Source organism: Cyprinus carpio, chromosome B6 (assembly GCF_018340385.1).
Source record: "Cyprinus carpio isolate SPL01 chromosome B6, ASM1834038v1, whole genome shotgun sequence".
In the NCBI taxonomy this organism is placed as follows: domain Eukaryota; kingdom Metazoa; phylum Chordata; class Actinopteri; order Cypriniformes; family Cyprinidae; genus Cyprinus; species Cyprinus carpio.
The window spans coordinates 26,571,684-26,677,585 of NC_056602.1; the positions used below are offsets into that span (position 1 = coordinate 26,571,684).

General features: G+C 34.5%; 3 protein-coding genes and 1 long non-coding RNA gene across 4 annotated transcripts; 2 read left to right on the top strand and 2 right to left on the bottom strand.

The window, feature by feature from the left end:
* Positions 1 to 17,200: 17,200 nt before the first annotated feature.
* Positions 17,201 to 50,619, top strand: angpt4 (angiopoietin 4). The gene is made up of 9 exons (XM_019083558.2): positions 17,201 to 17,910; positions 40,451 to 40,600; positions 41,204 to 41,325; positions 43,727 to 43,959; positions 45,836 to 45,948; positions 46,065 to 46,166; positions 46,972 to 47,138; positions 47,228 to 47,358; positions 49,868 to 50,619. The coding sequence occupies exons 1-9, from the start codon at positions 17,596 to 17,598 to the stop codon at positions 50,026 to 50,028; spliced, it is 1,494 nt and encodes a 497-aa protein (XP_018939103.1). The 5' UTR covers positions 17,201 to 17,595; the 3' UTR covers positions 50,029 to 50,619.
* An 11,926-nt stretch (positions 50,620 to 62,545) lies between these two features.
* LOC109066528 (actin-binding Rho-activating protein-like) lies at positions 62,546 to 66,091 on the top strand. Its single transcript, XM_019083556.2, has 2 exons — positions 62,546 to 63,233; positions 64,932 to 66,091. The coding sequence occupies exons 1-2, from the start codon at positions 62,631 to 62,633 to the stop codon at positions 65,367 to 65,369; spliced, it is 1,041 nt and encodes a 346-aa protein (XP_018939101.1). The 5' UTR covers positions 62,546 to 62,630; the 3' UTR covers positions 65,370 to 66,091.
* A 1,277-nt stretch (positions 66,092 to 67,368) lies between these two features.
* On the bottom strand, positions 67,369 to 70,398 carry LOC122137710. The gene is made up of 2 exons (XR_006155055.1): positions 67,796 to 70,398; positions 67,369 to 67,752 (listed from the first exon to the last, which is right to left on the bottom strand). It is a non-coding gene; the product is annotated as an uncharacterized LOC122137710 (long non-coding RNA).
* A 1,430-nt stretch (positions 70,399 to 71,828) lies between these two features.
* Positions 71,829 to 100,730, bottom strand: LOC109066529 (regulating synaptic membrane exocytosis protein 4). The gene is made up of 5 exons (XM_042726536.1): positions 100,046 to 100,730; positions 81,985 to 82,123; positions 73,878 to 73,990; positions 73,323 to 73,424; positions 71,829 to 73,063 (listed from the first exon to the last, which is right to left on the bottom strand). The coding sequence occupies exons 1-5, from the start codon at positions 100,140 to 100,142 to the stop codon at positions 72,831 to 72,833; spliced, it is 684 nt and encodes a 227-aa protein (XP_042582470.1). The 5' UTR covers positions 100,143 to 100,730; the 3' UTR covers positions 71,829 to 72,830.
* Between the last annotated feature and the right edge of the window lie 5,172 nt (positions 100,731 to 105,902).

Sequence of the window (105,902 nt, forward strand, 5' to 3'; positions counted from 1 at the left end):
CTGCAGCTCGTGACGATACATTGATGTGTAAAGACACAAAACGATCGGTCTGTGCAAGAAACTGGACAGTTTTTATATCGTTTTATTTATTTATTTATTTATTTTTTACCTCTGATACACATAATGTCCGAACTGTTAGAACGCTTGTGAACGCGCTTCACACGCCCTGTCCCAAATGACACACTCCAGACTTGTGGACTTCCTCAGAGTCCACACTTCGGTGACGTCATGTAGTGCAGACCTATAGAGCCCTTGGTGCGAGTCCACGAGGGCGCATTGAGAGGTATTTTTGGGACAGACTCGATCGTCACGCCGGAAATAACGGTCTGGTTGTTTTTTGACAGGAGTTGCAGGTTCGGGGAATATGCTGCCTATTGTCGTTGTTGTTTTTACCATTGTGTTTGCCAGATGGCTTGCCATGCAGAGAAATCAAGTCCATGAGACCGAAAGTCCACATGAAGTGCGCCATAGTAGCATTGACAGTAAATGAAATGGACACAGCGACCCCATGGATTCAACGGAAACAAGTGAAGTCAATTAGAGGCACGGACTTCCTGGGGGTCGAGCGTATTGCGCAGACTCAAACTCCGTCCCGTTGCTGTTATGGACTCTCTATGGGCTCTCCCTTGACTTCATGCCTCCACATCCCCCCGATAGCCTCATAGACAATAAAAGATTGCCTGCGAGCTTCTCCTCCTGTTCATACGGTAATTTCTCTACTGTGCGACAGAGAGTCGCAGGTTATGACACAATCGTTAGCCTATTTTTACAAAAACTGCTTCTACGGGGCCATAACGTAAGATACAAGGTAATGGGGCCTTTATACATTTTCGTGTTTCTTTAGAAATAATGAATGGACTAATGGAGTCTTTAAACGCCTCAGATGTAAAGTTATTCGCTGTCAAAGTGACGCCAAACTGAATGAGAGTCAATGGAATGCTAACAGCAGGTGGGGGTCCGCTAGCCAATGGCGGCGCCCAGGGATGTTCTATGCCCCTGCATAGTAGCTTGCATCATCTTCTTCTTCGTTGCTTTATGGCGGATTGCAGACTTATAAGTGCGTTACCGCCACCTACCGCTAAAGTGGACCATTGACACTCCCGATTGAGATTGTACATAGAGTGTTAATGGTCCTTTTGAGCGATAGGTAGCGGTAACGCACCTAAAAGTCTGCGATCTGCCAAAAAGCCACAAGAAGAAGAGGATGCAGGCTGCTGTGAAGTGCATTCACAAGAGTTCTAACAGTTCGGACATTGCGTAAATCAGAGGTAAAAAAAAAACAATATAAAAACTGTTCAGTTTCTTGCACAGACCGATCGTTTTGTGTCTTTACACATAAATGTATCGTCATGAGGCGCAGGGTTTAAGTTGGATTTTTCTGTTCATGTTTTTTTTCTCTCTCATAGATTCTGTTACCATTGACCAGCATTGTACTGCTGAGAGACTGCAACGGCTGGAGTTAAAAATCATAATTTGTGTTCTACTGAAGAAACAAAGCCATCAACACCTTGGATGTATGCAGACATGCGGATAAACATAAATTTTTTATTTTTGGGTGAACTATCGCTTTAAAGGGATAGTTCACCCAAAAATGAAAATTATGTCATTAATGACTCACCCTCATGTCGTTCCAAACCCGTGAGACCTCCGTTCATCTTCGGAACACAGTATAAGATATTTAAGATTTAGTCCGAGAGCTTTCGGTTCCTCCATTGAGAATGTATGTACGGTATACTGTCCACGTCCAGAAAGGTAATAAAAACATCTTCAAAGTAGTCCATGTGACATCAGAGGGTCCGTTAGAATTTTTTGAAGCATCGAAAATATATTTTGGTCCAAAAATATCAAAAACTACGACTTTATTCAGCATTGACTTCTCTCCCGGGTCTGTTATGAGCGTGTTCACAGCACTGCAGTTTAGTGATATCCGGTTCTCGAACGAATCACTCGATGCAACCGGATCTTCTTGAACCAGTTCACCAAATCGAACTGAATCGTTTGAAACGGTTCGCGTCTACAATAAGCATTAATCCACAAATGACTTAAGCTGTTAACTTTTTTTTTACATGGCTGACACTCCCTCTGAGTTCAAATAAACCAATATCCCGGAGTAATTCATTTACTCAAACAGTACACTGACTGAACTGCTGTGAAGAGAGAACTGAAGATGAACACAGAGCCGAGCCAGATAATGAACGAAACATTGACTCGTTCTCGAGTCAAGAACCGTTTCTGTCGGACGCGTCCGGTTCGAGAACCGAGGAGCTGATGATACTGCGCATGCGTGATTCAGCGTGAAGCAGACTGACACACAGCGCGTCTGAACCGAGCTGGTTCTTTTGGTGATTGATTCTGAACTGATTCTGTGCTAATGTTATGAGCGCGGGTAAACCGAAGGCTTAGGAATAGTAAATAGAATTTAATTTTTTTTTTTTTTTTTTTTTTTTTCTTCCAAAGCCAAGTACACTCCACACTCCAGATCAGTAGGTGGCGGAAATGCACCATTTATGTTGGTCTGCCAAACCGCCATTAAACACTAGAAGAAGAAGAAACCGAAGGCTTGAATCAAGGGCAATCATCGCCAATGTTTGGTTTGGAACGACATGAGGGTGAGTCATTAATGACATAATTTTCATTTTTGGGTGAACTATCCCTTTAAAGCGATAGTTCACCCAAAAATAAAAATTTTATGTTTATCCGCATGCCCCCAGGGCATCCAAGATGTAGGTGACTTTGTTTCTTCAGTAGAACACAAATTATGATTTTTAACTCCAGCCGTTGCAGTCTCTCAGCAGTACAATGCTGGTCAATGGTAACAGAATCTATGAGAGAGAAAAAAAACATGAACAGAAAAAAGTCCAACTTAAACCCTTGCGCCTCATGACGATACATTTATGTGTAAAGACACAAAACGATCGGTCTGTGCAAGAAACTGAACAGTTTTTATATTGTTTTTTTTTTACCTCTGATTTACGCAATGTCCGAACTGTTAGAACTCTTGTGAATGCACTTCACAGCAGCCTGCATCCTCTTCTTCTTGTGGCTTTTTGGCAGATCGCAGACTTTTAGGTGCGTTACCGCTACCTATCGCTCAAAATGTTTCGTTCATTATCTGGCTCGGCTCTGTGTTCATCTTCAGTTCTCTCTTCACAGCAGTTCAGTCAGTGTACTGTTTGAGTAAATGAATTACTCCGGGATATTGGTTTATTTGAACTCAGAGGGAGTGTCAGCCATGTTAAAATAGTTAACAGCTTAAGTCATTTGTGGATTAATGCTTATTGTAGACGCGAACCGTTTCCAAACGATTCAGTTCGATTTGGTGAACTGGTTCAAGAAGATCCGGTTGCATCGAGTGATTCGTTCGCGAACCGGATATCACTAAACTGCAGTGCTGTGAACGCGCTCATAACAGACCCGGGAGAGAAGTCAATGCTGAATGTCAAGTCGTAGTTTTTGATATTTTTGGTACCAAAATGTATTTTCGATGCTTCAAAAAATTCTAACGGACCCTCTGATGTCACATGGACTACTTTGAAGATGTTTTTATTACCTTTCTGGACGTGGACAGTATACCGTACATACATTCTCAATGGAGGAACAGAAAGCTCTCGGACTAAATCTTAAATATCTTATACTGTGTTCCGAAGATGAACAGAGGTCTCACGGGTTTGGAACGACATGAGGTTGAGTCATTAATGACATAATTTTCATTTTTGGGTGAACTATCCCTTTAAGTAAACTGATTGGATGCCTGTAACATTGTAACCATACACCCACCCACCATGTGGTAACTTTCAACAAACATTACTATTATCATCCCCCTCAATTTAATGAATATGTTCTAAATTAGGTTTAGACATTGTTAGGCTATGGGATTGAATATTTTGGGAAGGTGGGTGGTTTCAGTGCCTCAACATTTCTGATACTGTTACTACTCACTTAGAAAAGTAAAACATTTATTAATTATTGTGAAGTTAATATTGCAATCACTGATCTATGTATAATGACTGGATCGCCCATTGCGTTCTAAACTGCCGACAGACGGTGAAGCCACCGGAAGTGGACGAGCCGCCATCTAATTATTCTCTACCAGCAGAGAGCACAACTGAGTCACAGCTAAAACACTAACCTAAAATCACCCGATCTGAAGCGAATCAGTCACATGGAATTCATTTTTTTTTTTTTTTATGTTAGGTGCATGTAATTAATTTTTACTTTGGATGTTATCGGCAATGTTTATGGTCTTTTTGGGCAGGATATGCGATATATTTAAATCGTTAAGGTGGGTGTGTCTGCTGCGCACTGCCACAGGTAAAGTTAACTGATCTAACACAAAATATAGCCAAATTCTTTATGCACCTAATTCTTTAGGAATTATTAAACATGAACGTATTAGTATCAGAAATTGATTTTAATATACAGTGAATAATTCAATAGCCTCTGTATTTTTTTGCTCTATGTTGTAAATTACAGAAATGAAAAGCTTAACTTAGCTTTTATATGTTATATGCATCATCTTGGAAATAAAGCTTCATGTTTTTAAGTAGCCTACGGTATGTAACGTTAGTCAGTTATTTCTCTGAATAAATTATGATGTATTTTTAATGTCCTGATTGAGCGACATCCATATTTCAGAGCCAAAATCATAAGGTCTGCATTATACCGCTTCCAAGTAAAATGTTATGTAGGCTATATGCTAAATTAATAATTTAACCACCGTTTAAATCATCACCTGCTTCAAAACAAGTGGTTAACAAAATCATTGTTGAAACATTTGCAGTAAGCCTACTGTATGAATAAAACCACTATAATAAAAAATTACATAAACAATGAATATAGGCTACTACAAGTCGAATGAAGGTGTGTGTAACTTGTTATACAAAGCATAAATCTTCAGATTTCAAAATGAACACTTTGTCATTTTTATAGCTATGTTGAGGTTGTGTCCGTCTGACGTTTATCATGTTAATCTGATGTTCGCTACTGTTATGTAGCCTAACTTTTTAATAAGCAGGGGAATTTCCAGACATTCAAAAAATAACTGTTTATGCCTAGGGTGTTTGCATTGTAAGAATGTAACGTTACATACTAAAGATACTTAAGGTTTAAAAATGCTGATTTGTTAAGTGATGTTTTCTCATTAAATTCACACTTTTTCCTATTAATTCAATGGAATGTATGGGAATACTGGGGAATACCAAAATGGCGGTGTGGCATCTTCACTTTCATGACGTCATGGGCAATCGTTCTCTGGTGTCAGCACGAAATTTCTATTCTGATTCACTTAATTCGTTTAATGACACTTTTTGTCAGTTATATCGTTACACCAGTTGGTGGTAACGACTACTTTTTGTGTGCCATGAGTGAGTCATTTCATTCATTCATTTTACAAACCTACTGAGAGGCTCATAAACTGTTTAAGCATCATAATCGTTTTCCCAGATTCTCTTCCAGTCGGTTAGCATTCACGAACGAGGTGCTTAAAAAGGGAGAGAGAGACCTCAGTGAACAAACAGTTTGTTTAACAACATGAACAAGTCGAGAACAATTTGTTCACCTACTTTAAACCTAGAAAATGTCCACTCTAAGTTACAGTTAAAGTCAAGGCAATGTTAAATTATACAGGTACTTCGTAAGAAAGTTTTAATAATATGCTGCTGAAATTTCCTTGAACAGTACCCATATATTATATACATATATATGTACAGTACATATACATTCACAACATTTCATATAGATGATGAAAACATTGTATATTAATATTTTTGTGGGCATTACATTTGTTTTCAGGATTCTTTGATTAAAAAAGAAAATACAGATATTTTGTGACATTATAAATGTCCCATTTAATGAATTTAATGCTATTTTGTTGTTGAATCAAATTAATTAAAATTAATATATTAATTTCCTTAAAAAAAAAGTACCCTAAACTTTTTAAGTCACAGTTTCCACATAAATCTTATGCAGCAAAAACGGTAAACATTGATAACAATAAGAAAGGTTTCTTGAGCAGCAAACCAGCATTTTAGAATGATTTCTGAAGGTAATGATGCTAAATTCAGCTTTACATAACAGGAATAAATTACATTTTAAAATATATTCAAATAGAAAATAGTTATTTTAGATTGTAATAATATTACTGTATTTTTACTGTATTTTTTGATCAAATAAATGCAGCCTTGGTGAGCATAAGAAACTTATTTAAAAAACATAAAAAACAAACAAACAAAGGATTTAAACGTCATCAAGATTTATGTGGCCTTTAAGTACTTTGTCAAGTATAAATTTAGATTTAGTTTAGATCTTGGCATGTCAAAGATTGTGCAAATGCATGCACATATAGGCTCTATGGACACACTCATACACAGACAACAATGCAAAGCCTCTATTTGATTATAGGAATATGGACATTTACAAATTATTGTCATTGCTCACCCTTGTGTTGCTTAAAGGGCAACATTCTAGAAAATGTTTTCCCACTGTCAAAATGCAAAGTGCGAACCAACCCCTGTGGGACAGAGTCAGCTTTGACCTGAACAGACATCAATCGCGTGTAGCCCTTTTTTCGGGGGTTAGGACGTTTCGGTGTTCATGTTTATGTTTGTGTGCACATGTGAAAGAGAGAATGCTGCGGACAGCGTTCATGAACCAATTGTGCTGCAGTCTGTAAATTACGTCTCTCTGGGGAGCAGCGCTCTTAGCTGCAGGAAGTTTCCTACTCAAAGGAGGATTAATGAGAGAAGTTTGAACACTGCACAGACCCTAGACCCTTAGAAACTCTGACCGTAGTTAAACATGCCCCCTCAAACCTCGCATGCTCTCTCCTCTCTGAAGAGACTGAGGCAGATTTGGTTTCTGTGTTGACTATGCTGATGTGAATCTGAAACTTTGTAGGTAGTCAATCAGCAGATCTTTTTGACATGTGCAAGCTGATGTAATTTGTAAAAGTAATTTTTTACAAAAAAAGATCGAACTACATTTTTGAGACACAAAATCACATAAATATAATAAAAGAATCAAACTTTAAAGGAATAGTTCACCTAAAAATAAAAACTTGTTTAAAATGTACTCAATCTCAGGCCATCCAAGATGTAGATGGGATTGTTTCTTAATCAGAACAGATTTGGAGAAATTTAGCATTATATCACTTGCTCACCAATGCTGGCAGTGAATGGGTGCCGTCAGAATGAGAGTCCAAACAGCTGACAAATGCATCACAATTAACCCACACCACTCCAGTCCATCAATTCACATCTAGTGAAGTGAAAAGCTGCATGTTTATAAGGAACAAATCCATCATTAAAGAGTTTTAACTTTAAATCATCACTTTTGGCCCAAACAAGTCCATAATCCATAATCACGCTTTCTCCTGTGAAAAAGTCTATCCCCTGTTAACATTGACATTGATTTTATGTACGTTTCATCACTGTCCCACTAGAGCAAAAGCAATATAAATCAGAATAAACTAAACAAATCCCTCCCTGGTGTTTTGTGAACTGGAACAGGGAATTACTTCAATACCATGTTTAAACTGTCATCACACCCACCACTCCAGTGAAATATTCCTCTAAATTTAAAATGATACTTTCCTTAGCATAAATATTAATCTTAGTATTTATGCAAGCTATTTTACAGCTCTGTTGTCCTGCTGAGCTTGTATTCTGTTATGCAAATAGTATGCCATTTTGTTCATTGCAGTATTGCATGATACTGTTGATAGTATAATGAAAACCGTATACTATACGACACAAACATGGCATTCTTTGTAAATCATGTATTGACTGGTGGTTACATCTTTCTTTTTAACTGTAATATTTTTCCCTGAAGTCTGTTTATAGTGTTTGTCAAGCTTCCTTGGAGCAGAAAAAGTCCTAATTTAGTGTTTCTGAACATTTTACAGCCTCCTTTTGAATCATAGCATTAAAAAAGATGTTTTTGGCTACTGTATAAACATGCAAATTACCTGTGTTTTGGCTGGCTAACCTCTTTGAAGGTGAAATGAGCAACAATGAGTACTAATAGTTTTTCTGACAAAAATTTCACACACACAAAAAATGTTATGAATATATTCATATAATGATATCTACAATACAATCATTATCATTATCATATCTTCCATGAAAATTTTAGAATTGGGCCTTTTTGTTGCAGTTTAGTTACAGTAAACCGCTGGTAAATTTTCAGTTCCTTAAAGGTACAGTATGTTGTATTGTACAGTGAAATGTTTGAGCCTAAAAGCATTTACCACATTTCAAATTCAGCTGAGGTGATTTTGGATGCTTTATGTATCATACTCAAATGCAATCGCCATCTACACTAAATCTACACCAGAGTATATATATTGAAATGCTGCTCCACAGTTGCACAATTTAATCATAGCTGAACATAAGATGAGAGATAATAAACATGTCCTGCCATTCCCGGACATTTTTATCTCAGATGTTGATTACTATGACACGTTCATTGTTTTCAGATCAACAGAACACATGTAAGTGTAGCTTTTCCACATAAAATTAATGATTTGCTGAATGATATATTAAAGGACATATAGTGTGTACAACATCACGTTTAAATTGCTGATAGTGCACTCCTCCAGATAAGATTGATTGCTTTTTCGTTGAAACTGTTTATATTTTCTCTATTGGTATATTTAGAAGGTCATTCCTTAAACCTTAAACACATTTCTCGCTGGCTCGCGTTTTGAGATTGCAAATCTGGTCCATGTTGCCAGCTCCAGTGGTCACTCCAAAGGAAACAAAGCTTTTAGGGAACGTGTTTACGAGTGGTTCTGATTTCGTAGAAACAGACTCCAATCTCGTAAGAAAAACAGAGATAAGATAGGATTTACGCAGACCTTAAACACAGCCAAAAATCCAAATGGCAACACTCGACAAGTAGTTTAAACACCCCGGCCTTAATTTGTTTAAGAGGACCTGATGGAATCGCAACAGTAACATACTGATTGTTGGCTTTTGGAAGATAATTGCGATTCACAATCAAGTACCTACTGCTTGATAAAACAGCACCAAAGGCTAAAATAAACAGAATAATCAAAACGAGTTATTAAGAAGACAAGCCCGAGGTTGCAGTTAAATTACAATGGGTTCTTGTTGTCATGGGAATTGAGTGCTGTGTTTATGTGAAGACTCTAAAATTGTCAAGCACAACACGGGCATTTACTGGTGACCTTCTGAAGTTTCCCCTCTTACAATGTCCAGCTTTAGCCAGAAACCAAGACATCCAGGCTAGAGTTCATGGTCATTTCTTCCTTGTGCATGTTTTATGGTAAAGATCTAGTCTGATAAACACAATGAACGATGAGAAGACAATCGCCACAGTGAAATAACAATAAAAACATCAGATGTAAGCGTCTTATTTCTGTTTCATTTTTCCCCATTAATATATAGGATAAAATATTACATTCACATTTTAAAAAATATTGTATAAATTCACCTGTTTGATTAAATAGCATATGTTGCTATTCTTACCACCATGAAAAAAAAAAACTTTAAATGTAAAAATATACATGAAAAAATCTTTTCTTGGGATTTTTCTTGAGCCTTCAATTTATTTGGTTTGTGCTACTGTAAACCAGGGATCCTCAAATCTGGCCCATGAGAGCCACTTTCCTGCAGAGTTTAGCTTTAACCCTAATCAAACACACCTGAGCATGCTAATCAATGTCTTCAGGTCCATTAGAAAATCACAGGTAGGTGAGTTTGATCAGGGTTGGAGCTAAACTCTGCAGCGCATTGGCCCTCCAGGGCAAGATTTGAGGAACCCTGCTCTAAACCAGTGGTTCCCAACCTTGTCCCTGGAGGCCCCCCAACAAACAACACACATTTTTTGCATCTCTTCTTTGTCTGACACACCCATTTCAGGTCTTGAAGTCTCTACTAATGAGCTGATGATCTGATTCAGGTGTGTTTGATTAAGGAGACATGGAAAACCTGCAGTGTTGGGGGGCCTCCAGGAATGTGGTTGGAAACCACTGCTCTAAACATTCATTCTGACCTATAAAATTTCAATTTAATAAACACAGAGGGCTCCTGATCCCCAGTACAGCCCAGGAAGGGCTCCCGATCCCCAGTTCAGCCCAGGAAGGGCTCCCATTCCCGAGTATAGCCAACAGAGGGCCCCCGATCCCGAGTTAAGCCCAGGAAGGGCTCCCGATCCCCATTTTAGCCCAGGAAGGGCTCCCGATCCCCAATATAGCCCAGCCAATGCACCTCTCCCCTTCCCGAGTATAGCCAATGAAGGGCTCCTGTTCCCAAGTCAAGCCCATTCAGGAATTTATCCAATGTAAAGCCCACAAGTCAAGCCCAGGGAGGGCTCCTGTTCCCGAGTATAGCCAATGGAGGGCTCCTGATCCCGAGTATAGCCCACGGAGGGCTCCTGTTCCCGAGTCAAGCCCAGGAAGGGCTCCAGATCCTCCGTCAAGCCCAGAGAGGGCTCCAGACCCCCAGTACATGTGTGTCTCGTCTTCCCATTATCCTGTTATGTTTAAATAGTGTTCCTAGTTCGAGTTCCTTGGTCCGATATTGTTTGTCTACTCCTGTTGTTTGCCTTTGACACAAATACTTCCTTAATGGTGCACAATGAAATTCTGGGCTCTCCGTTCTATTATAGCACAAGAATATTCATTAAGGTTAAAAATTTTAAAAAATTATTTCAAAGTACAAGAAAACTCATCACACATGTCTTAAGTTTTAACGTAAGATTTCTCTTCTATTTCATATCTCACCCTAAGTTGTCACATATAATAATTTGTGGAAAACCTGCCTAAAACCAGCCTAACTGCAATGCCACCAAGCCCCTGAAGAAGTTTTAGGTCAAAACCATGGCTAAGGCTCCCCCAGGAGTATTTGACCCCTGTAGATCCCATACATGATTAAACAAGCAAGAAAATGTGATTGAAAACCCTTTCTAGGCTGCAATCATCACCTTGACTTGCTGCAAGCTTCAGGCTGAGGATAATGATTAAAAAGCAATCCAAAGCAATTAGCCATATAGCTACTCTGTCTCAAAATATATCAGCCAATTTGTCAAGATTTCATCATATCTGAATGACTGGGCCAAATAGCATCCAGTTGATTGAACTTTCTGAGAACTGAGATATGCATCAGGGTATTGGGTGAATAATTGTTAGGGTTTCCGTTGGCAATGAAATTGGACTTGCATAATGATATGCAATCACTAGGTTGAGTTCAGCTTTAAGACATTTTAACACATTTTGGGATCATCTTTCCTAAATGTTTTGCAGTTTACATCTGTTAATGTGTTTATATTCCGACTGCATTAAGATGCATCACACAAGGTTTGACCTGATGATTTAAATTTCATTGGTTCTCATGTTTTTTAGCAAGTTGGGATCATATGAGTTTCAGAAGCCTTTGAAAGTAGAGGACAAGCCAGATGGGCCTACTTTTTTTTTTATTAAGGCCCCGGTATACTTCAAACGAAATCGAAGAACGAACTGATATGACGTCATTTCGAACAAAATTCACCAACTTTCTGGGGGAGTTCATTTGGCTCCTAAACACCTTTGAGATTCCATTGGTCCATGAAGGTTATGCAATCGGTGGGTGTGTTCTGAAACTCAACCTTCTTTGACGCGCAATTTTTTTTCTCAGTTCGTTCCTCATTCTGCAGAGGTCATTCAGGAGAGCGACATCTGAGTGTCAAATAGCTGAGCTGCATATATATGTATATGTATATATACATATATATCCGCACCTGTACGATCCCTTGTGGAAGAAAGAAATTGCAACGAAGCTTGGTGTCGATAAATTGCAACGAAGCTTGGTGTCGATGCGATGAAGTTTATGCAAAAAGCAACGCAGAGAAACATCCAAGACAAGTTTTTCCAAAGCCATGAAAAAGAATGAAAGGAAAGAGTAAAGATATAAGGTAGCAAGTACCAAATACATGTTTCAAATAAATGTTACACCATACTGCTGCTGTTGTTCTTTCAATAACCGAATTTAAAGGGTATACAGTAAATGAAATTCCAAACGAATGTACAATAATAATACTTTGTTTTTATCAAAACAATTTATCCAGTTTAATAAAATAAATGAACATTTGTAAAAGTAAGTAACATACTGATTCCAATATTTTTTTTCCCACATCATGCTAAAGTTTTCAGACTGAGATGTAGATGAGTTTTTCTTCATATTTAGCATTACATCACTTGCTCACCAATGGATCCTCTGCTGCAGTGAATGGGTGCCGTCAGAATGAGAGTCCAAACAGCTGATAAAATCACAATAATCCAAAAGTAATTCACATCAGTTAATCCATCAGTTATTGCTTGTGAAGAAAAAAGCTGCATGTTTATAAGAAGCAAATCTGTCATTAAAAGATATTACCTTTAAACCGTCGCTTCTGGCCAAAATGTGGATGGAGTCCATAATCAATAACAATGCTTCCTCCAGTTAGAAAGTCCATCCCCTGTTGTCATTTTAGATCAAAATCAATCAAACATTTTTTTAGAGCTGTTTTAGTCTGTTTTGGCTTGTAAATGGTGCTTGATCTGTGAATATTTCTCTTCAGACGAGACAATGTTTAATCTGTAGAAAGCAATATTATGGAGTTGTATTTTAGCCAGAAGCAATGATTTAAAGTTAAAGACACCGTAATGATGGATTTGTTTACTACAAACGTGCAGCATTTGCACAAGATGTAAACTGATGGACTGGGCTTTTGTGGATTACTTTTGGATTATTGTGAAGTTTTTATCAACTGTTTTCTCATTCAGACGGCACCCATTCACTGCAGAGGATCCATTGGTGAGCAAGTCATGCAATGCTAAGTGTTTCCAAATCTGTCCTGATGAAGAAACAAACTCATCTGCATCTTGGATGGCCTGAGGGTGAGTACATTTTCAGCAAATTTTTATTTATTGATTGAGCGCTGTAATTCTAACACTTCAATAAGATCTCTTTTTAAAGCCTGCTCAGCAAGTTTCTGTCAGTCTAATGAAGGCTTTTATGAGGTCTTTAATGCACTTCCATGGGCAATCATAAACGCTACCGAATCATTGCAGGGGAAATGAATTAATCATCCTTATCATCACACTCAGACAGGGCAAACTGAGAAGTTGTCATACTGTTCTGATGGTTTTATTTTTAAGGCTTCAAGTGTGTGTGTGTGTGTGTGTTTGTGCAGGTGGAGAACATTACTGAGAGAGTGAGGCACATCTTGACCTAATCTTTGAAAATGAGAGCGAACAAGAGTGAAAAAGAAAGCGCAGATTGCCAAAAAAACGTATAATTATGGTTTATACATCAGAATTGCTTTAAGTTCGTCTAATCTTACAGACATAAATGGTGTCTGAATAAATCTTCACACGTTTGATCTCTCAAAGAGAGATTTTTATGTTGGAGAAATTGCCAATATGTAAGCAAATATCTACTTGATTAGTTTTCAAATTTCACCATTTATCACCTTTGGAGTCCAACTAAAGAAACGTGTGTGCGTATGTTTCTGACACATGGTGGCAATTTAAGGAGTTTCTCAAACATTTTAGCTGTATATTTGTGAGGTAATTCCTTTGAAACCAGGATCGGTACAACAAACCTTCCACATGCATGCATGACCTAAATGTCATATGTGCCTCAAAATCACTGTTGTGTTTCAACAAAGCGTGCTTTGATTCGGCAGAGGCTGAAAGAGCGAAATTAACCTTTAGGATCATTAACTATTATCTTCATCTGTACTATAAACAATGTCGTAACTTGGAACCATGAACGCATACATGATAAATCAACGGTTTACTGATAAATTATGCAGCCAATTTCTGGTTGGAAGCTGGCGGTCCCTTTAGGCATGATAAGAGCTTTCATTATGAGTACCAGCAGTGTTAATGCTGCAGTGTCAGACGTCAGACCCCCAAAAAACATAACATAACATTTCCCCCAACAATTACCCTGGGTGGGAGTAGTTTGGGTCATGTCTCAAAGTTTACTTTGTGGGACAACTGGCAGGGTTATGTGTGCCTTCAAAAGAGAATTTAGAATGTATTTTTAATAATAATAATAATAATTTAAGTATTATTTCAGTAATATTTTTATTGTAGATTTTCTTTATTTTATATTTTATCTCCCAAAACACTTATACAGATAACAGACAAATAAAAAAAAACATGCAAGATAATTAAATAATAAAATAAGTAAAATAAGTAAATAAATAAAATAATTTTTAAGATCTAGTCTTTGATTAATCTAAGATTAAATTAAAATAATTTACATTTCAATTTAGAAAACAACTCAATGTGAAGTACAATGAAAACAGAATGAAATTAAATCCATATAACTTCAGTAAGTGTAGTTTTTGGCACAGAAAACAGAAAAACAATTAAAACAAAAATAAATATCCGTAATAAAATAATCAAATAAAAATCCTACAAAGAATTAAGATCTAAGATTAGAATTCAAATTTAGAATACAAATAAATTTAAGGTAAAGTTAAAACAGAATGAAATTAAATTATTTTAAATTCATATAACTAAGTATAGTTTTTAATAATACTTTTTCTTATACAAATAGATCATATGGGGTATTTCTTACGTTAAATGATTAAACGTCAAATGATCTTAGCAAAATAATAAGCAATATTTGAAACTGATGTCCAACCTTTATAACGAAGTTTACATAAAAATGTCAAAGGAACATCGGTAAAAGCAGCTAACATCACCATCTAAACAAAGTTGCAGGGCAAGAGGTCCTCCAGACACCAGAGACACCAACCAATTACAGGGCTCGAGCAATGTCTGACAAATCACATTAATGAGTACCCATTTAGACTTTTACCTCATTCTTAACCTGTACATCGTCCCTTTTAATTGACTTATTGCATATATTTTCTGGCCATGAAAATTGAAACACCATATTAGGATTATTTCTACAAAATCAGGTCTCTATGATCCATTTACGTCTTATATAACCGTTCAGTAAATTGCAAACAATCTACACAATTAATGCAATTAAACGCTACAGTTTGAGGGATGACAGGGGCTCCATAAAAGGACAACACTGGAACTGTCCAGAAAGATGACCGTGAGTGAATTTTCAGGGCAGATTATTTCTGACAGGGAGCTGTTTTCTCTCCCCTGGTCATTTCTGGTCTGAATTAGGCTCTTTTTATTGTTGTAAAACCAAAATTCTACATTAGGTAACTAAATCCAGCGGCACTGACTGAATCAGGCCAACAGCCAAATCAGTGCTCATAAACTGCTATTGTATTGTATAATGTGACATTTCCTGATTGAATAATAAGTGGGCGGCTGACAAATAACATGAACTTTTGTTCAACATCAAGATTTTAGAATAAAGTCATCTGCTTGTGTAAGGGAAAATATGTATTTTACATGCTTTAAAATGTTCACCAGGTCAAACTCAAATGCCATTTGTGTGCTTTGTGTGTCCCCATGACTTACTACTGATATAATGAACAGGATATTAAAATTATTCACATTATTTGACATATTTAACACAGTGAAGTGAGAAATGCAAAATATCTTTTAACTTTAAACATATGTAAATATCTGTTTTTCAGTTAGCATTTGCATTTCTTTGTTGAATTGTTTTGTTTTATTGAAAATTGTATGTAATGCTTTCACTTCCTATGTGCATTTTTATGTTCTTGTATATGTACAAATACAAATATGTCTTTATGTATTTTTATTTTATTTTTTTGCCACATTATTCAGACAGAAGTAAGTTTCTTTCCTTTAAATAAAACAATTATCACTGAACAGTAATATAAATATTGCCACACATGGGTTATGTGTTATTAAAATTAAAAATAAATAAATACTATAAATTATAAAATAGAAAATAAAACTACTCTATCAAATAATAATACAGATTTTATGTGCAAAAAAGGCACATTTCATGTCATTAAAAAATGTATGCATAAAATGTTAAACTATTAAAAAGTGCTGTTTTAGATGGTCTATAGCATTTTATACTACAGGACACTGCATGTCAACCACACAGTTTGTTCCTGTTAAACTACATAACATTTATTGGACATTAAAATATAGTCAATCCATGGCAATATCAAAGGGTCAGGATTACACAGATGCTGGAAGTGGTTCAAAAACCCTGATCTGTACCATAAAAGTGCTATGTCAATCCTGCCAACACTTCACATAAAACTGAGTTGGAGTTCAATAAAACACAGCTACCCTTGAGTGGAGGAGAGCTATGCGCAATGTGTGAAAACAAACATCGGATCAATCCAGCTATGGTATTCCCAAAGGAAAGGTGAATAGCTACGTGTAAAATTTCACCTTCAGAAAAAGGCCCTTAAGTTTGCATTAAGAGAGCAATCTGGCATTGGCTCTCTCTATCGCGTGTTTCCCATGAGAATGATTTCAGTCAGGGCAAAGAGTCATTCGGTTTGACCTCTATCCCCAAGAGCACAGCCTCACCACAAACTGAACCAAAATAAGAATTATGTAAAAATAAACAAGTGGGTAAGGGGCATAGTGCATTAAAAAGTCTCATGAAAAGTAACATCAATCTGCAGCATGAAATAAGTCTGCAAAAATCTTATCTTTAAGCTAATAGTAAAGTTAGAGCCACAAACTACATTTTTGCCTATCTATATATAGTTCTATTTATCGTTCTATTGTTCTCTCTGTCTTTGTCTATTGTTCTACAGTATCTGTCTATTGTTCTGTAATTCTATCTATCTATCTATCTATCTATCTATCTATCTATCTATCTATCTATCTATCTATCTATCTATCTGTCTGTCTGTCTGTCTGTCTGTCTGTCTGTCTCAAATGCCAACATTCAAAGTTTTTGTCCTTAAAAAATGCATATCCTGTTCAAATTACACTTACTGTAATTTTAATATAGTTTTTGTACTTACTATCAAAGTGCATGCTTTTTTCTACTTCAGTTCAAATTCTGAAATAGAATTAGAATGTAAAAGGCATTTTCCATCCATTTCTCAATGGTGCACATCCTTTTTTATTTCTTAAGAGAGAATTATGTGGAGAATTTGTCATTAATGAACAACAATCTGACCCATAACCAATTTCAGAACAGCCTTAAACGTGGAGAAGAAACTGTCTATCCTCCAGGCCACGGGGGTGAGGAAATGCTGCAGAGGAGACGAGAGACAGAACGTGTGTTAATAGACCTCCCTCAGCCTCCCCCCGCTCCTCCACACACTCCCTCGCTCCCAGATAAGAGGGCAGAACTCTCTCGCTCCGGTCATTTCACACACCGCTCTGGGATAGGAAGGAAAGTTCTCCGTTTTTGTTTATTTTTCTTAAGTGTTAAGAGCCTACAGATTGGGAGACTCATTTAGACGGGCTGTCTCCGCTTCTCCTTGAATTTTTTCTTTTACTTCTTATCTATCAGTGAGAGTGTGTTGTGGTTACTCAAGGCTCAGTGCCTGTGTGCATTTCTTCAGGGGAACCTCGTGAAAACCAGAAGCTTCTGGTCCTGCAATCCAACTGTGAAGAGAAAAGAGTCAGAAAAGCCTCTTCATCTCCATTCAACCATGTGTTCTACCAACTACTGAGTTGGCAACTTCTCTTGACTGCAGGTGGCCTTTGCTTTTGCTCCCACTGCCATGAGGTTTGCCAGAGGTGGTTGGCATTTGGCACTGCTGCTGGCGTCCGTTGGCCTGGTGAGTTCCGGAAACGCGAATGGTCAAGGGAGACGCGGGGGAGGTGAGAGGCGGAGGAAGCTTCACCGTGTGCAGCAAGGCCAGTGCAGCTACACCTTCATCCTGCCGGAGATGGAGAGCTGTCAGGGTGGAGCGGAGCAGAAGAGCGGAACCAACGTGGTTCAGCGGGACTCCCCACCGGTGGGCGGCGAGTGGCCCGTTCAGAAGCTGCAGCATCTGGAGTCGGCCATGGAAAACAACACACAGTGGCTGCAGAAGGTGAGAGTGACCTCATAATGAGACACAGGTGACTGGTGTTATTACGTCCTTCACTTCCTCAAACCTGGCAGTATTTCAGTCCGGCTGTAATGCTGCCTTCAAGTCATGTCGGGAATAATATTTACAAATTGCATGCATTTTTTTTTTATTCTCAGCTTTCTAAGTCTGAGGAATGTCTATTGGCAGAAGCAATCGGTATTTATCATTATTAAGTTTAAATTGTTAATGTTGACTGTGCAATGTAATTTGTACAAACATTTAGCATACTGATGGTGAAGAATAGTGGAAAAGCTTTCCAGAAAATACAAGTCGGTTTAAGAGGCGACAGGCTTCTGCAACAAAACTACACTTCCCATCATTCTCTACGGCAACACTGGAATCCCAAAATACAAGATAATACATAAGTTACTCACCTAATGTGCATCCTTTGGTGCTCTAGCATTAAAAAGTCTTGTCTTTGAGAAAAGGGGAAAAATGAAGATGAAGTAGGGCTGTAATGCTGCTAGTATTTCAAGTGTATTTGTAATGTTGCCTTCAAGTCATGTTAGGAATGACTATATTAATGACTTGCAGACACATTTTTCCAAGTCTGAGGAATGGCGATTAAAAAAATCATGGCAGAAGCAATTGGTACTTATCATAATTAAGTTTAAATTGTTAATGTTGACGGTGCAATTTAGTTTGTACACAGTTTAGCGTACTAATGATGATAAATAGAGGAAAAGCTTGCCAGAGAGTACTACTCAGAACTGCCCTTCCCATCATTCTCTCTGTCCATGCTAGAATACTAAAATGCAAGATAATACATAAATTAATGTGCATGTTTTGGTACACTAGCACCAGAAAAGCTTTGTCTTTGCTGTAATGCTGGCTTCAAGTCGTGTTGGGAGTGATTGAATTTACGAGTTGTGAACACATTTTATAAGCCTCAACTGTCCAAGTCTTAGGCAGGATGATTAAAAAAATCACAGAGAAAGAAATAGGTATTTATCATAATTAAGTTTAAACTGTTAATGTTGATGGTGCAATTTAGTTTGTACACAATTTAGAGTAATAATGAAGAAGAATAGAGGTAAAGCTTGCCAGAAAGTACTACTAATTTAGTGGAGGTGACATGCTTGTTGAACAAAACTTCCCATCATTCTCTCTGTCCATAATTTTATAATACTATGATACAAGATAATACATAAATCACTCACCTAATGCACTTGTTTTGCTGCACTATAGCATCCAAAATGCTTTTTCTTTGAGAAAAAGGGGAAAATAAATATGAAGTTGACCAATATTCTAAATATTTTCAGACCTTGAACACAAAATCCTATAATTGATTGTGTAAAATGAAAAATTAATTGTCTAAATAAATCAAAGGCAGCCTAAAAACTGCATTGGTGCATTGCATTCTGACAAGGAAAATTCAGTGCATTAGAATTTAATTATTGATTATATAATTACTATAACAATATGCAATGTATTCTGCATTTAATTCTGATCAAAAAAACAATTAGCCTATAATTGATTGTGTAAAATGAAAAATTAATTGTCTAAATAAAAGGTCACTTAAAATTGTAAAAGTAAACTGTCCCTGTAGTTGAAATGTGGGTCTTACGCATAATAAAATAATTAAAATAATGACCAAACTGCAGAATTTATGATGCATTGCATCATTTAACAAATTATCGTAATCAAACTGACTACCGGTCAGAGCAAACGCTTACACCCCTGCTTCAGATGTAAAGACCTGTAGCCCATTTGTATTCAGATGGCTGAACTGTAAGGGTGCAGATGCTGGCCAAATGGCCAGATGTAGATGTTGGCTGAGCTGGTTTGAGAAGCTGAGCGATGCAAATACATTTATCAAAATAAAATGGAAAAAAGTTCTGGTTAAATATTCAATACTGCATGGTTTCCAAAAACACAACCTGTTGAAAGGCGACTCAGCCATTTGACGGATTCCAAGACCTCCAATGCTTTTGGAACTGTCATGTGTGATTTCCATTAACAGAACTCTATTTGCAGCTTCAGCTAAGTGCATTGACTAAGCACCATTTCAGACATCAAAAAGTGAGCTTGCAAGAACTTTCACATCTGAATAAATACATGAAACACTCATTTCAGTAATAATATGGAAGTGGCAATTAAACAGGAGCAAGATGACAAAACCAGAGAAGCATTTGATCTGCATAAGTGACTGCAGAGTGATTTATTACTCCATTCAAATGTGAAGAATGCAAGTTTTGATTGGCACTTCAAGGGAACTTTGCTCAGTGACCTTAATTGAGCTAATGAATAGATGAAGTGTTGTGGTGTAGAGTGAAAGTTTACCGTGTGTGTGCATGTTTTGCATCTGTCTCTATGTATTAAGTGCACCACCCAAGTTGACAATCAATACGGCTCAAAGGGAGATGGCTTGCACCTCCACAGGAAAGAGACGCGACCCTTGACTCTGTTTAAAAAGAGGTCAGATTGCGATAAGAGTCACAAAATTATATCAACAATTCAATAAATCACTCATTCACTCAAGATGCAAATATAAAAATAACTAAATGATGCAAATATAAAAATAACTAAATTTATTCACTCAAGATGCAAATATAAAAATAACTAAATTTGCTTTCTCAGTTGTGCATTTACACATAGTGAGGTCCAAAAGTCTGCACTATTTCAATGTCATTTGTAAGAAATACTGAAATTCAGGTCATGTTGTAATTTGTGATGGATAGAATAGAATATATATTTAGTTAGAAAAATCCAAACAGAACACTTTTTTGACATTGTATACAACTTAAATGGACTATAAAAATTTACATAGCTTAAGTATGAATATTTAATTTTAAAAACTAAATATTATATATGTAACAATATATTCTACATAGCAATATTACATACAAAATGAATAATAATAACAATGATATATATATATATATATATATATATACTAACAACAGCCTAAATGTGCTGACTTGAATGTTAGGTATTCTGTAAGCTAATTAAAATCCTTTGAGGGCCTGGTACAGCCGGTGTTGCTCTGGCTGTATAATTGGGCAAAATGTTTATGGAGGAGGAGTGTTTAGTTTACTGGAAAATGACTGAAACTAAACGGATATGCCCTCTTAGATTGCTCCTGCTGCTCACCCCTTACCTGATAACTGCATTCACAAGCAATGGGAGACATGCCATGTATCTGACTCCATTAACAGGAAAGAGAGGGGAGGGGAGGAGGGTGGTATATGGAGTATAGGAGTGTATGGAAAGCATGAGGAGCCATTTGAAGTCTTTGCTTATTTTTTGTGTAATGGCCGTAGACCAAAGATCTCCCTGGAAAAGAGTTCTTCAAAGGCCAAGGGATTAGTGATTGTACGTCCCATTTAGAGCAGCTTGAGATATGGCAAAGCCCCAGACCCCTTTGAGTGGGAGCCTCACTGGATGCTGAATAACAAGAAAAGAACCTTCAGAGCATTAAGCCACAAAGCTGAATTCTGAATTGAACCTTCTCCACTTCTGTTCACAGGCTTTTTGGCTTAATGTTATACCAGATGATGGCGACAAGTGAAAGTGTTTATGAGCGATTCTTTGAATCATTCATTAACCAATTCATTCACAACAATTCATTCATCAACGTAGATATGTTCAACTTGATGAAATAAAAAATGAACGAATATATTACCAAAATGAGTACTTTTATTTAACAAGGATACATCAAAATTGATCAAAAGTGACAGTTTAAAGACTACTAGAATATTATGATTTTTTAAACTTTCTAGTTACATAAGAATCTTGACAATGAAACGCATCATGATTTTCACAAAAATATCAAGTGTCACAACTGCTTTCAACATTTATAATATTAATAAATGTTTCTTTTTATCACCAAATCAGCATATTAGAATGAGTTTTGAAGGATCATGTGACACAGAAGACTGGAGTAATAATGCTGAAAATTCAGCTTTGCATCACATTTACATTATGTTTTCAAATGTAGTATCTTATTTTTAAATTGTAATAATATTTCACAATATCACTGTTTATATTTGATCAAATAAATGAAGCCTTGAAAGCTAGTGTATAATATATACATACATATATATATATATATATATATATATATATATATATATATACACACACACACACACACACACACATATAAACATACATATGTATTTTATACATAGGCTTATAATACGTTTAATTATTTATTTATACATTCCTTGATTGATACACAACTTGTTTAATGTTTGGACTAAGTTTGCAATAAGTGTTTAGCATGATTTTAAGACTATAATCTAGTTTTATGCTTACATCAAAAGTTTAATTAAGTTCCAACTCTCCACAGTAAGCCGCGTGGTTTGAGGTATGATTTACATCTGTAGTGGAAATTGTGCAGGACAACTACACACCAACGTTTAATACTTATCGTTAGGAGTTTGTTCAAATCCCTAACCCTAAGTTTGAGCAACAATAATAGTGATGCTTGCCTAATTATTGGCAATGCAACACAATGGCAATGGTCAGCAGGCCTCATAACTGAAACAAGACCTGCAATTTGGTAACAGTTATGCATTAATCACTCGGCAATCAATGCTCTTTTCCAAGGATGCTGTAAAAACAACATTTAGAGCCAAATGTAGGCCTACTTTATGCTGTTTGAGCAAAGGTGGCTCAACTATTACTTCGTAAAAGAGCTGCTTAGAAAATGAAAGCTAGAAAGTAAATACTAAAAGAAGACAAGAACAGTAAAACTTCTCAGCATGTGACTGGTTTAAATACGTGCTGTTTTTCCTAATGCAACATCACATTAACAAGCCTCCAGCGTCTCAGCTAATAGTTCTTTTGTTCTCTGGCCTATTGTGCATATTATTCCTCAGTGGAGAACTGAGAAAGATAGAAGGAGCAGAGCAGAGGATGGGAAAACACGAAGCCTGCTGAGTTTACAATGTATCGGCACTGTCTTTAATGAGCCTGTAAAACGCCACGGTTGCAGGGTTTCCTTGGGAGTAGAGTGAGGGCTGAACTGCTGATTACTGCCGCTATCAACATACCGAATCTGAGCCGTACACATCAAACGCTCACTCCGAACACATGTTTCTCTGAGGAATGTTCTCTAGGAGCTCGAAATAAAAGTCATACCCTTGTGGGAGGCTCATAAGTATGTTAGGGAAGCCTGAGAATTGGAGACTGTTGCGTTGCTTGTGACATAACATTTTAGTCCAGAACTAGTCATTTTTGATTAGTTCTCTTGCATATTCTGTAAGAATCTTTGATCGTTTTTGAATGTTTCCTCAAGCCAAATTGCATTCACGTATTTTAATGTCCGCTTTGAACTCGGATCTCTGCAGAAGTCCAGTGGCACAGCAAGACATTGAGTTTGAATAATATGCACAATGTGTTAAATGTGTGCGTTCTTGTCTCTTATAAATGTCGTCTCTATTTATGCCTGCTCGTATATTGGGTTTGGCTCAGATCACAGCAGAAGGCTTAGCTTTGTTAAACAAACACCCCCCTCTTTATCATACCATTCTAAGTGAATTTTATATCAAACAAAAAAGAGATGCGCTTGCTTGGGGAAGAGTTGGACATGGGCTCTCTTGTGTTGCTTTCACTGACATCAGTAAACATTAGGAGATCTCCCTTGGAGCCAGAACTCCTACAAATCGACAACCGCCTCACTGATAGAGCTAAACTTCACAGCCGCTTTGGCACCAGCACTGTATCTACTGAACACATTCAGATGTCATTGAAATATTACTAAAACCCTGCCACGGTTCAAGACCTTACATTGTTGTTGTTTTGTGCCCTAATTATTTTATATCTTACAGTTTCAATTGTATTTCTTGCCATTTTGATTTTAGATCTCCCAGTGTGACTTTAAAGGGTTAGTTCACCCAAAAATAACAATTCCGTCATTAATTACTCACCCTCATGTCATTCCAAACCCATAAGACCTCAGTTCATCTTCATAACACAAATTAAGATATTTTTGATGAAATCCCATAACTTTATGATCCTGCATAGCAACGCAACTACCATGTTCTATGGATATAGTTAAAATAATCAATGCATGCGTCATGGTACTGTCTTGAATGCATGTCGAAGTCTGATGTGGAAGAGAAGAAATAGTTGAATAAGGTATTTTTTGCGCACAAGAAGTATTCTTGTAGCTTCATAAAATTACAGTTGAACCACTGATGTCATATGGACTATTTTATCAATGTTACTACGCTTCTGGACTTTGATTGTGGTAGTTCCATTGCTGTCTATGGAGGGCCAGAGAGCTCTCGGATTTCATCAAAAATATCTTAATTTGTGTTCTGAAGATGAAAAAGGTTTTACGGGTTTGGAACGACATGAGGGTATGTAATGGTGAGCGACAGAATTTTCTTTTTTTTTTTGGTGAACTAACCCTTTAATATTTCATATTTTAAACTATATAAGAAGTCAGTCACATTGTGAAATATAAAATCACAATTACACATTACGTGAAGTTGCAAATTACATAAAGTTGCAATGTAATGCAATGTATTAATTTTTTATTTCTATTTTAAATTGTATTTGTCTGAATAAAAAGTTTTTTTTAACTCTGAAAGTAACTCTAAAAGTAAATAATTTCTAAAAGTAACAAAAGTTTACTTGTTGCTTTCAATAAATTGTCTTAGAAGCTAGACATTGATCATGTGTTCTTTTATGATAAGGTTAATGTTTAAGGAATAGTTCACCCAAAAGGAAAATGTTGTCATGATTTTTATACCCTCAAGTTGTTTTAAGTTTCTTTTATAAATAAAATATCTTGAAGAATGTTTGAAACTAAATAGTTGATGGTAGCCATTGACTTTCTTAGTATGAAATAAAATACTGTTGTGTTCAAACAGAAGAAAGCAACTCAAAGGTGAGTAAATAATGACAGAATTTAAATTTTTGACTGAATTACTGTATGCCTTTAAGTCATTTTTTGTGTGGCATTTGTAAGTGTGTGTGTGTCTGTGTGTGTTTCTGGTTGAACTAGTGTGGGTCTACTGACTCGAAATAACATTTTAGGACCAATTATGGAATATGGAAGCAAATGACAGCATTTTGTAGAATTGAAAACGTAGTGTTCTTGGCTTGGCCAAGAGGATCTCATTCGACCGTCCTTGAATGTACCCTGACTTTTACTGTTCCCTTTTGCACAGCACATGCCTTTTGAAACAAAACAAGCCCTTCATCAAATACAAAACTCATTTTTAAACCATGGATCATCTTATAGCCTGTTAATTTTCTAAAAAGTATTTCTAATTGATCATATTCTATTACATTTTGACTAATCAGAAGATACAGGATCTTTTTTCCTCCACATTTCTGATTAATATGATATCGCATTGAATTTGCTATATGTATTGGTGTTATTCTAATTCATGGACTTTTTTGACATGCGTTTAACTACACAATCATGCTGTGATATCTTAATCCTAGGACCTAATCATGCTTATATCCTGGAGTTTGTCTCAGTAATGATAAGGGACCAAAGCAAACATGGTTCCATAAGCATGGGCTGCATTCAGAGTGATTTAGTGACACAAACTCTGTTCTTTGTCTTGCATCACAAGTGTCCTGAGACATGTGCTTATGGGTTCTTGAGTCAGCTCTTCTCATTCTTTTCTCTTGTGTATGCATCTACATTCAACATCATTCTGCTTATGTAAAAGCTTTTTAGTTGGTAAAACTGCACAGAAATTGCACACTTCAGCTTTGAGATGGACAGCCATGTTAGTAAGATCATTTCACCAACAAGGAACAATGAATGAAAATGTTCTGGAAAGTGAGTTTATTCCTCTCTGTGATAGTACAACAACATGTGATAGATCTTGTGACTACATTAAAAATACATTAAATAAAGTAACGTATTGTGAACCAAAACTAAAGGATTCTTTCATTTAAATATGTTAAATTTAAAGCCTCCAATGAGACTGAACCTCAAAAACCACATTGCATCCCACACCTGGAACTGAAGCTGAATCTAATTCCAGAACATTGGCTCATTGTTCTTCCTTCAGCTGAGTTGTGCAGATTACAGATGAGTGATTAGAGTCTTGAGGTTTGCTGTTTGTTCTTATGAGGCACAGGGTTTTGTCTTGGGTTGATCAAAGGCATTTTTCTAAGTCAACTCATACTAACCGGTAGCAGCAATTTACCCCCACCACCAAAACCACATGTGTGCAATGCAGTACATCTTTAAAACTGTGATAACTGTCTTCCTAAATTTCCTTTAAAAAGGCTTTTCTAATATTAACAAAAGCACAATTTAATAAATGTGCATCCTGTTTATGGTCAAATGTGAAGATCACATGGAAATAGATGGTTTCAACCTATCCCGTCCCCACTTGAGAACCCATTAATGTTGCAACCCTCAACAAGCTCCGCCAAAAAAAAGGAAAAAGCCTCAAGTACTGCACCATCTGTTGTGCTTTTCCTTGTTCTCTTACAGTGTCTTCTTACATTTGTTTTTGTCTTCTCTTTTTTTTTTTTTTTTTTTTTTTGCTGATGTGAAGGACTTTCATATAAAATTTCAGTCTGGGCAGAATCAGCCATAATTTCCAACGGCACATTACACAATTGCAATAACAAATTAAATAAAACAAAATATATAATAAAACAAAAGATTCTACAAAAGATGGGCTACATATTGTGCCAAACATTCCTCCAAACATTCTGAAACTCAAATGTTTCCATGGCTACACATCAATAATAAACAAATCTGTAGATGGATTTTCCAATACCTATCTTACAAAGGCAATTCCAGCTCTTCAGTACATGTTTTGTGTCAGATAAAGTTTGGTTTAAAAGTTTGAGTCAACAAAATTGTTGATTCAAATGTTTTTTTTTTTCTTCGTAATTATACTGGAAATAAACTGTTTTTAACTGATGTTGCAAAATTGTTATTTTTTATATTTATGATTAAAAGTTTAAAATAATTTATAATTTATTTATAAGTAGTAATATTATATAAATTATTAAATATTTTAAACAAAAATTATTTTATACAGCACAAACATAGTAAATATTAGCAATGGATCTAATAAATTCTAATGTTTTGTGATATTAGATACTCTAAAATATCCACCCTGTTTCATTAATTTGTAGAAATCATTTTGATAATAGCAAAATAGCAAAATATTTGCTTCAATCTGCCATCCTCATACGATAACTTGGAGTCCATCTACCCCTTTATTTCCATCCTTCAATAAATCCATGTTAGATGTTTAGACCACATGAAGCACATTTTGGGTACCTGGCAGAATATTTGGTATAAAACTAAAAAAAACAATTCTTAATCCTGTAATCTCAACTGTTTACAAAAAGGAAAAGACTATAATTCCCTCATACAGTATATTACCCAACTGGCCTTCTGTCGTCCGTGGTGGATGTTCCTCGGCTGAGCATTAGCCCACAGTTTGTTTGTTTATGTTAGAGAGGAACTGCGGTTCTCGCTGCACAGCTGCACTCCCGTCCACCACAGGGTCAACAGCCACTCTCTGATTGGCTGCAGCTCCATCGCAATTGTAAAGAAAACATGGTTGCCTTCCAGAGGAGCAGTAAATTTGCTAATCATAATTGATGGGAGAGTCTGGCTCAGTCAAATATAGTCTTAACCCTTCCACCTCTGAGTAATCAGAAAATACTAATTAAGCAAGCAGCAGTTTTTGGAGTGGCTTGTTTGGAGTTATTTTGTCTTGCATTAGAATTACATAATATGCTGATTAATTAATTGAATTAGAGCATATTTGATGAGAAAAGTGGGTAATAGTTTAGAAGGATCATTAAATGGATAAAAACATTTTCAGAATATTGTTTGTTTTAATTTCATACAGCTGAACATAAAATGGACAACCCATTTAGCATAGTCTGATGGTCAGACAATTTATGTTCAAATTTATTGATTTTTTTTTTTTATTAATTTTAAATTAATGTTAAATTGACTGCCCAAATTTTGCAATAATCTCCCAAAGTATTTTTCACAGTGATACATGGATATTTTCTATTGATATAACTGTTAGGTAAATTAAATAAATTTATGTTAAAGCATTAAAATGTAAATGAAAACTAAAACTGAACTGAAACTAAAATAAAATGAACTAAAGCTTATAAAATAAAAATAAAATAAAAAAGACAAAATAACAATAAAATTGCTATAAAATGAAAGAACAATTAAAATGAAAACTGTGTACTTAAAAATAAAACTAATTTTTAATATAAATAAAATTTTTGCAAGTCTCGGGTCCATGATGATGCATCAGCTTTTGCACAAACAGAGTTTTATTTGTTTAGCTGAACATCATGCACTTCACACTCACATGATGTACCCTCACACTCAACCCTTAAGCTATTAAAACAAACAAGGTTCTCATCAGTACTAACTAACATTGACGATTCAAACCCTAACAAATCAGTGACATTACACAAACAATCTCATAAATTGAAAATACACCCTTCCCTGAAAATAACAGAAACAGTTGCACAACATCCTTTAAAAACTAATAACAAGAATGAACAATGAACTAAGACTGCACTGCATCATAATCAACCGTCACAGTCTAATTTATGGAATCATTCTTTTAAGTAAAATCTTCTCAGTGAATCAGTTGATTCAGTTCAGAAAGCCAAATGATTCATTCCCAATTCAGTGATTCTTGAGAACCATATGCTAACCGTATTGCAAACTAACCTAACTTCATCAACCTAATCTGATTGCATTACCAGAAATGGTGACTGTGTAATAAAAGTGTAAAATATTACTATTTCCACTATTTCCTTTGCTTATGTTCTAGAGAGTTTGATGGATTGCTTTCTTCCCTTAAGGTCTGTTCGGCAGATTGCATTATCAGACTGTGCTGTAAAACGTCCATGTACTTTGACAGGCAAATCATATATTTAACATCTTTTAGCGCAGCTCTGGATTTTGTATTTCTTTTCCATAATTTTTGAAGCTTCACCAGCTCAGCTGTGATGGCTTTACAGATGATAAAGCCATAACCAAAACCCCAGTATAATCGTAAATTTGGCTCACCACAATCCAAAAGTTAATTCTAGTGTTTAATACATCGGGGAACAATATACAAGAGTTTACAATAAAAATGGCAGTTTCATAGGAAAAAACTGTCATTTTTAAAATATAATGATGAACCCTGTCATTAGAATTAATAAAGGCAGAAGACCGGGGCTAGTTGTCACATCATATGTATTTCTCTCTCAGTTTGGAGTTTCACTTGAAATATTGACTACAAAAAAGCTTATTTACATTGTTATGGTCTGAGAAAGATGCAATTCATTTTAAGATTCAGTTTTCTTTTTCGAAGCCACATGCCTTCATCAAAGTGTGTGTGGCGTGTTATGTTTTTCGACTATGTAAATGAATCTTTGTATTCCGATTAGTTCAAAAAGAATGATTTATTCAGGAGGTTTTTATGGGTGAGTCATTGAATCATTCATTCAACTGATTTGTTCAAAATGATTCAAGAACAAAATATCGCTACTGTGTGTTGATCGGAATCGCATAACAATTCAGATTAAGATTTGTTTGAAACTATTGCACTGGGGCAGCAAAAACTGACAAATCACTGGAAATGTTGTGCCAATAAATGTAAGTTACTCAATTTAACTTTTACTAGTAGATTAAAATGTTGTTTAAAAACAATGCCACATTCGTCTTTGAAATCCTGATATTCAGAAATACTACATGCTCATGTGGCATTTCTTAAATGTTTAACAGAAGAAGAAAAAAACAGGAAAAACAATAAAAAATTACATTGCAGAAGAGAGAAAAATGTCAATCTGCTAGATTTACTATGTTAATATTTATTGACAGGCGGTGCTTCTCTGTGTGACAACTAGCGCCGGTCTCTTTATATAGTGTCAGTCTGGAAAGATTGTTGTAGTCATCAGTATCTGGTTGTGTGTGTCAGTGGGAAGAATCCATGCAAACGTCAGTGATGTTGAATTATCCAGTGGCTCTGACAGTGGGGCTATTTTTGGGGCATTCAGTACAATAGAATAGAGACGAGATCTTTGTGTTCTTTGAAAGCCCCTCTGTGTTTTTTGTGTGTGTTCTGTTTGACCTCACTCTGAATGTCTGAGCAACTGAGTTGTAGTGTAAAGAGAAAACTGGAGATATTCCAGACTCCACACATAGGTTCTGTATATGAACATACACACAGGGTTTTCCCTTTGACATCAGGCTAAACACTTTAGCCACTGAGGGACACGTAACATCCCACTCTTTCTTTTTTTCTGAGTATCCAGACTCTCTCTGGACGCTGCCTGTGTGATGAATGTTAATCATAGTACAAAAACATATGATGCATTGTTGATGATAAACGAGTATCTAATTGCTGTCTGAGGAAACTTGTTGTTGCAGTATCACGTGATTTTGAGAGCATGTTAATACTGTTCACAAATTATTTTAGCATATTTAGCTGTCAGAAGGACAAGCTGGAAATATCCCTGTGTCCAGTCTATGTGCACATTCCTGTCCCGTCACCGGCACACTGTCATAATGGATTAGTGGCTCAGTGCCACCATAAACAGCCCAACCATCAACACTGTCATTTTTATGCACTGTTAATTTCCCATTTACAATAAACTGACACTCGGAGACCCTTTTGAAAAGATCTAGTCAAGGATGCCTGTTGGAATTTCTATCATAATTTGGAACCAATCCTAAAGGGACTTTTCTTGAAGAGTTTCAGTGTAGCACAAAACAAAACTAAATTGTTTTGGACACATTGTTCCCAATAGGAGTGTTATATTTCTAAATAATTTATTCTTTGTTTATTTATTTCACATTTTATTCTTTGATGAATAGAAAGTTAAAAAAATAAATAAATAATACATATACACTGAACAAAATTATAAACGCAACACTATTGTTTTTGCCCCTATTTTTCATGAGCTGAACTCAAAGATCTAAGACTTTTTCTATGTACACAAAAGGCATATTTCTCTCAAATATTGTTCACAAATCTGTCTAAATCTGTGTTAGTGAGCCATCCATCCACCTCACAGGTGTGGCATATCAAGATGCTGATTAGACAGCATGATTACTGCACAGGTGTGCCTTAGGTTGGCCACAATACTAAAATAATTATAAAGCTATATATTTATAAAAAACACAAAAACTACTTTAACAGAAAATATATATAATAAATGATTTAAATATGAATAAAAACTATACTATTGTCTAAGTGATACTAAAATAACACTGGAATTAAATGAGACCCAAAGTGTGTGAATGCATTCTGTTTTTGTTTAGATAATCAATGACTGACATTTAGCTTCGTTTAGCTTTTGTATGATAAATGGATGGACAAAACGAAAAGGCAGGTGGAAAAATCAATATGCCTCTTCAGAAAAATGAAAAAGAGCTGGTATAGACTCAACAGCACTGACTTTGTCCATCTGCTTTTAGTTTAAAAGTGAGATGTGTGAGATGATTGTTGCAGGAATGATTCCCCGCAGGTCAGACCTGCTTCTGCTCGCTATGGCCTCGTTCAAGCCACAATTTAGTACAGTTGGTCCAAATATTAACACAAACCTTCAACTCAGAAAGTCTTTGTGACTAAAGCAGCCCTGCTAAATTGAGCTCAAATCCAGTCATGTTAATCATGTTAGTCATGTTATTTTTTGTGCTCTTTGACCCTGAGTTTCTGTCTTACCACAGTGTCACGCTGAAGCAAGAAAGGTCATGTTTGTCCGGTCAGCAGTGAGGCATGCTGGGGTATTAAAGTGGAAAGATAACATGATAAAATTAATCTAGGCAGCATACAGGGGTCTGTATAAATATCTCTTCTTCTGAGCCATGTTTCTCACACCTACAGATTTACCAAATTGAATCCATAAAAGGATGTTCAAAACTTAATATCCCAAAATATCAATAAATGGAAGAGAAGAAAGCCTCTGTAGCTGGAACATTTTCAGTTTTGTCGCAATAAAAACTAGCAGGCTTTTTTTTTTTTTTTTTTTTTTTTTTTTATAAACAGAATTTAATATATATATATATATATATATGTATGTGTGTGTGTGTGTGTGTGTGTGTGTGTGTGTGTGTGTGTGTGTGTGTGTGTGTGTGTGTGTGTGTGTGTGTGTGTGTGTGTGGAATAAATGTTTGTAAAATGATGTTATATTTGTGAAGACTTAACAATGGCGCAGGATAAACACTTTGGTTATGGGATGTTGTAAAGTTGAGCAATGCTATAACAATGACAAACTTAGATCGTTTCATGTATTACTTGTAAGGAATACTATAAAATGTTAGCTATGTTTCGAATGGAATACTAGTGTACTGATTATTGCATAAGTATAGGTGTCACATGACCTGGTTTTATTCAGAGAAAGGCATCCAGTTATCATCTTTAGAATAAAAATGGTTCTTTTGCATTTTTAGATCTAATTTTTGAACTTAAGTTTAGAATCACATATTATTACACTACTTTTACTGTCTGTACTGTCCATTATCTAAAAAAAAGGACAAAGCTGGGGCAGTACCCTGAGCGACAAAAGCTAAAAGGTACATATTTGTACCTTATTTTCCCCCAGTATACTTATTATATACATATCCCCTAGTATATATATACTGTATATATACATAGACACCTTTTGAAAGGGAACCACCCTAGTTTCTGAGAGTATAGTGTATAGTATGTTTACTTCGTATAGTATGCAAATTTTCTGTATATGTAGAATATCTGAATTAAATTTCGCAAAATGTACGGAATCCCACAATACAATGTATAGAAGCTTGTTTCCACCTAAGTTCATTGTACTTTTTTCCTCACAATTCTGAGTTTACATCTCACGTCTAATTTTTTTCTCTAAAAATGTTGAGTTTATTTTAGAATTGAGAGGAAGAAGTCAGAATTGTGAGAAAAAAAAGTGAGATTTGTGGGATAAAAAGTCAGAATTGAGAAATAAAAATTTGCAGTAATTTTTGTTTTTATTCAGTGGCGGAAGCAGACTTCCCTAGCAATATGTCCGTTTTATCATTTAGTTTCTGTCTTCCATTTTCTGAATAATATGGAACTATACCAGCAATTTTAATATTTGTTTCTAAACTTTTTACATGAAAACGTATGAAAAATCTATAATAATATATAAGGCGGTAACTAGATACCACAAGCTAAAATGACTCAATTTGAATTCAGAAAAACTGCAAATAGTGCATGATACTGTATATATACTGCAGAAGTAGTATATTAGTATATAGACATACTGTAGCTCTCCAGTGTATATAGTGTATGTGTAAGGTCACAGCTGAAGACAGACCCCTGACCACCTGTGCTTGAATCAGAGTTTTTCTGCTTGTCAAAACAGAGAGTAAGTTTACATATTTTTTTATAAGGGCAGAAAACCCTTCTTGTATAGACCACACAGATTTTATGGAAAGATTCCTGAAGGACACGAGACAGAACCAGCACTTTCCTCAGTGCAGCCTGTCAGAAATGTTTCTATAGCGCCTTCCACCAAATATCCTGCTAAAACGCATACAGAAGATCAGTATCACTATTATCATGTAAAATGTGAAAATAATCAAGAGACACGTTCCCGTTCACTCTCACTCGCACTGCAGGTCATCTACCCTGATAATAACATTTGAACTGGAGCCAACACTTGTTCCCAGTCCTGTGATCAGAAACCTGTCAGTAACATATCTGCATAACTTATTCATTCTCTGTAATAAATAACAGAACAGTATTAAGGATAAGGTCTCTAAGAGGTCTCAGAATTAAAAATAATCTTTGGGGTTTTTGGGTCTAAAGTAGTGGATGTCCAAGCAAATCCTGACAGGAGGGAAAACAGAACTCAAGTTACACGGCCACTAAAATCTGATTGTCATACGAAATGTGGAATGAGACAGGCTATTTCAGACATTCATAAAGAGTGAGAAACATGACACAATAAAACTATAACATTCCCATTATAATTCATGAAGTTGTCTACACCGCAAACCGCTTTCTTGCAATGTAAACATGGCAAATCTCAAATTTCAAGATTGTTTGATGAGCGAACAATCAAATGTGTTAAAAAGGCTAAACATTGACAGCGATTTTCCAGTGTGTTTGTTTGCATTGTTTTACTCTGTTGCACTTACATAAAAGGGATAGTTCACTCTAAATTGAAAATTATGTCATCATTTACTCACCCTCATGTCATTCTGAACCCATAAGACTCTAAAAAGCAGTAATTTATACCGCAATGTTTAACTGGTGAAAGTGAAGGCTGACCGCATCTGCCAAGCAAGATTTTCATTGAAAAATGTCAGTCTGTTCCTCACACGAAGCTGTCGTATGACTTCAGAAGACATGAAATATACTGCACACATCATATGGGCTAATTTTATGTTTAATTATAAGTTTGTCAGCACCTATGGCCATTCACATATTGTATAGTAAAGAGCAGTGTGAACATTCTTCAAAATGTCTTCTTTCATGTTTCACAGAAGAAATTTGTAATCGAATGCGATTCATCTAATGAACGGGATATAGTGTAGCTTGTCAGTGATCTATGGCTTTGTGTATTAAATGCATCTGAATAATTTCCACCTGAAAGCACGTGATGGAGATTTACCGATACTATTAATCACAGAACCGGCTTTACTGACGAGATGCACATGGCAATCAAATGCGATTTATCGTGCATTCCTTATTTGCTGATCACAAAGTACAAAGTAGATGAGGAAAACTAGGATGCCGGGTGTATTCAGAGCACCGCAATTGCTGTCTAGAGTGCGTGGAATGGTGCGCTGTGATTGGTTGAGAGGATATATCACATTCTGAAAAACAAGGTAGACTGGCATTTGTCGTGGATTGGAAAAAAGGGGAGTAAAAATGATCTAATAACTCTACGAATATCGCATTTTGCGTAAAATTAAAAATGGACTTTTCAATTCCGATCAGATACAATACTGATTTTGGCGGAAACTCAATTAAAAAAAAAAAAAAAATGGTGTTTATTGCGTTTTGGAACCAAACTCTTCAAATGTACTGGTGAAAGTGAAGGTTGACCACGTGTTAAATAAGAATTTCACTGAAAATGTCAGTCTGTTCCTCACACAAAGCTGTCATTTGACTTCAGAAGACAAATTCTTTGAGTGGATAAAAACATTTTGATTTCACACCAACAACATTTCTTGCGAAATTGCCAACACAAAATACGTAAACTTAACTTGATGTACTAAAATAAATAAAACTAAAACTGAAATAAATAAAAAAACTCATAAAAATGATAACAACACAAAATACGTAAACTTTATCAAAACTTTAAATGAAAACAGAAAATATAAAATTAGAAAAAATACTGATTCAAAATCTTAATTAAAACTAAAAATACCAAAAACTCTGTATAAAACTATAAACAAAAACGACTAAAATGACAATACAGAATACTTAAACTGTAGCAAAAATTCAAATGAAAACTGAAAATATAAAAATAAATACTGATAAAAAAAATTAAAAATTAAAATACTGTCTCAATGATAAAACAACACTGTTTCTTTCATATTCCATGGAAAAAAGAAATTCATACAGGTTTGAAAATGACATTATAGTGAGTAAATGATGGCAGGTTTTTCATTTTCAACTGCACTAACCTATTTAGAAATGTACATTTCCTGCTTTTAAACACATTTGTCTTGGCTTTTGAACATTTCTGCAGTGTCTTTTGAGCAAAATAGTACGGTTCATTAGTTTTAACCAAACATTTTTCTAAGCATATTTCCCCCTCTGTTTAGAAAGAGATTTGATAATCCTCTCATTTATTATACTCAATAATCCTTGTTAGGAAATGAATACCTTACTGTAGCTACAGGAAACCTTTCCAATAATCCACTGCATTCCACCAGACAGCCATAAACAAATTCTGCGGCTCACGTCTGGGAGGCTTCGCTTAAGTGTGTCTAGAAATACCCCTGCAGGATGAAAAAGAAGAGTAGATTAAAACTAAACATTATACTGGGCTGGAATCAGAGAACAGGTGACGGGAAGCTCCTAAATGTTTTGTAGGTTGGTGTGCAGTAGATGTCGGATGAGGGGACCGAGATGGAAGAGGACTCCAGAGACAGAGTCTGGATTAGAGGAGATTTGGTGGATGTGGAGATGTAGACGTCCTGCAGGGAAAGATCTACATGCTCGGATGTTTGCCTTTGAGTTTACTTTGCTACTGGTTTAATGAGAAGGTTAATCAAGTAATCTCCCTGGGTCTTTCTAAGATCTAGTGGTGGAGACTGACTTAAACTGGTTCTTTTATTTAGAAAGACAACTGAAAATGGCATTCACAGCTTATTTTACTTCTGTAAGGATAACAAACAGTAATATAGGACCTTATTTTATCCATTGGGAATGGATTGCATCATAAGAATTAGTGCCAGACCTGAATGTGGGTGTGTAGGACTTTGATGTCACCAGATATAGAAAGTTGTTTCAGAGTCAGAGCAAGTTATTACATTTTGATGAAAGATTAGGAAGACAAACAGTTTTGTTTTTCATTAAAATAACATGCACTGATTAATCTTATGCAATAAGAATATGTTTTAAGAATGTAAAAATAGAGTCTACTTTGATTTCATGTTGACGTAAGAGTGAAGTGTTTTTGTCGTTTTGTTTGTGAATTAATAAACATTTATGCAATTTATTATTCATTCAGTTTGTATTTATTCATACAATTATTATAATTTAATATATATTTTTTTCTAAGTGTGCTTTTTTTAGTATAATACGGAAGTTCTAAGCGGCCATGCATTATAATTTTTTTTCTTTTTGTTTTCTCGTTATAACGACTTAATTTTCTCATCCCCCGTTATCTCTACATAACGAAAGTCTCGTTTTCTTCCCCCCTCGTTAATATCGACTTAACGAGTTGTTTTCTTCCTCGTTATCCCTCTCGATAACGAAGTTAATTTTCCCCCGTGTTAGTACGACTTCATTTTTCTCTCGTTATAACCGACAAAATTCTCATTAAAATAACATTGTGGCACTACTTCTCTGACCTGAATATAACTGATGGTGTTTGTACATCCACTTTCACTGTACGGTACGGCGGACCTTCCTCGTGATCGCTATAATTTGTGCAGGTCTTTGTTTATTACTGACATTTAATTAATTCATAAATGTTAAATGCTTGAATCAATATGAATATTTTGTGTATTAAGTTCCTGCTAGATGCATAAGAGTTTCACCAAACGCTTCTGTTTCATAACTGCTTATCAAAAGACCAAGGTTGAACATCACTGTATTCTGTTTGCACAACCAAATATATATTTATTTGTGCTTCTTTTAGCTCATGATTTAATTTAAATTTAATTTTAATTTAATGATTAGGTAGTTTAATAAGCGGAGATGTTCCGTTTATCTATAGTAGGACGGGATTTAAGATGTAGGCTGATTGTGACTTTTCCTTAAACTAATCTTTATTGTTAACCATATTGATGAGAAATGTGATTATATTTAAAATCCATAGGCTAATTTAATTCAGTTTTGTTCTGTTGTAATGGTTTTTTTCCTACACACAACACACGACTACATTAGCACGTACACATGAACGCTCTTTTCAAACAGAAGCTTATAACCTCACACATATATCTGCCACATAATGACTACTACAAATTATATATAATTATTTTCATTTAAAATTAAAAGTGAGTTTAAAATCCAAGCAGCTCTACATATGTCGCGGTGTTGCCATTTAAACATTTAATTTACAAAAACAAAACGTTCGTTGTACTGTCTCTGGAAAAAATCAAACAGTGATTGATCAGCCTTTATTTATACAGTATTGTAGACGTTATTATTACCTAGGCGAATTTCCCAGCAAATTGTTGTATGCTTTTGTAGATATAGGCTACAGTAAGAGCGCCTGCATGGCTGTCCATCAGATAGTTATGTTTTTGAAAAGTCTAAAACTTCCGTAATATAATTAAAACAATAAAACAAAATTTCTTTATTAGTATATAAATAAATAAGTAAAAGGAATATATAAAATTATATTTTTTTTTTAGTATATCAATAAATACTTACTGGAATTTATACAGTTATGTTTTTGAAAATGGTGTGTGTGTGTGTGTGTGTGTGTGTGTGTGTGTGGTGTGATGTGTGTGTGGTACTGTGTGTGTGTGTGTTGTGTTGTGTTTTGTGGTGAATGTGTTTTGTGTGTGTGTGTTTTGTGTGTGAGTGTCTGTGTGTGTGTGAGTGTGTGTGTGTGTGTGTGTGTGTGTGTGTGTGTGTGTGTGTGTGTGTGTGTGTGTGGCTGTAGCAGTGATGGAGAGCAACTAGTTACATGTAACAACGTTACCTAATTAATTTACAAATATGAGACACCAGACACAGAATATGACACATGATTATTTGGTAACTGTTTTATTTTTTAAGATGACCTTTTTCTTGTTATGATTTTAAATCAGTCTTTAACCTCAGAATGATCTCAGAGTAAAAAAAAGAGAAGAAAAAAAAAGTCTGATTTTGTGGTGTCTGTGCTTTAAAATTAAATTATTATAATCTTAATTCAAGTGATGAAGGATTTTGAAATTTAGAAAAGTAATCAAATGTAATCAGTTACATTACTTCAATAAAGTAATTGAAATAGTTGCTACTTATTACATTTTAAGTAGAGCCTATTGCATTTCCAGTGTAACTTTCGCAACACTAGTTATTTATAAAAAAAAATAATTGCTTATAAAAACATATCAAATATAAATGAACAAAGATGTTTCTTATTAATACTGATGTAATTTATGTGTTATCCTAAAAAAAAAACTGTAATACTTTTTTTTAATCATCGTAAATTAGTCTGTCCTCATTTAACCCATACCATGTTGATTATATATTCTAGCTGCTCAAAATCTGGGCTGTTAACAGAAAAGGTATAGGTTTAAACCCCAAAAGGGTTGATCCATGGACATGAGCAAAACACTTAACCCCAGGTTGCTCCGTAAGTGTCATATAAATCACTTTGTCAGCTAAATGACAAAATAGTAACTAGTTTAAAACAAAACGATGATTGATTGTCATTGTGAGAGGCCATCACGAAACACTTACTGGAATTTATGCTGCTATGTTTTCGAAAATGATGTAATCTGCATGAATCTTCATGAAGCAAACAACCCAACACAATCGTTCTGAAGTGATCTCTTATAAACATCTGTGGTGCATGTGAATGATGATCATCTGTGTCATGACTGCACGCAGATCAGCATGACTCAGCAGAAACCATCTCCGAAGAGCATTACCCTCACATTGGTGGTGTTTTACAGTACATTCTGTAAGGAAACATCCCAGGAAGCTCCAGACAGTCAAAATGAGATGAAACATCTGGTTTTGGTTTGCGCTCGTAAAGCTGATCCAACTGAATCCAGATCAGTGTTCCCAAGCTGGACTCGTCGTATGTGATTTTAATCCAAGGCAGGAAGCTTGGGTCAATTAATCGGTCAGGGCACACTGCGTCTTTAGGGAGTCAACAACAACAGAAGAAAACCCAACCTTTGCATTCTTGTTTACGTTAATTAATTTGGTAAACCAACCATCATGTTTTAATTATGACTATCTTACTCATTAAAGTAAAAATTTTTGTGTGGTTCCATCAAGAACTTCCTTCCATTCCAAATAAGGATCTTTAGATTTTGAAAATGTTCTTCACTCAAAGAAATAACTGAAAGGTTCTCTGAGGAACCAAAAATGGTTCTTCTATTGCATCACATTTGGAACTTATTTTTGAAAAGCATTCATGTCATGGCATTGAGTGCATTTTGGAGTGATTGATATTGTAATATTACTATTATATATTTCTAACACACAGTCTCTGTATCAAACAGCGTTTTCATTCTCCATGTAAGTTCTGACAGACCACATCAAGCGCATTGCTTTCCCTCAGGGTTTAACGTGTTTATTTCCATTGTGATAAAATTATCCTTCATTAGTCCTTCTCTCAGGGTTCATGCGGTCTTGGTGATGCTATATTTATTTTTGCAGAGCTCAGAGTCTTTTGGGACTGAGAGGGTCACTATACCGCACCTTTGCCTGGCACTGGATCTTCTCCCAATGGATTTAAAACCCAATGGCTAGGGAAAAAACACTGGGTTTGATCAACTTTCCAGCTTTTGAGTCCACACTGTTGAGTGCTTCACAGAAGGGAGCACTGAGGACCGATCACAGCTGCAATAAGGGGCCCTCGTAAACACCCTTCTGAATCTTGAAATGACAAATGGGAATTCTAAACCAACCATCATGTTTTAATTATGTCTGTCATACACTTTTAAAAATAAAGTTCTTAATGGTTAGATGAAGAAGCTTTAACATCCATGGAACCTTTCCATTCCCCAAAGAGGGGAAAAAGGGTTCTTTAGATTTTTAAAATGTTCTTCCCACTAAGACAAAATGGTTCTTTTAAGAATGTTTTACTGAAAGGTTCTTTGGGGAACCAAAAAAGGTTCTTCTACTGTATATGGTATTGCTGCAAAAATGGGTCAATTCAACATTTCGCAAAATTCAATATTATCTGAGATCACAATTCTCTTTGCTTTGCTCAACAGTTAGAAAACTACATCCATCAAAAGACAGGGATGGTGCATTTTCAAGCTGATGCAGTTCATAACCAGACGGCCACTATGTTAGAGATCGGCACCAACCTGCTCACCCAGACTGCAGAGCAAACCAGGAAACTCAATGTGGTTGAAGCCAAGGTAATCTCATTTCACATTATAGAAATGCACGAATGTGTACATCATCAGTTTTATTAAATATGAGATTAAGCACAACTGTTTGATAAGAATAAGAAGCTTTTTCTGAGCTGCATATTAGAATCATTTCTAAAGTTGATTTCTAAACACTTAAGTTGTTTAACATTGCAATTATATATCATGATATCACTGTTTTTTGCTACATATATGTATACTGTATTTGGGGTACAAAAACCACACAGAAAATCAAAATTCGAAATGATTTTAAACCTGGAAATAAACAAAGTTGTTGAAAGCTTCAAAATGTAAAACAGAGAAAAGATACATGGAAATTTTTTTTTTTCTTTTTCTTTTTTTTCTGCAATGTCTAGGTCACTAATCTTGCTGGAAAACATCATGTTATGTTTGTAGCTGCTTTAGTTGTCATTAAAACAAAATTAAACATTCACATCCATGTTTTTATTCAAAATGTTGTGCTCATTGTATAATTTGTACATTTTAAAGTAAATAAAACATTCTTTAATAAACATTCATGTATAAAATCATATATATGATAGTTTTCTGTAATTTCTCATTCTTTATTTCACTATGTGTGTTCCACTTGAAGTTATGAACCAGACATCAAGAATTGCAATTCAGTTATTAGAGAATTCACTATCAACAAACAAACTGGAGAAGGAACTCTTAACACAGATTTCAGAAATCTCCAAACTTCGAGACAAGAACAGGTAAGACTTTTTAATGAATCTTTGTTTATTTCTTACATTTATTTCCGTTTCAAATACAGTCCATACTATAGTGTTTTGTCTGGTAACTTAAAATGTACTATGTTAACGTTGACAGAAAATGCTTGTCATAGAAAGCAGTAAGATTAATTTCATCTTCTACATTAATTTTATAGCTCTATACTCATGCTGTCTGTCAACAATTCCCTTATTTTTGTGTCTATTTTATTTCCCCTATGATATTGTATGAGCAACATCAGACAAAATGATGCTTGAGTGAGTCATAACTGAGAACTGCATTATGTAATTGTGCTCATTACAACTCTGAGCAACCGCTGAGCAATAAGTTCTGTGCAAGTCATTTTCAAGGGTCAGATCGCGTCTGCATCTGCATGTTCGCACAGTGTACAGCAACTTTTGTCTCTCTTGTCGTTCTCAAAGCGATATTTTCCCATACCCGGCCAGTCGGAGAGCACAACAGGGGTAAAGGCTTTGTAAAGGGAAATAATCAGTAACTTAATTGATTGTTTATAATGTTTAATAACTATGGAGTAAGCACAGCACACAAAGCAGACCCCAGGCAAGTTTCCTTTGCACACTTACAAAGCCGGACAAAGGGTTTCCCAGAAAGCTTTGTACTTGGCTCTCGCTAGATTAAACAGATAACGCTTGTTGTCATTCAACTTTGACTACCAATTGAACTGTGTTGCTAGCAATGTTTTGGTAGCTGCATGGGGGCATCAGATGTAATTATAATGGACCGCTACGTTACAGACGATTCAATATTTCATGTTTCCCGTACTAGTGAGAACAGAGAGTTTTCGACCTTTCCAAGGCGACTTACGGCGGTGCGAGTGAAAGTGTTCGTAATTGCTCCCAGAATTGATGCGGGTTTAGCGAGGGTCAGCTTCATAGTATAATAGCAGCAAACAATTGCTCAGCATTGTGTACACATTACAAACTCTGGCAAGGGATTTCAGCAGTCCTTGCCAATCGATTGTGCGAAAACTATTTGTGTAATCAAACATATAAACATAAGCATCGAGAACCACTGGCAACCAAAGCATGTTTAATGTCTATCTACTGTAATTTAACAAAGTTAGCGTCCAGTTACATGGCTCTTTGGAGTTTTGATTTGCTTTCCAGTTATTTTCGGCCTCAAACCCTCGGGCGGTGTTATTTTTCAGCCCTCACACACACACACACACACACACACACACACACACACACTCGCTCCCTAAATCACCCACAGACTAAAGCCGGCAGGATTTTGCGGAGCTCCTCAGAAACTCGTTTTTGTAGCAGTGGCTCATTGTTGAGTGATTCAGTGCTATCTCCTCTGATCCAGACACTAAATCATGAACCTATAGTGCTGATGGAAATACTGTATCTCCATTTCCTAAAGGCCCAGAGTTCAGACTTGTTTCACATGTCACAGTAAGCCACTAGACAGTAGCTAGCAACAGCTAGGGTAACAATATAACAATAATTGGCCATTTCAAGATGATAATGTATAACATCATACAGTATATGCTGATATATAATGCTTATATCGATGGCACTTTATGTAAGCTGTGTTGTATGCTCAAAAAGTAATTGTTACATTTTCAACCAAAAAACAGAAACGTTTTATGCATTTTGGCTGTTCATTTACATGACAATGGCATTTTGGAAGCCTGAAAACTATGAACTATGAAAAAACAAATGTGTGAAAAAACAGTCACATAACATGCATGCATATTGTGTTCAGTCTAAAGGTATTTGCACATGTGCAAAGTGGCATCGCCAACTACTGGCCTGGCATGTTTTTACCACAACTAAATCATTTTTAATTTTTTTTTGACAATGTTGTTGTCTGTCTGCAAAACATTAAAAAAAAAAATAAAATACATTCTGCAATCGTTGACGTAAATTTACCCTCAATTAAATTTTCAAATTAATAGGGTATTCTAGCTGCTAGGGTGTTCTGGCTTATTGTGTTTTGAGTGGTTGTTAGGGAGTTCTAGGTGGTAACTAGGGTAGTAGCTAGTGTGTTCTGGGCAGTCTCTGGAGTATTCTGACCTGTTGCTAGGCTGTTTTGTGTAGTTGCTGATGTCTTAAAAGTAATAGCAGACTTCTACTCTTAAGAATGTCTCGTACAAGTGGTGAGGGATTGGTTTAGAGCCAAAGTTTAATACTTAGGTCTAAATGTTTCAAATAAACCCCTATAGGTTGCAAAACACCGTTATCCATCCTATTGTAAACTAAAGTCCCAAGGTAGAGGCCTAAGTTCTCCATTTGGCAATCATTCCTGCACTGTCTAGGAATTTCTCCGAAACATGCGATGCTTTGAAAAAGTGTCTTTTTGACTTAAACTATTGGTAGAAGTTTTTTAAATGAATGCATTATACATTGTTTCCACCAGTCATTTGGAGAGTAAAGTCTTAGTCCTGGAGTCGAAGCAGAGGACGGAGCTGGAGGACATGAGGGAGGAGAAGGAGCGACTGCAGGACCTGGTGAAGAGACAGACAGCTGCCATTACAGCTCTGGAGAGACAGCTGAGAGTGGCCAGCACCAACAACTCAGTCCTGCAGAGACAACATCAGCAGCTCATGAAGTCCGTACACACACTTATTGGCATGGTGTCTTCTGGGACAGGTAAAAATACACACCTTCAAAGGAATTGTTCACCAAAAAATGAAAATGTGCTAAAAATGTACTTATCCTCAGGCCATCCAAGATGTAGATGAGTTTGTTTCTTTATCAGAACAGATTTGGAGAAATGTAACATTGCTTGACTTGCTAACCAATGGATCCTCTGCAGTGAATGGGTGCCATCAGAATGAGAGTCCAAACAGCTGATAATAACATCACAATAATCCACAAGTATCCACACCACTCCTGTCCATCAGTTAACATCTTATGAAGTGAAAAGCTGCATGTTTGTAAGAAACAAATCCATCAAGTGTTTTAACTTTAAGCCATTCGTTCTGGACAAAATACTGTCCATAATCCATAATAACGCTTCCTCCATTCTCTGTGGTCCTCTCACATCAAAAATCCTTGTGGACTGTTTTCACTTGTAAACAGTCCTTGATCTGTGCAGGATATTAGTCTACCTCAACCTAGATTGTCTATCAAGCCATAGAAGTGCATTATGTTGGCCTGTTTCACTTGAACATATGTCATATTATGAATGCTAAAATGCATTTTGAATGCCATTTCATGTTGATTCGATTAGATTTGTTGCATCGCTGCAGCCTTTTACTGTCTGAGTGGATAGAAAAATGACTCAGTACCCAGTTAGAGTACAAAGTAAGGTTACTTGTCTGAGAATGACAGACATGTCTGATTCTTGGGCTTACCACAGCTTTTAAATCTGGTGGCAGATTCTTAACATGACCTGAAAGTTCTGGTTAATTAACCGTGACACTAATGATAAATCGAGCAGCCGTGATTCATGAAGAGAGAGGGGATAAGCTCTCACTAGTGATGTCTTTGGCAGCGTGCTCCCATGTCTTGGATGAAGTTCAATGCGTCACAACACGCACTGATAAGCTAAATCAAGACTGCAGCATTTTATACGGACAGAAGACATGTCAGTTTATAAATGTCTGCATGGAGGTTCAGTCGAAGAACCAAATGTACCAAATTTTCAAAATAAACTCTCTCTCTCAGATGCTTGACAAGCAAACACATTGTGTTTAATGTTTAAATGACTCATCCCAAAACTAGACCACTATGGACTTTATATTTGAAAACTTGAGGTCATGTAATTATTATAAATCTTTTTCTTTTGACAACAGAAACCATATCGTTTGGTTTTGTCACACTGTGTGGCAAATCCACAAAACAACTTTATGTGATGTTTCAGCACAAATACCGTGTATATATCAGTGTTATTTTATTATTGTTGAGATACTATTACAGTTTTTATTAATATTTATAATTAGTTTTTGTGTCTTCTGTTTTAATTTAAATTTTTGATTAAGTTTAGCAATTTTGTTGAGTGTTTTGTCATGTTTATTATTATTATTTTTTAATTACATTTATTACAATTTTCAAAAATATTTTTATAAATTTCGGTTTTAGTTGTCTTTGCACCTAGCTGAAATAAGTAATTTTAAAAATATTTTATCACATTTTTTTTTTAAATTTAAGATCAAAGTTTAAGTAATTTTGTTATTTTTGTCACTTTTATTTATTTATGTTATATTATTTTTTATTTTTTGAAATGTCATTCTGTTTGGCAATTAGTTTAAATAAAATAAGATTTAATATTTTCTTTTTTTTCAGTTAATGTTTACTTTATTTCAGTAAATGTTATTTAATATTTTTAGTTTGTTGACTACATTGAAAACGGCTTCAACGGTTTATTAAACTAAATAATATAGAGTCTGGATTCACATAAGAGTACAAACAGAGTACTTACGTTAAAGGCTGTGTCACAGCAATGTTTTGTTGCCTGATTGTCTTTCTTACCTTCCGTTCAAATCAATTCTGAACCCCAGAGCCTCTGTGTTTTCCCTTACAGGCTTCTCATCAAATGAGCAGCACTTCAGAGACTGTGCCGAGGCCTATAAATCTGGTCACAACACCAGCGGAGTCTACCACATTTACATCGGAGACACAACCGAGCCAACCAAGGTGTGGGATGCGTTCTTTCACAAGTATGAGGAATCAGTGTGATGTATCTTGGCTGTGACATACAGAACGAGGAATGTAAGAGAGTGAGACTGAGATGTTTCATATGCTTCTGACAGGTCTTTTGTGATATGGTGACAAGCGGAGGTGGCTGGACGGTGTTCCAGCGCAGGACCAATGGAAGTGTGAACTTCCAGAAAAGCTGGAAAGACTATAAACTGGTGAGTGGACATAAACATTAAAAGACTGCATAACATTTCCTAGCATCAGTGTACAGACAAAGAGAACATTTGTAGACAATGATGAAAATCCCTATTGATTGTGTTTAAAGAAAAGGGTGACATTTAAGAAATGATTTTCTGCCTGTGCTGGGAAGACGTGATTAAAAGTTTGGCATTATTCTGAAGACATAGATTCAAAAACCAGCCAAAGCAGGATGAAGCACGGCGGCTAAAATTGTAAGTGACAGATTGGCGTCATTGGCAGTAGCTAAACTGTTTGGTACATTCTGTATTTAATAGCTGATATTTTAAGTGCTTAAATATGCTGAAATGGATCAAAAACTGGCAGTTCTGTGAAACTGCAGCAGTGAAAATCAATACTGCAATTTTCTACAATTTGTTAATCTTGCCTAATGTAATTGTGAGACTTTCTTTCTATAAAAAGCTGGGAAATAAAAGACTGACAATGTACCTATTTAATTCAAGGAAACAAAACAGCTGTTTTGTGTCTAATGCTGTGTTTCATTTAAAGTTGGATATGTGATATTCCTGTGTTGTCCAGTAATAAGAAGATAAAGGAGATGATCATTTGACTTGATTGCTCAAGGAACTTTGACTCACTGATAGATTTTATTTGCATTGAAGTGTGTATAATTAACTATGCAACCTTATGTTTGAAAATTTTCAAACATAAGTTTTAACTTCAAGTGCCGTTTTATTGCTTTCCCAAATAGGAAGTTTGCAATCCTGACTTTACAAGATGAATGGAATGCAGCATTGCTTTCATTATATGTTGTTCTCACAGGGATTTGGTGATCCTAGTGGAGAGCACTGGCTGGGAAATGAGGCTGTTCATCTCATCACCAGTCAAACCCAGTACTCCCTCCGAGTGGAACTTAAGGACTGGGAGGAGAATGGCGCCTATGCTCTGTATGACAAATTCCAGCTGGCCGGGGAAAAACAACAGTACAGGTTTCACCAAGACCGAAATTAACGATAGACTTTTTGATAATTTGTTAATGTTCAGCAATATGTCTATCATCATCGTTCTCTTTCTCCAGACTCTTGCTAGGGAGCTATAGCGGAACAGCAGGACAGCAAAGTAGCTTAGCATCAAACGGCACAGGCTTCAGCACTCGCGACGCTGACAACGACAAGTGCGTTTGCAAGTGTGCCCTCATGATGACCGGAGGTAAGCTACTGCACATGATCTCATTCAGAAACACAGTTAACAAAATTGTTCAAATGTTAAAAAGTACTTACTTTGAATAGTTCATTCAAAAATGAAAATTTGCTCAAATTTGAGGTCATCCAAGATTTAGATGAGTTTATTTCTTCATCAGAACAGATGTGCAGAAATTTAGAATTGCGTCACTTGCTCACCAATGGATCCTCTGCAGTGAATGGGTGCTGCTAGAAGTTTCTTACAAACACGCAGGCTTTCACTTCACAAGATGTTAATTGATGGACTGGACTGGAGTGGTGTGGATTACTTGTGGATTTTTGTGATGTATTTATAATCTGTTTGGACTCTCATTTTGACGGCACCCATTCACTGCAGATGATCCACTGGTAAACAAGTGATGGAATGCTAAATTTCTCCAGATCTGTTCTCAGTGACACAGCATAAAAAGCATAGCTGTTTTTAAAAATATTGTAGCTGAGCAATTTGAGGTAATGATGCAATAACACACTCAGACATGCTCTCCTGAAATGTCCATACATTTTAGTAAAAACTGATTTATTTTAGTGGATTGGTTCATTTAAATGAAGTGATTAAGAATTCTTTGAAGTTTGATTCATCAATTTATTTGATTTCCCCATTTTATGTCCAAATAGTGAAGTCATATCATATCATATCATATCATATCATATCATATCATATCATATCATATCATATCATATCATATCATATCAGTCAATACAGATTGTTTCAAAGCAGCTTCACAGTAATAAAGAAGAAAATAACATAATCAATGATGCAGACTTTTTTAAATATGAGACTGCAAAGCAGCTCTGAAGAAGACAATAGTGTTATCCTTCAGCTCAAGTCAGTGCAGTATTGATTCAGTTCAGTTCAGTCATTGAACTGAACTGAATCAATATCATCAGTTATCAAACAAGTTGTCAAACAGTATCAAGGTCACAAAATTCATCAATTAATAAACCAATTTGATTCAACTATTAAGCAGTTCCACAGAAGACAATAAAATCAGAAAGTTTTGTTCTCATCTGATAGTGTCAATGCTGTCAAATAGATGATATTACTGAATATTACTTAGAGAATGTTAATATTTATTGCAATAATTTAGCAAAATAATATATTTCATAAAAAAAAAAATTGTTGTTCACACAGATATTGAATGTCCGTCAGTTAAGTTGTTTTTTGCATCTTTAATTTTCATTATTCCCATTGACAATTGCTTATTGAATGCAAGCCATCTACATTCATATCCTCTCAGTCATATTTCTTCACTTGTGGCCTGAATGTGAAGCCGAAACGGTCATGCAAAATCCCTCTGATCCTCTTCTAATCGGAGAAAATGCAAGCCCATTGCAGAAATATGTAAAACACGTCCAGAGTTCAGACACGCGTTCAACGCCCGCTATGCAAACAATTTACTTTATGGCAGTACTCGACTGCAGATCACACACCTCTGGGGTCCAAGATAAACAGCTTTTAATAGCATGCATTGCGATTGATTTTGAAAGTTGTTGGAGTTAATTACCGTCGAACTGGCTGGAGACCTTCGAGTGCCCTTTATGTTTGCATTTCAAATAGTAATCAAAAGATGGAAAGATGGATCCATCTGTGCGGCCCGTCCAAACTAAACATGAGTTGAGGGAGATGATACTGATTTAATCAGGGTTAGAGAGAGACGGTGTCCTCTCTGAAGAGACAAAGTCTGGTTTTTATTGAAGAATTCGTTTGCTTTGACAGGTCTTGCTGAGACATCGACCGCACAGTGGGAATAACATACCCTTTAAAACACTGACGGACTGCGGAGAGAAAAATAAAAAGACACAATATAGAGGAGAGAGATGGATTAAGGGCTTTGATTGTTTTGAGGAGATCCTGCCATCATTTGCTCACCCTCATGTTATTCCAGAACCAATATGACTTTCTTTATTTTGTGGAATGCAAAATAAAATATTTTGTATAATCTTTAGTTTTAGTTTTTTTTTTTATTATTATTATTCAATGAAAGCATGTTGTAACTAGAGTCTGTCAAGCTCCAAAAAGGACAAAAAGCAGCTTAAAAGTACTATAAAAATCCATATAAATCATGTACTATATTCCCAAGTTTTCTAAAGCAATGATTTATTGAAGAATATAACAACATTTAGGCTGTTAAACTTTTAAATATTGAAACAATTATACACTTTATAAACACTTAATACAAAATAGTTTCCATAAATAAACAAGTAGTTTTATTTATTTTAAATTTATTTTTTTATTATTTATTTATTTATTTTAAATTTTATTTTCAGTTCAGTTTTAATAAGGGTTAGTAATTTTAGCACTACAACTAAAACTATTTTCAGTTAGTTGTGAAGACAGCTATTTTATTTTATTTTATTTTAATAGTTTTGGTTTTAGTAAACAAACTGTCCTGATCGAGGCCCAAAGTAAACACCTTTGAGTTTATAAAACTGTTTCAAGTTTTTATCTCAGTCTCTTTTATTTGTCATTCTTTCAGGCTGGTGGTTTGATGCTTGCGGTCTGTCCAATCTCAATGGAATCTACTACACCGTGGGTCACAACATCCGCAAACTCAATGGCATTAAGTGGCATCACTTCCGAGGACCCAGCTATTCGCTCCAGTCCACTTCCATGATGATCCGTCCAGCTGATTTCTGACGTGAATAAATTAGCATTGCCAAAAGCTTGTCACATTGACAATGACAGGACTTAAACCGCTTGCTTTGGGACATAAAAGCAACAAGGTGGAGACCAATAAAGATATCAATTAATGGATGGACGGTGATGTTTTTACTGCAAATCCGAGAGCCGGAGTGGAGAAAAGTGATCAGACTGAAAAATCATTACAATGCCACAATTTTATTTTTTATACATGCAAACACGCTTCCCCTTCACAGCTACTCTTGTCTGAATTCATGTGTGGCTTGTAACCTGAAACACTCTCAGTGATGGCGATTCTCATAGTGTCAGAATGTGGGTCATCGATGAGGCATGATGTAATTCCAAAGAAAAACCTTTTGACCTTAATGAGTCTGATTCTGGAACTGTTCTAGATTTTACAGAGGAATAACCTTAATTTTCAAGAGGTTGTATTCTATTCTGTAAAAGATAATATCTGTTAGCGAGGCAGCTGACTAATTACGCTACCATTCAAAATCTTAAGGTTGGTAAGATTTTTAATGTTTTTTTTTTTTTTTTTTTTTAAGTCTCTTATGGTCACCAAGTCTGCATTTATTTGAAAAAAAAAAAAAAAAAAACAGTAAAAACAGATTTATTGTGAAATATTATAATTTAAAATAACTGTTTTAATATTTTTATATGAATTTTCAGCATCATTACTCCAGTTTTCAGTGTCACATGATCCTTCAGAAATCATTCTAATATACTGAATTGCTGCTCAAGAAACATTTCTCAATATTATCAATGTTGAAAAATTGTTGTGCTGCTTAACATTTTTGTGGAAATCAGATTTCAGCATTTATTTGAAATAGAAATCTTTTATAGCATTATAAATGTATTTACGGTCACTTTTAATCAATTTAATGCATCCTTGTTGAATAAAAGTGTTACTTAAATCTCACTGACCCCAGGCTTTTAAATGGTAGTGTAGCTTAGCAAGTCAGCAGGTTCGACTGACACATTGCATACTTTTATGTATATTTTTAATAACTGGATATTTTTTATATTTTGCATCTCTTTCTTTTTTCAGTCATTTTTAGGCCCGAAACATACTCTGCACAAGCATGTGAATGCTAACGCTTCTCCAATGTGTCATAATTCATTTAATGAGACTAAATTCTATTTGTTTAATGTGTGTCATATTCTTAACATTTCTGTAGGGTGCTATTAGTGGGCTTGAGCATAAACTATCGTTTATGGTCTTGACGGAGCAACATCTGAAAGGAAATCTTGCTTTGAAGGTAATTCTGTTGCCTTCTTTAGTGCATACATTTCTTAAAACAACTCAAAAGCAATATGTTGCATTTGCCAACTTGCATAAAGTGTGTTTCTGGCCTTATAAATGTTGTACCCGTGTGATTTGTATGTTTTGTATGTAAAAAAAAAAAAAAAAAAAAAAGATACTATATTTTGTTAACATGTTTTTTAATGTGTTCTTTGTGACCAGTTGTTCCCATTACAAAACTATATTGTCCTTTTTTTAAGAGGATGCACTTTAAGGAGTACAGTATGATGGTCATGTGGTTAGACAGCAGATATACGCTGATAGGAGTTGACTGTTCCTACAATTGTACAATGAACAATTCTATTAGTTGCTGCTGTGGTATTAATACTTTCTGACCCTGAACCTTTCATCACAAATCTTTACAGTTTGATAATAAACCCTGCAGATCAGTTCTGGAGGCAAACTGGATAACAGCTTTTCAACAGGTCAAGATTTATTTCACTATTCTGAACTAAAAGTGGAAGATGCCAAAGGCTTTTCTGTCTTTTTGTGGTTGGAGCTTCCTAGTTCATACAGTGTTTTTATTTAACTGAATTCCAGTTTTCTGCCAAGAACAGCAGGAGCGTATGGAAGACATTCTCTCTTGATCAGTCTTTACTCACTTTGTAAAAATGTCAATTTGTCATGTCAGATATTCATTTTTTTTTATTTGGTTTTGTTTTAAGAGGTCTACATGAGCAATAAAGTGCTTCTTATATAGATATTTGGTGCATTCTTTTGGTCTTAATCTGTTTCATGCTGTAACATATGATCTGATATATCACTGGAGTCAGACTGTTAACATTTTCATAACTTAATGTTTCATAATGTTTTTAGAATATATTTATGTTAGATGAGCTTCTTGAGGGGAGAAAACAAGGGGAAATATAAGAGGCCATTTCACAATTTAAGGAGCCTCTAAAAAATAGGACACAGTAAATCATCTATTATAGTATCATGAAGTAATGATTTATATGTGGTCCTTGTAAGTTTGTCATAATACAAGGCTTTTTCTAAACAACAGCTGTTGGAGAAAGATGCTTTTTGGAACCAAATGTATATATTATTTATAGAAATGTAATGTTTTTATACAGGCTAACGTGGAAAGTAAAGAGAATGAAGCACATGCACTAATAACTATGATCTGTTCATGTGTGTTTCCATGTTCTGTAATGATGGCATGGAAAACAACACACACAAGCAAGCAAGCAAACAAGTAAATGACTTTTTTTATATTTAAGCTGTTTGTTCACCTGTGCACAAGACGTCCCTTTTGAAGCATAGGTGCTGGTTTGACCTGGTCCTTAGCTGGTCATGTGCTGGTCCTAAGCAACCAGCTCCTGCTCAGGACCAGCTTAGGACCAGCACATGACCAGCTTAAACCAGCTCAAACCAGCAGCCATGCTTCAAAACATACCAGCATATGCTGTTTTTTCAACAGGGATGTGAGAAGCTTGAGACAAATAACTATAGATGTGCTCTAAAAATGACCAAAAAATCTCATTTGCGTGCAAAAACAAGAAACAAAGACTGGAAAGGCTAGACTTTAGTTAGTCTTGCTAACAGCATTCAGACACAAACGGTAGCAAAACCGGTCTGGCAGTTGTTTTGAAGAGCAGTTATTCTCCAACACCATCTTCCTACAACACCTTCAAAGTTTTTCTACGCGTTGACTCTGCCACGAAATGTATTTTATCAGTTTTAGCATATCAGCAAAGTTTTTGTCCTGCCACATAGCAATGTCTTCTGGCTATAACACAATCATTTTCCCTAACAGTATTTTTTCTATATCAGTTTACAGACAAGGGCCACCACATGGGCCAAGTTACATCACCCCTGAACTGTCCCTCTTGAACTGGGGCCAAAACAGGTTTTCTAAGTAAACCAGAATCTCCAAAATCTGAGGTAGCCTTATATAGCCCAGACCCAACCCAGACAGCAAGCAAGTTTGTTGGATTTCAATGGGGGCCAGATGTGGGCCGGATTGGACCAAAACACTATATTGCTGTCAGGGAATCAGAGGCTTAATATTCTGTATGTGTATATTACTATAATCACAATTATGGCTTTGTGACATGCTTTGGTAAACCAGGACAGCAACATAGTGTTGGCCCAGACCCTTAATGTACTTATGCCAATAAAGTACCTTAAACTGAATAGAAAAATCAGACTTCAAAACTCTCAACATCATGTTAACTGTGCAATAAAAAAAAAAAAAAAAAAAAATAAACCTTTTGCATTGATTTTCTCTCAACCAATAAAGAGTGAGTCTATGGTATAAAGAATGCATTCTATAATTGAGAAACGTAACCAGGATAGGACCCCAACTTAATCATATAATTTATAACAGGTGTGTTCAAAGAGCAGTAAACAGTAGTCCAACAATGACGATACCAAAATGGATTCTGCTGTCTCAGGAATCATAAGTAGTAGATTAATTCTTTGCTCTACTATCCCGATCACTCCGTTAAAGGCGCGCGCTTCTCATTCAAAACACGCATCACGGAAAACAACGGCATGTCGCTCTATGGACGAAACCGGCGAGAGCCAAGAGCGTTTGATATCGGCCGTAAAACTGATGTAAAACTAATTACAATTTCAGACAGAGGAAGAGAGACATATCTGAATGCGGTTTGAATTTGGATTGTTGTACACAGCCACGGATACAGAGGATTTAAATAAAAAAAAATACTTTCATGATCATTGACTTGTGCATGACAGCATACTAATAATAATGTGCTTGGTAAACCAAATAATTATACATGATGGTTAAATGATCTCTCTCTCAACTCTCTCTCTCTCTCTCTTTAAAGGATTCTAAGATATTTGTACAAAGAATAATAATATAAAATTCCATTTGAATAAGTGCAGTTTAGCACTTGACTAATTTGCACTAATCACCAAAGTAATGTTTCATTCTGTTTGGACTTAGCCATTTCAAAGGACTACATATTAACAATACTACACTTCGTTAAAAATGTTTGATCAGTAAACATATCATGGTTTATCCATGGGCGTCACAAATATGCTGCCAGATTAGCTGATTTGGGTCACATATCACCTGGTGGTCTGGGCCAGACTCCTCCACCAACGTTTTCATATTGTTGCCGGCTCCCCAGCACTGCCGTCATTGCCAACCATGGCCACCAGCTCTGGCTTACATGCCCCGACAAGGCCAGCAGTGCCAGCTTGAGGCCACATTTGGGCCAAGTCCGTTGTATGTGGGTATGAATATGTTGTGTTGCACGTTCAAGAAATGCACGTGAAGTTCTGTATGTGAAATGAAATTGGCTGTGTTCAAAACCCTCTCTTAGCTCTTATATATCATTCACTCTCTCTTGTTCCTTTTCTCTCTCCTTCTCGCCCCCCCTTCCTCCTGCGACCTGGATTCTGTCTCTTTTTTTGCTCTAGCCCTCCGGCTCTTGTTCCTCTGGGCGAAAGGGAAAGATATAGGTAATTCCAAACTTCCATAATTCAACAGTAGACAGCAGATATTTATTTCTGTTTGACTAATATTTATCTTTACAATACATATATTTAATAAGATGCCAAGATATAGGTAATTCCATGATGTTTAGACGGTCAGACTTCACCAGTAGAGGGCAGATGGTGACAGCGGTTTATTAGTAAAGGTTAAATGACCAAAGATTACAGGGTCACTGGTGTTGAGATACGTTTACATTTCCCCAACATATGTATTATTAAACGGTATAAAATATGCATAAAAATGCACGTAATAACGATGGAAATCATATTAATTAGGTTTTTAATCACAAATAAGTAAACATAGGTGAACTTCAATGTGTACTTTTTATCTATTTTATAGAATTATTATATTTTCCAAAAGGTGCACTTCTAACATGAAACGCTTAGTTTCTTAAGAAATGTGCCAGTATTTCCAGTAGAGGTTTCTTCATTTGTTTATCTCTTTATAGTTCAAGGAAAACATTTTTCAGTGTGAATAATTAATAATAATATTAATTGATAATCAATGTATGTATTTTTCCCTGTGTTCTCACCATGACTTAACATCCTTATGGTCCTTTAAAAATATCCTTTAAATAGCAAAAGCTATGTCTTAATGATATTGTCTTCCAGGAAGTGACATCATTTTGGAGGGAAACCAACCATGCAAACATTAGTGAGTAGTAGCAATTGATTCGATGACTTCTGTAATGTTTTATGGTGTTAGTTATTTTGTTTCACTCTAATACAGCCCATGCTGTTTGATTAAATTACAGAAATCAAGTTGATAATTTATGTATTTTTTTTTTTTTTTTGCTTGTATGTGTGTGTGTGTGTGTGTGTGTGTGTGTGTGTGTCTATATTAATTAATAAAGCTTATCCAGAGTGTACAATAGTTTTGATATTTTGCAGTATAGCTCCTATGGATTTATATTTAGCATGACATGCTCAAATATGTACTTTACTTTATTTATTTAATATTTGCATGTAACTTTGCATAGACAAAGTTAAGTGATTTTTACCATTAAGTTCCATGTTAGGCCTACATACTGTATGTTTGCATTTTGTGGCACTTTTGTATATGGTGTGTCTATTAACGTATCCTGGTGCAGTACCTTTTTCATAAAAACATGAATCTTGCTTGTTTGTTTACATACTGAGAAGCGAGTCTAAATGATTTTCTGCTGCCAATAGAGCTTAACTAGTATTGAGTGGGGAATATTTTTTAACCTTACAGTAATTTAGTCAGGTAACAATTAGTAAATGAATTTAAGCACAATTCACCCCGGGCACCTTGTCACTGATGTCCCATATGCCATTAACATGGAAAACTTTCTGCAATGTTGGCACGCTAAACACTTTTCCAAAACAGTGGTTGGTAATGCAGCTGTCCCGTCCCATCATTCCTAACGCAGGGGGTCTGTAAATGCACTCAGCTTTAGCTATTCTAGATTGATCGTAAACATTCTAACTCAGGGGAGGCTGAGGATACTGAGAATATGCTGCTGTTTGGATCTATTTCGGTGTGGGTTAATGTACAGTATCATGGCTGCTTTGATGTTAGTCTGTTTTTTATGCATTTGAATTTTTTTTAAGTGTATATATATATATATACATATATATGTGTGTGTGTGTGTGTGTGTGTTGTGTGTGTGTGTGTGTGTGTGTGTGTATATATATATATATATAAGTGTATATATATATATACATATATATATATATACATAGAGAGAGAGAGAGAGAGAGAGAGATGTATATATACAGTACTGTATATGTGTTTGTGTATATACACACTGATATCCTACATAAAAACATGGTAAATCAACTTCAAATACTGTGGCATTACCATATAATCATGTATAAATAACATGGTAGAATTATGGTAGGCTACTTTTTTCAGCCAATGTATATTGGAAATACAAGTGTCAATATAACTCTTTAATACTTTTGTTCATGCCCCTGGTAGTACTATAGTACTTTTTCTTATAAGTTGATGTTATTGACCCATCAGACTGTTATAAATGTGATGTCTCTACAGTCTAAAATCAATAAGTTATTAGTGCTTCACTACTGACAAACTGATTCATTAGGGTTAAATTATACATGAGCCATGCAGAGGAATGTCAGTATGAAAAGGCTGGATATCTCACTGTTATTTGAATAACTTTTTTTTTTCTTCTTCTTCTTTTTTACCAATATCCATGGTTCATTTCTTCAGATTTCTAGGAAAATCTAGTTCATTTGTTAATATATGAACATATGACATGTTAGAGTGAATAAATGGATGGTAGTTTAAATAGCGCTGATGTCCAAAGCATGAAAACCGCATGACAGTGTCAGAATTGTGTGTACATTACAGAGATGCCTTCTGCATATATTTGCTAACGTTTGTTAACTGTGGTCAGATTTGGTATGTTTTTACATCGATCAGCATAATGGCTGTGTTTATTTGAAACACAGGGTTCTTGGTAATGTTAATAACCTTGGCACATACTGTTTGATATTTAAAATAGTGTAATAGAGCACACATATAATTAAACATGATAAATTAAACATATGTTATGGATAACATGATATGATTTATTCAAATTATTTCGTGCTGTGCTGTATTTTTCAAGTAATGTCTGTACGTTTTCTGAGGTAATACTAGACATGACACTATTTTTAAATTTAACATTTGTCCCCGTCACCTTTCACGACATGTTTCCAATCTGCTGTCCAAGTGGTTATAAAGTAAATATATGCAGGAGCTATTACAGGCAAATCGATAAATCATTCAGATTATGCGGAGGCCTCTGTGGGGCAACGTGACAGACTCACAGTGTGTCATACAAACACAGACCCTGTGATCTCACTCGCAGGTGAATCTCACGTCTGTCAAGAACGTTAAATCAGAAGAAGGTATTAAGAAATTGTACCCTTCAGAAAATGAAGCCTGTTTTAAGACAAGTATGTTTTTTGCATTGTGAAATTCTCAATGCCGTAATGCAGAAAAAAATAATAATAATAATAAAAATGTTTTGGTTGATTTACTCATTTAATTTATAAAATGTATATATATTTATATATTAAATTTAGAATTATATTTTATATATACTAACATTAAAATGAAAGCGGAAAATATGATGCTAGAATAACAATACAAAGACACATAATTGCAAATATTTTTTAGATTTAGTAATTTTACCATTGTACTAACATGGTAATTTCTGGACCACACTGGGGTAATAGGTGAGTATACTTTATATTTTGGTGATTTTAAATGGAATAGCATGAATAGCAAAATCATCAGGAAAATGAAAACGACAACATATAAAATATAGCATGATAAGTCCATCAAAAAGACAAATTATTTGTAGCATTTTCCCGCTTTTGCTTTCCTACAAATTGCTTTTGATAAGCACACTATGACAGGCTGCAGATTTTATGCAAGAAAATTTCTTCAGTGTTACACAGGAAGCAAAAGTTGCGAAAGGCTAAATCTGTATGTGAAAAAGAAAAATGGCATGCATCATAATCTGTCAAATCTCATCAGACGTATTCAACAAAGCACAATCAGTGACTTCAGTCTGCATGCGGTCGGGGGTCACGACACGCTCGCGATTCAGACCTGATTGCATCTATTGATATGAGAAAGACATGCAAGAAAGCAATAGACAAAAAACGGATTCGAGATTCAAAACCAGAGGGGGTGAGATGGGAAGGTGAGAAGGAAAAATGGAGAGGGAGGGTTTATTTTAGAGCATGTGCGTCTTGAGCAGGTGCCGGCTGCGTGCTGAGAGTGTCTGAGGACAGTTTGAGTATCTGATCTGAGTCACAGAAATGACTCACAAACCACACCAGTCCTCATCAACACACATAGAGAGGGAGAGAGAGGAGGGACGTCTTGGTGTCTTTTAACACCTTTCGCAGTACCTGGTGACTCTTATGTAAGCTTTGTATTTCTGGCTTGTTCATTCAGACTCTAAATTAGGTGGTCAGTGTGGTAAAATGGCATCTACTGCTTAAGTGCTCTCAGAATGAAGTTCTGGTTTAAGAATATAACTGCAATTCCAAACGTCTAGCCTTACATAATTACAGTATCAGATGGTACTGTCTACTCTGTACAGTAACCCAACAAAATAAAAATTTAGTGAAATACACTAATTTATCTAAAACTATTTCTACACCATTTTTGTGTGTACTTCTTCAAAAGAAAAAGAAATTTGTGTACTTCGAAAGAAAAAAAAACTTTTGATAAACTCAAAAATATAAATAAGTTTTAAATGAATCCAACAAAAATACATCTTAAATATCATATTTAGATTCTATTTAAAATTGTAATAACTCAAGTATAGTTTTCGCCTTTAAAAATTACCTAAGAGACTTGTGTGGCATAACATTTTTTTTTTTTAATGCATATATCATTATGTATTTAAAAATTGCAAAATTCATATACCATATCATGGCACAGTACTTTACAGAATGTTTATGGCATACAAATAAAGTATGCCACTTCTTGCAGGTATTATGGTGACAGCAATCCAGGCATGCCATACCAAAGCTACTGACAAAGCAAGGTAAAAATATTGTTGTGAATATATATAGTTCAAGGGTACTTTGTGGGTCAGGTTGTCTGTTAATAGAACAGAGACAGAAATACAAAGTGACTTCAGCAGGTCTATGTCATTCTAATATCATTGCTTGGTGGTAACACATTATTATTAGAGTCTATTCATCATGTTTCCAAAACAAGAAAATATAGTCCTGCATTCATAACTTTATCCTGACATGAACTGAAAAAAAAATAAATAAATGTGGTAATACCACTGTACTTTTTTGTAAGAATGGGCTAACCACAATGTGTGAACATAAATAACATTTCAATACATAAGGCTCTCCTTCACATCATTTAAAATGAAATACTACAAAATCAAGCATGTTTTTGCTGGTTAGCATAAGCAGAGACAATTAGCGATACAGCTGTGTGCTAAAGTGCAGGGTTGGCTTGTTTACGAGGACCAAACGGAGCGCGAGGACACTAATTGTCTCATCCAAGCTGGTTTCTAATGATACCCAAGCTGTCAAACCACTACTGCTGTGTGCACTAAAGCTAGTCGCACTGTCAATGAAACGATTGACTACTGTGCAGGGCTAACGTCATAGCCCAGCACAGTGTTGATTAGCCCATTACTCATGGTCTGTTAATGAGACGACTGCGTGAAAGAAGAAATGATTCTATATGCAGTTCAATCTTTGCACTAATGCCCAAGTGAGATTAGACATGCATTCAGGTTATTATTGGAAAATCAGCCCATTGCCTTTAATATAAAGCACATTTATTGTAATGTGTTTTTCGATGCTAAAAGCTTTATCATTTGGTGTCGTGTGAGTTGTACTATACGTCTAGGACAATTGAGCCTTAATAGAGTTCTCAGCTATGTTACATTTAAATATGTAAATATACAATGGTACAGATGAGATGAGTGGAAGGCAAGACTTTCATATAGAAATTTCAGCACAATTATTGATTATTTTGCCTTGTAAGAGTCAGATTAGAAACGTTTGAGTTCATGGTGAGACTTGGAAAATCTGAATACAGATTAGATGTGATGTTGAAATCTCTTTCGAAACAGTAGACAGACAAAAGTCTCGATTTGTTTTCCTTATAATTTCATTTTTGAGATTAACGATTGCAACATTAGAGCTATAATTGAGAGATCAATAAATCTCCTTTGTTATTTTCGTCCTACAGAAAGCCATTTACGTCTCCGAATGAGTTAAATGTGAATTGTCTGAGGTTGAGAATGCCTTGCTTTTACAGATACATTAGGAGATGCTACATTGGCCAGTCAGTGAAGATTTTAATGAGCATTAATGTGAGTGTGTTGAGCTGCATTGTGAGCCGGTAAGTGCATCCAGCTGGTGGTGTTATCGGTGATATAAGTGACGGTTTCTTTCCTCGGTACACTCCTCCGTATGTGAGTCACCAAAAGCCAGAGGAAGCAGGAAGAGATGAGAACAATATCCAAAAATGACAGTTGTTTTATTTTTGTCCCCAAAGATTCAGGGATCTTGTGTGGGAGCTAAAAACAAGCAAAGGCATTTAAGAGGCGGAATTATATTTATCATACACAGATTTCTGATAATCCTTGAGCAATTAAGGTATAGCATCACTTGGAGTTATCTAGGGCAGGATTCACGTTAGCAATGTGAACTCGGTCTCAACTGGTTTTGCGTCACAACCTAGATTTTTACATTACATTTTTTACATATGGGGACCCAACAAAGTAGCAAAGTAAATAGCAAGTCTTTAGAAATTAAATATTGACATTGATATTACTATGCATAATGACATAACGCTGAATAAGAAAATTGTCACTTTTGGTTTGTAAATGACTCTCAAATTGCATTTTATTACTGTATTTAAATGTTGCGTTTTTGTGTGTGACTTTATCAGTTCAGCAGGTTTCACATATAATACAGTGCAAACTTGTTCTTAACTGGTTTGCATTACCTTTTGACAACTGGCGACCAAACAAAGTACTTAAATTATCATACAAAAGTAAACAAAAGTGTCTTCAGACATCGAAATCTATTAATATTACCATGAATAATGGAAAATGTTTATCATCTCTGGTATTGGTTTCAGAAATACTAACTTTGCAGCACACCAGTCAAGAACAAACTAGTTCTGTTGTGGGACTCGTTTTTGCCTTAATAGTTCATTTCAGAAGTCAGTGGTTGTTTTGCATCATATAAGTCTAACAGTATGCACATGCTATTAACATGGCCAAAGCTGAATAAGAGAAATATTTCTTTTTCTCTTATTTAGATTTTTACAAACATTATTTATTCTAGCTGCAAATTAACCTATTTAAAGTATACTGGGTTTAATGCTTGTCCATTTTTTTGATACCTTGTGTAGTTTTGTTCATTGTTTTTGACAATCATGAGGGAATGGCAAGTAATCTTTCCATGTTGACATCTGTATAATTTCACCAGCTGCTTCATAGAAAATGTTTTAATGATTTAACATGCAGCCAACAACATAAAAAATATTGGAAGTATATTTTACTATCCTACCGATGCAGTAGCCATTAAATTATTAGTTGCATTTGATTATTTTAATTTAGCATAGCTGTACATGGCCTAATCAGAACAAATCCGCAGGCCTTTTTTTGGGTTGTTACAAACCCCTGTTTTACGCATTATCTCTGCAGTAGCCTAGCTGTTTAATGGTTAACCTTATGAAAATGTCTAGCAGATTAATACTCTAATAATACTAATCACCATTTTATCTGCAAAGCAGTATAAATGAAACAGAGTCGATGTGCAAATCCAAGGCTCATCCTAAGTTTTCCCTCAGCACGACTCCTGTTTAAAATAGCTTGGCTTGCGCTTTAAGAACAAGCCTGTGTATCAATCAACAGAAGCGCGCACATGCACAATTCAACACCCAGTCTGCAAAAATAGATCATCTCACTGAGTTCTGGCACGTTGAACAAAAATATGCCATGGCAGTGGAGAAGAGCATGCATTTGTAGCTGTTTCATCAGGATCTGTAGGCATCCTTGAACGGTTTTAAGGTTTGGTGAGATCATGGGTGCATCTAAAACAAGAGACACAGTCAGGTGTGATGTCAGGAGTGATTTTTGCACAGTTGGACATAACGTGGCCACCTGTTATTCCACTGGGGAAATTCCATTAGCATGTTTATGGTCACAGTGGACACCATGTGCATCCAGAGGAATGTCACACCGCCCACCTCATACCCATTCATATAAAAGACCCTGGTCACCACCTGCAGCGTCCAAACGGATTACGAACCTTGAGATTTGAACCTTGCCAACCAGGAAACACAACAAGAACCATGAGTACTGCTGCTGTCCAGCAAAACCGGCCTTTCAGCAGAGCCGTCAGAAAGATCAAGGTGGCTTCGACAGTGAACAGCCTCGCCAAAAGCTGGCAAAGCTGGGCAAACAAACACACCGACAAGCAAGACGCGATCCCGAGTGGATGGATGCCTGATACCATCATTGAAGATGCAAAAGAAAAGCAGAAGGAGAAGAGTGAGATGAAACTCTTGGTTATGCCTCGCGTGGTTTCGGTGAACAGCGAAGAAGGTGCAGACGACCAGATCAAGACCGTAATGGTGACTAAAGCCATCACACCAAAGTGTAACGAATACGGGAAAGACCTAGTGAGCATCATCAAGGAGAAGATCAACACCAATCAGCATACATCAGAGGATACCAAAAACTTTCTTGGTAACGAATCTCCCACCAGAAGACGCTACTGTGGTGGGAAAGCAGGGACTTTGGCTAAAGTGCTTGGACGGAAAGAGGAAAAGACAATGGGATCCCAAAGCAGTGGTTCAGATGCCGAGGACAGTGGTCTTGGGGAGGAAGCGTCTCTGAGCGACAACAGCGATCAGAATGAGAGTGAACCGAAGAAACATGTCAACAGACACAAGGTATGTTTATCTGTACAATGCATGCTATGTTCTATTTGTACTGAGTGCAATTAGCCAAACTAATTGGCAAAAGCTATTTTCACTAACTCCGCCCACAATTAGAACAGCCCGCTTAGAAATTATAGCTTTAGTTTAAATTGCGTATAAATTCTGTTCACACTTTGTTCACACAACAGATCAAAATTGCATTGCTGAGAGAATAAAAAATCACACAGATAAGTCATATTGTATAAGTCATATTCTAGTATTAAATTCAGAAATCATGTAAAATACAGGTAAAAATAAATAAAATCTATAAACATGTATTTTAGTGCCCCACAAAAAATCATTTAAATTGAGCTTTATTCATAACAGAACAAAACAAAAATCTAAGTTTTAAACAAACTAAAATTATAGTTCCATTCAATGCTCTATACAAATAAACTTTGACATGTTTGCGTGCTGTGTTAAAAGGCGAATATTAATTATAGCGCATTTTAATTGACAATTTTTTTAAAATATATTCTATAATGTTAAGGTAATATTCTGAAAAATACAGTACCCTTTTTTACAGTAGTGTAAAAATGTACAATGCAAAATCAAAATAAATAAATCAATAAATAATGATAAGTTAAAACAAAAAATAGGGCGGGGACTTGGTTCTAGTGATCAGTTATTGATTGGTTGGATGCAAGATTAATTTAAATGCGGTTGTCTATCTTAAAATACTCACAAAATTAAATGTGTCTTAATAGGGAATCTTTCAATGTTTTTGAATGACTTTAAATGACTTGAATTGCTGAATATGAGTTTCTTGGTTGAAAACATGAGAATCACAGCTAACTAAAAATGAACAGGCTATTCATTCAAGGTTTTAATCAAAAATGAATTCTTGACCATACAACAGTCCAACTATACTTTCACAGCAGCATAATGTTCCATAATAGACTCAGACATGTTCTGCCGCAATGGAATATATGTTAATAAAAACAGTGATGGATCATTTACATCTGACCTTCACAAAGCAGCATGCTCACCCTCAGCTTGATGAGTGAGATCCATCACAGCTGTGTCACCGTGGTATTTGATTCACCAGCTTGCGTTTCACAGGACACATTTGCACGGGTTCAGATGACGCCCATGTGAAATAAGTGCCCCTTGAAGACATCCTGAGAAATATTTAACAGTAATGCTCAGGCATGTCAGACAGACAGTAGTGACTGTCCGGTGACAAGCCAGGTTGTCTACACCTTAAACCAGATCGGAATAATATATTATCGTAAACAGAGATGTTTTAAAGTCAACAAGAAATCTAAATTACAAATAGACATTCCTAGTCTTATTATGCATGCTAATCTGATAAAATGTGATCTAATACTGTAAAAGCTATTGATACATTTAATTTATAAATAAATATTTCATATTAATTTTAAAACTCATTTATTTGCATTATTCATTATTTATTTACACAGCTCTTTTCAACATTGATAATACAAATAAATTTTATCTTTAAAATCTATTTATGAACTATATTTATATATACATATTTATATTAATTCTAAAATATTTATTTATTTGTTTATACATTTCTGTACAACCACAAACCAAGCAAATCCATTTTATTTTATCTGTCTTTTTTTTTGCATCTAATTCTTTAAAACATACACTATGTGATGTGACTATGTGGTCCTGAATAACATCTGAATCTTGTCCTCTCAGATTAAAATAGCCACGATGAACGACTTGAGGAGCAAGTGGCAGCGGTTCGCTGAAGACCACATTGAAGGTCAGAAGCTCAACCCTTTCAGCGAAGAGTTTGACTATGAACATGCCATGGCTAGTCGACTCCACAAGGGTGATGCGGGATACGGACGGCCCAAAGAGGGATCCAGAACAGCCCAGCGTGCCGATCGGGCCCAGAAACACATCTACCGTGAGATGGAGGAGATGTGCTTTATCATACGTGATATGGGCCAGCGGGATAAAGAGGGTCGTATCTACGTCACCTTCGGCCGCCTGTTCGACCGCTATGTCAAAATCTCAGATAAAGTTGTGGGAATTTTGTTGCGCTGTCGCAAACACAAGATGGTGGACTTTGAGGGTGAGATGCTCTGGAAGGGCCAGGATGATGACATTATAATCACATTACTAGTTTAATTTTCCAGAAAGTTGCTAAGTTGCAGTGTAAAAGAAGAAATAACTTATTTTATTGAACTACTTTTACCTTAACTTTTCAATTGTTTTGAAAATACTGTAGCTTTTCCACTAAAACCTACTTTTTCCAACAAGTAGCAGTGTAACGTCAAAATGGTGCATTGCTATTTTTTTACACATTGCAAAAGCTGCTCAACTTTTTTTTTTTTTTTTGCACCAGATACTGTAAGTAGTTATAAACCAACTTCTTTCAACTTGAGTGTAGTTAAACGACTTTAAATTAGATTCTAGGTATCTAGTTTCAAATTAGCCCTCTATTTATAATTTTATGTAGCAGGATGAAATGTTAGAACCTTGAGAACGTTCCAGAAATCTGATGAACTCTCTGAGATGAACGTGCTCTTCTGTCTGCATTCTGGTGCATGACGTGTTTTGAAAGTAGATTTAGTTTTAGTGTTGAGGAGCTTCATATTTGAGCTGGTGAAAGGGCGACTCCTCGCTCACAGTTTACACAAGGGAATACACTCGGATCTCGTGTTTGTCTCCTCACGCATCAAACAGCAGGCATCCTCTGAATGCTTAGCACACCAGCATTGATGTCTAGACGTCTTTTGGAAATCATCTCATGTTTCATGCTTGTGAGAATAGGGTCTGTTTTTTTGCTTTGGTGCGATCATTATTTCCTATCTGAACATTCTGTTAATTTGCGTCTACTTTCAAACACTTGCCTTTGTTTTATTTTTCAGTGTTTGTGGCTCAGTTGAATAACCTCTTTCAAAATGAAAGCATGATAGTCTTCTTACAGAAGGATTTGTTATAAATATTTAAAGATATACAGATTTTTTTTCCTGTCAGTAAAAGATTAAATAAAATCACATTTGTGTTTTAATGAAAATACAACATTGTCCTAATTCACTTTTTAAATTATTTGTAGATAAGATAGTTTGAAGGTAAAAAGTTTGAATATGGCTCCAATATTTGTACATATTTTTGTGTTTACTTTGCTTTGGGGACAAAATGTATTATTGGCTGAAATATTAATGTTAGATTTACATTTAGTCATTTAGCAGAAGGTTTTACACAAAGCAACATTAATATAAATATAACGATATTAACAATAGCAACAATATTATATCATTGTAATATTTATAAGAAATATTTTGTTACAAAATAAACATTTTCTATATTTATTATTTGGTATATAAATATTATATATTTATAGGTATTATAAATATATTTTCTATTCTATTAATACTACAAATGTTATGTATAAAAGTATGTATTAATATTATTTTGTGTAAAATGAAATAGTATGTGTGTACAGTATATACTGTGTGTGTGTGTGTATATATATATGTATAAAACAATAATTTATATTATTATATAATTTTAACTGTGTGTGTGTGTGTGTGTGTGTGTGTATAAAAACAATAATTTATATTATTATATAATTTTAACAAAGATTGTTGTCATCATTATTATTAGTATTATTAGTATTTATTTATTTTGTTACAAAAAATGCAAAAAAATATATAATATTATATAAAAAATATATGTGTTTGGGATGCATACTGATGTGTAAAAGAGATCTTTATTATTTGTAATTACATCAAACAGGGACAAGATTATTCATCTGTTCCTATGTTAGTGGCAGTGCCTACACACACACACACACACACACACACACACACACACACACACACACACAAGATAATAAAACTCAACCGGATCCCCAAAATACCAACATCCAGCTCAATTCCCAAATCAAGAGTGCTTGATCTAATTTTCCTTGATCTAACTCTTAAAAAGCCATTTCGTCTCCTGATAAAGACTTAAGTGCAGCAGACAGACAGGCTAACTAACACTCAATATCTGATTCTCTCTGACGTGCACAATATGCTTGACGTTATGTGTTAGCTGTCGAAGATTATCGGATGGTCTCAGGATAAATCTTCTTCTCCTAAACCCATGAAGCATCAGGCAATCATCAACCAAATGCATGTTTTGTAAATCAGAGTGAGAGATTTTATTCTGTATAACCATTTTCAACAGAGAAACAATACACTCATTTGTGCATTAATAATCAACAGTGACATTATTTTACGAATTCAAATTTACATATAGTAATAAGGATTTAAACAAGTATCTCCACAAAGAAAAATATCACAGCATCCAATTTTTAGGAATATGTTGATTATTTTGCCCTATCAACTTCAGCAAGTACAGTTGATATGGTAGATGGTTAATTAGTTACAAAACTGTGTGGTGAAAAACGTGATGACAAAAGGCCATGACTATTTACCAAATTAAAGTAATAGTAAATACAAAAAAAAAAGAGAAAAACAGAAAATGAATAGAAATAAAAGCAGAATGACATTCTTGCATGCTCGTTTTTCCGCCGTATCGTAAACTGGTTCTTTTATAACAACTTCGTTTTTCCGCCGTATCGTAAACTGGAATTGTGTTAAGACCTCTGGTTTACAAGTTAAGGCTTTACAAAAACTACTGTGGATGGAGATATTTCATTTTAAACTCTATAAATCACATTCTTTTATAACATCTGGAGTGTATTTGGTGTTTAAAAGCAATTATATATCCAATCCAGATTTTAAAATATCAACAATAACATCATGCTGATAGAAACAAGAGAAATGTGTTGCTTACAGCCTAAAAAACTGAAATGTTAATATTGACGTCCCAAATCAGACCTTGATGATTTATTATTGTTTTACACACTAAATCCAAGGCGTCTATTTACAATAAACAGACCGGGGGAAAAATGTAGTTTTTCAGACAGCGATTGGAGTCTATGAACAATGCAATGGTGCTGTATTAAACTGATGTATATTAATATATATTGTCTATATTAATATACAGTGCTAACCACTATATTACCCAAAAAGGGTTTTCTAAATCATCAACACATCTTTGAAATGGCATTAAATTCTTGAGGATCTCAGACATTCAGCACTTCGTCTAAAACCAAGGATCTACTATATTGCTACATGGATGCAGAAGTTTCTAATGTAATGCTGAGACAGTCTGGCTTTACTCCCTGTAACAAATAAAGTGAGCAAAAAATGTATTTAGTTATTGCTTTTTAAGACAATGAACATTAAAGTCTTCAAAAAGAATGTGGCAGTGCTTTATATGGCCTTCACAACATGAGTATGTTGAGGGTGTTTGAGGTACATTTTTCAGCGTTAATTGAAATCATCACTCCTGAGCTTCTCAGAGAGGAAGGAATCTTTAAAAAATCCTTTTGTCTACTGTATGGTAAATAGTGTATTTTCTTCACAAATAGTCGTATTCTGATGCTGGACGTAAAAATTCTTGGCTATGCAGAATGCTGTTTCTTCCCTTTCTGTGCTGGCGTGTAGAAATGTTTTGCTTTTCATCATTTCAGGACGTATGAAAACATTTGTATCAGTATTTATTACTCCCCTACGCTAAGGACGGCACACAGCACATCTCAGTGCAATGTAACAGCATTTTTGTTTGATCGTCCGCTGCTACATGTTTGCTCGACTGCCAGCGAAAACGCTCGATAATCTCGTATCAATCGATTCCATGCAAAATCTCATTAGATGGTGGCAAACTAAGATGCCTTTCATGCGTATGCTACTATCTAATGCTACAACCTTATCATTGCTACTAAAGGTTCTGCATCCCGAAGTCACAAATAATATCAGAATGTAACGAAGAAAGTGAACTTTGGCTTACGCCAAACTAGCGGTTGCTTACGAGAAAGACATTTAAGATTATAAAGTGCAAAACTAAATTAATAAGTAATATACTCTGAAATATAGGCCTCGGCGATTAATTTGACCAATATTTGATCTTTTTTTTTTGGATTTACAGAAGTGCTCATTAGGCCTACTGTTCATTTAAAAAATAATGGATTGCGCACGTTTCATTTAAATTTAAATTCATTAATTTTATGTACATGTTATCATAATTTTTTTTTATATATGTATATATCATGTCTGTTTATATCACTCTTCTCTTTAGATATTGGTTTCAGCCATTAAAAACCTCATAAGTATACCATAATTACAACTGTAAGTATATCATCTACTTAAATTTATTTCATAATTACTATGTTACTTCAGCATCTTGCATCTATTTAAATTTTTCCATATACTGTTAGTGGGGGAAAACGTACAATGACATGTCACCATTTGGGAAAAGATAGTCTTTTAAAATATGTGTCTGCTTAGATTATTGATTCATAAAGCCTGTAGTCACCGAATATAGACACTAGCCACAAATAAAGCCACTCGCTGGCAGCATTGGCACTGTTCAGTAATGAGAACGACGAAACGGAAGAGACACAAACAGAAAAAGATCCGTGTGCAAACGAAATCATGAACTACAAACATCGACTTTTTCCAAACTACACATATTTTTAAGACATATATCTATTCCTGTATTGTTAATTACACAAGATGAATGCAAACCCGCACTTTTATTACCGATACATTCTACTCTCTATTGTGTGTCATATTGCACGAACCCATCCGTTGCACAAACGTTTACCTGCGTTTAGTTCTAAATGGAGGATGTTTCCTCATACAGACCATCACAAGCTAATGTGTTGAAAGCTAAAATAAAGCCCAGACATCTGGTCTGCATTCTTTGCCTTTCCCAAAGTCTTTTTTTTTTTTTTTTTCAGAGGCTGAAAAAGAGCATTCCCTCTGTGGTCAATTCTGGAATATTCCAGAAAGGTCATTTGTTCGGAAGAAATTCTAGAACATTCCAGAGGGTTCCGGTGCCGCAGTCATGCACAACCAGCACTCTTAGGATTGGGGGGCTGTGAGAGCCCTTCCAGAGAAAAATAAATCTAGTGGAGTTGGTAGTCTTATGAGCGTTCGCAGCACGGCCCCACGGTGCTCTCCAGAGAGAGTTGTGAGCAGTGGCGGATCAGCGGTGCCATCGTGGGGTCCACCATAGAGGAGGTGGGAAAAAGCTTGTACCAGCCAATCACCATGTTTGTCAAATCCAGCTCCTCCAATAGGATGCGGCCCAAACCAATAAATCATCATGAGAAATGGAAGTATTATGTTATCATAAGGAACAATGCAAAGTATTTTGATTATAATATTTTCCATTTTAAATGTGTATATAACCCTGTATTTTGATATATATTTCCAGAATTCTCATTTTTACATTTTTAAATTCCATGTAAATTATTATAATCCCTTTGTTATATATATATATAATATAGATATATATATATATAATATATATATATATATTATATATATATATATTCAGAATTCTCAATTTTTATTATTTATTAATTTAACATTTTAAATTTTTATAACCCTTTATTATTTCAGTTAATTCCATAGAATGTTATATGTATATATATATATATTATTCTGGGTGAATCTCAGAATGTTATATGTATATATATATATATATATATATATATATATATATATATATATATATATATATATATATATATATATATATAATATCCTTCTAATTCATAAATTCATAAATAGGTAGTTAAACAGATTTTAATTGTGTATAATCCTTCTAATTCATACATTCAAAATTGTCAATTTTAAATTTATCATAGTTCATTATGATTTTTCTTCTAGTTCTATTAATCTGGATAAAATATCACATAAATTCAGAATTGTCAGTTTTGAATTTACCATAATTCTTCATGATGTTTTTTGTTAATTCCATTCATCTGGGAGAATAATTTAATTTGAAATGCATATGTGACCCTGGACCACAAAACCAGTCATAAAGGTCAATTTCTTGAAAATGAGATTTATACATCATATGAAAGCTGAATAAATAAGCTTTCCATTGATGTGTAGGGCTATTTGTTAGGACAGGACAATATTTGGCCGAAATACAACTATTTGAATATCTGGAATCTAAGGGTGCAAAAAAAAAAATAGAAATATTGAGAAAATTGCCTTTAAATGGATTCTTAGCATTGCATATTACTAAGCAAAAATTAAGTTTTAATACATTTAAGGTAGAAAATTTACAAAATATCTTCATGGAACATGATCTTTACTTAATACCCTAATGATTTTTGGCATAAAAGAAAAATGGATGATTTTGACCCATACAATCTATTTTTGGCTATTGCTACAAATATAGCCGTGCTACTTATGACTGGTTTTGTGGTCCAGGGTCACATATAATCCTTGTAATTAATAAATTCCTGATTCAAAATTTTAAATTCACCATAATTCATAATGCTGTTGTTATCCTCATAATTCATAAATTCATAATTCTCAATATTTAATTTACCGTAATTCAATATATATATATATATATATATATATATATATATATATATATATATATATATATATATATATTTTTTTTTTTTTTTTTTTTTTTTTTTTTTATTTTTTAGTTTCATTAGTCTGGGCGAATCTCATGTCCAAATCACTCCAAAATGTAAATAAATTATATTTTGCAGAAAGAAAATAAATCTCATTTTAGGAGCATTAAGGGGGCATTTTTAGTAGCTTTTTTCCATGAAGATTTTTGAAAAAGCTTCAAATCCAGCACAACAAATTCATTCAAGGTGCATAATTCGTTTACAATTAAAATAGTACATCATATTTTTTTTTTTTATTAAAGTAATAGAAATTCAGTGTTTTTGTATTACAATTATTAGAATTGGGGGGAAATGTGCTTTAAATAAAACATTACATTTTTATTATTACAAATTTCTCTCTCTCTCTCTCTCGACGCAATATGACGTGTACATTCTTAACAGATTTTGTGTGATTCATCCATCTTACAGCACAAACTGAATAATTAGAATTTCCAAATATGATAATGAATGTGTGAAAATTTTGGAGAATAACTTAGCCTAGATCAATCTGAAAGTTCCCTGAGATTCATTACATAATAATGACGGATGTTTGAAAGGAGGATGCCGTACATCAGTGAATAAACACATGCAAATGATGTTTTTCCCGCCACCCGATGATCCTGAACATCCTGCAGTCTGTTCTAACCTTTAATGTTTGTTGTGACAGGCTTTCATAAATGTGGTCCTTAGAAAAAATGTCTAATTTGGAGAGATATGAAATGTTTCCCTCTATTCCTTCAGCGCTGCTAAAAATAAAGCGTTCACTGCATTGCTGTTTCTCCGCCAGTTCTCTCTGCAGTGGAACTAAATGATGGAGGCAATGCATAAGAAATAATCATTCACTGACATCACGTCACCTACAGAGAAATTACACCAAATTGAAAAAGACGTGGGTAAACTTTGTCGTAAATTAGAGCCTATTTTCTTTGTCATTTAAATAACCAAGCAGACAGATGCATCTGAAGTGCTTGACACCTTAATGTTAAATGCATTAAGAAATTCAAGTATTCTAGGATTAGTTTGCTGATTCGATTCAGATTTATAAGGCAAGCAACACTATTTCTATCGCTCATACTTGCTAAACAACACCTAACGCTTAATATTTAAGCACTGAGGAATCCCTGTGATGCATCCTCTGGTGGAGTTTTGCACAAGTAACCCTCATTTTCTTCATAAAAGGTAAAAATCGAGTTTACCTGCACAACCTTCCCCTGCGGGCTCTCTGAAAAAACAAGGACTTGATTGTAAAGGGGATCTAAGGATTTCCGGACAGACTTTGTCTTCTTTTTGGCAATGCAGATGCCACTTTCCAAAAGATAGACTTTAATGTAGGCCGCTGAAAGGGAAGAAGGAAACAAAACAAAAAAATACAATAATTCAAACAGCATCCTTGAAATCCACAAGATATTGAAAGCCACTTTGAAGAGCCACGGATTTAGACATCTCTTTTCAATTTTCTCTCTTTTTCAAAACACACATGCTCGCTTTTGACTAATGAATGCTCAGATAAGAAGAATGGAATAATCTTGTGAGAAACTTGTGTATTTGAGAACCAATCTATAAACATTTGCAGTCAGATTTGTCCTCTGGCTCACCTGGAGGGCCCTTAGATCCAGGCTTCATGATGAGTCCTCGAGCTTGAATGATCTCCACCTCCAGCTGTCCGTTCCTCTCCATCAGACCGATCTCAACATCTCCTGCAGACATTAATACCCACGTTAACGAGCGTCAAGTGACACGTGGGTGAGTGAAATTATTTCTTCCTGTTTTAATAGCATTGTGTTGATCTTAGTTATTTTAATATGTTGGTAATACGTTTCCCTTTGTTAACATTAGAAAACTAAATTAGTTAACATGAACTAATAATGAACAACTATTAATAATATATTTACTAATAAATTATTGAAGTCAAATGTTGTATCTGTCAATATTTAATGGACCTGAGCTAACATTACCAATAAATGAATAGTTGTATTTTTATTAATAAATACTGTAACAAATGTATTGTTCATAATTTTCTTTATCATTTAACAGAATAAAATACAAAATGTGTATTTTAAATGACTAACCTTTCTGTGCATAAAAGAAAAGGACAAATTATAGCCTGTTCACTTGTACAACACTAACACGTGATGTATAAGTGCACTCACCCAATGAAGTTGTAGCTAGTGTCTGTCTGCCCACAAACTGAGCAGGTCCCATCCCATCCAGAAAGTCACTAAACTGGGCGTCTGATGCCAAACACATTCCACTGTAGTTCAGACTAAAGGGAAGAAAATGGGGCAGTGTTACTGTGGAAGTGAATTCATTTTTATTAATAATACTATTTATTGAGTGCTGGATTTTGTCTGCTGGATGGAACATACAGTGCTGTATTAAAATAATGTTGAGAATGTTTTGCGTACATATATTTCATTGTTTCGAGTACTAACAGCCTGAATTAAGCAATGTGTGTGTGTTGCTTGTGATGGCTTTGAAGATTGACATTATATGAGCATGTATGACTCATATTATGAAGGTTTCCTTCATTTGTGATAACGGCATGGCTCTGTGAATCGATGTATATTAAGCATTCAAATAGAAAAAAGTTATTTTGAATTTATAATAATAATAATAATAATAATGTTTTTATTGTATTTTTTAATCAAAGAAATTAAGCCTTGAGATGTTCAGAAACATTCAAACATCTTACTGACCCCAAACGGTAAATAAGACAAATAAAGGCTAATTAAGAAATAAAAATAGAAAATATATAAATATAAAAATATAAAACACACACACAAACATATATTATTATTATTTATATTTTTACCAAACTTTTTTTTAAAGCACAATTTGAACTAAAAAAGCAAAATGTGTGATACCATAGTTGTCAAAACAAAAAAATTCTTGCTGATTTAAAATTTGTTATTGAAACAGAATCTTGACATGTTGTAAGTTCTGATTTTCCTGATCAAAGTGGACAAGAGCTATACTTGAATGAAAAATAGCTACTGAAAGATGGCAGCCAAGTGAACTGATTTTGAAAACTTTCTGTCCATCTGTTCATCTCACAAAGTTATATCATATGGCTTCTGAAGACTAGGAAAAAGGCACACAAGTCAGACTACTTTTTAAGGTCTTTTTGCTGCGTTTCGTCAATTATCATCACCAAAATATAGAAGCACACCCCTTACGGGATCGATGGACGGAAGGCACTTCTCTTTTACGTAATGAAGATAGACAGCCTTTAAGCCCGACAGTGAAGATCAGCTCTGATAGTGCTCAGCACACACGCATAGAATCACACTGCTTTCCTGCTCCTATAGGCAGACTTGAGACACCAAAAATTCATCACTTCAGTGTACTGTATGTGTTTCCAGGAGATGAGCTGCATGCTCCGCATCATATTCACCTCATGACCTCTTGAAATAGGAGGTCTGGCCTTCATCTAAGAGCACAACAGTGACTGTCCACTTTTTCATCGGCCTTCTGGAATTATTTTACAGATGAATTTTCTCTCCCTAAAACATATTCAGTAAAAAATTCAGAGCCTTAAACGAAACCAAAAATGATCTTAATGTTCCTAATTTATTATATTATAATAAATTATAATATTATATTATATTATAATAAAAGTAAAATAGCCATGTACAGTACCTGCTTGTCTCACTTGCGAAGCAATGCTCCTTTATCAACCTCTTATTTTTCTTTTTATACATAATTTCTTTTTTACTCTTAAGCTAGAGCTTCTTAAGGAAAATGACTTAATTTTAGCTATCTACAGAGGTGAGAATCCCATATTGCTTATCATAGATTTTTCACTTTTTTTCAGCAAACAGAAGGCAGCCACTTGTGCTCAGATGAGATTAATTAGGTCTAATTTTTTTTTTTTTTTTTTTTGTAACAAGAGATCCATTTTAGATACAGAAACAGATGGTGATGAAAAAAAGTGTTTTCCTTTTGCAAGCAAAAAAAAAAAGAAAAAAAGGGGGGGGGGGGTCAAAGAGGGCAAAGGGGTACGTGTTTGAGAAAACGTAACCACCCCAACATAAGGTGTTTTTACATTCTATCTGTTTTGACCGACCAATGGCAGATGAGGGGTGAGTGTTCTGGAAACCTGTTCGAAAATAGTCATTAGTTTTTGCAGTTCTGCACAAAAATGACACACTTCTTCTTTATTAATATATATTTTTGTATTTATTTTAAAAAGCTACCTTTGGTGCTCTACGTGACTGTCGTTCTCTTGCTCTCCTTCAGTCCACTCCCTTCCTGTGTGTTTGTTCTCAATAATCCTCCACACTAATGTGGACGGATTCATAATTAATTTTCTTTCTGTGGTTTGACCTCGATTCTCTCCAGCGCCTCTCCACCCATTCCCGGTTCTGTCTCTTTCGTTTGCCGTCTCCACACAGGTCTATTTTTAAAATGCTTTTGGGAGGGTCCAGACAATCCTGATGCCTAATACTCAGACTGGGCATCCCAAGAGATGCCATTTTCATCGCCTCCTCGTTCTTTTGATCATTTAGTCTCTCGTCTGGTGTCTCTATCTGCTTGTCTCTCTGTTCTTCAAGGAACAGTCATCATTTACTCTCAAGATGTAATTCCAAAGCCTTTTGGAAGACAAACGGAGAATGGTCACACAGTCCATATAACCACATTAGAATCAGAAAAGTGGTCCATACAACTTATTTCCAAAATTGGTCAGTTAAAATATGAAAAAAATAATTTTACTTAATAACCAAAACTGCATAAGATTTTAGGACTTGTTTTTAGAGAATGTATCTTTTTTTTCACTTGATTTGAATAGCAATGTTGAAAAGAAGACTTAATATTTTATGCAGCGTTGCATATTTTGTAAATTTAGCTTGTTTTGAATATACCTATACACTACTGTCAAAATATACACTACAGTCTAATACTTTTATTCAGCAAGGGTGCATTAAAATGATCAAAAATGACAGTAAAGTCATTTATAATGTTAAAAAGGTTTAAATTTCAAATAAGTGCTGTTTATTTTTTTAAAACAATTTTAATAGTAATCCTGAAAAAAGTATATTAAGCATTCAAATAGAAAAAAGTTATTTTGAATTATAATAATACTTCATAATAATAATAATAATAATAATAATAATGTTTTTATTGTATTTTTTAATCAAAGAAATTAAGCCTTGAGATGTTCAGAAACATTCAAACATCTTACTGACCCCAAACGGTAAATAAGACAAATAAAGGCTAATTAAGAAATAAAAATAGAAAATATATAAAATATAAAAAATATAAAACACACACACAAACATATATTATTATTATTTATATTTTTACCAAAACTTTTTTTTAAAGCACAATTTGAACTAAAAAAGCAAAATGTGTGATACCATAGTTGTCAAAACAAAAAAATTCTTGCTGATTTAAAATTTGTTATTGAAACAGAATCTTGACATGTTGTAAGTTCTGATTTTCCTGATCAAGTCGACAGGAGCTGTACTTGAATGAAAAATAGCTGCTGAAAGATGGCAGCCAAGTGAACTGATTTTGAAAACTTTCTGTCCATCTGTTCATCTCACAAAGTTATATCATATGGCTTCTGAAGACTAGGAAAAAGGCACACAAGTCAGACTACTTTTAAGGTCTTTTGCTGCGTTTCGTTCATTATTAGGACCAAAATTTGACAGCTGTGGTCACAAGCTGTGTGTAGTTTCTTCAAAACATCTCTGTTTGTGTTCCACAGAAGAATGATGGTTGGGGTTGGGTTTGGGTTTGAGGGTGAGTAGATGATGACGGAACGTTCATTTTTCCTTTCACCCTCTTCTTCTCTCACATGTGACATTTCATCATTCTTTCTGGCAAAACGGAGAGTCAATATTAGTCACTGGCCTCTGCGTGTACTGGCGTCAGCAGTAAACACACACGCATTACTACAAACGCTTCGGAGAGGGACAAATACACCTATCATCGCTCCACATATTACACGCCACATTCTTGATGTCACTCGAATAAACATTTGTCTGTGTTATGTGTTAATCATGGCGTCTCAGTGCATTGCTCCCTATTGCTTTATATATCACTGTCTCCATGCTGTTCTTCTGGCTCTCTGGTATTCATTGCATGCAAACATTTTAAACAGATGCTCTGTTCCTGCATGCAAGTAGAGTTATTGTTTTCTGGAAAAAGTGAAAAGTATGTGGGAAATGTTTATGCATCTGAAATAGAGTGCAGACTTATTTTTAAATGTGGTGGAGACAGTGTTATTTTAGTATCAGTGAGATACTGTTGTAGTTTTTAGCAATATTTTATATTAGTTTTAATTTTTCTATTAACTTTTTAATTTTAGGTAAAGTTTTAATAATGTTCTGTGCTTTTGTTTATGTCTATAGAGTTTTTATTCAAATGTATAATTATATATCAAATATACATTTTTCTATTATTATTTTATGTTAGTATATCAAGTTAAACTAAAGGGAAAAAATATATTATAAAAAATAAAATAAAATAATTTATAAATATAAGAAAAAAATAATAACCCTACATGAAGATGATCTGATGTTCAATTATATTTATATCTATCAGATTTATATACTATCTATTTGAGAATTTATTGAAAATCAATCTCAACATCTTCATTTTCTACAGAGGCCTCAAAAAGTATTTGGACACTTGTTTGTAATGTATGAATTTAATTGCATATGAAATAGCATTGATTTTAAAGAAGGACAGAACATGCCTGGTTTCATGGTTTCTGCTGTACATCAGCAGATATACTGTTTATAATTAAGTATTTGGACACTTCTTGGATGTCAAATGTCAAACCCATGGTTATTTTTTTGCACTAGGACACCTGTGTGAACTTGAGGGCATTCACCTTTGCACTCATATTTACGTCACTGCATTTCAGTTTCTGGCTGTTTTAAATAAAAATGCATCAAAAATAATTTTATTCAGGACATTTAATATGATTATATTTTTGTTCCATGCACTATGAGCAGTTCTGCTTTTGGAGTTATAATTAGGGCGTTAGATTGCTGCTTTCCACTTTCTAGGGCATTTTGACAGGTCCATTACATAAATGTCACTAATGTGACCTCTTTCGCACTTCTTGGTCCCCAACATAAGACATTTTTATTGACAAAAGTGGGAGCAGTGGAGGTCAGAGATTCAGATTTTTGTAAGAGTATCAGAGAAAGTGCATCAGATTCATACTACTATTTAGCAAAAGCACCTATAAAACCACTTTAAAGATATATATGCTTCTATATCTGTACAACAGCTGCTTACTTTAGAAAATGTATTGATATTTGTAAGATTTACAATGTGTTTTGGAGTCAATATTATAAACTGAATTTAAATTTAAGGTTTTGTAAGAGACAACTGCAAAGAAATAATGCTCTGTAATATTTTTATATTTTTTACTTTTTATGTTTTAATAATGATTTTTGTAGATTCTTTTTAATATACACTTCATAATATTTTATAACTTTTTATATAATGTTTAGTTTTTAATGGTTTAATAATGCTCCTTGTAATGCTTTGTAAAGTTTTGATATTTTAAAATGTTTTTAAATTGTTTTATAACTTTTTGATACAGTTGTTTGATTTTATAACATTTGACGTATTTAAAGGCAAAAAGGCAATTTACAAACAATATCTAATGGAAACAGATCAAATAAACACTAAATATTGAATACATATTACAGAAAGCAAAAAAAAAAAAAAAAAAAAGCCACTGCATTAAATCAGCCTTGCTCTATGACTTTCCATCACAGTTGTTTGTCAAAGCCCAGAATGACAGTGAGTGTTTATGTAAAATACGTTTGACTCTGTTATGTATTCATGAGATGCATAAGATGCAGTGTAATATGGTCAAATATCCTCAGCAGTGGCAGCCAAAACTGTAATCCCCTTGCTCCATAAACTGCACAATAATCCCACTGAATTGGGCTGGATTTTATTCCCATGATGGAGCTGCACAGGAAGAGCATCCAACTACATTACGTAAGGTTTGCGGGGAGTTTTTGTCTGTTTGTGAATTTCTAATGGACCTCTGGGAATTGGACAAAGAGTTTGAGGGGAAATTTATGCAGAATAGACCACAGTCGAGCATAACGTTATAATTATGTAACCAAACATATTGTTTTGAAGTAAATTACAAGCACATTTCAGAAGTTTTGTCATTAATGAGTGGTTCTTATTTTAATGGTTTTGTCTGAAAAATCTTCATGAATCTATTTAAAGTTTATATCATCTTGCATCCTCTCTTAAGGTTTCTATTTTAACTTTTGGCAACTGCAAAGTGTCCCGATACATTTTGTCTTTATTTTTGATCCAAATATCTATTGTTCTTATTATCATGTTTTGTATGAAATGTGTACTTTGCAATCTTTCTTTAAAACAAATGCCACTTTTGATATTTTATTATCTAATGCAGTGACATTGTAGTGACATTGACATTGCAGTTTTGGGCCACAGTTTATGGTTGATAATTCATTAAAAAAAAATAAAAAATAGTTTGTTCAATGAAAAAGAGCATTATTAAAATTGTACTTTAATTAAATTATTGTGCAACTTTGCAGCTAGCTGAAATAAAATCATTTTCAATGTATTTTTTCCCCCTAATTTTATTTTCAGTGAACGGGAATGTTTTTTATTGTTTTAGTTTTAGATAATGATAGTAGCCATGGTTCAAACAAGCCTAAACCAGCAAATATCTTCTCCATTTATGTATCCAAACTTGTGCAAAACTTTCTGGCACGTTGGAATTAAAGCTAAACATCTTTTGTCCTCCACAGAGCTAAAATAAGACTACATCACGCAAAACTCAAAACCTGTAGCTTTGATGTGACACTCCAGACAGTGTCCAGATCTGAAATGAGTTTACAGTACATCAACACAGAAGGTCTGAACTCTGGATTTCATTCAGAAATGGAGCCAGCAGAGAAAAGGTTTATTACTGAGAAGTGGGGTTTATATGGTTGGTTATGTAACTTATGGGAATATCTCAAACACTTTTTATTTATTGCTCGATTTAAGATATGAGCACAATCTCCTGAGAGTTACTGGATGAGCATCCCTGTTTCTAAAGAAATGTAATGGAATAACACATGCTATGTATCCCAAACCAATAAAATGGGAATGTGAGACCTGTGATTCCTGTATAACAGTGATTCACAACCAAGGGTATTTAAACAGATTCCAGATTTTAATTTTGCTTTGTTAAACTGGTAAAATAAAATAAGATAAAAATACTAAAGCTATCAAAAGATAGAAAAAAATATATCTTATTTTTTTTTAGCTTTTGTAGGAAGGAAGAAAGCAAGAAAGAAAGAAAGAAAGCTAGATTTGTCTGGATGTAACATGTAGCTGAATATATCCAAAGGCTGTGTACAGAGATAGATTTTCAAAAGCTATTTTCTCTTCTCACCTGCACTTTTCCACAATGTAATATAACACTCTTTCCTTTATCCCATCAAATGTATCACCCAATCCAACTGCTAACAAACAAAATAACAGATTCTATATTTTTTAGGCTTCTTCAGTTTGAAAGGAAGCAGCCAGTATTGATTTGTGTGATTTAAAGTGAGTCATCATTGTGATAATGCTTATTTTTATAATATAAGTGAATGGGTGCTTTCAGATCCACAAATAATCCACACCACTCCAGTCCAACAATTAACATCTCATGATGTGAAAAGGTGTGTTTGTAAGAAGCAAATCCATTATAAAGATGTTTTTAACTTCAAACCATCACTTCGTATCCATAATATTGCTTTCTCCAGTGAAACAGTCGTCTTATCAGAATCAGGAGTGAAATAAGCACTGTTTAAAACAGTCCTAAACATATGTCCTAAAAATATGTCAGTGGATTTTGATGTGAGAGTTTCACTAGAGGAAGCGTTATTATGGATTATGGACCCAGAAGCCAGATGTGATGGTTGTGTCTTAATGATAGATTAGTTTCTTACAAACATGCAGCTTTTCACTTCACAAGATGTTAACTGATGGACTGGAGTGGTGTGGATTACTTGTGGATTTTTGTGATGTTTTTATCAGCTGTTTGGACTCTTATTCTGACGGCACCCATTCACTGCAGAGGATCCACTGGTGAGCAAGTTATGCAATGCTAAATTTCTCCAAATCTGTTCCAGTGAAGAAACAAACTCATTTAAATCTCGGATCACCTGAGGGTGAGTAATTTTCAGCATTTATTATTTTTTTTCTCGGGCGAACTATTTCTTTAAAAGAAATGTAATATTTTGAGAAGTCCTGATTTATAATACTCACTTTCCCTCTGAGCCATAGCTGTTCATACTGTCCTCGATGGACTCGTGGCTCGCCTGCCGGACCGTACGGCTGGGCATCTCTACGGCCAGCCCTGTCTCTGTACTCCTCTGAATGCCCTTTAACCTGCGGCCCTCTGGGTCTGAAACAAAGAAAGATAGGTAAGTTCACCAAACCAACATTTCATTCCTCAGGTGTTTGCTTGGTGGTTCTTTCTGGAACCAAATCTCTTAGTCACTCTTCTGTATAATTTTGTGGAAATATTTATTGTCCAGTGCATAAAAATGGTGTATCATGATCACACATCTCCGTAAGTTGCATGATATTAGATATAATGTCTGTAGCACAAACTGTGTGGGATGGGTTATTGTGAAATATCCATGTTATTCTTGTATTTCTGTCTGAGCGGCAAAGGCACTGGAAAAAGCAAGTTATATCAAATCCTCTCCATATCAGACTGAAGAAAAATGGTATGACGTGATAACGTTGCCGCCAGGTAGAGCACTGGTTGTATAAAAAATAAATCCTTTGAAAAATATAATCTTCTTGTATAATTCAAGTATGTAGTGGTGCCTTATTGAACTCAGAAGGCTTAGAGAACAGATTCACAAAGCCTGGACTTTTCCTAGTAAAGGTGAAGGGGATCAGACGCAGACTGATCGCTTTACTAGCCCATGACCTCATGAGTTTCCGAGTCATTTCAAAGCTGAATGTCATCTCATAATACTCATTTTTTGCATGCACTTTATATAAGTCAACATAATGTTCACAACTCTTTCTGAGAGAAAAATATATATGCTGTATTTATTACCGTTCAAATGTTTGGGGTTGATAAGATTTTTAAAAATGTTTTTGAGAGAAGTCTCTATGCTCACCAAGGCTGCAGTTATTTAATAAAAATACAGTAAAAATAATATAGTGAAATATTATTGCAATTTAAAACAACTGCTTTCTATTTGAATATATTTTAAAAAGTAATTTATTCCTGTAATGAAAAGCTGAATTTTCAGCATCATTACTCTAGTATTTAGTGTCACATGATCCTTCAGAAATCATTCTAATATGCTGATTTACTGCTCAAGAAACATTTCTGATTATTATCAGTTTTTGTGGAAACTGTGATAAAAACAAAATCACAATTTTTGATGAATAGAAAGTTTAGCATTTATTTGAAATAAAAACATTTTATAACAATATAAATGTCACTTTTGATCAATTGAATGTGTCCTTGCTGGCTAAAAGTATTAATTTCTTTCAGAAATAAAAAATAAAATCTTACTGATTCCAAACTTTGGAATTATAGTATATTATGTATTAATATAAAAACAAAACAACTATTAAAATTTTATAATAAATCAACACACCAATAAAAACATTTTTAATTTAAAACTCAATTAAATAAAAACATATAATAAAATTAATTCAACATCAAATAATTTCAAATTCAGTTATATATATATATATAATATTTATATATCAGTTATATATATATATATATATATATATATATATATATATATATATATATATATATATATATATATTATATATATATATAATGCAGGGTTTTTTTTATAATGCAACAGCAAGTGAGATTGATAATTTTTTTGTCATTTCTGAAAACTGCATGTTATCCGCTGAAATGCTTCTGATCCACATGAAAAGCACACACTCTCTGCAGTGATGGGAAAGCAGCCATTTTCACAGCTTTCTCCTGGCCATCAAGCACATGACCTAGTTAGGCCATTCCTAAAAATACATTCCTCTTTTGTCTGTTCCTGCATTTCTGGTGCGCTCTGCACATGCTAACTAGCATGTCAGTGTAACCTTCCAAAACAGAACATCATGTATCAGGAAATGCACTAGAAATGCCAGGGTTGCTATGGGAGACAAGAGCAGTGTGCTTCACTACATCTCTCTCTCTTTAACCTTTTTATGTTCGGGGAGCATGCCTGAAAAAGTGATTTTACCTTTTCACAAAAACAACAACAAAAACAAAAAACAGCCAAAACCCAGCAAAACTTGATTTTTACATGTGCATCTCCAGAGTGTTGGCACGTTCTAATTGGTTGTTGACATGCTGCTGTGTGGTTTCTTGGGAGTTGTTTGGTGGTTTCAAGTGAGTTATTAGCAGTGGTGCAGGCTACAGTAACAAAGTATTTTTACTTCATTACTAGCCTACTTAAGTACATTTATTAGCTAAGTATCTGTACTTTATCTGAGTATTTTTATTTTGAGAAATTTTTACTTCACTAGATTTCAAAGCATAATATGATAAATTTTATTCCACTAGATTTCTTAAAACATCTTGTACCTCGTTATTTTGAACTAAAGAAATCACCACCCACTCCAAGACGTGATATCGGTGCCTGATTCATGAACAAGGCGATTCTTTTCAGTGAACATGTTAAATCGGTTCACAAATCGCACTGAATGATTCATTCGCAAACTGGATTGAGCGGATTGCAGCCGTTCTCAAGTCAACAACTCACTGTTTCAAATGATTCAGTCAGAGCGAGTCGCCAGTAAACAATTCAGTGAATTCACAAGTCTGACTAAAAATAAGCAAAAAACGGGTTAAGGCTTTAACAGCTGTGGCTACTGAGCATGCGCACATCAAAATAACGTCATTTTTGTCACGCTGTACAACAATAATTATTGTTTTTGAATTATTGTAAGGAGTGGGTTTAGGATTGGGAAGGTGTAGACATTAATAAAACACAGTTTAATATACAAAAATGTAATTTATTGTTGGTTTTTCTGGCTGTAGCTTTATCACTTCTAGCTACAACCCCAAAAACGCAAGATCTTCGGAGTTTGAGTGCAAAAATAAGTTACTATATGAAAATCATTTAAGTCACGAATGTCAGTTGTTTGGGAACTAAATCTGTTGTGAAATGGCGAGCTGTTTAAGCCTACTGTATGAAGTGCTTGATGTGTTAGTTTTTTGGTAAAAATAAAATATAATACTTAATGCTCATGCATCTTCCCCATTGCCAAAGCAGTATGTTTGCATAGCGTTCTTCTTAAAACTCACAGTATATTGTTTGTGAACACACTTTTATTTTTTCCTCATTTTAAATACTATATATATATATATATACAGTACAGACCAAAAGTTTGGAAACATTACTATTTTTAATGTTTTTGAAAGAAGTTTCTTCTGCTCATCAAGCCTGCATTTATTTGATCAAAAATACAGAAAAAAACAGTAATATTGTGAAATATTATTACAACTTAAAATAATAGTTTTCTATTTGAATATACTTAAAAAAAAAAAATAAAAAAAAAAATTCCTGTGATGCAAAGCTGAATTTTCAGCATCATTACTCCAGCCTTCAGTGTCACATGTAACATCCAGTCTATCACATGATCATTTAGAAATCATTCTAATATTCTGATTTATTATGAGTGTTGGAAACAGTTCTGCTGTCTAATATATTTGATGAATAAAAGGTTTAAAAGAACTGCATTTATTCAAAATAAAAAAAAAAATCTAAAAATATATATCTCTAATAATATATTTTCTTTACTATCACTTTTTATCAATTTAACACATCCTTGCTGAATAAAAGTATTGATTTTATTTAAAAAAAAGAAAAAAAAAAATTACTGACCCCAAATTACTGACCAGTAGTGTATATTGTTATTACAAAATATTTATATTTTAAAAACATATATACATTTTTTTCTTTTTTTACTTTTTATTCATCAAAGTATCCTAAAAAAGTATCACATGTTCTGAAAAAATTATTAAGCAGCAGAACTGTTTCCAACTTTGATAATGAATCATCATATTAGAATGATTTCTAAAGGATCATGTGATAATGATCCTAAAATTTCAGCTTTGCATCACAGAAATAAATGATAATTTAAAAGTATAATAAATTTAAAAACAATTATTTTAAATTGTAATAATATATCACAATATTAAATTTTTTCTGTATTTTTTGATCAAATAAATGCAGGCTTGATGAGCAGAAGAAACTTCTTTCAAAAACATTAAAAATAATAATGTTTCCAAACTTTTGGTCTGTACTATATATATATATATATATATATATATATATATATATATATATATATATATATATATATATATATATATATATATATATATAATTTTGTTTTAATTTATTTATTTATTAATTTTTTTCACTTGTTTGCACAGATGAAGTATTAGTAACCTAAACTGATACTAATATTTATTGTTTTGGTGCGTGTGTATGAAGAGCCCCCAGATATTCTGATCATTAGTTTTATATAGCCTAAATTATATCATGTAAAATTATTAAATATAAAAGTATACAAGTTAAAATTACAAAATAAACATTCACCGATCAGTACTTTTTACTTTTAATACTGAAGTGCTTAAACAAAATCTAATACTTTTGTAGTTTTACTTGAGTAAAACTGAAAAGTAGAAGTGACTTAAGTAGTCTATTTACTTGATCCTTTTGCTGGATTTTATTAGTATATCTGTATACAGTACTTCTACTCAAGTATTTGATACTTTGTCCACCACTGGTTATGAGTGGTTGCTAGGAAGTTTTTTTATTATTATTATTATTTTCAAAGTAAGTATGAGCAATAATGATATTTCACTATAAATACTTCATTTTGACATTAATTATGTCTTGTGTAAGTGTTATGTTTCCGTTCCCTGGACATCTCACCGGCGTTTTCTGTTCTGTTAAGTATTGTGCAACCACAAGGTCTCAGCGACTGGATCCCTTGACAACAGATAAAGGATCTCATTTTATCAGGATGGCCAACACTCATTAATCAAAGTGACATTCATGAATATACAACGAACAAGAAAGAAATAAGAGGCTTTTCTAATAAGCCCGTTTAGTTGCTATCTCATCTTGCTTGTGGTTTATGACCTATGCTTGTCACTTGTCAGAGCATCCAAATGTATTTTCTCTCAGTTTGATTACAAGAACAAAAAGGCTTATAGAAAAACCTATTATAAAACTTAAGACTACATCTTCAATAAAAGCCTATTGTTAAAGTGTGATATAAATGCAAATAGGTACATCATTCACTTAATTAATTGGTTCATCCATAAATTCATTTACTATCCATCATGTTGTTCTAAACCTATATTATTTGATTTTATTTAACAATAGGAGAAATTATTTTCCATCAAGAGCCTTAGCTCCTTGTGGACAAATGGACAAAAAAAGTGTTATTAATGGGCTACTTTTATGTCCTTTTGGAGCTTAAAGCTGTAAAAAAGCACCAAGAACATTTTCTTTTGTGTTTCAGCTGAAATGAACAACATATTTTTAATTTATTGTGTGACCAGTCTCTTTAAGAGCATCATGATTTGATGTGTCTCTAATGGACTACGCACGTCCCAAGTTAACAGGAATAGGATGCTCTTAAGTTCGGTCCAAATTAAACATAGCTTGCTGAAGATCGTTAGGCCAGGCATTTATTGTCATCTAAATGAGCATGTCAGTTTTCTGGTTTGTCCATGCTATCGATCATGCCATTACCTCTCATTACCCCAGGCTGCCTTAATTACCTGTTAACTCTTTGATAAATCAGTAGCACTAGAGGCCTATTGATCTACAGGGATGTTGATAGGCGCCTGGTTTGAGGCTAACCTCTGCGCTCCGTAATCACAGCTTCTTCTTTTGAAGTAAATATCCAGACCTTTCTTTCTTGCCAATTTTCCAACCAAAGCACTGTTCTTATAATTACTTTTACTATAACTACTTTTTACAAAACCTGCCACGTAAATGTCTTATTTAATTTTTTTTATTTGCACATTATTATATTTCTTCTATTGCCTTTATTGTATAACAATAATTTAATTTAATTTAATTTAATTTAATTTAATTTAATTTAATTTAATTTAATTTAATTTAATTTAATTTAATTTTCTTGTAAAAAATTTAGGTTTGATGCTCAAATCACTGTCTGCTCACAATTTTCATAATTTCAGCTCTGTATGCCACCAGAACAGAATTAAAATAAAACAATCAAAATGAAATTGAAGTGTAGACTTTAAGCTAGGAATTGCAACCATTTTTATACACAGTCCCCCCATTTTCAGGGGCTCAAATTTAATTGGACAAATAAATATAATCATAAATAAAATGTTGATTTTTAATATTTTTTAGCAAATCATAAAGTACGTAAAGTACTAGTACGTTCTTTTTTTTTTTTCTCAGAATGTACCAAACTGTTGATTTGGCCACTTCGAATCTTCCTGCAATCTCTCTGACGGATTTGTTTAGATTTTGAAGCCTAACAACTGTCTGTTTCACTTGCATGGAGAGATCCTTTGAAAGCATGATGTAGGTTCACTGCAACAGCTTCCAAATGCAAATGGCACACTTGGGATCAACTCCAGACCTTTACCTGCTTAATTGATGTAGGAATAACGAAATAATAGCCCACGCCTGTCCATGAAACAGCTTTTGAATCAACTGTCCAATTACTCATGGTCCCTTGAAAAAGAAGGGAGGTAAAGAGCTGTAATTTCTTAACCTTTCCTCCAATTTTGATGTGAACACCCTCAAAATAACCCTCAGAGTGTGCACTTTAAACCCATATTCATTATATAACTGTACCTTGAATATATTTTGGTCATCAGCTAGAAAAAATAAAAATGTTGCCTGTGTCCAAATATATGGACCTGTATGGAATATGTATATATATATATATATATATATATATATATATATATAATTATATATATATAATGGCAATGGGTATTACATTGCGATTACAATACATAAAGGCTAATTAAAATTAATAAGTGATCTAATATATATATATATATATTATAACCCAGACATGTTATTATTATGTAAAGTTTACATTTTGAGGTTTATTGCTCAATTTAAATCACAGATGAAAAATCTTAGTCAAACATAAATTAATAAATAGGCTCAATGTTCTTCAATATACTCATAAACACACACACACATATATATATATATATATATATATATATATATATATATATATATATATATATATATATATATATATATATATATATATATATATATATATAATTTTTTTATTTTTTTATTTTATTTTTTTTACTTATTTAAATATGTTAATTCATTTTATTTTATAATAACCTGGATATGTAAGGGTTGCTTTTGGATGCTCAGTTCCCTGTCAGCTCCACATATTAGTGTGTTAAAATCCTTTAATATGCCCAAAATACTGAAGTATTTAGCATGTGCTGGTTGTTGGATGAGAGCCCATCTGTTTAATCACAGTGGAGGATCTGATCATACACAGATGCGTCCTTCTCAGCCAAAAATCATGCCAAATATTTACTCAAATACTGCCCTAATTCAGCGCCGATGTTTTGCGTACAGGCTAAATGAGACGTGAGCTTCAGGAGTCAGAGAACAGAGCTTTGATCTGAGCTATAAATGGATGCAAGGGGGAAAAATGACCTCAGAAGGTCATTTATCAGAAGCAAATATATGAGAGTTATATTAATATACCTGAGATATTTCTGGGATTTTATGAGTTTGATTTTTCATACTGGAGCTTCAGTAGCTGCAGACCAGAGACAAGAGTCTGTTCATGGCAGATTTTGGAGTAAAACATCGTCTTGTGCCTTATAATTTGAGTATTTTTTTATTTATTGTTCACATCTTGTCAGTTAACATCTTGTGAAGGAAAAAGCTGTGTGTTTGGAAGAAACAAGTCCATCATTAAGATGTTTTACCTCTGGCTAAAATCTGAGTCACGTAATATTGCCTTCTCCAGTGAAAATGTCACCTTGTCTGAATCAGGAAAGAAATATGCACAGGTGAAGCTATGCTTGCAAGCCAAAACAGTTCCAAACAAATATGTTGGTAGATTTTGATGCGAGAGGACAACAGGAGATTTACTTTTACACTGGAGGAAGCGGTTAGTAGATAATAGACTCACTGCAAAAGCAATGGTTTAAAGTTTAAAATGTCTTAGTGATGGATTTGTTTCTTCCAAACATGCAGCTTTTGGCTTAACAAAACGTTAAGATGATGGACTGGAGTGGTGTGGATTACTTGTGGATTATTGTGATGTTCTTATCAGTTGTTTGGACTCTTATTCTGACGGCACCCATTTACTGCAGAGCATCCATTGATGAGCAAGTGATGTGATGCTGAATTTCTCCAAATCTGTTCTGATGAAGAAACAAACTCATCTTCATCTCATCTTACATTTTTGGGTGAACTATTCCTGTTTTTGTTTTTTTAACAATATGAAAAAGGTGAAGTCTTGTTTTGTTGGGAGTGTTTCATGGACATATCTAATTCAACTGGAGTTTATTCAGTTCAGTTAGATTTATGCTAATCAAGGTATTTGAGCATGAGTGTATGGTTTACAATAAAGTTCAGCCACAGATTACTTGATTGTAGACTGCCTCAGAACCTTTCATCTTTATTTATTAAAATATGTAAAAGCTTCTGGTGATGTATGAATATCATTAAGAGATAAGAGTGCATATACCATACCATCCATTACTTAAATGAAACTCTCAGCATAAGTAACTCTTTGCCGGAAATCAGGTTTTTCCCCCTCAGAGTGATATATAAAACTGTACTATGCAACCACTCTGCCTTAAATAAGACATATCCATTTTCAATCAATTACAAACCATTTTTCTTTATAATATTGTGCAATGAAAAATCGTTTACATGACCAGAAATGAATAAAAAAAATTATTCCTGATTTTCAGTATTTTTACTCACTAATGTCACATGGTCTTTCAGAAATCATGTGAATATGCTGATTTCATGCTAAAAAAATCAATAAAAATAAAAATCTTATTATCAATATTAAAAACAGATATGCTGCCTAATATTTTTTTGTGGAAACAGTGAGACTTTTTCAGAATTCTTTGATAAATAGAAAGTTCAGAACAGCATTTATTTGAAATAGAAATCTAGTGAACACACAATAAATGTCTTTAATGTCACTTCTGATCAACCTACTGTGTCCTTGCTAAATAAAAGTATTAATTTCTTAAAAACACTTTTGTACAGAATATAACATTTTAATTGGCTTTTATTAGTATCTGTTGCATGTTTGGCATGTTTTTTGTAGCTGTTGCACTGCTTTAGTATTGATTATTTGGCAGAACGATATATAAAACAATCATGACAATAAAATACTTAAAAATTATATAAGAGTAGAGACGAGAGGTAAACAAGATCAGAAACTAACACATAAGCTGGACTCGAACTCATATTTCCTGCATGTTGACCACTATACCACTACAGCTCTGAATTAATTTCCTTTCAGAACAATGTGTCCATTCAAAATGTGGGCCACCGGATGCTGTTTGAGATACTTCAGTCATAACGTGTAGGCGGCAGTAATTGAGTGAGTGAGCGTCGACATTGTGTGAAGCTTCAAACAGTCTCGTTCTGCAGATCTGCTCTGAGTGGCTTATATAAATGCTATAAAACAGATGAACCACGCTGTGATTTACTACACAAGTCAACTGCTACTTAAACTGATGTGCTCGCTGAATGCTTCTGCCAAGCAGTGTATTAAAAACAAATGCATGTTTTGTTAGAATTTTCAATTATGGTCTTCATTTGTTTCAATGGGTGATTAGCATTAGTGCACACCTGTTATTTAATTATTCCATCATTATGCAGATATAATTGTCATTGTAATATTATATACTGACTCTTCAATTTAACTACACTTCTAAGTGAATAAATTAATTATGAAAGTTCAAAGTTATTGGAAGTAATCCCTGCTAGTAGGTGTGATTATTTTGTTTCAGTGATGAATGATGGTGAATCTCACGAAAAGCTGTCAAGAACTGGATTATATTTCACCCCATACTTAAAAGAAAATAAAATTTAATGTTTTATATTATATTTATATCTTACATTATTTGTTTAAAATAATTTTTAAACATTTCAGTTATATTTTGCATAAAGAAGAAAATTAAACCTAAAAATACTGTATTGCAGTAATACGATTTTAATTATATTTATTGTTCAGAATAGTTAAAACGTCAAGAAAATAATGTGACAATGCACTGTAAAAAAATTTAATTCAGATTAAATTCAAGTGTTGTATATAGATTAAATTATCATCTACTACAAAAAAATACAAAACAAAAAAAAAAAGAATTTCAAACTTAAAAATAAAAAATATAATTTGTTTTATATTATATGTGTATTCGTAACATTTACTTTTACGACAAAACAGACTACAATGCAAAAGAAAATCTAAAAATATAATTTGTTTTATATTATATCACAATTTAAATATATATTACATAAAATAGTATTCACAATATATTTAATATTAAAAATAATAATCACAATTATAATAAAAAAATTAAAAAAATAAAAAAAAAAATATCAGACACTTTCTATTACACATTCTATTACAAAAAAAATTGATAATTACAATTTTAAGAAAATAATGTCACAATGCAAAAAAATAATAATCTTAATACACTTTCTATTACACATTCTATTACAAAAAAAAGTTAAACATTTTCTAAACCTGTGTGTGTGTGTGTGTGTGTGTGTGTGTGTGTGTGTGTGTGTGTGTGTGTGTGTGTGTGTGTGTGTGTGTGTGTGTGTGTGTGTGTGTGTGTGTGTGTGTGTGTGTGTAGGCTTCATTGTTTCTCATATTTTTTAACTTTTTATTTTGGGGTGAAATGTGGCCTGGACCTGATTTTTACAACCATAATGATTATTGATGATCAAAATAAAAGTCCAGGACATTATTTTCACTTCCAGACTGTAGTAAAGGACATGACAGCAGGTAAATCTGAGCATTTGTGCACAACCATCTGTTCTTGCTCCCGCACGTCACTGTATCGCTGTGCTTTCCAACTGCATATGCCAACACAAAGCGTGCAAATACACCTGCACACTACACTAGCAGAGGTCACGCTGGGACAGGAAAGAGAGATCAATCAGTGCTGCATTTGCCAGGCTTGTGTGCGGATTAATCTGATGCACAAGGCACATTTAAAAAAATACTTTTACATTGCGATAAAATCACAATTCTTGGTCAGTATCTTTGTGTCTGCCCTTTTTACTTTCTTAAAATTCAATAAATTTACCTGAAAATGCATACTTTATTATGTCTTCAGAGAATGAAGTGTATGTGCATTTGCAGATTTATTTGCTAGATTTAAAGCTGAAATGTGTAGTTGTGATGCAGAAATAACACACTTTACCTTTAAGCATAAACCTCACTAAATGTATTATTATACTACTTTCTTTTATATTTTCAATCTTAAAATGTCATCCCTGTTACAATATTTTTTTTAAATAATGTTTATATTAAAACTGAAATTGAAACTTGATAAAATGTCAGTATTAAATAGGCTACTCTTTCTACACTGAAAAAAATGTGAAAAAAATTTTACTCAGAAATTACTAGCAAATTTACAAACAATTACAGAGGAATGCAGTTAAAACGTTATAAAGTTATTGATAATGCACTATATATATATATATATATATATATATATATATATATATATATATATATATATATATAGTGCATTATTACTACCTTTATAATTCAGTATAATATATGCAGATTCATCCGAAATTGGTTTGTAGTGTGCTTTAATGTAGTATACTTTCAAAAGGTGTTTAAAATAATACTTATGTATTGTTATAACTGTGATTACAAATATTCATGAGATCATACTATGCATTATAAGGTGCATTACAGGGCATAATTAATGCATTAAAAGTAATTTTATGTAGCATTATATTATAGGGCCGTCCTTTGGGCAGTGCATCTGGTGGGGTTGCACCGGGACCCGCAGCAAAAGCAAAACCTTTCCCCAGGAGAGGGGGACCCTAAATATCAGCAACCTCCCTACCTTGCACCGGTCCCCTTGTCAGCTAAGGACGGCCCTGAGTTTTACTGAACATTTTAGCATGTAGGTTCAGTATTAGAACAAAGAATTTTATATTTTAGAGATGCTTCTAACAGGAACAATGAATGATGATTATATGATGAGTCAGATTATGCATCAGTGTGAAACAGGAAATTTCATTATCTGATTGGACAGACTGTTGTCTTCACATTGGCATCATGTGATAGATTTCTCACCCTGGCTGACTTTTTTCTTTTCCACTTGGGAAAAAAACAACAGATTGCTTTCTCACCTGTGCCTGATGGCTGGGAATCGAACAGCACCTCAGCGGCCATCGATTCAGGATCATTACACAGACACACAGCAGCTTGTGTGGGCCGATGAGAATCGACCACTGCACACTTATCATACTGACATTTTCTAAGTAACTGAACTTGTGCAAAGGGAAAAAAATGGTTTCGTGACATTTTCAAAAGAACGTAACATTTGATAGAGTGATCCCACTTCAGATTGTCTTTTATAATATGAATTCATAACCAGACCTATTTGAATGAGTCCCAGTTGAGTCTGATGATATATTTGCAAAAATAATAACAATTTTAAAAAGAATAATAATTTGGGAAAATAATAAAAATTTTCTTAAGAATCCTGAATGGTTCTTAATCTTGACAAATTAACCCTGATGATAAGGTGTTCAGGGTGGTTTGTAGTGCTTAGCTATAGGTTGTTGCTTACTGCATGAATGAAAAAAAAAAAAAAAACAAGAAAAAAACAACCGGCTCTATATCAAGTCTCTGCGATTTTCACAGTTCTACGCAAGTCTTTTGGAAAATTGTCAGAAAATAATTGGAATGCTAGTAACAAGCTGTTTAATTTTAGTAAATGTTTCGGGGCAGTTTTGGCTTAAAATACAAAAGTGCAAAAGTCATTCTTGAAGTTAGCATGCATTTATTTATTTTTTATTTATTATTATTCCTATTTTTGCCTGTTTATTTATTTATTTATTTATTTTTGGAATATATGTTTTGTTTTCTAATTTAAAACGAATTTAATTTGAAATAAAAGAAGTAAATTTAAGGCACAATTTATTTGGCAACGCTTTGCTTGAAAAAACACTTCAAAAAGTTTTTGAGTTGTTTGAGTATTTGTTGTGAATTTGTAAATTGTGTCATTTCCAAAATGCCCACACATATAACATTTGTTCTGTCATTCAATTTTTTTTAGCTAATTTTAATTTTGTTTTATGACGAAGATCCGAATCAAATTCATATAGTCAATTTATCACTGATTTTGTCTTTGTTTCTAAAATTGATGCTCTTGCAGAGATTTCCCAAATGATCCATATTTTGCTCTTTAAACAAGAAATTCAATGAAAAATCAGGGCTGTCATTTGATAAAAAATGTTCATTGTAATTGCATGGCATGCCAATTAATTGTACGGGCCCTGCACATGGCATGCAGGAATAAAATAGTAGGCTAAATCGTGTGTCGATTACTATTTCGTAAATTGATTTACTCTTTCATTCCCTCGATTTATAACTTGTTTGCACGATTTACTCATTCGTAACCTCGATTTGCTAAATCATGCACACGATTTATAAATCGAGAGAATGAATTAGTAAATTGTGCACACGATTTAGCAAATCGAGGGAACCAATTAGCAAATCGTGCACACAATTTATTTATTTTTTTCTTGCATGTCATGTGTGGGGCTCCGTATAATTGGTACAGAATGCAATCAAGCAATCTGTTTTTTTTTTTTGTTTTTTTTTTACTGCATAAATTTTACTAGCCTTCTAATTAAGCACAATGTATTTTTTATATAAAAGCTGAAGGTGTCAAAGGTGACAAAGATTGTTCAGAACAGTTTTTTTTTTCTGACCCTGATTTTAAAATATAAATATAATCACACATCATCCTTCAGCAGCTTTTTAAAACCAAAGCCATAAACACATGCTGATAATCAGTGTCAGCATTAAATCTCATGCACACAGACACACATGCACTCGTGGACATGGATGCTATGAGTATCAATCATCCTGACCTCCTTCTAACTTTTCCTCTGTCCTTGATTCACTACACTCTTATGCAACACAGAATGTGCGCCTGCCGCCATATGACATCTCACTGATTCCGTGCGTGTGTTTGTTTGCGAGTTATTTTGAGCAGCAGCATCAATGCAGGACCTGTCAGTGTAGGAGGGTTAATAAGCCTCGAGACTTCAGAGCGTTCGCTTTTCTTCGGCAGAGATTTGTTCCTGCACCGGTGGAGGGGGGAGCCGAGACATGTTGTGCTTTGGGATTCTTAATACACATTGCATCAAACAGCGCTAACAGCAAACAGGATATGAAAGATGAAGTCTGAATGCGCTAAGACAAGCGGTGGGAGGAAACGTTGGGTCTGATGCGGGTTGCAAAGGCTTCGGGCCCTTCGTGTCAACGTGGCTGGGGAGCGAGCGTGTTATATAGGTGTTGAACCCCCTTGTGTGGCTGTTAGATTAAATCTTAACACAGAATGAAGGCAAAAGCTACGGGTGAAAGCAGTCTGAACAGAGAAACTTTGACTCTGTTGTTAAAGCTTGAGAGTATACTAATCAAAAAGATTAGATGTAAAATAAACATGCAGGATCAAGTCGTTTCTCAATTATTTCTGAGATCACACATCACTCGTATTTTAACTTGGAAAAGCCCCTAAAATAGCTTTTATTTTGTGTTTTCCTTACTGTAAAACATGACAACCTGCAATTGATGGATTTAATGGCTATTCCTGACTGATTTAACCCATAAAATTTAATATGTTGGTATAAATTAATGCATTTAGATTTATTTGACTTGAAAAAAACAACTTAACTTAGATTTAACTTTTCAGTGCATTGAAAAATATAGCTAAAAATTGTTTTTTGCTTATGCAGATTTTCTACATCATTTCTTTAAGATGAGCGAAGTTTGACGCCATTTCCTAACCAGATGGGATGCAATAAGTTTCCAGCAAGTTTTTCTGACATCAATGAAAGCGCAAAGGCTGTGAAATGACAACATGAAGTCCAGAAACTGTAGGGTAACAATTTGTCACTTTTTGACTCAAAAGCACCTCCTATGTGGATGTATTGAACTGCATTTAATAGTGGTCTATTATTTTATTAACATTGAAAATAATTGCAATAAAATAGAATACTACAAAATGCAACAATTTAATTACAAGAAAAGAGTTTTAATAGAAAATTTTATATATTTTTTTAATAAATAAAGAATAATTAACTAAATAAAATAAATATATTTATAAATAGAAAATAATAACAATACATTTCATATCACATTTTCGCTTTCTGTAAGATCAAATAATATCTGTGTTGTGTTGCGCCTGGTTAGGACATGTGTTAGTCTGGATAGATCATGTTTGAACAAAGATGAGAACACAGCTGTCTTGTTAGAAAGTGAATTGTAGTCATTAATGACTCATAATTTAACAGATCTATTAGCCCGCAGACTGCTGCAGTCGCCTTTCTGATAGCTTCAGTTTCATACATCTGTTTCAGTATGAGCCTTTTGAGAAAACATAATGTTAATGTATTGCAATATCACCCATGCATTTCTAATTTAATAGAAGATCAGTTGCAGGTGACTTGAGATGTGCATATAACACAACCAAAGGACATTCACATCCAGCACTTCTCTTCTGAAATAGACTGACAAAGACATCATTAACTCCCCTCGTTCTTCTGATTAATGGATCCGTCCAAAAAGCATTAATATCATGCGGGAGTTCATTTCTTTTCCACGAGATAATTTCGCTTCTGTATTTGTGGTCAGAAATGTCCCGGCGTTTGAGCAGTGAGTAATGGGTGTTATTACAAAATCACTGGCGAGTTCATTTATTACTGCATTTGTTCAGCATTTTCCCCTTCTTTTGTGGAAAACCATTTTCTTTATCTACATGTTCATAAACAACAGGTTTAAATGGCTGCAAACCATCCCAAATATTATGCCAAATATCAAAACCCAGGAAGCAAACTGTAATTTGCACAATATATTACTGTTTTGAGTCTTATTTGCTATTAAATCATCAATGCATTTGCAGTCATCTGACAGTCAGCGATAGGTGTTAAACTAAAGCACTTGCAATGTGTTTGTTTGTGTTACAGTAATTAGCATATTCATTAGTGCGATTTGCATTGATTAAGTTGATTTATGCAAGTATGTATCAGCATAAAAAGAAGATGCGGTGAGCTGATTAGTTAAATGACAGGCCTATAAGTCTAAAAACCAATAGTGCACGCTATTGTAACAGCACCACAGCCCATGCACAGTACAGCGTATAATGTGATGCATGCCCACATTCTTAATTATCAAGAAATAGTGCATGATCATGCAAATATATGCAATATAGACTAAAGAGTGCAAATTGAAAATTGAAGATGCATATGAGGAGCAGTGCATGTTACTTTAAGCTAAACCAGAAAGAGCTCTAAGTGTGCATCGTTTTGGTTATGAGTGTGTGTTTATGTGTGATGCACACGTAGAAAGTAGATGATCACCAGCTAGGCACAATCTTTTCCTCTCAATACTAGTCTCTCTCCTGCAGAGAAATCTGTAATCAGGCCAAGGGTAGAGAGAGAGAGAGAGTGTGTGAGCGTGGGTGGGTGTGTGGATGTCTCGGATAGACGTGGCTATGTAAAAGGTTTTTTGGGTGAGTGGACGGAAAAAAAGGAAACGAGGGCAATCAAGAAAGGAAGAGAGCACACAGGGACAGAGAGAGAGAGATTTATAGCATGCCTAGACTAAAAGCACTTGGGAAATTATGCAAAATTGCAGTTCAAAAACACAGTGCACAGAGCAGTCGGAATATTTCTAATGAGCGCTAAATTAACGCCATGATGTCTGTTGGTGGATTTGAGACAGTCATTAACCTGCAATCAGACGTTGTTTGAAATGAGCCACAGCCGTACCTGGAGAAAATCACAGCTATATTAGCGTTTGAGTGTCAACGCTGTGATTAAATGCCTTCATTAATAAAAACGCCTGTCTGATTAAAATGCCGGCTGAAGGAAGCGTTTTGTGAGTGCATATGCACGTATTCATCATACAGATCAATTGTTTTACCATTTCAGATTGCAGATACGGATTTCAAGTGAGCAAGTGCACCATTTTCTTTATTGCATATCAAAATGAAGAGTATGACATGGCCTTTACATCCAAACCACGCACGTGGCACCAAGAGTTTGGGGGCTTGCAAAAACCTCAAGACTAGGAAAAGAACTGAGCTTCAATTTTGCACCAAATAATTGCTAAAATAATGATCCAAATGAGTCCCAAACCCACTGGTTAACCATTATTATCTGTGATATTGGAATGAAAGCAAATTTGCATATTCCCTGGAGTAACCTGCAGTGTCTAGATTAAAGAGAGAGTTCATTTGTCAATACAATAAAGTCAAAGAGTCCAGTGTTGCTTTGGACCCTACTGGCTTTGATTTTGTAAAGAAAAAGGTGCAACATTCTTAAAATATAGCTTATTTTAAGTCATACAGGTTTGAAATGACACAAGGAAATGATGACGGCATTTGAGGAAATGATGACGGCATTTGCATTTTGGGGCCAACTATTGAATCTCATAGCAATTCGTAACTATTTTCCATTTTGGAAAACTGGTGGCTAATTTGTATGTTTTGATAAGATCTGCCTACACCCCACTGATTGTTATGTTTAGGGATTGACACTTCTAAAAACTGTTGCTGCATCTCTTTTCAAAGCCTGCGCCCTCTGCAGGTGGCAGTTATGTGCACTAATAAGTCATTTAAGCTGCAACATTTCGGAAAAGTAACCAATAAATTCCAAAGTAAGAAAGAAATTACAATAATTTAGGCCTCACAAGAAATAACAGTTGAATGACACATCCTTGACCTTTGTATGTGGCCAACATGCAACCTCTGGAGGGCGCAGCCTATGAAATGAAACATAGCTTGTATGTTTCTGTACAAATCACATTGCACAAATTCATCTGAAAATGCCATTGTTATGTTTTCGAACTATCCATTTGAGGACACATAGGTGAAAACTCACATATGTCTTGAACCCATAACCTTACAGCCCAGATCTTGACCCACAAAGCCACATCGCAAACCTCAAAATCTCAAACCTAAGCCTTACTTCTACTCTAGCTCCCAGGTGTCACAGTTTGTCCACAAACCCACATCCTTGGACACACATATATGTCCACTCACCGCCATCGTCCTCATCGAAGGAGTTCATGCAGGGGAAGTAGATGGCCAGGGCCTCAAAGGACGCAGACAAACTGATGCGACTCTGCGAGCGCTCCATGTAAAGGCCCGGCGTAGGTGCCGGCGCCGTGTCCACCGGCTTGGGCAGACGCGCCTGGGCATTCTTCACGCGGAGCACGGCACGCGGCGTCTTGGCTAACTTTCACCGGCCCCTTCGCCAGCCCCGTACAAGATAGAAAAATAAACGGCAAAGCACCCTCGTAAGTCCCTGTGGACCTGGTTTGGGTTCAAGAATCCTGTCCAGATGTGATGTCCAGAGTTTTTCTAAAGTCCTTATTTTGTTTTGTTTCTGTCCAGATCTTGAGGACAGAGAATTAGGATGGATGGAGTCTCATCTCAGAAGCTGATGTCTCAGAGCTGTGCTGGATCTGCTTCAGAGAACATGATCTATTGCTTTTCCCTGTCCAGCTGATCTCTCACCGGGCTGTGCAGTGGATGGACGGATAGTGTATACTGCCGTTTGTCTGAGTGTGTGTGAGAGAGAGAAGAGGAGAAATGGAAAGAGAGAAGGAGAGATGGGATTGTAGAGACAGACAGACACACAGAGAGAGAGAGAGACAGGGAGAAAAGGTTCTTACTATTCTAGCAGTCTGAGGCTGATTCACTTCATTCAGTGCTGAGCTCTTTGTGGAGACAAAAAGTGGGAGGAGACACCCGAGAGCTGTTGCTGGGATTCAGGATACTGGCCAATCACAGGCCGGATGTCAGGATGTGGGCATGGCCACTGTCTACAGGCACAATAGCTGTGAATATCTTTCATCCTTCACAGACATCGACCGTCTCGCTCTCTCCCCGCTAACACGGTGAAGTGGGAATCTTGAAACATTGGGAAGCGGATAGATTTCAGATGAGGTCCGACTGCAGTATGTTTTTAACCTCTCTCTTTGCAATCAAACCTGATTTATTTTTATTTTTTTTACAGTAAATCACACACATTCATCAGAAACTGCAACAGTTAGCTATATATTAAGACCTATCACATCAATAATGTTGTGAATATTCATATTAATTAATTTAATTTAAACATGAAGAAAAGTAATCTCACATTAAAAAAAAGGATTTAGAGAATTTTATAGATTAAATAATAATCATTTCTTTTAGTGAATAATTCCTGTAAATGTATTTCATTTTAATAATAATAAGACATTTGAACTTGTCCACCAGTTTGTAAGTAAACAATAAACAAATTATTAAATTATTGATATAGTAATGCAATAGAAATAAAGCAAGGCATTCCGAAAAGCTTAGAAATAGAAACGTGAAAATTTGGTGTCTAATTTTTTACATTTCAAATTATTTAGCGTCTAATTTTTTTAATGCAAAAATAGATTAATAATTATATTTTGTAGAGTGTTGTTATTGTTAACTAAAACTATGAACATTTAGTTGCTGAAATAAAGTCAAATAAAAATATTACATTAAAAATTTAAATAAAAAAATTTAAATAAAAAGTCTTTACAATTAACTGAAAATAACTTGAAGTACTAAACTGATATAAAATAAACTAAAGGCAAATAAAAATAATATAAACTAATAAATATGATAAAAGTGCATAAAAATAAACTAAAATTAAAATGAAAACTGAAAATGTAAAAATAGAAACAGCATCAACAAACAGGACTATTGCCTTTGATTCAGACATTGTATGTTGTGAATTAAAGTACAAGTTAATAGCAACAATGTGACAGTAAAAAAACTTTTTAGTGAATAATCTCTGATGATTGGCAATTTAAACGGAGGCATTGACGGCACCTGTGGGCTTCAGCTGTATTTAACCCACAATATTTCTTTTTAGAAGCGGAATAAAAGAATAACACTGCTAGCTGAGAACAGTCATCTTCTGTTAAAGACACATTTTGTCTTCTGTGTGTCTGGCAGGAGAGGCTGAGAGAGTGTGTGTACGATAAATTCCTCATAACAGATGCCTAAAAACTCCACCTCTGCCACCTCAATGAACAATCACAACTCTACTGCATATATAACAAACGCAGGAGCATCACTCATAGTTATGAATGCCTCATAACCGATGCTGACAATCTCGCTCTCTCTCAAAGTGCATCCTGTCAGTTTTTGTATAGATTTAGTCTTTGTATATGGTTTAACCTCAGCAGGTTTACCAGAGTTCATCAGATTGTGTGCTAACCCTCACTTTGGTTGTATGCAAGTTTTTAAAGGATTAACTAGATTTGTACATTTTCAGAAAATTTTAGTAATGCACATTGCAATTTGGTTGTTGCCAAGATGCTATGTGATAACTAATATGTATTTGCAAGTACCAGGGCACATCATGGTATCATCGCAGTACTGTTTTATAAGGGGAAATCGCTGGTAATCATTCTGTCACTACAATAAAGTATTAGAAAGCAACATGATATTGCCATTAGCTTTGAACATGTACCACAGTATTCTTGGAAGTACCTTGGAGCATTGTTTTTATTGTTAGCTAAAATTAAAACAAATAAGAATTGTTTTTGTTTATTAAAATAAAGTTCACATAAAGTCAATTATAAATATTAAAAGACAAATTTGATATGTTGTATTGGCTGTAAGATGTAATTTAAAATGACTAACACTGAAATAAAAAATAAATTAGAGCTAAAAATAAATATTTAAATTATCTGAAATAAAGTAAATGTAAGTTTAAGTACTAAAATGACTAAAACTGTAATAAAAATAGCTAAAAATAAAAATGTAAGATTACAAAAGCACATAATAAATTACTAAAACTTTACAACTAATATGAAAAATGAAAATATAAAAATTAAATTAAATTAAAAATATTAATAAGCAGTATAATAGTAAATATAACACTGCCTTCGAGTACCATTTGATACCATCACCACACACTGATAAAATATTTTTTTGTATTGATTATTATGAATAGTGTGTGTGTGTGTGTGTGTGTGTGTGTGTGTGTGTGTGTGTGTGTGTGTGTGTGTGTGTGTGTGTGTGTGTGTGTGTGTGTGTGTGTGTGTGTGTGTGTGTGTGTGTGTAAAAATGCAAGTTTTCTGTTAGGATGTGAATTGTGATTAGGTAGGTTATAGGATATATAACAGTAAAACAATAAAAGTGTGTGTGTGTGTGTGTGTGTGTGTGTGTGTGTGTGTGTGTGTGTGTGTGTGTGTGTGTGTGTGTGTGTGTGTGTTTATTAGAGTTGTCTTGCTCACTGAATTAGCCAATGGCAGTTGTGCTGGTTCTTGTTCACTGCTTCACTGACCTTTTACCATGTTGTTCCATCTAGCAGCGGGACCCTGGGGAAGGGGCCGTCTCATGGTGATGACATCTAAAGTGCGAGACACCAATGAAACCTGACAGATGCTGAGAGTAAAAAGTGAACACAAGTTTGTGTGTGAAAGAGGGAACATGAGGAAAAAAGACAGCTAAATTAGGGCAGGATTCTTCTCTCCCTTCCAGAAACAACATGTACTTGCAACAGTTGACACCCCTTCTGTTCAAACCCATGGCAGAAACCCATTATCATGCTGTAAATACTCCAGAAGAGGGTAAGATCATTGTAATGATTTTCCTGTGATGACCAGAAACCCACTTGCACTATTATATGACTATTATATGGCATATCAGTAGTTCATCAAACCCTTCAAATTTAGCCCTTTCCCTTTATTTTAATTTAAACTACATAACTAAGTTAAATGAGGCCATTCCAAATAATAGACAATAATAAACAATAAACGGTACCTTGAAAGATAATGTTAAACGTAAATTGAAGGTTTTTTTATGTACAAATTCTTTTAAAAATCCCAAGATCGACATTTTACTAGTTAAGAACGTTATGGTTCCAACGGCTGCTCGAAGCTTCAAAATCTTTATGAATCTTTAGTTTTGAATCAAGATTTACTTCAAACAGAATGAGTAACGTGATTTCACCAAACTTTTTTTTTTTTCTCTCCGTGATTTCAGATTTAAAGATTACATTAATTGTAGCCTATTTATTGCTATTTAGCGATGGAATTTAACATAACAAATAGACAGTTGGAATGTTTATTAAATATTCTAAAGAGTAAGTTATGCTACAGAACGTTGATTTCTAATTTGCTTTCAAATGACTTTAAAGTAGCTGCCTCTGTAGGTGATTTTTTTTTTTTTTTTTTTTTTTTTGGTATGTTTAATTCAGAATCAAAAACATGTTTTATCCTGGTCAATTATATTGTTTAAGAACAAATGATTGATGTTTAATGATCATAATATATTATAGCCTATTTTCCTGTTCTTCAGCTGATGCCTGCACAATCCAAGTGGAAGTAACAGCTTTTCCTGCAAGGAGACTGAACACATACTTTGGGATTAGAGACATAACAGCAGATGACAACAGCAGGTTTATTTTTTCAGTTCAGTGGCTTCCTGTACAAACACACCATCCGCTATTATCCTGTCAGTAAAAATAGAAATGTATATCTGAAACAGAACTTTTACCCTTTTTTATCTCAGAAGCCTAGGTGAATCAAACAAATCAGTGAATAATATATAATCTGTAAGGAAATGGCACAATCAAAATAATCTTCCATTTGTAAGGACCTGGATTTTGTACCAGCAGCAGTAACTTTGATGTCAGGCTGCAGAACGGATCATTTCAGGTGGCTGCATTGCATCAGCGAGATGTTTGAACACGTGACTGCCTGAGATACGTGTTGAGGATGTGTTGCTCCACGTTCATGAGCTGCATTGAAATTCTGGGTTGCATGATGGAAGGATGAGAGGGCAACACTTTCAGGTTTTAGTGTCCATTTGTGAAGGCTCAGAAAGCATCGTTTGATGCCATTAAAGCAACAGTTCACTGAAAAAAATTTTTTACTCACCATCATGTCTCTCCAAACCTGTATATGCTCTTATTTTTCTGTGGAAAGGAAAATCTTCATGCAGCTCTTTGCAATACTTCAAGGTGTAGATAAGGTAGGCTCAGACCATTTGGTCTTAATTTCATGCGAAATATTTGAGTTCATATTGACACTTTTATGGAAGCTTATTTCGGCCACAACATAAAAATATAAAAATGCTATCTGAGAATTTTTATCTCACAATTTAGACTTTTTTTTTCTCACGATACTGTTGATATCTAACAATTCAAACATTTTTCTCACATTTCTGAGCTAAAATCTGAATTGTGAGATATAAAGTCAGAATTACAAGATACAAACTCAGAATTATGAAATATAAAACTCAGAATTGCAAAACGTGGAGAATTCTATAAACTCAGAACTGTGGGGGAAAAAAAAAACTGATTTTCAAGATATAAACTCAAAATGTAAAAATAATAAACTCAGAATTCCAAGGAATAATGTCTGAAATTTGAGATATAATCTCAGAATTGCAAAATATAAATGGAGAATTGCAAGACCTAATCTCAAAATTGGGAGACACGAACGAACTGCAAAATATAAACAAAAGATAAACTCTGAATTCTGATGAAAAAAAAAAAAAGTCAGAATTATAAGACATAAACTCAAAATTATAAGTTTATAACTTTCAATTCGGAAAAAGGTTCCATACTGATTGCAGACTTTAGTATCTTGGTAAACTTGAAGCCATTGTTGAGATATCTTGTTGAGACACATTTAAGATTACAGTTTTTTTTTTTTTTTGAGGAAAATCTGAAAATCAGGCCATATACAGAAACTTAGACCTCCATTTAACCTCATTGCTGCCTAGGAGAAACGAGTGAGATATGAAAGAGATCTGATTTTTTTATATTTCTTCTCTATGGAGCAGGGCAGTGTGGATGGCCTGTATCTTCTGGTCCAATTGTCTGAATTTTTTATTAACATACCGTCTTATTCTGAAAGCA

What these genes read in the sequence shown, in the direction of transcription:
- angpt4 (XM_019083558.2), top strand. Translation starts at nt 17,596, where the DNA reads ATGAGGTTTGCCAGAGGTGGTTGGCATTTGGCACTGCTGCTGGCGTCC. An exon ending in ACACACAGTGGCTGCAGAAG is followed by an intron (nt 17,911 to 40,450) that starts GTGAGAGTGACC and finishes TTTGCTCAACAG; the next exon opens with TTAGAAAACTACATCCATCA. An exon ending in GCTGGAAAGACTATAAACTG is followed by an intron (nt 46,167 to 46,971) that starts GTGAGTGGACAT and finishes TTGTTCTCACAG; the next exon opens with GGATTTGGTGATCCTAGTGG.
- LOC109066528 (XM_019083556.2), top strand. Translation starts at nt 62,631, where the DNA reads ATGAGTACTGCTGCTGTCCAGCAAAACCGGCCTTTCAGCAGAGCCGTC. An exon ending in AACATGTCAACAGACACAAG is followed by an intron (nt 63,234 to 64,931) that starts GTATGTTTATCT and finishes TTGTCCTCTCAG; the next exon opens with ATTAAAATAGCCACGATGAA.
- LOC109066529 (XM_042726536.1), bottom strand. Translation starts at nt 100,142, where the DNA reads ATGGAGCGCTCGCAGAGTCGCATCAGTTTGTCTGCGTCCTTTGAGGCC. An exon ending in AGCTATGGCTCAGAGGGAAA is followed by an intron (nt 73,991 to 81,984) that starts GTGAGTATTATA and finishes TCTTCCCTTTAG; the next exon opens with TCTGAACTACAGTGGAATGT. An exon ending in TGGATCTAAGGGCCCTCCAG is followed by an intron (nt 73,064 to 73,322) that starts GTGAGCCAGAGG and finishes CTTCCCTTTCAG; the next exon opens with CGGCCTACATTAAAGTCTAT.